The sequence below is a fragment of the Lethenteron reissneri genome, chromosome 7, assembly GCF_015708825.2.
Source record: "Lethenteron reissneri isolate LAM-NWPU_2019-01 chromosome 7, ASM1570882v1, whole genome shotgun sequence".
NCBI classification, from domain to species: Eukaryota; Metazoa; Chordata; class Hyperoartia; order Petromyzontiformes; family Petromyzontidae; genus Lethenteron; species Lethenteron reissneri.
In genome coordinates, this window is record NC_083785.1 from 13528501 (window position 1) to 13650396 (window position 121896).

Genomic DNA, 121896 nt, shown 5'->3' on the forward strand with positions numbered 1-121896 from the left:
CCTTTGCTCTTCCTCGCACCCCGCTGGTCCTGACAGCGGACCAGTGTCTCCTCGCGCGCGCCCACGCGCGCGAGGAGACACTAGCTCCTCCACTCCCCCACTCCGCACACCGCTGGCCGACGGCGTGCCGAAGATCCTTCAGCCACGTGGCCGATGGCGCGGATTCCCTCCGGCCACCCAACGTGGCTCAGCCTCTTTACTCCCGCAACTGGCCCCGATCCCTTCCGGGCTCCCACCTATATCCTCTCCCCCACGTGACCCTGACTCCTCCCCTTCCGGGTCGTCAGATCCGGCCTTCCCATACTGCCCTTCTGGCTGCACCCCCATTCACCTCGCTTCCAATTGGACCCGAGGTGAACGGCGGCCCATTTCACACACCCCCCATACTGGGCTCCGCCCCCCAATACCCCGGGCCGTGTGATTGGGCCAGAGCCCAGCAGCAAACCCCGTTTACGCTCGCATTACACTACTATAGAGTTGGTAGATACTACTAGAGTCGGTAGATACTACTATATTCAGTAGATAATACTACATACTCTTAGTTCTTTCGGTAAAGTCACGTAGGTAAAAAAATGAAATAAAAATTAATAAAAATAAAATAAAAATCACGACGTTTCATTTCATTTTTTTACCTACGTGACTGTACCGAAAGAACTAAGAGTATGAATCCTTGCAGTCACGAAAGCTTCAAATCTAGAAGATAATACTACAGTCAGTGGATTCCACTACAGTCAATATATACTGCTGCAGAGTCAGTAGTATTGACTATAGAGTCATTAGATATTGCTATAGAGTCAGTAGATACGACTGTAGAGCCAGATACAACTGTAGAGCGAGATACTACTACTAGACACTACTCTATTGTATGTCGGATGTGTAGGTATATATTCCTATGTGGGGGTAAAAATATTTTTTGAGGGGGTGGGGGTCGACATTTTTCGGAAACTTTTAAGATAAACTATTTACCCCCCACTTTCCATAACTTTTTGGACGTCTGCAAGCCTCTTATAATTTTGTTGATGGACAAATGGATGGACAAACGGAACGTCGGGCTTTCACAATAGCTTAGTACTTGTGTATGTGTAGTGTTGTTCACCAACACGGAGGCACACACTCTGGACAACTTCCCTGGCGGGTAACACTGAGGTGATATGGCTAACTATGTGAGTAGCGAGTTAACTCTAGACGAAGACCCGGAGACAACGAGACGTGGGACCCAGGCTTGAGTCCACAGACGAGCCCAGAACACTCCCGACTCTGCCCCTTTATGCTCCTGGGCGTGGCCTTGCTCCACCTTCAGCCACGCCCCCTTCGAGACCTTTTCCGAAGGATCTCGAACAAGCATCACGTGCCCCACTCAGGCGACCACGTCATCCCTTGTCCTCTCTCAGGCCATCACCAGGACTATGCCCCCTAGGGCTGGCTGACATGCCGTACTTACTCTGGTGCTAGAGAGAGGCTCCAGACACACAGTTGCACTCCTGTAACAGTAGCTGGCACGAACACCCTCATGACATCATTTACGTCACTACATATATATATATGTTATATTTTTAAGAGAAGTTTTGAAATACGTTTTTCCCCCGGGAAATGCCGGGTACTTCCCGCTAGTTAAATAGAAATTTGAGTGCTATCACCTTTATGCATCTGTAAAGAAGCTCCTTCAGAGGTTCTATTTTCTAGACGATTTATTTTACAGTAACGTATTTGCAAGGCGAAAGTACGACTCACATGCTTTTTGCAAGACGATAACTATATGCAGCCCCGGTGGATTTCACCAGATCAATCTTGAACAGTCCTTCTTGATGGTTTGCACCATGTAGATCTCAGACAGTCTTTCTTGATGGTTTTCACCATGTAGATCTCGAGCAGCTGGCCCGATGGTTTCCACGATGTCGATCTCCAACAGTCGGCCCCAATGTCATCCATCTGCAGTCGTCCTTCAGTCCCCGAGTTAGCGCCCCGACCATGGGCCTCGCTCACCCTTATATACCCGCTCGGCCATGCCCTGGTAACTTCCAGCACTTTCCCCCGGTAGATCCTTCCAACAGACTCTACCATCTTCTACTTCCAATTTTAGAACCTTCCCTCGTACAGTACCCTGCACCTGTTTCCACCCATCTCCACTGACCCCACTATAACCCTTACCATGTATAGTACCCTGCACGTAATTATTGATTGTTTTTCTCTAACATGCAACATTCTTAACTCGGAACTGGCTAAACATCTCAATGCAGAATCTTAAATTGTCTTGAGATGCCTGTAAAATATAAAGTACCATTAATGTAGAAATTATTCACCAGAATTTAATAAGGAACATCTCTGTACTGAATGGGCTAGCAATGAATGCTTAGTAGCTCATTATTGTCCATAATAGAGTTGTTTTGGGTTAGATCGCATACATATAAATGCGTTGTTAAACCCACCACCACCCGACACAGCCAATTAGTATAGTTTGTCACGAAAACAAAACATGCCAATTCGTTACTAGTTCAGCACACCGGTGTGTTGGAGAGTAAACCCTCAACATTTACCGACGTTTATATTTACGCGGTCGAACCCAAAAACCTCTATTATCGATAACATATGTCACGAAAGCCTACATGTTAAGCTAGCATTGAAGATTCCTGGCACACCAACATCAGTCTCCAATATCAGCAATGGGGGAAATCACGATGTACTTGGTCTATTCTATCTAGTTGGGGACCATGCCCCAGTTGCCACTACAGTACTTATTCGCTGTAGCACAAAGAGTTAACATGGAATCATTACTTTTTAAGTGGGCCAACATTGAATAAAAGGGCCAGCTGCTCATTAACTTTGCCAGCAACAAAGAACCACTACTTTGTTAAGGGGCTAGTAGTAAATAAATGCAAGAACTCTTCATTAATTTGGGACAATTATTTTGAGGATTTACTATTTTTGATATACGCCATCACTCTATTAAGATATTCCTATTTGCTTATAAGTCGAAGTAACCCACATCATGTCATGCCATTGAGCACGATGAGAAAATTGAGACTACATTGTGGAAGAGACGCGGATGTTCACTGAGTGAGGACAACGCAATATTTTCTTATCCTGCGAGGAATGATGTAAAAGGTGATAAGTACAGAAACATCAACCACACTGCAAAGCACTCACATATAGGACTCTACGTTGTTCCCTACGCAATTAAGAGCTGGTAAAAAAAGTATTAAACATGAACATATTTTGCAACCGATTATGTAAAATGAGCGCTATGCTGGTCTGTGTAAAATGCCTTTAAGTTTTGAGAATGTGCATGTCAATACACGGGTTACATTATATAAAGTACTAGCGGGAAGTACCCGGCTTTGCCCGGGTGAAAAATATATTTGTAAACTGCTCTAAAAAACATAACAAATACATACACAATTACAAAAAAGTGTAATGTATATATAAATATCTGTGTTCCAGCCGTGATGCCGTGCCGAAGCACGGCATCATGGCTGGAACACAGAAGTCCGACCAGTGGAGGTGGGCTGCAGAGGTTTTGTGGCAACATCTACAACCAGACTGCTTAGAGACCTGGGAATTAAGGGCCAGAGCCAGCGTTCGGCAATCAGAGCTGTATCGGAGGCGGCAGAAGGCAGCAGTCAGTGGCTCTGGATGAAGAGGAAAGACCCCAGCTGGGCCCCAAAGTGAGAGGGCCAGGAGGTATGCAGTCAACAATGCTTGACTCAGGGAGGAGGACGCCCCTGCCATGCATAGTCCCATGGGATGTTGGCTATCAACAACAAGGCAACTCCTATGACTAATTGGGAATGGGACGCAAGCGTAGGATTGATCACCCTGTCGCTGGCCGCCTTTGGGGAGGGTGTATAGTATGAAAGGCCGAAACACCCTAGGACCCAAAGGTTCACTACTGACGATGCGCTCCCCAAATTTCACCAGGCTCACTGTTCATGAACTCTTGGAAGTGCTTGCACAAAGGATAGTAACATCTCATCCTGTGTTCTTTGGAACCAAAAGTATTTGTGTATGCATTTTACGTGTTTAGGAGAATACAAGATAATGTAACAAAATGAAAAATGTTTTGTTAGTCCACGCTGGCAATGTTAACTACACATCGCAGCAGGGTCTCAGTTGAAGCTGATTCGATGTATGGGAGGCTCAGCACTGGTTCAGATAATCGTCACCGGTGTTGGCCAGAGAGTGGGAATCGAACTGGGGCCGCCAGTTTCGTGGTGCAGCGTGCTTACCGCTACACCACCGACACACACACACATCACCTGACACACACATGGACTTAAACACACACAGACATCGATCTACACACAAACACATCATCGACTTACACACGCACAAACACATATATGGACTAACACACACACACATGGACTCACACACGTCTCTTGGAGGCAACACGTTTATTGTAACATTAAGAAACATAACACAATGGGGTAACGGCCCCTTCCACCTGATACTCTAGGGAGGCATCTCCTCCGGACTAACGTGCCCTTCACTCTGGTCAAAGCTCTAACCCTACACTGGTTAAGCATTTAATCCGACCCTAGCCAGGGGTTCGGGTTCTGCCCTTCGGGCTCTTCTCTTCAGGTGGCTATTCAGGTCTTCAGGTGGACGATGACTGCCGGACCCGTTTAGGGGTCCGGCTTTTATACACGGTCCCGTCTCACTCTGCCATAGCCACCCCTCCCTTCTGGAACTCTCTAGAGGGGCCTGGAGTATGACGTTACTTTGGCCTAACAGCCCGGATCATCCCACTTAGCCTATCTTCCGCCCCCTGTTGACACGTCGCCGCTACTACAGGTAAGGAGTAATGGCGATACGCAGCGCGTAACAATGCCACTACATTTGTATTGGTATATATATTATTTGTTTGGAGATTTCAGGGACACATCGTGCCTGTATTAAGTAAACATGGCTATGACATGGACTATAGTTGAGTTAAAAGCTTCATGCTACTGCGCAATAAATCCAAACTTATGAAATAACTTGATCCACTTCCTAAGCGTGTATACGGTACACACAAATAAATGTACCGTAGTTATGTTGATGGTAAACTCTTGTGTGGTAAAGTCATGCTTTTTTTTTAAAAAAACGTCATACCACATGTGTGATCTCTCATTAAACTATGCAAAAACACAAGGCCAAAGATCCTCAAATATTCTATTACAGACTGTTGAGGAAAGTGCTGTTAGCGAGCACTTATGAAGGCTGGCACCGGCACACGAGGGAATGGGTGGCCAGCACCATGCCTGGGCTCCTTTGTCTCCCCAGTGCTGATGTTCACACATTATACCAGGTATTTAATTCAGGCTGAATCGACCTAAGGGAGGTCCAGGACCAGGTCATGGTTATTGGTTGTGAGTAGGAATATAATTTGGGTCGCTGGGTTCAGACCACATTCCACTAACCACCACACTACAGCTCCTCCTTGCACTACTTCAACTATGTAAGCATTTTCAAACATATGTGGTGGGTTCACTGAGAGACACACACTAACTCACGAGGTAACACGTTTATTCTATGCACCACAACGGGATAACTACATAAACCGGGTCAGGACAGTCAGCAAACTGCCTGACCCACTATGCCGAGCACGAAGACCTAGGGGGAGATGTACCACAGAGGACTCCATTCCAGCAGACAGCCCAGACCCAGCCTCGGTACCTCCCTTTTATGCTCCTCAGTGTGGCTTGGCTCCACCCTCGGCCACGCCCCCTTCTGAAACCTACCAGAAGGTTCTGGGCCATACCCCACATGTCCCTTCTGTCACATTTGGCCCACATCTTTATCTTGGCCTATCACGTGCCCTTGCCAGCCAAACGGGCTGCTACGTCCTCAGATGCCCCCTCTCTGCCAGCCTCCAGAACCACGCCCCCTAGGGACCCGTTCCATGAGATTGCATGCCCTACTGGCAGAGAGGGCGACTTCACTCCCAGTTCCCCTCTCTATCAGTAAGCGCGAGGTGCCAGTGACCCATTTTATGTCACTACACTATACCATGTCACTACACTATACCATTATTTTTTAGGGCTTAAATTGATAATATAGAATAAGCAATGTCCATAACTCTCTTTAAAAATTCCCAAGACATTTTTTTAAGTTTGACAACCATACTGAAATTATGGAAGGTATTGGAAATTTACATGTGGTTATCATTTAAACTCAATACTAAGTAATATTTCACCAAACAGCCCCTCCATCCACTCCATCTCCCTATTAATACACATTTCACCATTGCCTTCATGTAGGTGCTTAGCCAACGCAAAAGTAAACATTTCATAGTTAAAAAATGCATTTCAATTATAAATATTGATTGATCCAATTCACCATTTGTTTCCTGGCTGGACGAATCCATGCAAATAAATGTCCATTCGGGTCTCTAGCAGGGCAGTCCGGGGAGACACTCCAATCCATCTTGCCACATCAGAATAATGTTCATCTTATGATAGTCACATTGATGTTTTCAATTTAGCTACATTACATGCAGGACCAGATTACATGTCACAGGTGTTTTTGTTGTTGTCCAGTCATTGGTGACAGGGCTGAGACCATCAACTTACACACTTGAGAACTCGGTAAAATCACAGGTGGCTGCTGGGATTGAACGCCAGGATTCTCAGTTGTACCAGCTCATTGCACTGACATCTGACCCACATGGCCACCTCCACTCTTAAGACACATTTGTATTCTGAAAAAGCAAGTTGGGGCTTGAACCTAGAATCGTGGAGGTGTTGGCTACGAAGGAGCATCAACCCCACGAGTCTCCTTTTTTGTGGCTGCCTTTCAAATATCTGCTTTAATTTGGCTGCGCATCACTTTCAGGTGTGCATTCTAATGAGCTACCTCATTAAATTACGCAAGTCTAGACATGTGCTCGACATGATTGTGAGCACGACTTAAATTTAAATAGCAAGGTTATTTGTGTGTTGTAAAGAAATTCTTGAGTTAATGGTAAACTTTTATTTTGAAGATTCCGAATAAGTCACGTTCAGTTTTAAGACATGACAAAGGGTTTATGTGGACATTGATGCCACAATAAACCATTTTGCACTCCCTTGGAATGTGTTAGAATTTAAAAGGCCCTTATTTCCATCAGCAATGTGCGAAATTCATCTGTACACCTCGCACAATTGTTGATTCACAAAGGATATGTGATTTGAGGGGCTCAAATGGAAAGGTGAACACTCATTAGGGCTGATTGCTGTCTTGTTAGCTGCAATCATGAGGGATTCCCAGAAAGACACATCGTGTGCACTTCCTTGCATACAAAGCGGATTCTTCTACCTTATTACATGTACATATCGTCACATTTATAGTATAGTGTTTATGTTCTGACTAAATTGGCACTTTTTACGTTATGCACATGCTCATATATACAGGGCATATGTATAACAACATAAAAACCCAGTAATATAAATAATATATAGTATGCTACATACAACCTATCAGATGTGTGAAAAGTATAACAATACTATTCATGATCGAGTTTTCAGGTTAGATGCTGGTTGTAATCACAAGTGAAAAGTCGTTTTACATTTTAATGCTGTGACTTTCTTTCGAACACACTGCTGTGCTTAAGTAATAATACATTGGCACGTTCTGTTCACATGACAACCATACTAATTGGCTGTGTATGGTGGAGGCGGGTGCATGACACATTTACACTTATGCGATCGAACGCAAACATTTTACCGTGAATATTGGTCGAGAAAGCGCATGTAATAAATTTTATCACAATACTGTACACTAATTCATTACAACTGTAATCCCATGACAGATTATTTCGTAGAAAAAACAAGATCATTTATTCACACAGTTATTTTTTACACAGCAAAAGGGGAAATTCCGACCGTTGTATCAATCTTTCCATCGTGCCTTGCATGTCACGCAACATCACCATACTGTATGCATAATTAACACAACCTTGTATCTGACCAACTCAAAATATTATAAACAACTAGCTGTACTACCCGGCTTCGCCCGGGACTTGGATCCACCACGCCCGGCAGCCTTTGTCTCCCCAGTGGCGATGTTCATATGCCACACCAGTTACTCGTTTTGCGGCTGAGTCGACCTAGGGGAGGCCCAGGACCAGTTCAAATAATCGTCACCGGTGGTGGCCGTGAGCGGGAATGGAACTCGGGTCGCCGGGTTCGTAGCGCGGTGCACTAACCACGACACTACAATGCGTTACGCTTCCGTTGTAGGGTTTGTGTAAGGCGCGCCGATCCGTTGGAGGATTTGTGTGAGGCATACCGATCCGTTGTAGGATTTGTGTGAGGCGCGCCGATCCGTTGTAGGGTTTTAGTCAGGCGCGCCGATCCGTTGTAGGGTTTTAGTGAGGCGCGCCGATCCGCTGTAGGGTTTTAGTGAGGCGCGCCGATCCGTTGTAGGGTTTGTGTGAGGCGTGCCGATCTGTTGTAGGGTTTTAGTGAGGCGCGCCGATCCGCTGTAGGGTGGTGGGGTGTCGAGGCCTAGTACCGTGCAGAGCCTCCGGCCTCGCCTAAATTGCCCACCCGGCTGAGGCTGGGTACGGGTGCCATTCCCCCCCCCCCCCCGCGCTACAATAATACGGTCTAATCGCTATAATTTTATTATCTACCGACCCTATAATAGTAATTGCACACATTGTGGTGGGGGGGGGGGAGTGAAGAGGACGTGAAACTTTGATGAATTTACCTCAGAGTCGCGTGGTGCGTGTCGAGGCCTAGTACCGTGCAGAGCCTCCGGCCTCGCCTAAATTGCCCACCCGGCTGAGGCTGGGTACTGGGTCCGGTACCCCCCCCCCCCCCCGTGCTACAATAATACTGTCTAATCGCTATAATTTTATTATCTACCGACCCTATAATAGTAATTGCACACATTGTGGTGGGGGGGGGGGGAGTGAAGAGGACGTGAAACTTTGATGAATTTACCTCAGAGTCGCGTGTTAATGCGTGCGCATATTTTTAACGGGAATTAAAAATGGCGTCCACCCCGCAGCGAATGCGTCGCTACCCGTTGCCAGGGGCAACCGCCGTCCAATGAAACTGCGTATGGTCCGGCGACACACAGACACACACACAGACAGACAGATTTGCGATTTTATATATATAGATAATAACGAACACGAGTTATAAAGCGGACGTATTTTACAAATTGGACGCCATGTTAGATCGAGGATCAGAGCCAGAGCTAAAAATCTCACTGTATGCCAACCTAAACAGGTGAGAACCTCAACAGGCTAGAGCCTGAACAGGAAATATATTTGAGCTGCCGCTTGACGCTGGATGGTGCTTAGATGCTGCATTGTGTGGAGTGGGAGAACATTCCAGACGATCGGTGCAGCGATGTAGAAACGCCCTTCAGCCAGAGGCAGTCCTGGATCTAGGTAAAATGAGTAGATTATTGGATGTATTCTGAATCACACTGCGTTTTTCTGTGGCCATATTATTTTAGAAAGCAGCAGGACAATGATACAACTGTTCCATCCTTATTCGGAATCATCAGTATAGTATAGCCATCATTGCTTACACCTTCTGCCCCAGTGGCTGCATGTGGATAAGCTATCCCAGATCACTGTGGGGACGATTTGGTTCTGCCTACGTGAGACAATAAGCCGATGCTACAATTTTATGTAAATTATGAGAAACTCACCAGAGGTGTATTTATGGCTGGAAGCAAATAAGTGTGAAAATAATAATTCCGAACGATGGTGGTGCATGCAGTGCCGGATTATCCTAGTAGCAAAAGTAGCATATGCTACGGGCGCAGCACTTTCAAGGGCCTCGCGCTAATTGCTTTCAAACTATCATTTCCGGTTTAGTGAATGTGCACTTACTATAGTACTATACTGCCTTCAACTTTTATAAACGACTTGGTGTTTATGGTTAGCGATTTGTCGTATTATCTGGCTGTCTAGCAAATAAAAAAATACAATTACTTTACTATGAAAGTAAACAATTTGTGTTTTACTATTTACGTTTTTTTTTTTATTTAGGGCCTTTTTATAACATCTGCCACAGGCCCCACACTAGCTTAATCCGGCACTGGGTGCATGCCTCTGTAAAGAAGACTTCCAAGCACTTGTCTTGAGATGGTTTCTTTATTAAGGAGCTACGTGCTCACATTTGAACAGGCAGAGACCCCACTGCAACAGCCCCGAGTCTCCCGCGCATCTCCCTTATATACGGTCCGAGGCCACACCCCCATTCCCGAACCTTCTCGCTGGTCCTAGACGCTCACTCTACCAGCAGACTTTACCGTCCTCTTCCGTCACCCGGCCACACACCTATTCTCGATCATTCTCGCAGCCACCAGTCCACTCGTTCTGCAAGCTGACTCCCCTGTCATTACCTCGCGTGGCCACTAGTCCATTCGCACTGTAGGCTGACTCCCCTATCATTACCTCCCGTGTCCACTAGTCCACTTACACGTAGGTTGACTCTACTGTCATTATACCTGTATTTCAGTGCTGTGGAGGTGAGAGTTTGTGAAAAACACGAATGTCATGAAACTCCGTTCCAATGGGCCATACGTTGGCTTGTTATAATATCACAGTCCAGCAAGTAGATTGATTTCCACCTGTTTTAATTTGTATAGGATAGAGTGTTGCTTCCCAAGGCACAAGTGGGTTTTTCCGGGTACTCCAGCTTCCTCCCACATGTATAACCACTCATTAATGGAGTTGGTCAAACATCCCAATTTATGGTCACGAAACTTTGGGCATGTTTTGACACTGGCTTCGGCTGCATTCACACTCGTCTGTGATTTCTCACACCATTCAATCTAAGGAAATCTGTGCATTAAACATTTGTAACTTTAAATTGTCAACTTTAATGCATGTGTAGTGAGTTCAACTGAGTCGTAGGCATACTCTTGGAGGCAACACATTTATTTAACACTAACACACGGAGTAACAGCCCCTTAACAGAATAACAACCTATGGTAGTGACCACCAGGCTAAGTACACTAATTATAACGTAACTAGTTACAACGGACCGAACCACAGCTTGAGTCCAGGTCCATGTGTTGGAGACTCGGCAAAACGTAGGACGTAGACGAAGGTTTCCTCAAGATGAACAACAACGCCGGCCCCTCAGGGGGCCTGGCTTATATCCTCTGTGGCGTGGCTGGCTCTGCCCTTGGCCATGACCACCTTCTAGAATCCTCTAGCAGGATCTGGACCCCGACCACGTGATCACCCCTAGCCCCCACCTGGGAGCCCTTTGTAGACGTGTCCTCTCGGATCAACCAAAGTGCCACGACCTTTAGTAACCTCATTTCTATAGCCGGCACTCCCACACCCTATCTTGTAGCGGCCAGCACTGCACGCCAAGCGTGGTGCCATTCAGCGCTATCAATCAGCGCTCACCGAGCCCCTCTAGGGCTGGTACTACACCCACAACTTAGTGGTGTCCGCGATGCCAATACACTGCACGCCGTGCCTCTCTTGGGCCGGCACAGCACAATGACATCCCGCGATGTCACTACACATGCAAAAAGTATTTTATAGACAGTAAATGTATGATGGTGAATGTTGGATGTGTCCTCTCATCTTTCCTTGCATGTCACATAATAGGTTACTGCTCTTTCAACATTTATTCAAAGATGAAGACCACGTGAAGGATTTCTCCTGAGAAGTCCTGTGCAAAATCACCTGCAGCCATTCTCTGACACTGGGCACACTGCTCTGAGAAATTTCTGAATGAATTATTTGTTTTTGCATCTCCGATTAGCACGGTTGGCTACGTACGGTGCGAAGGAAGTTCAACATACATACATACATCTCGTGACATGATGCTGATATCACGAGTTGAGAAATTGGGGGGAAAAGATCAAAAATATTTTCTTGTAAAATTACCTCCAAAATGGGTCTCATGGATTAAACTGTTGCAATGTGTGATTGTTAAAATTGGTTATTTGTGTATATCTTGTGAAGTTATGCTTAATCATAAAACTGTTCCCATATGATTCTCGAACAATGTATTGAGCTCATCATCTACAAACCTTCATATTTTGGCCATGACCTATGAATTTCACGGTAAATAATCAATTGAGCTGTTTTTATAAACCTACAATATACCGACGGGTGTCTCAGTCTTTTATGAACATCAAGTCAACATGGTTCATTAGGTCGTGATTATTAATTGTGCTACTCTATGATATAACTACAAATTGTTACATGAAATATATTGCCATAATTAAACCATAATCTAGCAGCTTCCAAGATAAATATAAGCCATTTTAACATCGTGTGAGATTCAAAAACATCGCTTGAAAAACACAAATTACAAATCGTACAAGATTGGCTTATGCAAACAATTACTGGTAATCGCAAAGAGGAGGAAGCTGCAATCGTTTGGCTATGTGATTTGTCGAGTAGGGGGACTCTCCAACACCATCCTGCAGGGCCCAGTCGAAGGGATGACAGCGAATGGTCAGCCAAGAAGAAGCTGCTGGGTAATTAACATTGCTTTGGTCGGGGAGGTCAGTGGCAAATATGTAGATTGCAAAAGACCGCAAGATGTGGAGAGAGTTGATTACCAAGGCATGGTTGGTGCCCCTACTACCCCCATGGTTTGACCACTGATGATATTTTACAAAATACAACATTCTGTGTAGTAGAACATTCCACTTTCACAGAAACATTGCCTATATATCGTACGGTATCATACTGTATACATATAAACAAGTTCAGCTGTCGAGAACATGATGTCTATAATTACAACCATTTTATCTGTGTATGTTGAACTTATTTTGCACCGTATGTAGCCCACCATGCTAATCGGAGGTGCGGGGGAAGGGCAACAAACTAAACACAAAAAGCAGTTCTAAAGAAATTAGTTTTCAATCTATATTTAAAAATGCATAGCTCGAGTGGCTTCCTCATATCGGAAAGAGTGTTCCAGACGGCCGCTGAAGCACATCTGAAAGCGCACGATGCATTGACCAGCAAGGCATTGTGGTTCATTTGTGGCATGTACTTTGTGTGTAATGAGTGCGACTTTATAATGCATAATGTGTCGGTCCTATGTTATTACATTTCAGGATCGTGAGATGTGGTGGCGGCTTGGGAAGGCCTTCATACAGTGGTATAATTGTCCAGGGCTGATGATAATGATGTTGATCATAATATGGCTTAATACATATGGACTGTCATTTTTGAAATCTTATATTTTGCACACATTAAAAATAAAAACAGGGAAGACTATGAACATAAAAGGACAATAACTGACTGGGTTATCTCCCTATGAATCACACTTCTTCCACCGTAAATCAAATTAAAGTGCTAGACCCCAAAATAGGCTTAAATTGTTTAGCCCACAGTGGCTCATTTGAAGTCCCCTTCATGTATTTATCACATCAAGTCATCGGTGACTATCTAAACCCTGGTCAACAAAACCATCTCATCTCTTTAAAATGTTTCTTTAAATCAATACTGCTGCTCATTTCAAATGTCCTATTATAATAAGTAACGGGGAGTGGTGGTGCGGTAGTTGGTCCACTGCAATATGAAGACGAGTTCAATTTGCAGCCACAGATAACATCAATGGCAAGTGTCTCGTCAAACAATCCCCATCACCGACAGGACATACCGATGCCTTCATATAGCAGTGAAATGACAATGGGCTGTAAATGTTCGTAGTTCTTATTATTAACGTTACAATAGAATATTTTCAGCATGTCAACTGTATGACGATTGTTACACATTTTAGCACTCAGCTCAGTACGGCAAAATTATGATATCCATTTTTTCCAGGAACATGCAACTGAGCTGAGAACTTGGTCTCATCATGGGTGGCTGTTCTAATTTAAACTCAAAATTTCAGGGGTGCTGGATCAATGCTTTAACTTGGGCATTTTTAGCTCAAAAACTATGGGAGCGTACAATTGCAGATGGGAGAATATGATTACAAGAGTAAGTCATGTTTTGTTTGATTGCAGAGCTTCCTCAAAGTACTGTAGGTGTAAGGGGTAGCTTCATTGAATGGAGCCTCACATTGTAACTCTTTTCTTTGTAGCAGCGTTGTATGGGACGATGAAAACGACTAGTATAAACAGGAGAACCTCTTGGGTTAACAATGTCCTTCAAGTTTCACTGCTACACATTTAAATGTACGTGTGTGTGGGATACTTCTGCTTCTTCAGCAGTAAATGAGTAACTGGCGAATAGATTTAATTGGTGAATCAATGAGAACACGCTTTCGATATGTTCTGCCCAAAAGGACTAACCACTCTGCTAATGAGGGCTTGCAATGACACAAAGAAATTGGTCACAGTCTGCAGCACTATAAACCTGGCCCACATTGACAAAATTACATAAAACAAATAAACTGCATGTACATACAGCAAATAGGTATAATTAAACATCTGATCTATGTTTAAAATGTATGAAAGAAATTGTCTAATTTAATGGAGATACCAGTGTGTATATTTTCTGGAGACTTTTTTAGACTTTGCAGTTTCAATTCCACATTACACCATCACTACTGCTTTACAGCTGAGTCAACACATATGTGAACGATTATATTTTGGTTTTGATCAAAGGTGGGTATTTATATATATGTACATGTCTAATGACAGGTTGACACCTGCTGGAATGACAGGGTGACATCTGCTGGCCTGGGAAGGGATTCACGGGTACGGGCACAGAAGTAACAACCAATTAGAGAAGGAGGTGGGGTTAGCCGAGATACTCCGGAAACCTGCTCGAAGGTTCCACGAGAGGGCGTGGCCGGAGGCGGGGCCTAGCTACGCCTTGGGGGGAGTGGACCCGTAACTTGGGGCTCGTGTATGGGGTCCTGGGTCCTGGCTGTGTCGCTGTTCACCGACATCTCTCTTTGTCGTCCGGCCACGTGGAAGATCTCATGTGTGGTTTCTATCACCGTCATCGTCACGCCGCCAACCAGCGACGTGGCCGAGTGAGGGTGAGGAGACCATGCCCAGTGATCGGCCGTGCATGTAGCCAGTGGAGGTGTTATTACCTAGAGTTCTACTCATTGTGAGGAAGAACAAGTGTTGGCCTGTGTTCTGCCCAGTGTGAGTAATAAAGAAGGAGTATCCTCTATACGATGTGTCGTGGAAGTCGCTCATTACACATTTAGATATCTATGCTACCTACGTTTTCATTTTATTTGAAACTTGTGATCATGTTATATTAAATCCAGCTGTATCGCAAGACACTGAGATGTTGGATATGTCCAAATATTTTTTTTCTAATTACATTTTTAATGTAAACCTCTAAAAGAAATTGAAATACATTTTGACTTCAATCTCTTAAGTAAATAAAAATTACATTTGCAAACATTTCTATCGGAAGACTAATATAATGACTATTATTATTTAATTTAATTTCTTTCTACGTGACTTTACCGAAAGAACCAAAGAGTAATTCCTGAAGTCACGAAAGTTTTGAATCTAGTTTTAATATAATGACTTGTGGCCTCCTTGTTTTTCAGATTGTCTGTCTTGGTTGATTCTTTCTAGAGCTATCTGCCTTGATATAACCTCCAAAACTCAAGTATCAAAAACTCACTTATGGTATTATCCTTTTTTGGTTAACGATTGTGATATTCAAATACAAATGAAAAAATAAGTACCAGCCATATTTAAATAAAAATAAAGAGAATATTTGACAGTTTGAATTATTATTACCTTCGGCACTGGCATGGCTTCGCTTGCTGGGTAGGGGGTGGCAAAGTGGGGGTACACACTTATACTCACAGATCCGCACACACAACAACAACCACCATTCGCCACTAAGTGGCGGTAACACCACCATCACGCCTTTGTCAGATCAGATGCACATTGAGGCCACGTGAAGTGTCCACGGCTCGCTGACAGGCCACAGGACGGACCCAGATGCCATCTGTTGACTGATTAAAATGACTGGCAGATGCACCAGCTGTGCTCCCTACTGTGCCAAACTTCATCTTCTTGGTTCTTTCGGTAAAGTCACGTAGAAGGGAAATAATAAAATAATAAAAATAAAACATAAAATACAGTTCTTACGACGTTTCGGCCACAACGCAAGCAGCCGTCCTCAGAGAACAGGTCTGTCGGAAAGACAGCGTCTGAATGAACACCACCAAGCTTGGCAGCGTATATTTAAGCTGGGTTAGGCGAGGAAGGGCGCCTTGACAAAGGAATTTGCATATCAAAAGAGGAATTTAGCATATTTATGGTAAATGCAGATATGGGATTAGTCACTACTTGTGGAATGCGTAGGAGGTGGAGGGGTCTCAAAGTCATATGCCTGTGCATTATGTAGGATTAGCAGCAACAAAGGGAGGAGGTAGGGTTAGCAGTAATAAAAGGAATGCATTTTAATAGTAAGGAGCTGCAGCAGCCAAACCACCACGTAAAAAACTAAAATATAAACTACATCAATATCATCAATATACTAAATATACTCTCCAATAAGCTGAGCTACTAACAGTAAGTCATACATTACAATTCTATGTCGCAAAAAATATAATATGCCTCCAGCTAAACTTTTCCTTACATTACACGGATCTACTCCGTACTATATACTGCCATAGACAAACCCAAAATTTAATTATATACTGCATTACCACCCCTATACCTTAGACTATACATTGTAATACATTGTAATATTACACTATGTATTTTGTTAAACATTGTAATATTACACTATGTATTATTCTACCCACCCTACTGTATACCACACTGCTGTATATTCACTATACAATTACGATACTATATATTACCTTATACATTATATAAAAAATTACACTTTTATACTATTTATTATTATAGCAATCTGCTAAACACTATACCATTGACCGTCGCGTGAAAGGTACTAAGAGGAAGCAACGAAATATGTCAATAGGAGAGTGGTGAGAGAGACTTGCAGCGGAGCAAATACTCCATTCCCTGCGGAGAATACAAAAGATATATAGTCAATGCCAGTGAGTGGACTGCGGTCTGAAAGTCACCGTAAACGTGAACACAATCAGTTAAGATCCGAAATGATTTATTACGTCCTTCCAATGATTGCTGAGCCAGAATCCATCTTCTCGGTTGAAATTGTCTCTGTGTTTGTATATGTAGATCGCCTCATGAACGAATCTCTCATGGTAGCCAGATGGCTTGCAGATAACCTCTGTCTTGGAGAAGTCAATGTCATGTGAGCCCACTGAATTGGAACAGTGATCTGCCACGGCTGAGGTGTTTGACCTACCGTGTTTCAGGTCTGCTTTATGTTCACAGATGCGGTCCGAGACATGTCGTTTGGTTTCTCCAATGTAACTGCTACCACAGAGGAAACTTAGTTTGTAGACTGTATGTCTGGAACCACATCTTTTACAGACGGACCAGATCACGGATTTTATGTGCTGTGTTGAATCGGACCTGGATCTTGTGTTTATTCAGGATTTTGGAGATCTTTTTTATGACCCCCGCAATGTAGGATAAGGTGATGGTTTTGAATGGCTCCTCAACCGGATCCTTCTTGATGGTTGTAGTGATGGCTTTGCGGATTGTGTAGTCGAAGTAACCATTAGCCATAAGAGCTTGGCGTACGTGCTTGAGTTCACTGGCAATGTGTTCCTGGTTGGAGATGCATTGGGCTCTATGGTGTAGAGTCTTGATGAGGGAATTCTTCTGGGATGGATGGTGGTGGGAATCCGGTTTTAGGTAAGCATCTGTATGGGTAGTTTTTCTGTAGACAGAGTGGCTCATTGAACCATCAGGTCTCCTTTTCATTAGGACATCCAAAAAGGGTAGCTTGCCATTTTTTTCGACTTCCATGGTGAATCTGATGGTTGGGTGTATGGAATTGATGTGGTCGAGGAATTGGTCTAGAGCAGGCCGGCCATGTGGCCAGATGACAAAAGTGTCATCTACGTACCTCTTCCATAAGGTCGAGTGTAGAGTGGCAGCCTGGATGGCGTCAGTCTCAAATTTCTCCATGAAAACGTTGGCTACAACCGGAGATAGGGGGGAGCCCATTGGGGTGCCCTCAGTTTGTTTGTAGAAAGTTCCATTCAAGGTGAAGTATGTATTGGTTAAGCAGTGTCTCACCAGGGGATGTACCTCAGTATTTAGTCCTTGATGAACCAAGTCTTCAATGATTGCGATGGTGTCAGGTACAGGAACTTTGGTAAATAAGGAAACCACATCAAAACTGACAAGCAGGTCGTCTGGGGACGGGGAAATGCCCTTAATTGTCGATACCAGGTGAGTAGAGTTTAGTACCGCAGAGGTGGTTTTTTCAGTGAAAGGCCGCAGGATTTCAGACAAAAAACGAGCCAGTTTGTAGGTGGGGGAGTTGATAGTAGAGACAATGGGACGAAGGGGTGTATCTTCTTTATGTATCTTTGGCAAGCCATATAATCTTGGTGGCCTGGCTGCAGAGGTTTCAACGAGAACTGTTTTGTTTGATCAATTAATGCGGTTGAATCAGAAATTATTTTGTTGGTTTTAATGACGAGGCTGTTGGTGGAGTCTCTTTTTATTTTTGTATAGCTGCCATCGTTGAGTAGTTCTTGAATTTTGTTGTTGTATTCTATTTTGTCCATGATGACAGTGGCATTGCCTTTGTCGGCTGAGAGGATGACAATGTCATGCCTCTTTTTTAATTGATGCACGTAAATATGCTAAATTCCTCTGTTGATATGCAAATTCCTTCGTCAAATTTCTTTGTCAAGGTGCCCTTCCTCCCCTAACCCAGCTTAAATATACGCTGCCAAGCTTGGTGGTGTTCATTCAGACGCTGTCTTTCCGACAGACCTGTTCTTCACCTGAGGACGGCTGCTTGTGTTGTGGCCGAAACGTCGTGAGAATTGTATTTTATTATGTTTTATTTTTATTATTTTATTATTTCCCTTCTACGTGACTTTACCGAAAGAACCAAGAAGATGAATCCCTGCAGTCACGAAATCTTTAAATCGAAATGTGCCACACTTGCTGTATTTTAGCTGTACGGCGCTCCGCTCGTTGTTGTGAGCATCACTCCTGTGCCCCCGTGATTGTTGGAGGGTGACTGCCTTCAACTACCCAGTCGCGTTCTTCACAAACCTCCTCCACAGAGCCGATCTTGACACCGCTGGTACTAATCTTCGGCAAGTCCACTCACCTCCACATCCTTCTGTACCATATCAGTCCATCTCTTTTCCAGCCTATTGTCGTGCCTGTTTAGCCCCCTCTATCCAGCCAAACAGCAGCTGCTTGGGCATGCGGTAGCTGGGCATGTGTGCTCCATGACCCAGCCAACATAGCATTGCCCGTGAGAGGAGCCCACTGATTGGAATGTATCCAGATCTCACACAAAACACTCGCATACAGTAGCTAGCAAGTGTGTCTCGTCTCATCGGTGGCGTCGAATACACTAACAGCCACAGAAACATCTTTGTCACTTAAAACACACTTAAAATCTACCAAAATACCATACAAATAATATATTGTACTCTAAAGGAAAGGGCATTTTTTTACGTGCGACGCAAAGCAATTTGTGTTCAGGGTAGGTGGAGGTGAAGGCTGAGAGGCGGCGGATACGAGAAAGGACGGATGATGCTGTCAGCGACGTAAGTGCGGGTCGATGCGATGCAGATCAGGTTGTGGTATTAAAACAGTGACGACGTATTTGCGAAACGACGTACACAAATTGAGACGTAAATCAGGGTATTACTGCACTATCATTGGTTATTTCTAAATATAAAAAAATATTCGGATAATAACAGGTTAATTTAAAATATGCAGCTGAGCAATACATTTCAGACAGAACCATTTGTATCATAAATCTTGAATGAAGAGATGATAACGTTATTGACATTCCAGAAATCATTATCTATATAAACTATACAAACAAACGCTTTCAGCAATAACCATTACGGCCACGTTTTTAAAATTCTCTTCGTGCGACAATCTGCCAATTTTTACTTTAGAAAAGAAAATGTTTTGTTATTTGAAAACACAAGTGGAGTGGATGACCACAACAACATTTTAATATAAAAGGAGCACAATGCTTATGGAATGCTCTTTTGGAGAAATTGGTTGGCTGTGCATTTGCGTGGAATGGCCAGATATTGCACAAAAGGTGTACTTGTGCTTGAATGTGTATAATATTTAAGAGTGAGGTCTTTTGTTCTGCAATGAAAATCTGTATTAAATTTAAACTTTACCTTCAAAGTTTAACACGTAGACTTTCGCGACCAATATTATTATTTATAAAGGTTTTTGGGTTAGATCACGTAAGAATAAATGTGTCGTAACCCTCCACCACCCGACAGTCATTAAGGTTTGTCACATGAACACATTTTGAATACGACGTTTCGCTGGTATTTACATTCAGCATCATTGGGAATATGAAAGGTTTGAATCAGCACACACATGCACGTGTGCTGTAGACATTACTGAATATTTAGTAAGCTTTAAAGCACATACTGAACATGAAGAGCTCATGTATTTTGTATATGGTAAAACTGTACATTGTGATTATACATTTGAGCCCATGCATAAAGTCTTACTTTCGAAATGTAATTTGTTTAAAATTGTATAGTAATCAGCTGTGATCTGTCCACTGTGGGATGAGGGGATCATCACACCTTTACCATCCCGAACTGTCCTACAATATAGAATCCATCTTTCTCCTGCAGATAGGCAGACATTATCAATCTATTTGCCTTATGGTTGTTCTCTAGGGTATGTTCTTTCCTTTGGTTTCCATTCCATTACAATTGTCAACCATAGGCCATCTTCCCTGGCAGTAATTGTCAGTAGCCCACTTACATTTCTTCACAGTCAATGGTGTCTCCAATTTGTATGTATTATCTTATCAATGGCTTTCTCTCTCTTTTTCAGGATAATTCCCAGCATGCATCTGATTCTTCTCTCCGTACTTTTAAGCCTTTGTTATATTTTCATTTTCTCTGCCTGCATTTATAGTGCTCAACATAGTGGATAATATGCAGTTATTGAAGCCTGTATTTTCTAAGAACATTAGTATGTTACTTTTTAATATTACGTTTATTCTTCCAAAAGCAATCTAACCTACTCGTTCACATCATTTTCATCATTTTGATCCTGATCCACCTTCATTAGTTGCTCTAGGCGTCATCATCATCAGTTACTTGGCCTTGGCCAGAGCATAGTGGTCACCATGAGACACCACCAGGTGACTCTATCCCGAGCGCGCCGCCACGCTGTGCACAGTGCAAGACCGTTGGTGTTTGATGTCAGCCTCAAAACAGCGTGGGTCCACATTGGCCATGGTAGTCCATTGGCCCAGACCAAAAAAATAACTTATTGGTACCACCTGAGGTGGAAAAGTCCAGTAATGATTTTTTGTAATTCTTCATGTGTGTGGGACATTCGGATGTGATATTTTTTGCGGAGTAGCAGCTTAGTTGTAGTTACCATGACTTTTATACTCACAACAATGAAATGGACATTAGTACTGAAAAACTACCTAGACCAAAGCCAGTTAGGTCACAAACTGGTCGTTCTTGGTTTAAATACACAATGAAAACACGGGATGATAAGGAATACCATAGTGAGGTAAGGAACTACTTGAATATTAATTCTAGATTTGAAGCTTTCGTGACTGCAAGGATTCATATTCTTAGGTTTTTTCGGTAAAGTCACGTAGGTAAAACATCAAAATTAATAAAATCAAAATTATTTTATTTTATTTTTATTAATTTTGATGTTTTACCTACGTGACTTTACCGAAAAAAACCTAAGAATACTTGAATATTATAAACATTGAAGTTTGCATATACTTAGTCAATGATACATGTGTAATGCTGGTACATCCTGTCATTCGGGTAATTAAGGAAGTGAGCCTGCTGGGGGGGGGGGGGGGGGCAGAAGGAGGGCGTAGCCAGAGGGCGGGGGGAAGGCCCTACTAGGGGGATAAAAGGGCAGCGTGCATACGGTAAAGGGTGTTCATTGTGGTGGGTCCGGTCATGTCGTCAGGTTGGGATCTTCAATAGCCTCGTGTGTAAGGGGGTTACATAGTGTTACACAGTGTTACATAGGGGTAGTTACGTTTACACCAATTACACTGGTCAACACACTTTTTCTGGCATAAGGTATTCCAACGGTTTTAAGGTAATTTTGGGGTGCTGATTCCAAATCTGGCATCAGTTTTTGTCTATCACACTTAAAGCTCCAAACTTAAAGCTCCAAATTAAGTTTGAACCACTTCTACGGGGAAGTTAAAAGTTTTTTTTTTCTCTCTCTCTGGGTTTTGTTGTTGTCTCTCTCTGCTTGTGTATCGGTCTTCGTGTCTGTGTTTTCTCAAATTTCACACTTAACTCCTAATTTAGCAATCTTTGGAAGAACGTAATCAACCAGGCTATGCGTTAATTGTGTGTTGTCCGACCCTCTGTGTTGCATTGCATTACATTTCGAAATTTTTGCTAGGTTAGTTAATTTAGTGTGTCTCTCTCCCTGCCTCCTAATTTTTTCAAGCTTTCGTACCGTACCACTCATCGTGCTACTCATTGACATGCTAATTTCTCTAGCCCCTCTCTCTCCGCCCCTGCACCCCTCTCTCAAGCTTTTTACACCTTGCCACTCACCGTTTCCACTCATGGACATGCTAATTTCTCTAACCCCTCCCTCTCTCCCCGCCCCCGCCCCCCCTTTCTCTATTCAAGGCCTCGACGCAGAGGCGTTGTTTCTTTTTGTGCCTATGTTTGCTTTCTCTCTATGTATCTCTGTGATATCTGTCTGCTTATATGTCTGTCTATGTTTCTGGTTTTGTGTTTAATCTCTCTCTTAAATTTAACATTCTCAGGAAGAACGTAATCAACCAGATAGGGTGTTGACTGTTATGTTATCCGACTCTCTGTTGTATTACATTACATTTCTAAGTATGCTAGATTTGTGTTTCTATTGAATTTATACCTGATGATGATTGCTTGTGTTGCAATCGAAACGTCGTATGCTAGTATTTAATTTAATTTATTATTGTATCTTTATACGTGACTTTACCGAAAGAACCAAAGAATATTTCGCAGTGCTGCTCCTCTGTTACGATAAAAGGAGACACTAGTGCCAGGTCTGAGTAGTCCTTTCTCTTGCAGCCTGGAAGCCAACAATTCAGCAGACTGCTTTGGCAAATACAATCTCTTACAAGATCATTCAATTCAGGCTGACTAAACAGAGACATTTTATCACAATCTGCATCAGATGGCGTATATTCGATCTGAGCATCATCATCATCATCTGTAGAAGCAGGTAAACTGAGGGATTCAACATCAATCTCTGGTAGCTCAGTAAATACAGGCACAGGTATTTCGTCACAGTGCTCAACTGGTCGTCTGGCAGATGGGATATCTGGATATTGTAAGTGTTGTTTGTTTTTCTTATTGAAACCTTTTACATTGACAAGGCAGCAGTAGCAGTTATCCAAATGGTTTATAGGTTCTCTCCAAACCATTGGCACACCAAACTTCAGCTTAGCACTCTTTCCTTTAGACCATGATCGCAAAATTTCAACACAGGTTTAACACACTTTGTGAGGAGCCCAATTTTTGTCTTGGTCTCCAAGTCGTACTTTAAAGTAAGCAAGATTAACCTTCTTGACAAAGGTATTGATGTTGCGCCTTTGATCCTGCAAAGTGAAGCTGCCACAGATGTAGCAGAAGATATCTGGGTCATTACTGCATTTCCTTCTTTCGGATGTTGTAGCCATTGTTAGATCACGCCCTGCAGAAGAAAAATATTAAATAAATGTGGATATCTACATAAAATTATATTATAAACACACTATTCTAAAAATACAGCACCATATTTTAACACTAAAGCAGTCACTGACTCGCAACAATTTGCAATCATAAGTGACAGAGTTAATTTCAGGTAAAATCAATGAAAATGGGGCATGCCGATAGCATAAAAATGAGATGTTATAGAGCAAATCTGAGATCAGATTTGGAATCAGCACCCTGAAATGAGTGTAAAACAGCTGCAAAAGTCCAGGCCAGATTTTTTTTTGTTGACCAGTGTTATAGAACCCGTCCCGTAAGGGAAGTGTTAATTAAAGACTCGCCTCAACTCACGTAGTGTGTATGTCTTTATTGAAGCACTCCACATGTAATCCCATAATCCCCCTCTCTCTCCCTCTATCTCTACCCCCTCCCTCCCCCCATTGTCCAACACACTCGCTTTACTTCTACTTCTACTACTTTACTCCTACATTAGCACTGGCTGCCCCGCCTATGCTATTTATGTCGCACAGCTTTGCTCACTTTGAAAGCCCTTATAAGCAGTTGCATTTTGGAGGCTTGCCCCCTCTTTTCTCGCCACCTGTGGAAGACCGCTCGTGTTGCGATCGAAACGTCGTGGTTTTTTGCTTTTAATTTTTATTTATTTAATTTTTTCTTCTATCTACGTAATTTTACCGAAATAACCAAGAATATGAATTCCTATATCGTTAGTGATATGTATATGTGAAGAAGGTTACATTATGGTTATCAAGCTCTGTGTGTACTAAGATGTTAACAAGGATAAGGTGTTGACAAGGGTAACCAAGTCCAGAATCACCACACTGTGCATCAATGTATACTACTACTACTACCACAATAATACCATCATTATCACCACCATGTGTCACTCAGCAAGCTACTCGTCTATCTCATCATCTGACTCCCCGAGTTCAAAGTCAGATTCTGGATCATCTTGCAGTTTTTGGTTACTGCAGGTCTGTAACCTGCACATGTCTGTGCATGTCAGTCCATTTGACAGGCACGTGCAACTTGGCATTTTGCATGAACGCACACACATGCATGCTAGCAGTTCTAAGACCACATCTGGTGTGGGTGGGGAGCACATTCAGTAAATAGCCAGCTTGCCATCATCGTTTATCCGTCCATACTCATAGGGCTTGGCACCACAGGGTTAGCTTGCAGACATCACTCCCAGATTGCTGCCTGATAGTTGGCTCGTTGAACATGCATGAAGAGACAGTCTCTACATGGTGGCAGCTGGCTGGACTCGACTTCTCCCCTTTTGGTACAGAAGAACTGGTAGCGCAGTTTGTTCACCTCACCAGTGCTGCTATTAGCAACATACATGCGACAGGTGAACTGCGTAATTTTCTGGAACAGTTCATCACTACATTTCATGACTCCCTGTCCCGGCCTCGCTGTGCGCTGCGTTGCACCGCTAGCTGAGTAGTTAACCTCGCATCCAATAAACCCTCAGAGCCAGGGTGAACATCCGACTCCAAACGTCATTTATTGAATTGAAAGAGGTAAAACTGATGGGAAAACACAGCACAGATACACCATCTGTTAATAACTGGAAACATCAACACAATGCATGAACACTACATCATCACAACATTGTCCTAGATAATATGCTTCTCAAAAATAGATCCTGGATCGACCAGGCACCTACATTAGTACTGAATAGCCATGCAAGAAAATAAGCTATGTTAAATAAAGGCACATCGTGTAATCATCACACTGCACCCCAGATGTACAGTACTACACATAACACTGCACTATGAATGAGACATTTCGTCATCCTTGCTCTCCAGATCGCAATAAAGTTACTTGGGTACAAGTTTGACTCGACTTATTCGATTACAAATAACATTCACATTAAGGCAACTAGGCCTCGTATTTATCATAACAATTTAACAGCATTATAAAGGCATTTACGGAATTATAACGGTCATTCTAACCTTATAACAGCATTCCCAGTATTATCAAAACATAAACGAACTTACAGACAATGCTTATTTAAGTCCCATAATCAACAATTACAGCTGGCTTCACTGGGATGCGATGTGCGCCGCTATCTTGAATTCTGTGTAATGGCAGCCTCGTGGTTGAAAGGCTGTTAAATCGTAACTTCCTGTTCGCGTGACCAAACGCACAATCAAAACAGGAAATTCCTGTGTACTCACACCCATACTCCCGCATGGAGCAAAACACCTGCCTTGAGGCAGAACACTCCCCGAGTCGACTAAAAGTCTCTTGGCAGAAAGTGTCCTTTCTCACCATCTTCAGGGCATTCAGCTTCCGTCAACCTGCGAATGCACTGACAGTGTCGCAGCCTGTGAAGGCGTGTACGCCAATTAGGCTGTCACAGATGCTGTCTCTGAGTGACCTTGCCAGTTTGCTGATATCGGCAAACCGTGTGCGGTTGTGTCCCACACTTCTGGTAGATGGGACAGGTGATGTCCTTCTGGAAGAGAAGACAAAGCACCATGACATCAGTGTCCTCAGCTGTGATGATAACTGCCTTTGAGCCGACATTAGCTGCATGCAATGTGTTGCACACTCGAAATGAAGGACGTGGGTAGGTGCTTCAAATCGAGGGCAAACACATTTATTGTGGTCAATCTGTAAAATGCAACAGCACGTGTGTCACACACAGCAATCCTCAACCGAGTCGCCATTAACCACGTGACTGGTTTACAAGTCTGGTTAATCAATAACCCTGCCAGCCACCCACAGGCCCAACTCAGTCATCTCATGCTGGTGTACACACGTGCATTGATGTATTGCACAGCACATAAGGACTTTCACAAAACCACACTTTACTACCTTGATGCACGAGGAAATTATTAAAAGAGTGGTCCATTCTTAATGTGCCACACTCTCCCCCACAGAATGAGTGTTGTCTCGACATTCCATTTTCCCCCTTGCAAACCTTTTGCAGTCGTTTTCCTTAAACTGGCCATGAAAGAAGTTTATGAAATCGTGAAAACAATTTCTCTAGGGATCATGTCTCTTCCAAGATAGCGCCACTCAATACGCTCTCTAGTATAGGTGAGCTCCAACTCTTTGGGCACGAAGGTACTTACTTATCGGCCTACCGACATACTTGAAACCTTGTTCTCACCATTTTTTCATCTTACGCAATAACCCCTTCTTAACATATTAAACACAACGCTTACAAAAAACCATATTAAACTTAATAACCATATGACTACAGCTGATCACACATTTTGTAGTAAAAAGTCCCTTATTTCACCATGGTCTCCAGTAGCAACCAAAAGTTATCCCATGTGCTATCGGGCTCCTCACGATGGTAGGTTCGCCCAACTTGTCATAGGTGAGTGTCTTTGGCTGTCTCCTCTCTCTTTGAGGGTGGAGTCTCCTGTTGTGATGACTACTCTCATCCTCTTCATAACTCTGTTCCATGTCCCTTGCAGATTCACTTGCTGGACTCAACTGCTCTCCCTCATTATCTTTAGCCAAATCGGTCTCACTGTATTCTGATACCTTCGGCAAGATCTGTCCCTCAGTTGCTTCAGTTCACTGATATTCACTCTCTGAATCTGTCTCCCTGCTCTCTGTACCAGCTGGTGATAAATATTCCTCAGCTGCTGCCGATAACTGTTGTTCACCTTCTGTCTTGTGTGGGTGGAATTCTTCAGCTTCTGGGTTCAATAGTGACTCCGTGTCTTGTATTACTGTAGCTTGCTGAACAGTTTTTGGCCAACTGAAGTAACCTCTGTCAAATCCTTCCTTCGTTTCCAACTCACTGTCTGTTGGTTCCTGCGTGTCTTTCCATGGGCCTCTTGTCCGTATTTGGTGAGTTTTCTTTGTTGCTTTCTTACTCAGTTGCTTTTGTGATGGCTGCTCGATTGGGAGGAAGTCACAAGGTAGCAGTAAATTCTGATTAATCACCTTGGTTCTCCCTTCACTGCTCCCAGGTTTCACCTCATAAACTGGGCTGTCATTACTTTTTCTCCCAATGGTAATATACACCTTGTCCTCCCAGTAGGAGCGAATTTTGCCTGGTCCCCCTTTCTCACTCATATTTCTCACCAGGGCACGATTGCCTTGCTGTAGCTCTGCCCCATGAATTTTCTTGTCATACTGGCCCTTCCCTTTAGTGGCTTCTTTTGTTGCACAGTCAGATGCTATTCTGTAGGCTTCCATTATCCGCTGTCTTCACTTTTACACATATTGCTCATGTAATCCTTCCTCTCCCTGGTGTTCAAAACCAAAAATAAGATCCACTGGTAGTTTTGGAGACTTCCAAAACAGGAGATAAAAAGGTGAGAATCATGTGGCTTCACTACGAGTACAGTTATAGGCATGCACTACCTTGGCCAGGGAGCTCTTCCAATCTGTCTTCTGCTCTTCAGTTAGATTCCTTAACATTGACAGCAGGGTCATGTTGAATCGCTCTACCTGTCCGTTACCCTATGGGTGAAGGACGTGGGTAGGTGCTTCAAATCGAGGGCAAACACATTTATTGTGGTCAATCTGTAAAATGCAACAACACGTGTCACATACAGCAATCATCAACCGAGTCGCCATTAACCACGTGACTGGAGTACAAGTCTGGTTAATCAATAACCCTGCCAGCCACCCACAGGCCCAACTCAGTCATCACATCTTGGTGTACACACGTGCATTGATTTACTACACAGCACATAAGGACTTTCATAAAACCGCACTTTACTCCCCTGCTACACGAGGAAATTATTAAAAGAGTGGTCCATTTTTCGATTTAAAGTTTTCGTGACTGCAGGGATTCATTTTCTTAGACGGACCTGTTCTCCACCTGAGGACGGCTGCTTGCGTTGTGGCCGAAACGTCGTGAGAATTATTTTATTATGTTTTATTTTTATTATTTTATTACTTCCCTTCTACGTGACTTTACCGAAAGAACCAAGAAGAGTGGTCCATTCCTGATGTGCCACAAATGCATGCAGGAGCAGACGGGTGTCAGATTCTTCATGCGTGGAGCGCAGCTCTGCTACTTCCTCACACTCATCTTCTGTCAACTTGTAGCAGGTTTCCTCACAGGTCATGTACAACACCTTGCCATGCAGCATCTCTCTGTATCGTGGGAGTTTCCACCCATCCACCAGAAACTTGATGAGACTGGTTTTGTTTGAAGGACTGCACAGTAATTTTCTCCACTGCTGGACGTGGTGTCCCCCAGCAAGGTTCTTGTACTGGAAAGTGGTGGCTGCACCCTGGTTCAATCGTTCAGCATCTTTGATCGAAGTCTGTCGACAGACATCAAAAACAGCATAAATCCTCTCACTCTGTGCCCCTTCGTGGAGGACCTGGTCAAGGCTGACTCGGCCACCTTTGCAAAGATTTTGTTGTTGCCATTCATTTTTTGGACCAGGCTCATCCCATCAATGATGGAAGTAGATGGGGTTGGGATGTCTTCTGCAGCAGACACATTATTTTCAAGCTCTCTGGCAAGGGCAGCCTTGTTTGTTTTTCGTAGGGACCCATCAGTATTTGCCAGTGCCTATGGCTGTGGGCCCAGTGGGTGGGCAAGGACATCCTTCATATTCACCTTCCTGCTTTCAGCCACCAGGATAATGTGGCTAAACAGGTTTCTATCTGCCTTCAGAACCACATCCTGTGATTTCTTTCAACGTGCTGTTTTCGTGCTAATATTGGAGAATGTCTTCAGACTTTGCTTGGTAATTTTGTCGTAGAATTTCTCAGATGGTGGGTCCTCAGCTAACCTTGTTTGCTTGAATACTTTTCTCAAGAGCTCTCAAGAGATTCCTGGTCACACCAAGTGGAGCCATGATGCCAGTGGAGAGGCTAACCAGACCTGTCTCATCAGGGGACGTAGGATTGATCCAGTTATTCTCCACAAGGTCAACGAGAGACTGGACATCTGCTTCATCTATCTTGATCCTTGGACCCTGTAGATCTGGATGGGACAGTTTAGACCTGCCTTGACCTATCAGGTCTCTCAGCCGTCTGAGGTACATGCTTCTGTATTCAGCTGCCAGGTAATATTTGGTCACGGCTCCTGGCTTCAAGCTGAATCCCTTTGTCCCTCCAACTGTCTGGGTGTCTTTGTTCACCGTTTCTTCTATAGCTTGGTCAACAGGGATTCGGCCAAAGGGATTGGTGGAGCCAAGTTGAACTGAGAAGCCTCCTTCCATGAAGTCCGTGTACACATCTGGGTGTGTGATGGGCAGCTGAGACATATGGGCGTAGTAGTAGGGGAGGTAGCATGCATAATTAATCCTATCATAAGTGAAACACCATGGGATCATTGCTCGAATGCTTGCCAAGTGTAAGCATACAGTCTCCCTCTCTGGATGCTCGGATGAGCCCCAACAATATTTCAACCAGGTCCAAATAGAACATCCATAAGGTTGAGAGGCTGCCGTTTCCACCTCTGAGGAACTCGCGGTAGACCTCAAACAGTTCTATGATGCGTGTACATGAGTTGTTCTCGAGGACCTCCTTCAAAGCAGCGCGTGAGACTTCTTTTCCAAGGTTGTCAATGGTCCTCAGTGTCTCATCCAGGTGAACCATGTCGTTTATGTGAGTTGCTTCCAACCAGGACAGGAAACCATTCCATGGCAGTCGCATGAGAGCCTCATACAGGAGTTTGTGTATACCCTTAGGTTTCTATTTGTTTGCACATAGTCACTTTAAGATGTTTTCTTGTCCATGTTTTTGTTTTTGCTTGTTGCGGTTGCACCCGATTCAAGAGCCGAATGGCTCACAGGGCTATACCTAATAAATTAACTTTGAACTTTATTCGTTGAAGTCACGTAGGTAATAAATTAAATTTAAATTAATAAAAGTAATAATAGAAATAAAATAATAAATCACGACGTTTTGGAGGCAACACAAGTCTCCGTCATCAGGTGGGACCGTCACAGCTAGATTTACTGTAGCTGTGACGGTCCCACCTGATAACGGAGACTTGTGTTGCGCTTACAAATATCTGCACACACAAGTATGCCTTGCTACTCAAGACGGTGATATGCAAATCACCGTGGGAATTTTCACACATCCACAGAATGTCTCCGCCATTTTCAATGTGAAATTTAGAAGCACGACTGAGCAACAACGTCTAAATGTTAATTGTGAAAGCACAAGACTGGCAGTAATGGTAGGATTACCCACGCTAATACTGCATGCATGCACGTGTGTGGGTTTTTAATGTGATTGGCTTCGTGATTGCTGAAAGGTTGGTTATTTTCCTAATTGGCAGAGACTAACAGTGGCCATGGATATATAGATTATTGCACTCAGCTTGCAGGTCTTAAAAGCAACATTTGAGAGGCCATGATGTATTTAACCATAAAAACCTCACAACTGTTTGCTCAATAATCAATGCCATGTATGATTTAATGCACATTGTGGAGTGGATGCCTGATATATGAACACATAATGATGGCTTTATTACGAATGTGTCAGGGTGTTTTGGCTTTGCGTTATTGAGTGTGATGCTTCAAAATTGTTTCAAGAATCAATTTGTTGGGACACATATATGTTATAGGTTTGTAATATTATAAATGTATAACAATATATACTTGTAATGTCCATATATGAAGATGTTTGGTCTTCAATTAATTTACTTTTAGTTGCTATACACTTGTTTTATTATTTACATTTCTTGTTCCTGCAAAGTCCTGTAACTGTAGCACTCTACCTCCGTGGTTTGCTCTTATAATGGTCGAACAAAGATGGTCACCGCATCGCGTGATTTCAGATGCGCTTCTGTAACCGTCTGTAACGCTCTTACTTCTGATATTATGAAGCCCCTGGAGCTATGTACTTTTAAATCTAAATTGAAAACTAATTTCTTAAGAACTATATTCTTTGGTTCTTTTGGAAAAAGCAACGTAGATAGAAAAAAGAAAACAAATATCACGAGGTTTCGATTGCAACACAAGCAATCGTCATCAGGTGAAAAATAGCGGGAGAGCTGCTGAGGCAGGATGTTATAAAGGTTTGAGATGGGTTTAGCCCAAGGGTCATAAGCGAAGTGGGTGGGGCTAGTAAATGTAAGATCGGGTAAGGGGGCGTCCATAAATGATGTCACGCGGTTTTGGACGATTTTTGAGCCCCCCCCCTCGTCACACGGTGTCACAAAAAGTCAAACCCCCCTCAAATATGACGTCACAAAGCTCTGCCCCCCACCCCAAAAAAATAAAACATGCTTCAAATCGCTTTAAACTATTGTCAATGTAGTGCGTATTTAATGTGGCGCTGCACTCTGATGTTGTAGGAGAAAACATTTATCAAAAAGTCTATTTAATTAAGTAGAACGTGTTGTCTATATTTATTTAAAGTTGCGCATTTTGATGTGATGTCACATTTCTCAACCCCCCCCCTCGTCACACATCGTCACAAATGTCTGATCCTCCCCCCCCCAGGTGCGTGACGTCATTTATGGATGGCCCCTAAATCGGAGAGCTACCTCCACGACGACGAAGCTGCGGAGGTGGCCATTGTATTGTGAGAGATTAGCATGTCACTGTAAGATCGTAGAGCCACCGCCACATCGAGGAAAACGAGCAACCGTGGCTGTGTTAGTGAGACATTTAACCTGTTAATGTAAGAGGTAGGATGGAAACATTCTTTAGAACTGCTTTTCATGTTTAGTTTGTTGCCCTTCCCCCGCAACTCTGATTAGCAGCAGATACCACCACAGTATGCACTGCTGCAGTGATAGCAGGTTCCACCACAGTTGGTATTCACAGCTGTAGTGATAGCAGGTACCACCACAGTCGGTATGCACTGTTGTATTGATAGCAGGTACCACCACAGTCGGTATGCACTGTTGTAGTGATAGCAGGTACCACCACAGTCGGTATGCACTGTTGTAGTGATAGCAGATACCACCACAGTCGGTATGCACTGTTGTAGTGATAGCAGGTACCATCACAGTCGGTATGCACTGTTGTAGTGATAGCAGATACCACCACAGTCGGTATGCACTGCTGTAGTGATATCAGGTACCACCACAGTCGGTAAGCACCAGAGGTGTGGACTCGAGTCATGTGACTTGGACTCGAGTCAGACTCGAGTCATGAATTTGATGACTTCAGACTCGACTTGGACTTGCATAACAGTGACTTTGTCCCACCTCTGAGGTGTGGACTCGAGTCATGTGACTTGGACTCGAGTCAGACTCGAGTCATGAATTTGATGACTTCAGACTCGACTTGGACTTGCATAACAATGACTTTGTCCCACCTCTGGTAAGCACTGTTGTAGTGATAGTAGATACTGCTATCGAGTTGCTAGATACTGCTATATAGACTTCGTATATACTAAAAAATCAGTACAGTATATACCACTACGGTCAGTAAATACTGCTACAGTCAGTAGATATTATTATACAGTCAGTTGATACTACTATAGAGTCAGTAGATACTGCTATATATTTAGTAGTTACTACTATAGTCATGTGGATACTACTAAAGAGTCATCAGATACTGCTATAGATTAGTAGTTACTACTATAGAGTCTCGATTTAAAGCTTTCGTGACTGCAGGGATTCATCTTCTTGTTTCTTTCGGTAAAGTCACGTAGAAGGGAAGTAATAAATTAATAAAAATAAAACATAATAAAACAATTCTCACGACGTTTCGGCTACAACGCAAGCAGCCGTCTTCAGGTGAAGAATGAGACACTACCAAACTAGGAGCTTATATATAAGCTGCATTGGGGGTTGAAGAGCGCCTTAACAAAAAGAATGTGCATGTGAAGAGGGATTTAGCCAGTGGCGGCTCGTCAATAGAGGGCGCAGGGGCGCCGCCCCCATCAATATTCCAGAAATATACATATACAAAATTTATATAAAAATACATAAATAAAATATTTTTTTCATACGATGTGCCGGCTGGTAGTAAGAAAAGCATCAGCATTTAATAAAAACTGGCTTTAATCGGTCAACTATTTTCTATGTTTTTCAATGTGTTTTATGCGGGGCGCCGGACAAATGGATGTCTATGTGAGACTTTACATTTTCGGACAGCATGTGACCTGAAGCTGGTCTCTAATTGGTTTCTTAAAGATTCTCCTCGGGGCGCAAGTCGTTGCGTCCCTGGCCAATCAGAATTGGATACATGTTATTTTATCCAATCTGATTGGTTCTCGTCACCTGTCATTCAAATTTACGCTGTAGGCCACTACTGCGAGTGCGAAGGCGACACCACTTTGACACTTGCTAGGCTGATCAAATTTTTTGTGTAAACAATGGCAGCAGTTCATCCAAATTCTGTAATTTATTTACAAAAAAACCCTTTCACAAGGCTTTCGCTGGAAGAAATAAAAAAGATAAAGGATCTCGGACCGGACCAACCCGATTTACAAATCCAGCAGCAGGCCAGTGACAGAGGACGAAGCTACACACGAAGCTTCACCCGCGCTTGTTATGAGAAACGGAGGTGGCTGGCTGGATGTGATGTTAGCAATTCTCTTTTTTGTTTTCCCTGTCTTTTATTTCAAAGTGTCGGCACTGAAGTTTTGTGGACAACGACGGGGGTAAGAGACCTCAAACATCTCTCTGACAAATGCAAACGTCATGAAAGTAGCCGCAGCCATATTGATAATAGCATGAAACTAACGTTTTTATGTTCAAGTAGGAAACATGCTTTTTGGTACTTTGGTCTGAAATGTATATAAAAGAGAAACATTTATGTTCAAGTAGGAAACATGCTTTTTGGTACTTTGGTCTGAAATGTATATAAAAGAGAAACATTTATGTTCAAGTAGGAAACATGCTTTTTGGTACTTCTTTTGGTCTGAAATGTAAATAAAGATCATCAAAATTTATATTCAAGTAGTCAAAATGGCTTTTGGTACTGCTTTATATTTATTTGCCCCCCTCAATAAAATTTAAAAAATGCGCCCCCCCAAAAATAAATATCACCAGCCGCCACTGGATTTAGCATATTCATGGAAAATGCGTAGGCGTTGGGCGGGGGGGTGTCAAAGTCATATTATGCCCATGCATTATGCAGGATCAGCAGCAACCAAGGGGGGTGCAGGGATTAGCAGTAACAAAGGAAAGGAATGTTAATGATATGTAGCTGCAGTTACTCAACAACCACGTAGAAAACTAAAGTATAAACTACATAAAAAACTAAAGTATAAACTGCATCGCACCATCAGTATACTATATAGAGTATAGTAAGTATACTGATGGTGCGATGCAGTTTATACTTTAGTTTTTTATGTAGTTTATACTTTAGTTTTCTACGTGGTTGTTGAGTAACTGCAGCTACATATCATTAACATTCCTTTCCTTTGTTACTGCTAATCCCTGCACCCCCCTTGGTTGCTGCTGATCCTGCATAATGCATAGGCATAATATGACTTTGACACCCCCCCGCCCAACGCCTACGCATTTTCCATGAATATGCTAAATCCCTCTTCACATGCACATTCTTTTTGTTAAGGCGCTCTTCAACCCCCAATGCAGCTTATATATAAGCTCCTAGTTTGGTAGTGTCTCATTCTTCACCTGAAGACGGCTGCTTGCGTTGTAGCCGAAACGTCGTGAGAATTGTTTTATTATGTTTTATTTTTATTAATTTATTACTTCCCTTCTACGTGACTTTACCGAAAGAAACAAGAAGAAGATACTATAGAGTCGGTAGCTACTACTGTAAGGCCAGTAGACACTACTACAGTCAGTAATTACTACTACAGTCAGTAGATAGTATTGTAGGGCCACTAGATACTACTTCGGTCAGTAGTTGCTACAATCAGTAAATACTACTATACAGTCAGTAGCTACTACTGCCTCAGTAGATACTACTGAACAGTCAGTAGATACAACTACAGAGTCAATAAATACTACTGACTCTGTTGTCTGTCGGGTGTGTACGTGTATATAAACCTACGTGGGAGTAAAAACATTTTTTAAGCGGGGGGGGGGGGGGGGGTCTCGACAATTTTCGGAAACCTTTTATATCAACTATTTACCTACACTTTCTATAACTTTTTGGACTTCTGCAAGCCTCTTTTGTTGGTGGAGAAATGGACAAACGGCCCACCGGGTTTTCACATTAGCTTACTATCTGTGTATGTATATGTAAGTTGTTAAGAGAAGTTTTGAAATATTTTGTCGCCTGGGCAACGCCGGGTACGTACCGCTAGTGCACTTATATTTTGATCTGTTCACAGGTATCAACATGCTCAATTACTTCAAGGGGTTGGGCTACACTTCAGTAGGAACAATGTGTAAATAATACAAGGATATTAAGATTAGAGTCTGCGAGGAACCTTCAACAGCATGTAAAGAAGAATGCATCAATATGATAGGCTGGGTTGACAATGCCATTGGTAGCAGTACATCTATTACACTGTGCTAAAGGCATCTATGAAGGCCTCTATGGCACACAAGGAGGTGGGTGTTCAGCACCATGCCCGGCCGCCTTTGTCTTCCCAGTGGCGATGTTTACACACTGCACCAGGTACTTTTTTGAGTCTGAGTCGACCTAGGAGAGGCCCAGGACCAGTTCATATAATCGTCACTGGTGATAACCATGAACGGGAATCGAACTCGGGTCACTGGATTCGTGGCGCAGCGGCTTGCTAATAGCACTTGCCCCAACAGTCTGTAAAGGCTATATGGGGGATATTTCTCTTTCTCCCTTTGTGACCTTTTCAAAAAAGATTGTATCATTCATTTGCATTGGCTATCGTTTTTTACTGCTGAAAACTGCATGACTGTAATGTTCAAGTCTTGCCAATAGTATACGGTAGTTGGCAACAGGAGGCACCTTGACAATGAAACGTCACTATGCGAAAGCTATTTACAGTGTGCTCTTGAGCAGTGAGGTGCACATAGTGTTAATCTTTTCTTATGACAGGTAAGATAATCACCCTATGTCAATTTCTTATTTGTAAACACGTTACAAGTCAACTGACTTAGTATAGTGTTATGATGGTTTAATGGATATATTTTATTTTAGCAAAATAAAATGAAACTAAAAATAATATATGACATCGTTTCGATCGCAACACAAGCGGTCGTCCTCAGGCGGAAAACATAATCCAGCAGTGGAATTGCTGAACCAGCGAGAGAGCTCTTACAACAAGAGGCTGTTTATGTGGCGATGGGCAAGCAAGTGGGGTCTGAGCTGGAAAGGAATTCCATCCCCGGACGCAAGCACGTCAGTTGTGTTAATGGGGAGATTTGGGAAAGAGAGATTAGGGAGAGTGTTTAGCATGAAATGAGCTTCCGTTGCCGCATAACAGTATCATCCCCGCATATGCACACAACAGCAGTGTTAATGGGAGATTATCACTATGTAGATGGGAAGATTAGGCAGGGAGATTAGGGGGATTAGTAAGGTAATGTCATATCTATGTGTAACAAGCTGCGGCGCTGCCAACTGCGCTGTGAGGCAAGCGCGTCCATGCAAGGTGGTCGCGCCAGTGAGACACAAAGCCCATCACACAGCCAGAACCATCGATACATCGAGGCTAAGGGAGCAGAGGTGGCCATGTTAGTGAGACCCTAGCCCGTTAATGCAGAGGCACCTAACAGGGTAATGCAACAGAGAATTGCCTGAGGATGACCGCTTGTGTTGCGATCGAAACGTTGTGATATATTATTTTTTGTTTTATTTTTCTACCTACGTTACTTTACCGAAAGAACCAAAGAGTATGGATTCCTGCAGTCACGAAAGCTTCAAATCAAGATTTATATTTTAGATTAAATGAAAATGTAATTTTACATTACAATTATCACTATAATCACCACAATGAACGGATAGAACAACTTAACCCTTTTCTTAGTGTAATGTGAGGATATATCCGGGTTGCTGACGGATCACAACTCGTCACGATGATTGGCTCTGCCGGTCCTGGTCCATAGCCAATGGGGGGAAGCCTAGGGGCGTGGCCCTGACGTAATGGGAAGGTGATAGCTGTAAGTAGAGGATTGGTTCTGCTGGCTTTAGCCACAGCCAATGGGGAGAGGAGCCAGGGGCGTGGTCCCGGCAGCCTACGATGGAGTCTGGAAGATTCCATAGAGGCTAACCAGGATTGGTGGAAAGGTACCACGTGACCCGGGTATTAAATAGAAGTGGAGACGAACAACACGTGGTCAGAACTGGAACGAACGGAGGGAGAGGCCACGCGAGAGCGGGGGTCCAGGCTGCCACGTGGCTGCGCGCGTCTCTCTCTCTCTATCCCTCTCACGCTGTCTGTCAGCAGCGTGAAGGAGTGTTGTAAAGAAAGACAAATAAAGACCGGATTCCAGAAGTCGCTTCCACGACCTTTATTACATAAGTATCGTCTTAAGTGTGGTAATTGTAATGAAAAATGACATTTTCATTTATTCCAAAATAGAAAATTGCAATGTATTTAATTAAATTATCAAAAATGTTCTAAGCCAAGTGAACAATGAAAACATGAATGCAGGATTCTGACTGAAAGAAAATTTGTGGACATATCTCGTGACAGTTTCTATGCCTCCATCATAAAAAGGGAATTGAGGTACTGTGTTACTTGTGAGCAAGGTTAAACATATAACTGAACATGATTTTGTATATACATACACAATGGTTGGCGGGATGTCACTGTGTAGTGCCGGCCCTAGAGAGGCACAACGTGCGGTGGAACCACATCGCGGATACCACAATGGTGTGGGTGTAGTACTAGCCCTAGAGGGGCCCGGTGAGCGCTAATTGATCGTGCTGGATGGCACCACGCTTGGCGTGCAGTGCCAACCCTACAGGACAGGGTGTGGAAGTAGGAATGAGGATACTAAAGGCCATGGCACTCTGGTTGACTCAGCGGCACGCGCTACAGTGACTCATATCATGTCACTACATCACCCCCCCCCCCCCCCCTGTGAAAAAAAAACCAGACGGCCCAGCTGACCTCCATACATCGCGCAGCAGGACGACATTATTGTAAGGAATTACATAAAATATATTGTGATATATATTAATAAATATTGCAGACATGAACCAACTTTGAATTCTCTGATAAATATGGAAAAAAGCCGTGTAATGTTTACACTAACGGTTTCTTCTGAATCTTGTCTCCAACCATTTGACAAATAATTTTCCGATCTCCTCATTGGATAAGCATTAACGTTGCAAAGTAATTTATTGTCCCTTGTACATCTTTGCTTATAAATATTTATAGCTGAATTGAACAGGTCACTCTGATTGTTGCAGAATAGACAGAAAAATATACCTGAAAGTAAAATTGGTTGTGATTGATTCATTCACATTGTCAGCATGTGCATTGTTTACCTTCAATTACTTGACTTATTTCATCCTAGGAACACAAACAGATAAAATAACTGAAAATGAATTGCTTTTATGCTAATGTTTATAAAGAATGACAGAAAGAGTAGTTAGGCTCTGTCAAATACTACATATTTGTAGGTTTTTTCAGCACCTGTGGTGCCACAGCCCTTAAGTTTTACTGTGCAGACTATCAGGGACGGTGGGGTGCTACATCCCAGCAGCCCTGAAACATTCCCATTTCAGAACCAATGACAGCCGGCATTAAGAACCGGCTAATGCGGCAGAGACTGAGAGACCACCACCCACACGTGCATGCATGCACGCACACGTAAACATGAAGGTTAAGTTCCAAACCCCATGAGTATTTGCCAGTGCTGTGCCAAGAGCCTCCTGCCAACGTGTTCATCCAAGGGAGTTTTGGGAGGGGTTTCATGCATTGCTAGTTTCCTTGAAATGGGGGAGAAACTGGCTGTTAGGATAGAGGGCAGAGCTCACTGCCAGATGTTTACAGAAGAAAGGGTCCCTGTATTTATGTTGGGGTATGTTCAGAACCTCCGTGCTGCCCATGGAGACATTTAGAAGAGAGAAGACTGGAAGGAGTGGGGGTTTAATTTATACAAGAGGCACCACGTGTCAATCCGTTAGCAGAGCTACACCACATGGTTGTTAATATTACCTTGGGTGCCCAATAAGGATAAAATAATTACCACAGCTTGTTACATGCAGATTTAGGCATAATGAATTGAGTGGCCTGTTTTGGGGGACCATATTGCGGTTCTTGTAATTCTCGGTACACCGATGAGGTTATAATTCGCGAAAAAATGTTCAATGCAATGTGCCGCGGATTATTGGAGAAAAGATCTGCGCAAATCTATCAATCTGCATAAAAGTGCGGATTAAAGGCAGAGTGTGACATTGGACTAGCGGCTCAATTAATCCACAATAAATTGGTGGACTATGATGTTACAAATGCCACAAGTCTACCATATGGGACAGTGTTAAAGGATTTTTCTTTTTTTATACTTGATATTTTAATGTAACAAACGTATCATCCTTATCCACAAAAGAAATCATGTTAGCACAACTAGTCTCTGTGACATAAACCGAATAAAAGCGAAATAAAAAGAGTAGAAAAAAGCCATACCTCCACTCTCTTTGCAGCTCCTCAAGCAGCTCCGCTTCAGCCAAGTTCTACCGATCGTGGTTTGTGGTCCATAGTTGTGTTTTCCATCTGCTGCGGTGTGTCGCGGATTATGGAAGGTGTCACGAGCCGCCAATAATTCGCAAATTACACAGGGATTCGTGGATTATTGATTGTTGGGTTTCTGCTGTATTACATACTCTGACGTGGTGTACGTTACATTACAACATATGTTGATCTATTTAAGGAACGAAACAGGAGGATTTCTCCACAAATCTGGCTACTGCCTGATGATGCCGGTTGTAATTACTGGTGAAACGTCGTACTCAGATTGTAAATGTTGGGGATTTGATCTTCAATACACCGGCGTGCTCTACAAGTAACGAATTGGCATGTTCTGTTTACGTGACAAATCTCACTAATTTGCTGTGTCGGGTGGTGGCGGGTTAAACGACACATTTATATATTTACGCAATTTAACCCAAAAAACATATATTATGGATGTTGAACTTATTTATCACTGGACATAGCCAAGCGTGCTAATCGAAGGTGCAGAAATAATAAAACACAGGCTATGCATCGGAACGTTTAGATGTAAAGTCTGGCTAACAAAAAATATCATGAAAATCAATGTAATAAAATGTAAATAACCATGGAAACCATATTACAAGATCAGGTGGGCCAGAAACAATTACATGTTGAAACACCGTTCACTGACTTCCAACGAGCACTAACATTATTGCTGGGCAAGCTCTAAGGATCCCTAACAATCCTGCCAGACAAGCCTGTCCATATTGCCTACTAGCTGCTGTCATAGCCCCAAGGGCTCCCAGGCAGGCTCCTACTGTGAATAAGGATATGTGCGAGAACGCTGCAGAAGAAGAACCCCTTGGACAGAAGCAGGTAACGATGAGTTGAGTGCAGGTGCCAGAGGGGAAACCATGGCAGTCCCAGGCAAGATGAAGGAGGGAGTTCAGACTCAATTCGCAAAGGCAACAGTGCTGTGCAAGTGTAATGACCTAACATGACCCCAAGACCATTGTCTGCAGTCTATATGACAATTCAAAGATAAACCAAGGTCTCAGATTGGAGGTAAGAGGCCTCGACAGGGATTGGTCAGGAGGCAGGCTTTTCAAATTTTACTTAGAAAAATGTTATGATCAATTACCGCCAGTTCATGCTGTGTCAATTGATGCCTTTGTAAATGATTGTAAGTGTTGTGGATTTGTCACTTCAGAAACACTAATATTAGGAGGCACACACGTTTATTCTACACTTCCAAAGTACAGGGGATAACTACACACGGGTCAGGACAGCCGGCACACTGCCTGACCCACAACACACAGGAAGTGAAGATGGGGACAAATACTTTCGTAGACGACGGGTTCTATTTGAAACGACAGCCCCGACCCAGCGTCGGGGCCTACCTTTTATCCTCCCCAGCGTGGCCTGGCTCTGCCATCGGCCACGCCCTCTTCTGGAACCTTACTAATTGGTTGTGTCGGGTGGTGGCGGGTTTACCGACACATTTATATTTACACGATCTAACCCAAAATTAACCTATATTATGGATATTAATGTCTTGAATAACCATGTGAGAGTCCATATATGTTTATTATAACTTTTTTGGCAAAGGCTCAAATGACAAGTTTTGTTTGTACAATTACTGTAAATTGTACAATTATTCAATATACAAATAAAAAATATAATGATTATACATTATTGCACAATTTTCTAAATTAAAATGTAGGGGTCTAAGAGTGGGCAATTGTTCAAATTAAGTTATAGCCTAGATTTACAAATTAATTATAAAAGGTAGATATAATTGTATTCTATTGTACATATCTTTTCACAATGTAAGAATCACGTTCAAATGAATGGATTTAATTTCATGTGGGAATCATCTATAGAAGAATAATGAATTTCTGCAGGAATTACCTTGGGTAGAATTGCAGCAAAATAGTATTTAAATTCCTTCAGGAATCACCAATATCCAAGCTATGTATACACACACATCTTTAATATTTACCTTGTATTTATCTGTGAAAACGAGATCCACAGCTAATCGGATTTGTCCAGGATAAATAAAGATTCTGATTCTGATTTTAGCAGGAAGGAACCAATTAGCTAATCGCCTCTATTTCATGGGCGTCCTGCTCGTTCAGTTACTCTAATACAATTAACAATCAATAAATCATCTATTAGTGCAACTGTGTGGACTAATGTTCGTATTATGCACAACATGCTTGTATGCTTCTCTGACAGATGAAAGTTGTGTGCCATAAATATCAGCAAATGTAAAGTTATTTGTAGTGAGTTGTATCATAGTGTGCTGCTTGTGTGGATATGATGTATAGATGTGGAGGCCTGTGAAGACCAGAACTTTTACACAGACCATTACAATGTAGACATGTTTCAAATCTTGTTCACGATTACACAACTAATGGAGTGCATCCTCTATACAACATTACTATATATATATACACATATTTACAGAGTATGCATGTATACAGGTGTTGTTACAGTTTTGTTTATCCACATGTTGTACATAGCTTTTTTTCTTAAAGCAACTTTTTCTAATGAAATTCAAGGAAATTTTAATTTATACATGGACGCCTTAAGCATGACACATTCACTTGAAAATTATGCCCATTACAGTAAACTATTAAGAGGGCACGTTATGTGAAACAATTCTACTTCACTGCTACCACAAGAATAACCGCAGTGTTTTGACATGCCACAGAGCTGAGATCATTATACACTAACTACATTCACTTCATAATTACTGCTTTCATTATACGAATTTTACACTTTTCTGTAAAAATTGCATTTCAAAGCATGAGACTGGCACTACAGTTGTGATCAAACCTGTGTGGCTCTGGAGAACACGTCTGTAGATGTGTGGATTATAAGGATCCTTCTAACCTGTGTACTGCAAAGCCACATACCACATCTTTGGAAGCAGATTTGAGCTGTTTTGCAGATAGCATGCTCACGATTGTAATCCCGTGTGATTATATAAATAATATGCAATCGCCTGTGATCACACAACCAAGTCAAAATCAGCTGTGACAAAAGGTCATTGCAATAGTAAACTGCATGCATTTACCCGAGCTCTCCCTTTGAAAATGCACTTGTTGCCTCAGTTATCGCTCACGTGGAATAATAAAAACAACTCAGCGGCAGTTGTCCTGCTGAGCACTTATGGAGCACACTCCCACGCCCCGCAGATGCTGCAAAATGCAGTCTAACGCTCTTCGAACCCCAAGTGTGTTTCGTTATCTCACACCTGTGATCTCCCCTTTGGTCGTAATGGGTGCCTCTCTGCTTCAGGTGAAGCTCTATCGCTGGGTTCTACTTGTCAACTGCTGCCCTGCACGTGAAGCAGTTTAACTCACATCTGAGCAAAGCCGTCATGATTCGCGTCACCGCTCTGGAAACGAACGAGAAAAAATGCTGCCTTTAAAATACGTTTGTGATAATCGGGTGGGAATTGTGGTGCACGCAAAAGGTAATTGTCCTTTGAAGTCGTCTAGTACCTCAACAAACACAACACAAAGATTTGCAGTTATCCCCGTACACTTCTGCAATGCCAAAGTCCATATCTGATTTGATCCCCACGGCGATGTTTCTGTCATCGTCCCTCATTGCAATATGTTCTGTCCCAACCCAAGTACTTTCCTTCAGTCAATATTAAGAATCTGATTTGCATTTGTGCCTTGATCCATGTGTTCCCCTTCCAGTCTTGTGTGTATCTATATATATAAAATCGTTCATGTCTGTCTGTCTGTGTGTGTGTGTGTGGACTTTGGCCCATACGCACTTTCATTGGACGGCGGTTGCCCCTGGCAACGGCTAGCCACGCCTTCGCCGCTTTCATTGGACCTGGCAACGGCTAGCCACGCCTTCGCCAAGGGCTGCAGTTTCATTGGACGGCGGTTGCCCCTGCCAACGGCTAGCCACGCCTTCGCCACTTTCATAAGCTCCGTATTTAATTAAATAATAGCCATTACACAGTATTGTTGGAGCGCTAGGGGGGGGGGAAGGAACGCCACCCGTACCCTGCCTCTTCCAAGCCGACAATTTTAGGCGAGGCCGCAGGCTTTGCACGCTACTAGGCCTCGACACCCACCACGCCACTCTGAGGTAAATTCATCAAAGTTTTTCCTACTCTTCACTACACCCCCACCACAATGTGTGCTATTAATATTACTTTTAAACCCAACGCGCCAACAATCGATTACTTTAATGTTCACTGTACAAATACTCATTAAGCTGGGTGAGCGTACTGCCAGTCTATCATGTACACTGTAGCCTGCTTATTAAGCTCGGTGAGCGTACTGCCACTCTATCATGTACACTCTAGCCTGCTTATGAAGCTGAGTGCGTGTACTGGCAGTCTATAATGTGGACTCTTGCCTGGTTATTATAATCGATTCTTTATATGTTCTTTGTACAAACAGTCATTAAGCTGCTTCAGCGACCCCAGTTCGATTCCAACTCACGCCCACCACCGCTGACGATTATTTGAAACGGACCTGGCCCTCCCCTAGGTCCACTCAGCCTCAAAAGCGTAACTGCTGTCGTGTGTGAACATCGTCACTGGGGAGACAAAGGCGGCGGGGCATCGTGGATCCAAGTCCCGGGCGAAGCCGGGTCATGTGTATGTGTGTTTGTGTTTATGTGTATGTCTGTGTGTCTCTATGTATGTGTGTATGTATGTGTATGTATGTGTTTGTGTGTATGTGTGTGTGTATGTATGTGGGTTTTTTTTATGTCTTTATGTGTATGTCTGCGTGTCTCTATGTATGTGTGTATGTACGTGTGTGCATGTGTTTGTGTGTATGTATGTGTGTGTCTATGTATGTGTGTGTCTATGTATGTGTGTGTATGTGTGTGTATGTATGTGTGTTATGTGTCTGTCTGTGTCTGCATGTATGTGTGTGTGTATTGTGTATGTGTTTGTGTGCATGTATGTGTGTGTTTGTGTGTATGTCTGTGTGTATGTGTTTGTGTGTATGTGTGTGTATTTATGTGTGTGTATGTGTTTGTATGTGTTTGTGTGTTTACGCTCGCATTACACAAATGTGTTGCTGGTCTAAGGCGTTCCTCGCACAGCATTGCCGCTTTATTATTTCAGTCGTTTACTGCCTTACGCACCCTGAAAGTCGTGTGTGTCTGCAGCAAGCGCGTGTATGTGTACCTATGGACGCGCGCGCGTGTGTTGTGTAGGGGGAACGGTAGTGTAGTGCTTAGCGTGCTGTCTGTGTCTGTGTGTGTGTGTGTCTGTCTGTGTCTGTCTGTGTGTGTCTGCGTGTGTCTGTGTGTGTGTCTGTGTGTGTGCGTGTGTGGTGTGTGGGGAGCGGTAGTGTAGTGCTTAGCGTGCTGTCTGTGTGTCTGTGTGTGTGTGTGTCTGTCTGTGTCTGTCTGTGTGTGTCTGCGTGTGTCTGTGCGTGTGTGGTGTGTGAGGAGCGGTGGGTGTAGTGCTTAACGCTACGCTGCGCTACCAACCCGGCGAACCCAGTTCCATTCCCGCTCACGGCCACCACCGGTGACGATTATTTGAACCTCCCCTAGGTCCACTCAGCCTCAAACGAGTAACTGGTGTGGCGTATTAACATCGGCACTTGGGAGACAAAGGCGGCTGGGCGTGGTAGATCCAAGTCCCGGGCGAAGCCGGGTCATGTGTATGTGTTTATGTGTATGTCTGTGTGTCTGTATGCATGTGTGTATGTATGTGTGTGTATGTGTTTGTGTGTATGTCTGTGTGTGTATGTATGTCGGTTTTGCCGCCGTGGTGGATCCAAGTCCCGGGCGAAGCCGGGTCATGTGTATGTGTTTATGTGTATGTCTGTGTGTCTGTATGCATGTGTGTATGTATGTGTGTGTATGTGTTTGTGTGTGTGTCTGTGTGTGTATGTATGTCGGTTTTGCCGCCGTGGTGGATCCAAGTCCCGGGCGAAGCCGGGTCATGTGTATGTGTGTATGTGTTTATGTGTATGTCTGTGTGTCTGTATGCATGTGTGTATGTATGTGTGTGCATGTGTTTGTGTGTATGTATGTGTGTGTGTATGTATGTGGGTTTTTTTGTATGTGTTTATGTGTATGTCTGCGTGCCTGTATGTATGTGTGTATGTACGTCTGTGGATGTGTTTGTGTGTATGTATGTGTGTGTCTATGTATGTGTGTGTATGTGTTTCTGTGTTTGTATGTGTGTGTATGTATGTGTGTTATGTGTCTCTCTGTGTGTCTGCATGTATGTGTGTGTGTATTGTGTATGTGTTTGTGTGTGTTTGTGTGTTTACGCTCGCATTACACAAATGTATAATGCGGGTCTAAGGCGTTCCTTACACAGCATTGCCGCTTTATTATTTCAGTCGTTTACTGCCGTATGCACCCTGAAAGTCGTGTGTGTCTGCAGCAAGCGCGTGTATGTGTACCTATGGACGCGCGCGCGTGTGTTGTGTAGGGGGAACGGTAGTGTAGTGCTTAGCGTGCTGCCTGTGTCTGTGTGTGTGTGTCTGTGTGTGTGTGTCTGTGTACCGGCAAAACAACCTCCTACCTCCTCGCGGTGCCGGACGGGCAACACTGTCGTGGGCAGTGCTGTGGGGGGAGGGCCAATGCCCATTGGCCTCTCCCCTCATGGCGTCTGTGACCACCACAGTGGCTAAACGGGGGCTCTGGACGGGTGTGAGGGGCTGGTAACCCCTCCACCTTCAATTCATTACCACTAAACCACGAATTAAACATAAACCTGTAACAAATAAGCTTGTGCCGGAGGCCCCGGGGGGTCAGGCTTTTATGACGTCTCCTGGCCAAACCCCATTTGGCGGAGCCAGGAGATTGAATTTTCACCCTCGGGGCTCCTCCAGAAACAACAAAAAACCATTGGGGATGGCCACGTGGAATGTTCGAACGCTCACTGCGGAGGAGAGGCTGCCACTCCTCTGTCGGGAGCTGGACCGGTACCGCCTGGATCTCTGTGGCATTCAGGAGGTCCGGTGGACCGGTTCTGGCTCCTGCCACCATGAGGGGTGGACAGTCCTCTACTCGGGGCAGGAGACTGCCAAACAACAGGGTGTGGCTCTTCTTCTGAACAAAAGAATGAAGGGGGCGTGGGAGCGTGGCGGTGAGGTGTGGGAAGCTGTAAGCCCCAGGATACTTTGGGCTCGCCTTCCCATCAACCAGAGGCGAGGAGTGGTGGTCGTGGTTACTTATGCCCCCACCGAAGACGAACATCCGTGGAGGGATGCAAGCAAAGCCGATGAGTCAGACGCTTTCTATGACCTCCTGTCACAGGTGCTGGCTAAAGTGGCCACTCGGGACAGAGTCATCTTGTTGGGTGACTTCAATGCCCGAGTTGGTCATGATGCTGACACCTGGTCTGGAGTGATTGGAAGGCATGGGCCAGATCAGCTCAATAATAACGGTAGGAGGCTGCTAGATTTTTGTGCAGCCCATGGGCTTGTAATTACCAACACGCTCTTCCGGCATCGGCGCATCCACACAACATCATGGATACATGCCGGGTCCAAGCAAGAACATCTGCTGGACTACATAGTGACGGACCAGCGGATGCGAACCCATGTCCTTGACACCAGGACCTACCGTGGAGCTGATCTGTCCTCTGACCATCGACTAGTCATCTGTAAGATGCGCCTGCCTTTCTTCCACTCCGGTGGTGGGTGTACACCCAGGATCCCATTCCAACCAAAAGTGGCCTGGTCTCAGTTAGCTGATGAAAGTTGCAAGCGAGAATTTCATCATCGCTTGCAGCTGGGGTTGGCATCGTCCCCCACTCCACCTGATGTCGAGGGTAAATGGGCGAGGTTTAGGACTGTGACTCATGCAGCTGCAATGGCTGCTTTGGGTACGCGGTCCAGACCTCCCCAGAAACCCTGGCTGACAGAGGAGGTGTTCAGGTTAATTGAGAAAAAGCGACAGGCCCACTCTCATCGCCTACAGCATCCCACGTCAGAGAATGAGGAGGTTTACCGCAGCCTTCGCTCGGAAGTTCGGAGAGCCGTAAGGCGTTGTAAGGATGGGTGGTGGTCGCGGGTTGCTGAGGAGATGGAGTCTGCCTCAGTGGCCCGTGATCACAAATCACTATTTAACTCCATCAAAAAAGTAACCTGCAGCGCCACATCTATTACCATCATTAGAGGAAAAAACGGTGATCCAATCTCCGACCCCCAGGAACAGGTTTGCAGATTTGCTGAGCATTTCTGTGAGGTCCTGGGGGAGGGAAATTCTCTCAGCCAGGAAAACATCATGGCACAAAGTGGGGATAACCCTGCTAAGGCTGCGGTGCCTCAAATATTGGAAGAGGTCACCCCCTGTGAGTGGCTGGCTGAGGTTCCAGCTGTTGAGGAAGTACTGAGGGCGATCCGGAGTCTGAGACCAGGGAAGGCACCGGGCAGAGATGATCTCCCAAGCGAAATGCTGAGGGAGGGTGGCGTTTGTGCACAGACTGCCCTATATGACATCATAACAACAGTCTGGACCACTGGACGGGTTCCGCAGGACTGGAAGGATGCCCTGGTGGTCCCCCTCTTTAAGAAGGGGGACCGCACAGACTGTAACAACTACAGGGGCATCTCACTCCTCAGTGTGCCGGGTAAGGTCCTGGCAAGGATTATTCAACATCGCCTTGCTAGGCACGCTGAGGAGGGGCTTGCGGAGCCCCAATGCGGTTTCAGGAAAGGGCGGTCCTGCACAGATGCCATATTTTCTGTCCGTCTGCTACAGCAGAGGTGTAGGGAATTCCAAAAAGACCTACATCTCTGCTTTATTGACCTGGTCAAGGCCTATGATACCATCAGTAGGACTGGACTCTGGGTTGTTCTTCGTGCTTTCGGAGTCCCTGACCCTCTGCTCACGATCATTAAGGACCTTCATGATGGTGAGCGGGCCCGGGTAAAACTACGTGGCCGGGAGTCGGAGCCTTTCCCTGTACACCTTGGGGTGCGACAGGGATGTCCTCTGGCTCCCACATTATTTAACATCTATTTTGACCGCGTAGTTCGTGAAGCCTTCAATAGCTGTACCGGGGGAATTTCCGTTTGGTACAGATATAATGGGAGGCTGATCGACGCCCGGGTGCGATCAAGGGATGGCTCCCTATTGGTCAACCACGTTATGTATGCCGATGATTTGGTAATAGCTGCTCATTCAGAAGAGGAGTTGGAGGCGCTGCTGCTGAGACTGGAGCGTGCCACTAAGAGGTGGGGCCTTACCATCAGCCCCACCAAAACCAAGCACCTGCCTGGGTATTTTGTACCATCGGACACTCCACCCCCACAACTCCCAATTGGTGATGGGGCAGTTGTGGAGAGAGTGGAGAGTTTCCCATACCTGGGCAGTGTGCTTATGACCGGCTCCAGTCTATCAGCAGAGGTCTCACTCCGAATCAGTCGAGCGGCAATATCTTTTCATCGGTTGCGTAACGCTGTGTGGAAGCTACCTGGTCTGTCGCTCCGCACGAAGCTTCAGGTCTTCTCGGCCACGGTCATTCCCTCCCTTCTCTACGCTTGCGAGACGTGGACCCCCCTGGTGGAGCATCTTCGCCGGTTGGAAACATTTAGGCTGGCCTGCCTACGATCCATCCTGGGTTTAACCAGGCTGGATTGTGTGAGGAGCTCACAAATCCTTGAAAGATCTGGGCAAAGTCCCATCAGTGAGCTCCTCCGGCAGGCAAGGCTGCGTTGGCTGGGTCATGTAGCCCGCATGCCCAGCCACCGCATGCCTAAACAGCTTTTGTTCGGCCGGATCGAGGGGGCTAGACGGGCGCGGCACGGGCTGGAGAAGAGATGGAGTGATGTGGTACAGGAGGACGTGGAGCTGAGTGGACTTGCCGATGACTGGTACCAGCGGTGTCAAGATCGGCCTCAGTGGAGGAGGCTCGTGAAGGACGCTACTGGGCAGTTGGAGGCAGTCGCCCTCCAACAACAACGGAGGGCGGAGGAGCGACGCTCACAACAACGAGCGGAGCGCCGGGTGGCTAAAGCACAGCAAGTTGGCACAGTAGGGGGCACAGGTGGTGCATCAGCCAGTCATCTCGGTCATCTCGGTCAGTCGACCAGTGGCACCTGGGTCTGCCCCGTGACCTCCTGCCAGCGGGCTTTCGACACTTCACGTGGCCTCAAGGTGCACTTGGCCTGGCACAAGCATCGTGGTGACGTCACCGCCACTTAGTGGCGAATGGCGGTTGTTGTTGTTGTTGTGTCTGTGTGTGTGTCTGTGTGTGTGTCTGTGTGTGTGCGTGTGTGGTGTGTGGGGAGCGGTAGTGTAGTGGTTAGCGTGCTGTCTGTGTGTGTGTTTCTGTCTGTGTGTGTCTGCGTGTGTCTGTGTGTGTGTCTGTGCGTGTGTGGTGTGTGAGGAGCGGTGGGTGTAGTGCTTAACGCTACGCTGCGCTACCAACCCGGCAAACCCAGTTCGATTCCCGCTCACGGCCACCACCGGTGACGATTATTTGAACCTCCCCTAGGTCGACTCTGCCTCAAACGAGTAACTTAACTACTGTAGCGTATTAACATCGCCACTGGGGAGACAAAGGCGGCCGGCCGTGGTAGATACAAGTCCCGGGCGAAGCCGGGTAGTACAGCTAGTATATATATAAAATGTTGATTTTTTCTCTTGTTAGTTTGTACATTCCCCTTCTTGCAATTTCCTGTATCCGCCACCACTGCCGATGGTCTTAGGCGGTGGTCAATGGGCCTTAACCAGCTAAAATTAAGTCTTAAGTCTCTGGATTCCCAAGCATGCATTGCTCCATGCTTCTTTGCACAATTTTAAGTTTTCAATTTTCTTTGAACGCATCCATTTTTCTTATCAGTGTAATTTCTGGCAAAATTAATTGATTGAAAACAGGCACGTTGGTACACTGCTTTAAGTGATCACGTTCCACTTCTTAAAAGCACTGTAGGTTCCTCTTATTCCCCTTTTGATTAAGTCACTTTGATTTTTAGCTGGCTTCAGTGATTGCCCTAAGTATACATGTTCTGCTGTTATATTTCATACCGTATGTTGTTGTTATAATGACGATACAGCATAATGAAAAAGTTATAAAATGAAAAAGTCATGACAAAGTCAATTTAAGTTAAACTTGTCATTATAACATTACTTTGATTTGCACATTTACCTACAGTTCAACTTCGCAGCCATATTTGTAAAATTCTTTACTTTGATTAATTATCATTGTTTGCTTTCGTGACTACTAGCGGGAAGTACCCGGCGTTGCCCTGACGATGTTTACACACCACACCAGGTACTCATTTTAGGCTGAGTCGACCTAGAGGAGGGCCGGGACAGGTTCAGATAATTGTCACTGGTGTTGGCCGTGAGCAGGAATCGAACTCGGGTGGCCAGGTTTATAGCGCAGCGTGCTAACCGCTACACTACCTCTCCCCACGCACACACACACACAGCGACTCACACACACACATCGACTCACACACATACATCGACTCACACACACATACATCGACCCACAAACACACACATCGACTTGCACACACACATAGCAACTCACACACACACATCGATCTACACACATCAACATCGACTTACACACACATATGGACTTACACACATCGACACGCACACACACATGAACTCACACACACACATGGACTAACACACACACATCGACTTACACGTGCACATATCGATGTACAGACACACAGCGACTCACACACATAAAGCGACTTACACACACAAATGGACTTAAACACACATACATAGTCACATAAACATCGACCTACACACACACATATGGACTTACACAAACACACATATTGACTAACACACACACACACACATGGACTCACATACATATCGACGTACACACACATCGACTCACACACACATACATCAACTCACACACACACATGACTCACACACACACACATGGACTAACACACACACATCGACTTACACACGCATATATCGATGTACAGACACACAGCGACGCACACACACACATCGACCTACACACACATATGGACTTACACAAACACACATATCGACTAACTCACACACACATGGACTCACGCAGACACACATTTCGACGTACACACACACATATACTGACATTCATGGACCCACACACACAGACACATCGACTAACACACACAAACACATCGACTTAAACACACACATACATAGACTCACACGCACATGGAACCACGCACACACATATGGACTTACACACACACATGGACTTACACACACACAAAGACTGACACACACACAAACACATCGACTTAAACACACACCGCAGACACACACATGGACGTACACAAACAAACACAGCGACTGTCACACACACACACATATTGACTCACACACACATTGAAGCACACACACACGGTCTCGCACAGACACAACGAACACACATACATTTACTCACACGCACACATGGACGTACACACTCCGACTTTTATATAGACTAAATAAGTTTGGAAAGAATACTTTTCTATGTACGTGACTTAAGCGAAAGAAGCAAGGGAGAGGGGAAATGCACGTGTGTATAATTAGTAAGTAATTTGGAGCGACCACGAGGGTGTTCCGCCATTTTGGTACAAACGCTTACCGCGAGTAAGAGCGGCAAATAAATGAAAGTCAACGAATACAAAATGAACCTAACCTACCTGTAACTATGAGCAGATGGGCACCAATCAAGCGTCATTGACATAACGTCACTGCTCAACCCCCGTACGGACGGGACAAGTGTAAATATGATAGAATGAAGACGTAATAGCAATGAGTATATTTATATTTATTACTGTACCCCTGCGCAGTAAGTGATATTACGTGGCTGGTTATGCCTCAAGAGTACAGAAAAAGGCTATTCTTCCCCTCAAACCTGTTTTTTTGTGAACAGGACAGTGATATTTAGAAATGTACCTATGTTCAAAGAGAAAACGTGTGCATAAGTGGCATGGCCTCACGTAAAGACGTGGTCGCTAAAGCAACGATAGTGGTAGTCGGGGAGAAAAATCGTGTTACTTCGGGTAACTGTCATAAACACTGGTTATTCCCTGTCATGAAATGTAACCTATAAAAGGCTATTTGTAATGAGCAAACAGTCATGGTAATAAATGTTTGAAGGGAGCTGTAAATCTGTGTGTGTTACCTTGCGCAGTGTCCACACGAACGAGAATTCCCCTCACCCCCACCGAACGCGTGTGAGTTGGTGGGGGTCGAGCATGAGCAATGTATTAAATAAGTAACCGAAAACAGCACTGAATCGCGAATTTAACTACTTTAAAGGTGACATGCGAAATCGGAATAGCGCTGTCTCAGCACGGGGCTTATGGCGTGCTACCTGGCGACTTTTTTTAAAACGTCAACCCCACGGTTTGCGAGCCAAATCCTTCGCATGTTTCGGCCACACACACAGACAGACAAACAATGACATGTATAGGTAAGAGAAGATATGTCGTCAGCCATTCCAAAATTATTAAATGTGTTCACCGAGGCTCATTATGCATTTATTTCCCCCAATCCTATTTTAAGCAAATGTATTCAAGTATTCCTGTGAATTTTCTTTGGTGAGATCGTATCTGCCTGCCGCACTTTCTCTTGTGCTTTGCTTTTTGCTCCTGCCAGCATCTAATCTTGATTCAATTCCAATTGACTGATTCCTTCTTTGCAATTGTTTTAGTAATTTATTTTCATTAATAAGGCATTAGTGGGCTTTCTGGTTTAATTTCATAATACAATTTTAGTAGTAGGTTTTTACCCTTTTAAACTGGTACAAAACTGACACCTTTATACAAGGCATCATGTTTGCAATAACCACAACACAAGTAGTCAAAAATGCAAACAAAAGAAGCAACTGGCCTGGCAAACAAAAGTGTGGTGTGTTTTTCATTTGAATACATCTACAGAAATATTAATTTAATGCGACTTGTGACACAGTTGAAACAAAAGCCACGCACAAAATAGAAGTCTGAAAATTAAGCACTGAATAGTTTTACCCTCATTTCAGAATATACCATATCAATTCTATTTAATACATACGGTCACAAATGCTGTTAAAAACGATCACCTCAACCCAATCTAGGTGTCCCAGCAGATCCTTTTTGCATTATAAAACATTTAACATGAAACGCGTATATCGTTAACAATTGGTTTACATCAAGAATTTATCACGATAAACGAAATGCAAGTAAAATGCTGCTGCTGTAAAACAGTACGCAATTAACAAACTACTAGCCACAACATATCAAGAGTCACGATAGTAGAGGAATGTTACCATATCAATTTCAGTTTTCTTTTTATATAGATTGTTCAATTGTGAACATCTAAACCTAATCCATCAACCGACATTCATCTTACCTATGCTCAATAGCTCCCTTATGCACAAGTTGCAGCATTTGTATTCACATAATTCCCTCATCCTTTAAAATTGTAATCACTGGCCACTCATAGTCTCCGGCTTTTTGGTTGCCTTTGTTGCCAGGCTGCGATGGATTTTGACAGCAAGGGCTAAGCGAGATAACCTTGAAATTCTTTTCCACTTCCGAACTGTACGTGACATATCCTGGCAAGTTCCACGGCTCAGGAGATGCCGCGGGGCATAATTCCTTTTGAACGCAGGTGCTCAAGGCTTGCCGAGGCCGAGGACTGGGTTGAAACCCGTCGCCTGCATTACTTTGTTCATCGGGGGCTTTTGCGGCACCTTGAGACGTCTCCCCGAAGGAAGAGCATCCACACGCTTCGACGGCTTGGTTATCCTCGGTTTTAGAACAACCACTGGCAAGTCTTGAACCCTGAAAGGATGGTGCTCTCAGGTCAGCTTCCAGACTGGTGGACACCTGGTCGTTGGGCTCTATAGAGGCCCATAGCACTTTGGTTGTGTCTGACAAGCGCATGCTCCGTGACAGTTCTCTGAACGCTTCGTCGTACGGTTGCTGTGCGATGGCCACAACCCGCTGCTCGTCGGGTGGCGGCTGCCTTCTCATGAGAGCTATCGTCGCATCCCTCTCCGGGGTGAGACCTTGCCTCGCCGCCCTCGCCGCGCACGGGATAGCGACGGCTCGCACGCTGCTCAGGGTGCCAACGCTCGCAGCCATGTTGTAGCTGCAGCTCCCACTCCTTCGTTTGAGGGCCTGGTTCAAGCTCCACCGTGACCACAGCTTCTTCATCTCCCCGCGCACCTGCATTGCGCGAGCATGCAATGGTTAGCGTCCACGGTGTTTCAAACACTCAGCGACCCAGGTTCAATAATGCACTGGATTTGCACAACTACCATGCCGACTTGGTTTTGGGATTCCTCTGGATTGACGAAATCTAGAATATCTGGAAACTGACATTACACAAGCCACAAAAGTTATTTCGTTAACAAATTATGATTTACGAAGAAAAGCCTCACTGAGTCTCAAAACACACTTTTTATGTAAGGTTTTCGTTGGAATGTCTGGACATCACAACTTGGGAATCAAAGATGACTGGTCATGCATTTTCTGAGTACACCAGGACTTGCCACAATAGTTTATATACGCTAACATTGGGGGAATATCTGTCTTTGTATGTATTATTTTACATGCTGTAAATGGTATGGATGCGTGTGTGCACCTGTGCAAGTAGATTTGAACGCCTGTGCGTGTGTGTATGTGTGCGTGGGTCGATTCCCACTCACAGCCAACATCGGTAATGAATATCTGAAGTGGTCCTGGGCCTCCTCTAGGTCGACTCGACCTTAAAATAGTACCTGGTGCAGTGTGTAAAACATCAGCAATCGGGAGACAAAGGTGGCCGGTCATAGTTTTGGCCACCCACCCCATCGTTTGCCGTCTGGGGCCAAATCAGTGTTCGCTAACAGTACCTTGCCTCAACAGTCTGTCCAAGGGTAAATCGGGGATCTTTGTGTTTGTGAGTCTTAAAACAAGCACAATCCGTAATAGAACACAGGAGGTGATTTAAAAAAAAATTGTACTGCATTGGTGAAGTAATTTCTTTTTTTACTAATGAGCAATTCTACTTCACTTAGAATTTGGGCATCACAGAGCTACAATCAGTCAGCAGAGGTGTGTAATTTCAATAATTATTCCCCCCAAATGAAGCAACTACGTAAAAAAACTCTAATTAGTATTACCGTCATCAACGGTTAACATAGAGTGGTGCATATACCTCTCCATTAACCAAACTGTGTAGCATCAGAGAGTGTCGTAATTCACGTGGCATGCATGCAGATAGGGTATGGGCATTTTCTGCCGATATTCGACCAAAGGGACACTGTGGTGCAGCTCTGCGAGTGCTGACATTGGTGTGCACGAGTCGTGCATTCCTGATGTTTGGATTGATCTGAAAATTCTGGAAATCGAGGCCACATATGGAAATTTCGGATTATCCGAAAACATATTTAGTTTAAGATTGACCCCGTCAGCATGAATGACGTAACTTGTGTGCTTTTCTTACCATTTGAAAAAAATATCCAAAATTATCCTTTAAAACGTGAAAGTCCGAAAAGCATCCCTAGCATACGTTGTTTAGAGCAGTGGTTCTCAAACGGGGGTACACGGATGCCAGGGGGTACGTGACAATGTGTGAAATTATATCATGCATGAGTCATTGGTGAATAATAATGTATGAATCTTCCAATATAAAATGACTACTATAATTTTTTATCCATACGGTAACCTAGAACGATATAAAATACATTTCTAAACTCATTGATCGTAAACAATGCGGTTTCTAAGAGTAACCAGCGAGCACGAACACATTACGTCGCACATGCAGAGCGTCCGTTGATTTTTGCTTTTATTCACTTGAAGTTACTCGCTAGTTAGGATACCTCACAAAATCAACAAGTGGGTAAAATATTGATGCTCATTATTCCAACATTTATTTCTCAGAACGATGTTGGGTCAGGCAAGGGGGTTATTCATTTAGAACAAAGTCCAACAAGAGGTACAGTAGCCAAAAAATGTTGAAAACCACTCGTTTCGATAAAGCTTGATGAGTAGCAATTGAGGCTCAGCTCTTGTAGTGACATCAACAGATGCAGCCCATCTAGACCTGTGCTTAAATGTACAATATTTCCACGTGAGAGCACTTTGAAAGAGAATCTCTAAATTAAAGAACCACTGTCACCCAAATGCAGTATTTATAACATGAATGGAAAAATAACATCTCTGGAAAACAACAAGTGAAGAGATGGAGTAATTGGGTTTCATGTCATCGAATTAAAGGTATTTCAGGTGTTGTGTACAGTACTCATTGTGAAGTATCTTGGCACACAAAAAATACAAATCCCATTACTGTTTCTCCGGCACATTGTTCAAACACCGTTTTTCAAGAGCTATCATCGCTTTTATCAATCTCAAGGGTTGGTGTTTCTTGGTATTTTGCAGTGGTAGATGGGTTGTTTGGGGCGTTGGGGTGTGTACCCCGCTTAACATTTGTTTTATTTATTTTAATTAAAAAAACATTAAAATCCAAAACGAGTGCATAGGCTGAGTCAGCTTATTAGATTAAATTTTCTTTTCTAATCGATTACAATAGAATCTATTAACAACGAATATAATTTGAAGAGACTGCTGTTGCTTAAATCTGGCCCCTCATGAAATTTAAATTTCAGCATTTTATCGGTCAATAAAATGAACTTTCACCAAAAAAAAAAACCCCGGTGTAGATGGCTTTCCATCATCGCCCCTGGCCAATCACAAGATGCCATGCCAATACATTTGCACGAGCACAGCCCGGATGCAAGTGTGGTCCCTCTCCATTAGTGCTCAGCGAAATGCTATTCACAGGCCATGGTAGTGAAAGTAATTAATGATGAAAATGGTGCTGGTGAGTGGATTGGTTATGATGATGATAATGAATATAGACATTGGCTGATGCCTCCTTGGGTACACCACCCTCTTGGCGTCGCCAATGCATTAAATCAAGTAAGATGATGGTGATCATATACACTGATTGATGTTGGATGACAATGATAGGCAATTGGCTGATGGTGATAGATATTGTATGACAATGGTGCATGAGCTGACTTAAGGTGGTGGTTCTGAGGACATTAGCGATTGTGGTGGTTATAGAGATAGATCATAGTATTGTTGATTATGATGATAAGCACAGTAGTGAAGATGATAGTAGTGGTGATTATTTTTATGGTGATGATAGTGGCGTTTGGCGTAGGAGTGACGAACAAGACTGTACGACTCGTCAATTATTGGCACACCACTCTACCCCTTCCCCAAAAATCAGAGAGACACAGGGAGACAGGAGTAGAGAGACAGGCAGACAAAAAGTCAGAGGCATGGGGAGATAGAAGAAGACCTCCAGATAGAGGCAGAGGAAGACACTGATAGAGTGATACAAAGAGAACGATAGAGACAGAGGACTCCAGAGAGACAGAGGGAGACAGAGATAGATAAGGTGATAGACATAAACAGGCAAAAGACAAAGATCCTCCTATAGCCTTAACAGACTGCAGGGGCAAGGGCTGTTAGCGAGCACCTATGAAGGCCGGAACAGTACATGAGGGGTTGGGTGGCTAGCACCACGCCCGACCGCCTTTGTCTCCCCAGTAGCGATGTTTACACACTGCACCAGGTACTCATTTGAGGCTGAGTCGACCTAGGGGAGGCCCAATACCAGTTCAGAAAATCTTCACTGGTATTTGTCGTGAGCAGAAATCGAACCCAGGAACATATATGGACATTGAGGAGCATAGATGGAGTAAAAGGGAAGAAAGAGAGATGTGTAATTTTATTGAAAAAATACATTTAAATAAATATTTGGCTTTGAATTCAAATACGCACAATACTGATTTGTAAAGGAAGAGTGCAATGTAGTATACATGTAGTGATTGTATGTGGGCAATATAAAACACATTCCTGCGGAGGGAGCTGGTAGGAACGTTGGGTTGTTCGGTCAATGGCCAGGGTCAACGGCGGCGTGGTGTATTCCGCAAATATGCTCGACTGTGAGGGCGGGCACAAGCCGGCTTGAGTAGGTTAAACGTTGAGTTTTATAAGGGCACCACGGGGTGACCAGCCCCTCCCCACCCAGCCCCACCACTCCCACCCCCCACCCAGCCCCACCCTCCCCACCCAGCCCCTCCCCACCCTCCCCTCCCTTCCCAGCCCCTCCCTCCCACCCAGCCCCTCCCTGCACGACGGACGGACGGACACAATAATCACCTGTGGGCTGGTGTAACCAGGAGGTTCCTACCAGTACAAGATAATATCCAAACATATTTAAACACGATACAATGTTCTTGCGACATTTAATGGTTCGAGTTATCAGTGTTCGGTTAGATGAAACCTCTGGTCAGCCTGATGAGGAACGTGTAATGCACCTCTAGAATAACCCTATTCTTAGATAACCTCTCTAAAACATACTTGCCGTGCTGCCCCTGTTGACGCCTAGTCGCCCAGCATGCTGAAAACTCGTACATATCATAGCGTCATCTCTGTTTGATCCACCAACGTCATCCACACATTTGTTGCATCACAGCAATGACACTGCTTTACGTTTGTAAAAATGTTATGCTCTCCACGAGCACATTTCTCAGAAATATACACTTCCGCGTCATTCAATATTCCACCTTGTTACATTGATGCTCAGATGCACATCAACATAAATTGCATGCATCGATGAAATGGCAAACACATGAACTTAACATCATGGTGGAAAGGAAGACATGATGTATACAAAAATGTGGCTCTGATGCATTAACGGCATTGATATGGATGCAGTGTTCTTGATTTATGAGCGAACAATGTTCATAGGTTTTGAAAACACAAGCACACATACAGAACAATACAAAGGGTCTTACCTCGCCATTGCAAAAGCAATATATTATTGCCACGAAAAATCCCTGCAAAAGAAAATAATGGGTTTTTTCACAATTCCCTTTTTTGTTTACATTCGCAGAACATGCAGTGCTTATTAGTCTCGAGTGCACTTATTGTAAGAAGCATATTCGCCGTTGCCTTGGTCATGAGAAGCAAAAGCAAGGCAAACTCACAGATTGCAGGATATTTAGCCCACTCCTGTTAGCGTTCTCAAGAAGCTGCTGTCGATTGCCACTATCAGCCTTGGGCGCTGAGACTTAATTTTAAACAATTAATGTGGCTCTAGGTGAGTTTATTTGATGTAAAAATATAAATATCACTTGTATTCAAAGAATAGGTGACACGATAAAGGTGCTCACACTGTTGCTGGTAGAAGGGCCTTCACTTTATGGAGCCGAAGAGAGCCCTTTAGAGCAGCGGTCGGGAACCTATGGCTCGCGAGCCATATATGGCTCTTCCAGTGACGGCATATGGCTCCCAGACAATTTTGAGTTGAAAAAAAAATCGGTTTGGAACTGATTTTAAAATACTTGTGATATTGCTGAATAATACTGTGTCATTTTAAAGTAAACAGAAATTCGTTTTGAAGATAAATTTCACGGGTCACGCCTGCACGAAGCTCAACCTCACCACGTATGAACCAGACTACAAGGCCATCAGCAAAACCATGCAGCACCAGAAGTCGCATTAAAAGTAAGACATATTTAATTTATTATACGTTAAACATACTATATGGCTCTCAATGAAATATATTTAGAAATATTTGGCTTTTATGGCTCTCCCAGTCAAAAAGGTTCCCGACCCCTGCTTTAGAGGGTGTTTTGGCCTTTTTTTCCACGCTGACCAATTGTCGAGGAAGAAGCCAGTACCCACACTGCCCCACCAAACGCGAGCTGCCAAATCGACTAACTGGTTGTACCCATTTATATGTGGAAACTAACAAAGAAATAGAACAGAAGCCCAAATAAGTTAACACTACGTTTATTTGAAAAGTTAAGGAGTCTAATAATATGTAGCTTTCCATATAAATGTAAACAATGATATCCCTGAAGGAGCAAATTAAAACCATAGGCAAGTAGAAAAAGCAAACGAGACGCAACCTGGCGCTATGGAAAAAACAGAACAGCTGTAACGACTTGGCATGTTTTGTTTACGTGACAAACCTTACTCATTGGCTGTCGGGTGGTGGCGGGTTTAACAACACATTCATATTTACGCGATCTAACCCAAAAAAACGGTATTATGGAGAACAGCTGTAGTTGATTGGGGAGGGTATGTATGCATGTATGCTGAACTTATTTTGCGCTGTACATTGCCAACCGTGCTCATGAAATGTTTGTAAAATGTTGGTGTTTTTAACATGGCTGGAAAACAAAATCCCTGTAACAATCAGTAAAGGCATTATAGTGCTTACATTCCTTTACTTAGTAAAATGGGAAATAGTAAAGTTCGAACATGAATGATTCATACGAGTGGCAATGATTTAATGAAGTATTAATTTGCAGAGCAGTTGCCTGGAAAGAGTTGAAGGTCATCTCGTAGTACATCTGGATCTGCCACGCCAAGCCTATCACGTCTGTGTAGGGCATGGCTGCAAATAGCACGTAGTGGACACCAAACAATGGCATCAGGACCAGCGTGGACTTGAGCAGTTTCCTGTGGAAAATATACACAGAATAGCAAGTTAGCAGTGTTGTGTGTCATCACCTTCTTGTAAGTATTCAGCAGGTGTTCGTTGATCATTGCATTCATTACAGGCAATACGTGTTTGAATAAGGTGCCAGAAAGATGTTACTTTTGTCTGGCCAGGTAGCATTGTGGTCAGAAAGCAATGACTAAAAATTGAAAGGTTGTGAATTGACATCTTTGTCCGTAGTCAACTTAGTCCATCATAACAAGAAGAGACATTTTTTTTCGAATTTGGTAAACACACTAAATATCTTCTTGGTTCTTTCGGTAAAGTCACGTAGAAGGGAAGTAATACAATGATAAAAATAAAACACAATAATTGTGTTATTGTGTTATTTTAAAACACAACTAGCTGTACTACCCGGCTTCGCCCGGGACTTGTATCTACCACGGCCGGCCGCCTTTGTCTCCCCAGTGGCGATGTTAATACGCTACAGTAGTTAAGTTACTCGTTTGAGGCAGAGTCGACCTAGGGGAGGTTCAAATAATCGTCACCGGTGGTGGCCGTGAGCGGGAATCGAACTGGGTTTGCCGGGTTGGTAGCGCAGCGTAGCGTTAAGCACTACACCCACCGCTCCTCACACACCACACACGCACAGACACACACACAGACACACACACAGACACACGCAGACACACACAGACAGAAACACACACACAGACAGCACGCTAACCACTACACTACCGCTCCCCACACACCACACACGCACACACACAGACACACACACAGACACACACACAGACACACACACACAGACACACACACACAGACACAGGCAGCACGCTAAGCACTACACTACCGTTCCCCCTACACAACACACGCGCGCGCGTCCATAGGTACACATACACGCGCTTGCTGCAGACACACACGACTTTCAGGGTGCATACGGCAGTAAACGACTGAAATAATAAAGCGGCAATGCTGTGTAAGGAACGCCTTAGACCCGCATTATACATTTGTGTAATGCGAGCGTAAACACACAAACACACACAAACACAATACACACACACATACATGCAGACACACAGACAGACACATAACACACATACATACACACACATACAAACACAGAAACACATACACACACATACATAGACACACACATACATACACACAAACACATCCACAGACGTACATACACACATACATACAGGCACGCAGACATACACATAAACACATACAAAAAAACCCACATACATACACACACACATACATACACACAAACACATGCACACACATACATACACACATGCATACAGACACACAGACATACACATAAACACATACACACATACACATGACCCGGCTTCGCCCGGGACTTGGATCCACCACGGCGGCAAAACCGACATACATACACACACAGACACACACACAAACACATACACACACATACATACACACATGCATACAGACACACAGACATACACATAAACACATACACATGACCCGGCTTCGCCCGGGACTTGGATCCACCACGGCGGCAAAACCGACATACATACACACACAGACATACACACAAACACATACACACACATACATACACACATGCATACAGACACACAGACATACACATAAACACATACACATGACCCGGCTTCGCCCGGGACTTGGATCTACCACGCCCAGCCGCCTTTGTCTCCCAAGTGCCGATGTTAATACGCCACACCAGTTACTCGTTTGAGGCTGAGTGGACCTAGGGGAGGTTCAAATAATCGTCACCGGTGGTGGCCGTGAGCGGGAATGGAACTGGGTTCGCCGGGTTGGTAGCGCAGCGTAGCGTTAAGCACTACACCCACCGCTCCTCACACACCACACACGCACAGACACACACACAGACACACACAGACAGACACAGACAGACACACACACACACAGACACACAGACAGCACGCTAAGCACTACACTACCGCTCCCCACACACCACACACGCACACACACAGACACACACACAGACACACGCAGACACACAGACAGACACAGACAGACACACACACACACAGACACAGACAGCACGCTAAGCACTACACTACCGTTCCCCCTACACAACACACGCGCGCGCGCGTCCATAGGTACACATACACGCGCTTGCTGCAGACACACACGACTTTCAGGGTGCGTAAGGCAGTAAACGACTGAAATAATAAAGCGGCAATGCTGTGCGAGGAACGCCTTAGACCAGCAACACATTTGTGTAATGCGAGCGTAAACACACAAACACATACAAACACATACACACACATAAATACACACACATACACACAAACACATACACACAGACATACACATACACACAAACACACACATACATGCACACAAACACATACACAATACACACACACATACATGCAGACACAGACAGACACATAACACACATACATACACACACATACACACACATACATAGACACACACATACATAGACACACACATACATACACACAAACACATGCACACACGTACATACACACATACATAGAGACACGCAGACATACACATAAAGACATAAAAAAAACCCACATACATACACACACACATACACACAAACACATACATACACATACATACACACATACATAGAGACACACAGACATACACATAAACACAAACACACATACACATGACCCGGCTTCGCCCGGGACTTGGATCCACGATGCCCCGCCGCCTTTGTCTCCCCAGTGACGATGTTCACACACGACAGCAGTTACGCTTTTGAGGCTGAGTGGACCTAGGGGAGGGCCAGGTCCGTTTCAAATAATCGTCAGCGGTGGTGGGCGTGAGTTGGAATCGAACTGGGGTCGCTGAAGCAGCTTAATGACTGTTTGTACAAAGAACATATAAAGAATCGATTATAATAACCAGGCAAGAGTCCACATTATAGACTGCCAGTACACGCACTCAGCTTCATAAGCAGGCTAGAGTGTACATGATAGAGTGGCAGTACGCTCACCGAGCTTAATAAGCAGGCTACAGTGTACATGATAGACTGGCAGTACGCTCACCCAGCTTAATGAGTATTTGTACAGTGAACATTAAAGTAATCGATTGTTGGCGCGTTGGGTTTAAAAGTAATATTAATAGCACACATTGTGGTGGGGGTGTAGTGAAGAGTAGGAAAAACTTTGATGAATTTACCTCAGAGTGGCGTGGTGGGTGTCGAGGCCTAGTAGCGTGCAAAGCCTGCGGCCTCGCCTAAAATTGTAGGCTTGGAAGAGGCAGGGTACGGGTGGCGTTCCTTCCCCCCCCCCTAGCGCTTCAACAATACTGTGTAATAGCTATTATTTAATTAAATACGGAGCTTATGAAAGTGGCGAAGGCGTGGCTAGCCGTTGGCAGGGGCAACCGCCGTCCAATGAAACTGCAGCCCTTGGCGACGGCGTGGCTAGCCGTTGCCAGGTCCAATGAAAGCGGCGAAGGCGTGGCTAGCCGTTGCCAGGGGCAACCGCCGTCCAATGAAAGTGCGTATGGGCCAAAGTCCACACACACACACACAGACAGACAGACATGAACGATTTTATATATATAGACTAGCTGTACTACCCGGCTTCGCCCGGGACTTGTATCTACCACGGCCGGCCGCCTTTGTCTCCCCAGTGGCGATGTTAATACGCTACAGTAGTTAAGTTACTCGTTTGAGGCAGAGTCGACCTAGGGGAGGTTCAAATAATCGTCACCGGTGGTGGCCGTGAGCGGGAATCGAACTGGGTTTGCCGGGTTGGTAGCGCAGCGTAGCGTTAAGCACTACACCCACCGCTCCTCACACACCACACACGCACAGACACACACACAGACACACACACAGACACACGCAGACACACACAGACAGAAACACACACACAGACAGCACGCTAACCACTACACTACCGCTCCCCACACACCACACACGCACACACACAGACACACACACAGACACACACACAGACACACACACACAGACACAGGCAGCACGCTAAGCACTACACTACCGTTCCCCCTACACAACACACGCGCGCGCGTCCATAGGTACACATACACGCGCTTGCTGCAGACACACACGACTTTCAGGGTGCATACGGCAGTAAACGACTGAAATAATAAAGCGGCAATGCTGTGTAAGGAACGCCTTAGACCCGCATTATACATTTGTGTAATGCGAGCGTAAACACACAAACACACACAAACACATACACAATACACACACACATACATGCAGACACACAGACAGACACATAACACACATACATACACACACATACAAACACAGAAACACATACACACACATACATAGACACACACATACATACACACAAACACATCCACAGACGTACATACACACATACATACAGGCACGCAGACATACACATAAACACATACAAAAAAACCCACATACATACACACACACATACATACACACAAACACATGCACACACATACATACACACATGCATACAGACACACAGACATACACATAAACACATACACACATACACATGACCCGGCTTCGCCCGGGACTTGGATCCACCACGGCGGCAAAACCGACATACATACACACACAGACACACACACAAACACATACACACACACATACATACACACATGCATACAGACACACAGACATACACATAAACACATACACATGACCCGGCTTCGCCCGGGACTTGGATCCACCACGGCGGCAAAACCGACATACATACACACACAGACATACACACAAACACATACACACACATACATACACACATGCATACAGACACACAGACATACACATAAACACATACACATGACCCGGCTTCGCCCGGGACTTGGATCTACCACGCCCAGCCGCCTTTGTCTCCCAAGTGCCGATGTTAATACGCCACACCAGTTGCTCGTTTGAGGCTGAGTGGACCTAGGGGAGGTTCAAAAAATCGTCACCGGTGGTGGCCGTGAGCGGGAATGGAACTGGGTTCGCCGGGTTGGTAGCGCAGCGTAGCGTTAAGCACTACACCCACCGCTCCTCACACACCACACACGCACAGACACACACACAGACACACACAGACAGACACAGACAGACACACACACACACAGACACACAGACAGCACGCTAAGCACTACACTACCGCTCCCCACACACCACACACGCACACACACAGACACACACACAGACACACGCAGACACACACAGACAGACACACACACACACAGACACAGACAGCACGCTAAGCACTACACTACCGTTCCCCCTACACAACACACGCGCGCGCGCATCCATAGGTACACATACACGCGCTTGCTGCAGACACACACGACTTTCAGGGTGCGTAAGGCAGTAAACGACTGAAATAATAAAGCGGCAATGCTGTGCGAGGAACGCCTTAGACCAGCAACACATTTGTGTAATGCGAGCGTAAACACACAAACACATACAAACACATACACACACATAAATACACACACATACACACAAAAACATACACACAGACATACACATACACACAAACACACACATACATGCACACAAACACATACACAATACACACACACATACATGCAGACACAGACAGACACATAACACACATACATACACACACATACACACACATACATAGACACACACATACATAGACACACACATACATACACACAAACACATGCACACATGTACATACACACATACATAGAGACACGCAGACATACACATAAAGACATAAAAAAAACCCACATACATACACACACACATACACACAAACACATACATACACATACATACACACATACATAGAGACACACAGACATACACATAAACACAAACACACATACACATGACCCGGCTTCGCCCGGGACTTGGATCCACGATGCCCCGCCGCCTTTGTCTCCCCAGTGACGATGTTCACACACGACAGCAGTTACGCTTTTGAGGCTGAGTGGACCTAGGGGAGGGCCAGGTCCGTTTCAAATAATCGTCAGCGGTGGTGGGCGTGAGTTGGAATCGAACTGGGGTCGCTGAAGCAGCTTAATGACTGTTTGTACAAAGAACATATAAAGAATCGATTATAATAACCAGGCAAGAGTCCACATTATAGACTGCCAGTACACGCACTCAGCTTCATAAGCAGGCTAGAGTGTACATGATAGAGTGGCAGTACGCTCACCGAGCTTAATAAGCAGGCTACAGTGTACATGATAGACTGGCAGTACGCTCACCCAGCTTAATGAGTATTTGTACAGTGAACATTAAAGTAATCGATTGTTGGCGCGTTGGGTTTAAAAGTAATATTAATAGCACACATTGTGGTGGGGGTGTAGTGAAGAGTAGGAAAAACTTTGATGAATTTACCTCAGAGTGGCGTGGTGGGTGTCGAGGCCTAGTAGCGTGCAAAGCCTGCGGCCTCGCCTAAAATTGTCGGCTTGGAAGAGGCAGGGTACGGGTGGCGTTCCTTCCCCCCCCCCTAGCGCTCCAACAATACTGTGTAATGGCTATTATTTAATTAAATACGGAGCTTATGAAAGTGGCGAAGGCGTGGCTAGCCGTTGGCAGGGGCAACCGCCGTCCAATGAAACTGCAGCCCTTGGCGAAGGCGTGGCTAGCCGTTGCCAGGTCCAATGAAAGCGGCGAAGGCGTGGCTAGCCGTTGCCAGGGGCAACCGCCGTCCAATGAAAGTGCGTATGGGCCAAAGTCCACACACACACACACAGACAGACAGACATGAACGATTTTATATATATATAGATAACACAATAATTGTGTTTTATTTTTATCATTTTATTACTTTCCTTCTACGTGACTTTACCGAAAGAACCAAGAAGATGAATCCCTGCAGTCACGAAAGCTTTAAATCGAAACACACTAAATATTTTAAGAGCCGATATTTGAATACGAGGTGGTCCTTAATAAATAACGCCATGAAGCAGTCCTTAAAGAGTTGCATGCAGTCCGGAGCTGCAGGTTGCCGACCCCTGCTCTAGAGGAAGTCAACAATGGTCATTTTATTTCGATTTAAAGCTTTCGTGACTGCAGGGATTCATCTTCTTGGTTCTTTCGGTAAAGTCACGTAGAAGGGAAATAATAAAATAATAAAAATAAAACATAATAAAATACAATTCTCACGACGTTTCGGCCACAACGCAAGCAGCCGTCCTCAGGTGAAGAACAGGTCTGGCGGAAAGACAGCGTCTGAATGAACACCATCAACGTCGTGAGAATTTATTTTATTATGTTTTATTATTATTATTATTTTATTATTATTTCCCTTCTACGTGACTTTACCGAAAGAACCAAGAAAGTGGTCATTCTATGAAAAAGATCTCTCCAAACCATGGTAATGTGAATTAAAATAATTGGCTTGAGTCCACTAATCGTGATAAAATTGAGGCTTCTGCCTGAAATACTGGTCACAAGATAGCAAGTACAAACGTTGGCAGAAAACAAAGCCACAGGTAGATCAATATGCAAATTGAGTACAGATGCAACTAACATATGTGTCATGTCTTTTCCGTGTTTTACAGTTGGCGAGGATGGAATCACAGAGCACTATAGGGAGCCCCATTATAATACATCACACCTCGCAGCAATAGAGTCCACTCCAACAGAGTTCACTCCAGACCTTATTAAGCTCGTAGCGGGAGGTTTCAACTTTCACGACTCTATCACTCTCAGTAAGGCCAATCTCATTACAACTTTGAAGTTGAGCAGCATTGAGGCTTGCCTATGGGCAGCTGGGGATGCACAGGTTTTGTAGAACGACGAGTCTCTTTGGGGCTGTACGCCTTTTTGTTGTGCTGCTACAAACCTCTATTGGGCCATCAGGCACAAGACAATGCAATATTTTGTCTATCCTTAATGTTGCGTGTTGTCTTCATGAGAAAAAATAGGCAAAAACCAAAGTAATTCATGCTGCAGTTAGATGGAAAATGTTAATTTGTAGAAAATGATTCAATGCCAGACAGCACTATTTTTGTAAAACTATTAACCTAGGATTGTATGTAGATACAGAACTTGTGTGTAGATACAGTATTTGTTTTCTATAACTGCATTGCTTTCTCGATAAATAATCTGCCCTGGTCAACGATTAAATGAATTAAGTAATAAAAAAAAAACCTCAATCAACAACAAAGGCAATCGTTTAAATAATGTGTAATCACATTTGGATATTATTGTGTTTCTCTCGTGGTATTTGGTGGAGACAACATTAAAATCTTTACATTTTCTTGAAAAATATTGAACTTTCAAAATTAAACTTTTAGCACCGTGTACTTTTTTTACATTTTAGGGAACCATGTAATATTTTCACAAAACACCTTTTGATCCTTTTATAAAACGGTCAACATTAAACATAACATTGAGTACTGTATATAGCTTGAGGTTTAGATGTCAATAGAAGTAATTCCGTTTATGTCTGCACACTTTAACTTAGCTGTAGGAGAGCTCAGGCAAAGAGGGAATTATAAATGATTGGGATTCTTGTAAACTCTGAGAATCACATGTCATTTTAGAGTACTTCAGATAGTACTTCAAAGCCCATTTTTGGAGCCAATATACACTCCAACAATGAGCTATCAAGATGTAGAAATAGATCAATTATATGAAGAAATTATCCGACTTCTGAATGAGAGAATAAAACACGACAACATCATAATAGGTGACTTCAGTGCAAAGATTAGAAAAAGGTACAAATAAGTAGATGATTGGTAAATGTCAGAGGAAAATGAAAGTGGTAGCCCAAGCAGCAATATTATAATTTCAATTGACTTGATTCTCATGGACTCACTCTATATCGTCAGTGGAAGTGATTGAAGTCTGGTACGATGCAAGTTATAATTCAACATTTCCAAAGGGAGGAAAAAGCTGATTACAGGGAAGACCAGCACATATACCATAAAAATTGTTAAAGAGGAATGGTAATTTAGACTGGTTCTTTGTAAAAATAGAAAAATCCAATGAGAATACGAATGATGAAATGTATGTGATCACAATAAATTATAGCATTTTTTACATTGCAATTGATTATGATATGAAAGGAGGGGGTTGTAGGAAATAGATGACTAATGTTAAATAACAAGGAGAGGTATGAAAAGGTGTGAAAATGTAAAACAATATAAAAATGATGGAAGATGTCATAATAAGCATTGGCCGAATTAATGCAAAAAAAGGGAAATTGATTATTATTTGATCGCAAATATTACCCATTAGAATGCAAGGTTGAATTTGAATGCATGCTATAAACGGAACAATAATACAACTGGAGTAAGAAATGGAGTTAGATCTGTATTAGTATATAAAATCATATATCCCAGTAAATAAATACTTTTCAGGTGAGCAGGATGTTCCAATTGCAATATCTGCATAGAAAACCACTCACCTGGGAATTGAAAAGAGGGAAAAGCTACTGTGTCACACAGAGTAAAATTGTGACATCAAAAAAGTGGCACCATTGTTGGATCAAAAAGTAGCAAGCATAATTACTAAATCTTCCACTGAAATTAAATACGTCTATCATGGACTGATGCCTCAATCATTCTTTTATCAATAAAAGTGAGACAAAACTGATGTGAAAAATGATAGCCTCTATACTTATTTTCACACTTGCATAAACTTCTAGCAACTTTTTACCTGTAGTACACATTGGGAAGAGGAAAAGTATCCGGAAGAGACAATAAAACGAATGGGAAATGAGATGAAAAGGATAGAAAATTAATTGAAAAATGTGACCAAAAGATGAGTAAAGTCGAGGAGAGGGAGGAAGGGGCTACATTAGGGTCTCAAACTGCACAGAGCCGCGTCTGTTTCCACAGGGGACAGGGAGAGAAAAGGGATTCAAAGTGGGGTGGCCACACAGAAGTCAGATGATTTCCAGGAGGCTTTAGCTCATTTAAATATACAGATGAAAAAACATAATGGATTTTTTTACACTATGCAAATATATTGGATTAAGTAGAAACTGTTGCAGTCACCCAATAGTTTTCAAGTTGAGTTTTCTTTTTAAACCAGGTGAAGACTCAAGAGATCAGAATGAGTTTTGTGTGCAATAATCACTACCTGGGTCACCAAAATGACAAAAGAACAACAATACAGTACAGCGATGAAGTAAAGCAATAAGAACGAAAGCAAAAACACTTTCACAAGGAATGGAGAATACACCGATTATAAATCACTATCAAATCAAAGCTAAATATTAAATTTCTGCAGCATATATCACCTCTGGCAGATTACCTTCAGATTGATAACAGCACAAATTACCAAACTAAGCAATATAAATATTTAACATTAAACAGATGTAGGTTGCCAATAGCACTGATATGTAAACAAACATAGATATACTGTATGTCAAAAGCAATCGCAAGTGCAGTTACCGTAATGAAAGGCATGACGATATATGATGAATATGTTAACCATCTCAGATTCGCTGAAAACACAACCATAACAACATTATTATGGGAAGTGGTGGACCAGATGGGAAACGATTGAAGTACCTAACAAAGAAGATTCAAAAGTGAGGCTCAAGATAAATGTGGACAAACACAAAACACACACACAGGTTTACTGAAGCAAAGAAACAATTAACCATTTCCTTTTAGGCGAACTAGGAACAACATTATTCAGTAAACATGCGAGCAAGATGAAGTATTAAATCAGTGCATAGTATCTGCCATGACATGGGTAATAGAAACATAGGATGTTACGAAAAACGTGGAACAAAAACTGAAAATGATGAAAAAAAATTAGAGATACATGCTGAGAAGTACACAAGGACGAACACATGCTGAGAAGTACACAAGGACGAACACATATATCAAAGAAGAACACATTTGAAGGGACATCTTGTTTAAGTTAGTGGGCTTGGGCCAGGATACATCGCTAGATAGAACGTTATATTGATGGACATGACCCTGCTAATTTAATTCAGGAGTATAAACCATCACACAAACTTCGGTCAAAATCCGGTCATCCTCGCAGCGGCTTTCGGCTAACCATTGAACAAAGATGGCCACTACATCGCACGCTTTCAGATGTGCTTCTGCGGCCGTCTGGAATGCTCTTCCGATATTCGGAAACCACTGGAGCTATGCACTTTTACATGTAAATTGAAAACTAATTTAATTAGAACTGCTCTTTGTGTTTCGTTTCTTGTCTTTTCCCCGCACCTCCAATTAGCACGGTTAGCTACGTACGGTGCGAAAGAAGTTGAACATACATACACATACATGACGGTTGATAAAAAAAGCAGCGATCGGAGGGAAAATGAACACCTTGAAGACAGAGTAATGGGATCAGCTCCTGTGCAGGAGTAGGGGATACATTGCAACATCGCAGAACTCTAAGAGATGGTAATGACGTGAGCAGGCCTGCATACATCAGTGAATAGACATTGAATGATGATGAATTTGCCTTGGTAACTGATCTCTGGGTGTATTTAAATATAAATGTCAATATTTATAAAATATTCCTCAATATCATTCATCTTAACTATAGCCGACTGTGATCTAATTAATAATTTATGTTCGAAATTGCAGCAAATTACAGTGTTGGAAATGCTAAACAAAGCATGGCAAATAAAGCATCAATAATGTAGCCTGGAAGAGAGGAGAGCACATTGCTGAGCCAGGCATTGGGGTAGCACCCAGACATGAGTGACCAAAGGGCTGAAACCGGACAGTGTCAATTATCAACTGCGCAACAGCTCACTGGTCTAGTAGAAGTAAGGACACAACGGGGGGTGTGGTGTTATAATTGGCGTTGGCGATGATGGCGTCTTGACAATGACTGCTACACTGCGTCTTCATCAGGCTGAGGCAGCGTTCTATCTAGCTACATTGCTATAGGCATATTACCTGTACTGCTGCCGCGATTCTTGTCTTGCCGCGTTTGTCTCCCTGAGCTTGGTTGCCAAGACTCTCACAATGTTCACAAACAAGACGAAATTAACCTGTGTAGAAAGACAGGAAAAAATCCCACGTAATTATACAAGCGTCAAAGCTGTCGCCTCGACAGACCTGGTTTTCACCTGAGGACGGCTACTTGCGTTGTGGCCGAAACGTCGTGAGAATAATTTTATTATGTTTTATTTTTATTATTTTATTATTTCCCTTCTACGTGACTTTACCGAAAGAACCAAGAAGAAAAATGTGTAACTGCATGGGGAAAAAAAAACATATTTGGCAAGAATATGAAATCTTTTGAAAATATAGCCATCGAATCTCAGCGAGGCTTTCCTCCACAAATATTGTAAGTTAGTATCGATTACATTTCAGCTTATACACGGTTCATTTCCGCATGTGTTCTGCTCTAAAATTTAAGACAATATAACAAGTAACCGGATACATTTTTATTGAAAGCTTTCGTGACTGCAGGGATTTATATTCTTGGTTCTTTCGGTAAAGTCACGTAGAAGGGAAACAATAAAATAATATAAATATAAAACTATTAAATGCTCACGAAGTGTCGACTGCAACACAAGCAATCATCATCAGGTGTGAAATCCACAGCAAGAAACGTCGTGAGAATTTTATTGTTTTATATTTTTATTATTTTATTGTTTCCCTTCTACGTGACTTTACTGAAATAACCAAGAATATAAGTAACCGGATAGTTGATATGACCTCATGTATTCAGGATATACGGGGGATCTTTATCTTTATTACATTATAGGACTTTGAGAGATGGTGACAGCTTGGGTCGTCTTTCATCCAGCAGTGGATTGTTAATGGCTAATGATGATGTTCATTCTAGATTTGAAGTTTTCGTGACTGCAGGGATCCATACTCTTTGGTTCTTCTCGTGACTTTACCCAAAGAACCAAAGAGTGATGATGATTTTGCTTTATATAAACAGTAATTCACAACGTCTACAGTCAAAACATAATTTGACAGCCAAATTAAAAGTAGTCATCTTTCACAACAGCATTAATTACCAGTTTAGATTGTGGAATTTGATTTTATAATCCATTTAAATTTCAGTTTATATGCAATTTTCAATATGGTGAGCTCCCGCCGAGTCCTTCCAGGTGAAACATTACGAGTAATGCCGTATGAAGTTAATACTCGCCAGAGTTAAATGAATGTGAAACAAATACTGTTTTGTACAACCCTGTAAACATTCTATTATTATCTATATATATAAAATCGTTCATGTCTGTCTGTCTGTGTGTGTGTGTGTGGACTTTGGCCCATACGCACTTTCATTGGACGGCGGTTGCCCCTGGCAACGGCTAGCCACGCCTTCGCCGCTTTCATTGGACCTGGCAACGGCTAGCCACGCCTTCGCCAAGGGCTGCAGTTTCATTGGACGGCGGTTGCCCCTGCCAACGGCTAGCCACGCCTTCGCCACTTTCATAAGCTCCGTATTTAATTAAATAATAGCCATTACACAGTATTGTTGGAGCGCTAGGGGGGGGGGGAAGGAACGCCACCCGTACCCTGCCTCTTCCAAGCCGACAATTTTAGGCGAGGCCGCAGGCTTTGCACGCTACTAGGCCTCGACACCCACCACGCCACTCTGAGGTAAATTCATCAAAGTTTTTCCTACTCTTCACTACACCCCCACCACAATGTGTGCTATTAATATTACTTTTAAACCCAACGCGCCAACAATCGATTACTTTAATGTTCACTGTACAAATACTCATTAAGCTGGGTGAGCGTACTGCCAGTCTATCATGTACACTGTAGCCTGCTTATTAAGCTCGGTGAGCGTACTGCCACTCTATCATGTACACTCTAGCCTGCTTATGAAGCTGAGTGCGTGTACTGGCAGTCTATAATGTGGACTCTTGCCTGGTTATTATAATCGATTCTTTATATGTTCTTTGTACAAACAGTCATTAAGCTGCTTCAGCGACCCCAGTTCGATTCCAACTCACGCCCACCACCGCTGACGATTATTTGAAACGGACCTGGCCCTCCCCTAGGTCCACTCAGCCTCAAAAGCGTAACTGCTGTCGTGTGTGAACATCGTCACTGGGGAGACAAAGGCGGCGGGGCATCGTGGATCCAAGTCCCGGGCGAAGCCGGGTCATGTGTATGTGTGTTTGTGTTTATGTGTATGTCTGTGTGTCTCTATGTATGTGTGTATGTATGTGTATGTATGTGTTTGTGTGTATGTGTGTGTGTATGTATGTGGGTTTTTTTTTATGTCTTTATGTGTATGTCTGCGTGTCTCTATGTATGTGTGTATGTACGTGTGTGCATGTGTTTGTGTGTATGTATGTGTGTGTCTATGTATGTGTGTGTCTATGTATGTGTGTGTATGTGTGTGTATGTATGTGTGTTATGTGTCTGTCTGTGTCTGCATGTATGTGTGTGTGTATTGTGTATGTGTTTGTGTGCATGTATGTGTGTGTTTGTGTGTATGTGTATGTCTGTGTGTATGTGTTTGTGTGTATGTGTGTGTATTTATGTGTGTGTATGTGTTTGTATGTGTTTGTGTGTTTACGCTCGCATTACACAAATGTGTTGCTGGTCTAAGGCGTTCCTCGCACAGCATTGCCGCTTTATTATTTCAGTCGTTTACTGCCTTACGCACCCTGAAAGTCGTGTGTGTCTGCAGCAAGCGCGTGTATGTGTACCTATGGACGCGCGCGCGTGTGTTGTGTAGGGGGAACGGTAGTGTAGTGCTTAGCGTGCTGTCTGTGTCTGTGTGTGTGTGTGTCTGTCTGTGTCTGTCTGTGTGTGTCTGCGTGTGTCTGTGTGTGTGCGTGTGTGGTGTGTGGGGAGCGGTAGTGTAGTGCTTAGCGTGCTGTCTGTGTGTCTGTGTGTGTGTGTGTCTGTCTGTGTCTGTCTGTGTGTGTCTGCGTGTGTCTGTGCGTGTGTGGTGTGTGAGGAGCGGTGGGTGTAGTGCTTAACGCTACGCTGCGCTACCAACCCGGCGAACCCAGTTCCATTCCCGCTCACGGCCACCACCGGTGACGATTATTTGAACCTCCCCTAGGTCCACTCAGCCTCAAACGAGTAACTGGTGTGGCGTATTAACATCGGCACTTGGGAGACAAAGGCGGCTGGGCGTGGTAGATCCAAGTCCCGGGCGAAGCCGGGTCATGTGTATGTGTTTATGTGTATGTCTGTGTGTCTGTATGCATGTGTGTATGTATGTGTGTGTATGTGTTTGTGTGTATGTCTGTGTGTGTATGTATGTCGGTTTTGCCGCCGTGGTGGATCCAAGTCCCGGGCGAAGCCGGGTCATGTGTATGTGTTTATGTGTATGTCTGTGTGTCTGTATGCATGTGTGTATGTATGTGTGTGTATGTGTTTGTGTGTGTGTCTGTGTGTGTATGTATGTCGGTTTTGCCGCCGTGGTGGATCCAAGTCCCGGGCGAAGCCGGGTCATGTGTATGTGTGTATGTGTTTATGTGTATGTCTGTGTGTCTGTATGCATGTGTGTATGTATGTGTGTGCATGTGTTTGTGTGTATGTATGTGTGTGTGTATGTATGTGGGTTTTTTTGTATGTGTTTATGTGTATGTCTGCGTGCCTGTATGTATGTGTGTATGTACGTCTGTGGATGTGTTTGTGTGTATGTATGTGTGTGTCTATGTATGTGTGTGTATGTGTTTCTGTGTTTGTATGTGTGTGTATGTATGTGTGTTATGTGTCTGTGTGTCTGCATGTATGTGTGTGTGTATTGTGTATGTGTTTGTGTGTGTTTGTGTGTTTACGCTCGCATTACACAAATGTATAATGCGGGTCTAAGGCGTTCCTTACACAGCATTGCCGCTTTATTATTTCAGTCGTTTACTGCCTTACGCACCCTGAAAGTCGTGTGTGTCTGCAGCAAGCGCGTGTATGTGTACCTATGGACGCGCGCGCGTGTGTTGTGTAGGGGGAACGGTAGTGTAGTGCTTAGCGTGCTGCCTGTGTCTGTGTGTGTGTGTCTGTGTGTGTGTGTCTGTGTGTGTGTCTGTGTGTGTGTCTGTGTGTGTGCGTGTGTGGTGTGTGGGGAGCGGTAGTGTAGTGGTTAGCGTGCTGTCTGTGTGTGTGTTTCTGTCTGTGTGTGTCTGCGTGTGTCTGTGTGTGTGTCTGTGTGTGTGTCTGTGCGTGTGTGGTGTGTGAGGAGCGGTGGGTGTAGTGCTTAACGCTACGCTGCGCTACCAACCCGGCAAACCCAGTTCGATTCCCGCTCACGGCCACCACCGGTGACGATTATTTGAACCTCCCCTAGGTCGACTCTGCCTCAAACGAGTAACTTAACTACTGTAGCGTATTAACATCGCCACTGGGGAGACAAAGGCGGCCGGCCGTGGTAGATACAAGTCCCGGGCGAAGCCGGGTAGTACAGCTAGTCTATATATATAAAATCGTTCATGTCTGTCTGTCTGTGTGTGTGTGGACTTTGGCCCATACGCACTTTCATTGGACGGCGGTTGCCCCTGGCAACGGCTAGCCACGCCTTCGCCGCTTTCATTGGACCTGGCAACGGCTAGCCACGCCTTCGCCAAGGGCTGCAGTTTCATTGGACGGCGGTTGCCCCTGCCAACGGCTAGCCACGCCTTCGCCACTTTCATAAGCTCCGTATTTAATTAAATAATAGCCATTACACAGTATTGTTGGAGCGCTAGGGGGGGGGGAAGGAACGCCACCCGTACCCTGCCTCTTCCAAGCCGACAATTTTAGGCGAGGCCGCAGGCTTTGCACGCTACTAGGCCTCGACACCCACCACGCCACTCTGAGGTAAATTCATCAAAGTTTTTCCTACTCTTCACTACACCCCCACCACAATGTGTGCTATTAATATTACTTTTAAACCCAACGCGCCAACAATCGATTACTTTAATGTTCACTGTACAAATACTCATTAAGCTGGGTGAGCGTACTGCCAGTCTATCATGTACACTGTAGCCTGCTTATTAAGCTCGGTGAGCGTACTGCCACTCTATCATGTACACTCTAGCCTGCTTATGAAGCTGAGTGCGTGTACTGGCAGTCTATAATGTGGACTCTTGCCTGGTTATTATAATCGATTCTTTATATGTTCTTTGTACAAACAGTCATTAAGCTGCTTCAGCGACCCCAGTTCGATTCCAACTCACGCCCACCACCGCTGACGATTATTTGAAACGGACCTGGCCCTCCCCTAGGTCCACTCAGCCTCAAAAGCGTAACTGCTGTCGTGTGTGAACATCGTCACTGGGGAGACAAAGGCGGCGGGGCATCGTGGATCCAAGTCCCGGGCGAAGCCGGGTCATGTGTATGTGTGTTTGTGTTTATGTGTATGTCTGTGTGTCTCTATGTATGTGTGTATGTATGTGTATGTATGTGTTTGTGTGTATGTGTGTGTGTATGTATGTGGGTTTTTTTTTATGTCTTTATGTGTATGTCTGCGTGTCTCTATGTATGTGTGTATGTACGTGTGTGCATGTGTTTGTGTGTATGTATGTGTGTGTCTATGTATGTGTGTGTCTATGTATGTGTGTGTATGTGTGTGTATGTATGTGTGTTATGTGTCTGTCTGTGTCTGCATGTATGTGTGTGTGTATTGTGTATGTGTTTGTGTGCATGTATGTGTGTGTTTGTGTGTATGTGTATGTCTGTGTGTATGTGTTTGTGTGTATGTGTGTGTATTTATGTGTGTGTATGTGTTTGTATGTGTTTGTGTGTTTACGCTCGCATTACACAAATGTGTTGCTGGTCTAAGGCGTTCCTCGCACAGCATTGCCGCTTTATTATTTCAGTCGTTTACTGCCTTACGCACCCTGAAAGTCGTGTGTGTCTGCAGCAAGCGCGTGTATGTGTACCTATGGACGCGCGCGCGTGTGTTGTGTAGGGGGAACGGTAGTGTAGTGCTTAGCGTGCTGTCTGTGTCTGTGTGTGTGTGTGTCTGTCTGTGTCTGTCTGTGTGTGTCTGCGTGTGTCTGTGTGTGTGCGTGTGTGGTGTGTGGGGAGCGGTAGTGTAGTGCTTAGCGTGCTGTCTGTGTGTCTGTGTGTGTGTGTGTCTGTCTGTGTCTGTCTGTGTGTGTCTGCGTGTGTCTGTGCGTGTGTGGTGTGTGAGGAGCGGTGGGTGTAGTGCTTAACGCTACGCTGCGCTACCAACCCGGCGAACCCAGTTCCATTCCCGCTCACGGCCACCACCGGTGACGATTATTTGAACCTCCCCTAGGTCCACTCAGCCTCAAACGAGTAACTGGTGTGGCGTATTAACATCGGCACTTGGGAGACAAAGGCGGCTGGGCGTGGTAGATCCAAGTCCCGGGCGAAGCCGGGTCATGTGTATGTGTTTATGTGTATGTCTGTGTGTCTGTATGCATGTGTGTATGTATGTGTGTGTATGTGTTTGTGTGTATGTCTGTGTGTGTATGTATGTCGGTTTTGCCGCCGTGGTGGATCCAAGTCCCGGGCGAAGCCGGGTCATGTGTATGTGTTTATGTGTATGTCTGTGTGTCTGTATGCATGTGTGTATGTATGTGTGTGTATGTGTTTGTGTGTGTGTCTGTGTGTGTATGTATGTCGGTTTTGCCGCCGTGGTGGATCCAAGTCCCGGGCGAAGCCGGGTCATGTGTATGTGTGTATGTGTTTATGTGTATGTCTGTGTGTCTGTATGCATGTGTGTATGTATGTGTGTGCATGTGTTTGTGTGTATGTATGTGTGTGTGTATGTATGTGGGTTTTTTTGTATGTGTTTATGTGTATGTCTGCGTGCCTGTATGTATGTGTGTATGTACGTCTGTGGATGTGTTTGTGTGTATGTATGTGTGTGTCTATGTATGTGTGTGTATGTGTTTCTGTGTTTGTATGTGTGTGTATGTATGTGTGTTATGTGTCTGTGTGTCTGCATGTATGTGTGTGTGTATTGTGTATGTGTTTGTGTGTGTTTGTGTGTTTACGCTCGCATTACACAAATGTATAATGCGGGTCTAAGGCGTTCCTTACACAGCATTGCCGCTTTATTATTTCAGTCGTTTACTGCCTTACGCACCCTGAAAGTCGTGTGTGTCTGCAGCAAGCGCGTGTATGTGTACCTATGGACGCGCGCGCGTGTGTTGTGTAGGGGGAACGGTAGTGTAGTGCTTAGCGTGCTGCCTGTGTCTGTGTGTGTGTGTCTGTGTGTGTGTGTCTGTGTGTGTGTCTGTGTGTGTGTCTGTGTGTGTGCGTGTGTGGTGTGTGGGGAGCGGTAGTGTAGTGGTTAGCGTGCTGTCTGTGTGTGTGTTTCTGTCTGTGTGTGTCTGCGTGTGTCTGTGTGTGTGTCTGTGTGTGTGTCTGTGCGTGTGTGGTGTGTGAGGAGCGGTGGGTGTAGTGCTTAACGCTACGCTGCGCTACCAACCCGGCAAACCCAGTTCGATTCCCGCTCACGGCCACCACCGGTGACGATTATTTGAACCTCCCCTAGGTCGACTCTGCCTCAAACGAGTAACTTAACTACTGTAGCGTATTAACATCGCCACTGGGGAGACAAAGGCGGCCGGCCGTGGTAGATACAAGTCCCGGGCGAAGCCGGGTAGTACAGCTAGTCTATATATATAAAATCGTTCATGTCTGTCTGTCTGTGTGTGTGTGGACTTTGGCCCATACGCACTTTCATTGGACGGCGGTTGCCCCTGGCAACGGCTAGCCACGCCTTCGCCGCTTTCATTGGACCTGGCAACGGCTAGCCACGCCTTCGCCAAGGGCTGCAGTTTCATTGGACGGCGGTTGCCCCTGCCAACGGCTAGCCACGCCTTCGCCACTTTCATAAGCTCCGTATTTAATTAAATAATAGCCATTACACAGTATTGTTGGAGCGCTAGGGGGGGGGGAAGGAACGCCACCCGTACCCTGCCTCTTCCAAGCCGACAATTTTAGGCGAGGCCGCAGGCTTTGCACGCTACTAGGCCTCGACACCCACCACGCCACTCTGAGGTAAATTCATCAAAGTTTTTCCTACTCTTCACTACACCCCCACCACAATGTGTGCTATTAATATTACTTTTAAACCCAACGCGCCAACAATCGATTACTTTAATGTTCACTGTACAAATACTCATTAAGCTGGGTGAGCGTACTGCCAGTCTATCATGTACACTGTAGCCTGCTTATTAAGCTCGGTGAGCGTACTGCCACTCTATCATGTACACTCTAGCCTGCTTATGAAGCTGAGTGCGTGTACTGGCAGTCTATAATGTGGACTCTTGCCTGGTTATTATAATCGATTCTTTATATGTTCTTTGTACAAACAGTCATTAAGCTGCTTCAGCGACCCCAGTTCGATTCCAACTCACGCCCACCACCGCTGACGATTATTTGAAACGGACCTGGCCCTCCCCTAGGTCCACTCAGCCTCAAAAGCGTAACTGCTGTCGTGTGTGAACATCGTCACTGGGGAGACAAAGGCGGCGGGGCATCGTGGATCCAAGTCCCGGGCGAAGCCGGGTCATGTGTATGTGTGTTTGTGTTTATGTGTATGTCTGTGTGTCTCTATGTATGTGTGTATGTATGTGTATGTATGTGTTTGTGTGTATGTGTGTGTGTATGTATGTGGGTTTTTTTTTATGTCTTTATGTGTATGTCTGCGTGTCTCTATGTATGTGTGTATGTACGTGTGTGCATGTGTTTGTGTGTATGTATGTGTGTGTCTATGTATGTGTGTGTCTATGTATGTGTGTGTATGTGTGTGTATGTATGTGTGTTATGTGTCTGTCTGTGTCTGCATGTATGTGTGTGTGTATTGTGTATGTGTTTGTGTGCATGTATGTGTGTGTTTGTGTGTATGTGTATGTCTGTGTGTATGTGTTTGTGTGTATGTGTGTGTATTTATGTGTGTGTATGTGTTTGTATGTGTTTGTGTGTTTACGCTCGCATTACACAAATGTGTTGCTGGTCTAAGGCGTTCCTCGCACAGCATTGCCGCTTTATTATTTCAGTCGTTTACTGCCTTACGCACCCTGAAAGTCGTGTGTGTCTGCAGCAAGCGCGTGTATGTGTACCTATGGACGCGCGCGCGTGTGTTGTGTAGGGGGAACGGTAGTGTAGTGCTTAGCGTGCTGTCTGTGTCTGTGTGTGTGTGTGTCTGTCTGTGTCTGTCTGTGTGTGTCTGCGTGTGTCTGTGTGTGTGTCTGTGTGTGTGCGTGTGTGGTGTGTGGGGAGCGGTAGTGTAGTGCTTAGCGTGCTGTCTGTGTGTCTGTGTGTGTGTGTGTCTGTCTGTGTCTGTCTGTGTGTGTCTGCGTGTGTCTGTGCGTGTGTGGTGTGTGAGGAGCGGTGGGTGTAGTGCTTAACGCTACGCTGCGCTACGAACCCGGCGAACCCAGTTCCATTCCCGCTCACGGCCACCACCGGTGACGATTATTTGAACCTCCCCTAGGTCCACTCAGCCTCAAACGAGTAACTGGTGTGGCGTATTAACATCGGCACTTGGGAGACAAAGGCGGCTGGGCGTGGTAGATCCAAGTCCCGGGCGAAGCCGGGTCATGTGTATGTGTTTATGTGTATGTCTGTGTGTCTGTATGCATGTGTGTATGTATGTGTGTGTATGTGTTTGTGTGTATGTCTGTGTGTGTATGTATGTCGGTTTTGCCGCCGTGGTGGATCCAAGTCCCGGGCGAAGCCGGGTCATGTGTATGTGTTTATGTGTATGTCTGTGTGTCTGTATGCATGTGTGTATGTATGTGTGTGTATGTGTTTGTGTGTGTGTCTGTGTGTGTATGTATGTCGGTTTTGCCGCCGTGGTGGATCCAAGTCCCGGGCGAAGCCGGGTCATGTGTATGTGTGTATGTGTTTATGTGTATGTCTGTGTGTCTGTATGCATGTGTGTATGTATGTGTGTGCATGTGTTTGTGTGTATGTATGTGTGTGTGTATGTATGTGGGTTTTTTTGTATGTGTTTATGTGTATGTCTGCGTGCCTGTATGTATGTGTGTATGTACGTCTGTGGATGTGTTTGTGTGTATGTGTATGTATGTGTGTGTCTATGTATGTGTGTGTATGTGTTTCTGTGTTTGTATGTGTGTGTATATATGTGTGTTATGTGTCTGTCTGTGTGTCTGCATGTATGTGTGTGTGTATTGTGTATGTGTTTGTGTGTGTTTGTGTGTTTACGCTCGCATTACACAAATGTATAATGCGGGTCTAAGGCGTTCCTTACACAGCATTGCCGCTTTATTATTTCAGTCGTTTACTGCCGTATGCACCCTGAAAGTCGTGTGTGTCTGCAGCAAGCGCGTGTATGTGTACCTATGGACGCGCGCGCGTGTGTTGTGTAGGGGGAACGGTAGTGTAGTGCTTAGCGTGCTGCCTGTGTCTGTGTGTGTGTGTCTGTGTGTGTGTGTCTGTGTGTGTGTCTGTGTGTGTGTCTGTGTGTGTGCGTGTGTGGTGTGTGGGGAGCGGTAGTGTAGTGGTTAGCGTGCTGTCTGTGTGTGTGTTTCTGTCTGTGTGTGTCTGCGTGTGTCTGTGTGTGTGTCTGGGTGTGTGTCTGTGCGTGTGTGGTGTGTGAGGAGCGGTGGGTGTAGTGCTTAACGCTACGCTGCGCTACCAACCCGGCAAACCCAGTTCGATTCCCGCTCACGGCCACCACCGGTGACGATTATTTGAACCTCCCCTAGGTCGACTCTGCCTCAAACGAGTAACTTAACTACTGTAGCGTATTAACATCGCCACTGGGGAGACAAAGGCGGCCGGCCGTGGTAGATACAAGTCCCGGGCGAAGCCGGGTAGTACAGCTAGTATTTTGATAAAAATATGTCTCTAATAATATCTTGGTACGTCACCCATTATTTGACCCAAGGAGGCTGTAATATTTCCAATTATTTACTTAAGTCACACATTTCCATTCTCAGAGTGACTCATGGATCTCATATGATAAGACCCTTCTGCGAAGTGACGTTACATCTCCTCTTCATTAAATTAATCCATGACTCATATATTTTGTGAATTATATTGTGGTTTAAATTTGCCCATTGTATGTGAACGGCCAGGTTATAAATGCAATATTGTTATTTTCAATTTTAAATCAGCCATATGTAAAAACATATCTTCACCACAGGGATCGTTTTTTAGATTAAATGTCCAAATTCCCAATAACCTATATGACCAGGCCACGCAAATTACATGTGACCTTTGTGACCACTCGCAAAGACCCTCGCAAACATAATACAGAGGCTCATAAATGTCAGGCCAGGAAGAAGTGCATCGTTTAAATAAAATGAAATTAACGTATTACATGTTCATACATATACAGGGTGATTTATTTAAGACACTGCACTGGTTTATAATGGACATCTTGTTTTCTTCTTAACAAACGATTTAATACAGTTTTCTAAGAGTAATATAGTCCCTATATCTTACAGGTGAGATTGCTAGGAAGGGTAAAACCGGTTATTCTTTTTAAAACTTTGATACATGCTCTGACGGTGTTCCCTTATTTTTTTTCACAGTTATTTAAGATTTAAATTACAAATATAATACATTCTCCAATACCTTCAGAAACACACGTAATCTTTCCACATCGAGAGAACCTCAGCCTTCCACCTCCACTTTTTGGAGACGATGAGAGAGTAAGCTGGACAGCAGTGATTTTGAAATTCTATTAAATTGGAAATTATAACAGCATTTAATTACAGGCATCTCTTGCGTAACGCCAACCCCCTCACTCAATTCGCAGTTACGCAATTCATCTTTTGGGGGCATACTTCACACTTACGTTCTGCGTTTCACAGTTACGCGCTCAAGAAAGAAAGAAAACATTGTGTAAGTAAATATTTCAAAATACAATTTTCAATGATAAAAATTTAAATAAAAAATAAATAAATGTCTGATGGTGTGACCGCGTCCACGTCAGTGCCGAATGTGACGGGCGTCACGTGCTGCTGCTGCAAGCAGCCCACGGAGCAGTTCAAGAAGCCCTGAAGGGACTCCTTAAGTAATCGTTGTAGGTAGTAATCTTTCGATGTAAAGCTTTCGTGACTGCAGGGATTCATCTTCTTGGTTCTTTCGGTAAAGTCACGTAGAAGGGAAGTAATAAAATAATAAAATTATGTTTTATTTTTATTATTTTATTACTTCCCTTCTACGTGATTTTTTGTTTGGCGCTTTCTCAATCCAATGTGGGATGAAGGCCTTCCCTTGTGTCGCTCACGCTGTCGCATGACCATACTTCACCACGCTGGCCAGTGCAGGCTGGTCAAGAGAGTCTATATGATTTGAAGATTTCGTGACTGCAAGAATCCACACTCTTTGAATTTTAAAAATTATGTTTTATTTTTATTATTTTATTACTTCCCTTCTACGTGACTTTACCGAAAGAACCAAGAAGAGGTAGTAATCTGTTTGATTTTAATTATTGTTATTAAACTCATTTAGTATTTTGTATAATGTCAATAGCATTGTTAGTTAGTGCATTAATACGTATTTTGTAAATCCAGGGCTAAAATTATGAAATGATGCTTCATTTTACTTCGGTTACGCACCCCCCCCCCCTGACAACATGGATGCTTATGGGAAAATAGGCTTCATACAGCGCATGTCGCGTGTTATGCGAGGGATGCCTGTACTTATGCGTATTATCAGTAAGTTATTAAATATTTATTAAATGTACATTTTAGGTGATAATGACATGCTTATCAATAATTTGCAAATATGTCGAGTATCCTCCATAACAGGAAAGGCTCTCCCCCAAATTAGTCGAGCTTTGAGAGATGTTGCTGTCGTTATAATACGAATATAATGTTTGTCAGAGCACATCAATACTTTGCCTTTGTGTACTTCGTATATACAGGTGTATTCTATCGGATGAGGTCATCATCATAAACTACCCTGAGACGATCAATGCTCACTGTTCAGGAGATCGGATTCACATTGCTGCAATCAGAATAGCTTTGAATGAAAACCACATTGTACCAAAGTCATCCAATTGGATTCTGTCTGATCGATTTTGTGCAGTTAAATATTATTAGCAGGGAAACACTTAAATGTTTGGCGCTTTCTCAATCCAATGTGGGATGAAGGCCTTCCCTTGTGTCGCTCACGCTGTCGCATGACCATACTTCACCACGCTGGCCAGTGCAGGCTGGTCAAGGGAGTCTATATGATTTGAGGATTTCGTGACTGCAGGAATCCACACTCTTTGAATTTTTGAGTTTATTTTATATTTTACACGGTTGACCCCGTTTCGTCAGTTGCCCGGCTACTTTACAAGGAAGATCTATGTTGCGTGAGCACAGCACAAACAAAGACAAGACAAAAACACGTTCCAAGCCATGCCAGTTGGAATCACCTGGCCAATTTTGTTCGATTGCTAGGAATCGTGCATTAAATAATATTTGTTTAGAATCGGATTTTCGATTTGATCCTGAAACGTGATTGTATTCAAAACCCATGAACCGCTCACCCACAGTATGCAGAATATATATGTATGTGGCAGCTCCCAATGGGGAAAAAACCAATCACATGCAATCAAATACTGCCAAAAGGCATAACACACTTGATGGCTCTGCTCAAAAAAGCAAAGAGGCACATCCCGACCACCACAAGCATGACCCTGTCAGGAGCGTTAGATTTCATTAGATTTGAGTTTCCCAAAGGGTACTTCAACATATCTGCCCCTTACAGACACATGTATGCACACACACACGCACATAGACTCCTGTTTATACTTACAGAATGTTGGAGAGAGTGCGGTTTGCATATATTTTGTATAGAGGCTCAAATTGATGTTTAAAAATAATGGAGATGAAGAATCCAGGGAAAAAAAAGCGTGCATTGCATAGTTTATGTAACGTTTTACAAAACACGTTTGTCCTCCAAATGATGTAAGAGCAGTATTGAATCCAAAGGGTAATTGCCATGGCAAATGGTTTTTGCATATTTTCAAATAATAATAAAATGATTATGTCTTCTTGGTTCTTTCGGTAAAGTCACGTAGAAGGGAAGTAATAAAATAATAAAAATAAAACATAATAAAATAAAATAATAATATAATTATGTTTTATTTTTAATTATTTTATTAATTCCCTTCTACGTGACTTTACCGAAAGAACCAAGAAGATGAATCCCTGCAGTCACGAAAGCTTTAAATCGAAAAATGATTATGTTTTTGATATAGCTCCCTATATGCCAAGGCGTCTCAGTGCTTTTCACATAAAGTCATCCCAAACATTTGAAAGGACACCTCCAGTGGAAGCTCTCCTTGTTGGCGCAAGGAGAGCTGCCACAGGGGCATGAGTCTGCCCAGCAGGGAGGCGATAATTGTGATGTATAATCCCAAATCGAGTACTTTTTCGATTACATTATATTTTTTGCAAAGATTCACCCTCCAGCGGTCCCATGATTTGTCATGATTCAAGGTCACGATTTTTACGTTATAATTATTTTTGTATCATATTCAGTCTTAAAAGTAACATTCACGTATCATATTTGCATACATAATAAACAGAGCTAACCAAGTCTCACACGCACAATTCCCCACGTGTATTGTCGATTAATTGATGCATCGTTACATGCCTATCAGAAAACACTTGCCCCTCCTGTTGTGCAGGGCCAGGAATTGAACCCAAATTTCCTCAATTGCAAGGCAGTAATTTGCATAATCAACGACTCGTTATTTGTAGCCATAAAACGTGTTCCTTGTAGGTGTACTCTATAAACAGGACAGCATAATTTGTGGATACCAATTGAAACAGCAGTTGAATCTTTCTTAAAGTAAGACATTTAAACGCTTCCCACATTTAAGTACAGCCATACGAATATTCACGATACTGTATTAAATGCAAATTACAGTCATCGACTACCTTTCGGCAGTCTCGAATAAAGTGGCACAACGCAAACTTAAAGAGATCCTGCATTTGCGAAAATGATGTGTAAAGTTGGAAGCTTTTGATTGAAAGCTTTCGTGACTGCAGGGATTCATATTCTTGGTTCTTTCGGTAAAGTCACGTAGAAGGGAAACAATAAAATAATAAAAATATAAAACAATAAAATCCTCACAACGTTTCGACTGCAACATAAGCAATCATCATCAGGTATTTTCACACGTAAAATTCTCACGCTGTTTCGACTGCAACACAAGCAATCATCATCAGGTGTTTTTCACACCTTATGATGATTGCTTGTGATGATGATTGCTTGTGTTGCAGTCGAAACGTCGTGGGCATTTTATTGTTTTATATTTTTACTAGCTGTACTACCCGGCTTCGCCCGGGACTTGTATCTACCACGGCCGGCCGCCTTTGTCTCCCCAGTGGCGATGTTAATACGCTACAGTAGTTAAGTTACTCGTTTGAGGCAGAGTCGACCTAGGGGAGGTTCAAATAATCGTCACCGGTGGTGGCCGTGAGCGGGAATCGAACTGGGTTTGCCGGGTTGGTAGCGCAGCGTAGCGTTAAGCACTACACCCACCGCTCCTCACACACCACACCACAGACACACACAGACACACACACAGACACACACGCAGACACACACAGACAGAAACACACACACAGACAGCACGCTAACCACTACACTACCGCTCCCCACACACCACACACGCACACACACAGACACACACACAGACACACACACACAGACACACACACACAGACACAGGCAGCACGCTAAGCACTACACTACCGTTCCCCCTACACAACACACGCGCGCGCGTCCATAGGTACACATACACGCGCTTGCTGCAGACACACACGACTTTCAGGGTGCGTAAGGCAGTAAACGACTGAAATAATAAAGCGGCAATGCTGTGTAAGGAACGCCTTAGACCCGCATTATACATTTGTGTAATGCGAGCGTAAACACACAAACACACACAAACACATACACAATACACACACACATACATGCAGACACACAGACAGACACATAACACACATACATACACACACATACAAACACAGAAACACATACACACACATACATAGACACACACATACATAGACACACACATACATACACACAAACACATGCACACACGTACATACACACATACATAGAGACACGCAGACATACACATAAAGACATAAAAAAAACCCACATACATACACACACACATACACACAAACACATACATACACATACATACACACATACATAGAGACACACAGACATACACATAAACACAAACACACATACACATGACCCGGCTTCGCCCGGGACTTGGATCCACGATGCCCCGCCGCCTTTGTCTCCCCAGTGACGATGTTCACACACGACAGCAGTTACGCTTTTGAGGCTGAGTGGACCTAGGGGAGGGCCAGGTCCGTTTCAAATAATCGTCAGCGGTGGTGGGCGTGAGTTGGAATCGAACTGGGGTCGCTGAAGCAGCTTAATGACTGTTTGTACAAAGAACATATAAAGAATCGATTATAATAACCAGGCAAGAGTCCACATTATAGACTGCCAGTACACGCACTCAGCTTCATAAGCAGGCTAGAGTGTACATGATAGAGTGGCAGTACGCTCACCGAGCTTAATAAGCAGGCTACAGTGTACATGATAGACTGGCAGTACGCTCACCCAGCTTAATGAGTATTTGTACAGTGAACATTAAAGTAATCGATTGTTGGCGCGTTGGGTTTAAAAGTAATATTAATAGCACACATTGTGGTGGGGGTGTAGTGAAGAGTAGGAAAAACTTTGATGAATTTACCTCAGAGTGGCGTGGTGGGTGTCGAGGCCTAGTAGCGTGCAAAGCCTGCGGCCTCGCCTAAAATTGTCGGCTTGGAAGAGGCAGGGTACGGGTGGCGTTCCTTCCCCCCCCCCTAGCGCTCCAACAATACTGTGTAATGGCTATTATTTAATTAAATACGGAGCTTATGAAAGTGGCGAAGGCGTGGCTAGCCGTTGGCAGGGGCAACCGCCGTCCAATGAAACTGCAGCCCTTGGCGAAGGCGTGGCTAGCCGTTGCCAGGTCCAATGAAAGCGGCGAAGGCGTGGCTAGCCGTTGCCAGGGGCAACCGCCGTCCAATGAAAGTGCGTATGGGCCAAAGTCCACACACACACACACAGACAGACAGACATGAACGATTTTATATATATAGATTATTGTATTGTTTCCCTTCTATGTGACTTTACCGAAAGAACTAAGAATATAAGTTGGAAGCTGTAGTTCTCGCAGACGTTTTTGTTAAATAGCTGACTAGATACTGCGTATTTCACCTGACCTTAGATCGAAGCTACGAACCAACGTGATGAACATGTAACCCACAGCTGGCAAGGTGGGTTGGAGCAAGCTAAATTACTATAATTGCACATTTGAGTCAGAGAATCAGAGAAGAAATACCGCCACTGCTGCCAGGATGGGTGCCTGGTATATCCACTTGAGCCATCCAGCACTAAGGTCCCAGCATCTGTATGGGTCAGAGACACGGCACGGCTAAGAATTTCCTCGTGCAAAAAACGAAGATTCAGTCCTATTGGCTGGTCTTTTTCTCTAGTCTCCAAGCAGAGTTATGTGTCAATTTCATTGAATGTTTGTACCTTTAAAAATTAATCGCGCTGTTTTTAATTAATTTATAGATGGCAGAAAGAGCCTCACAACGAGTTTTTCGGGTTGTGCCTTGTGATGTTTGTTTGACATGTTGTCTGACCCGTCGCCAATGATTCTGTTTTTGAAGAAGCTGAAAGAAGCTCCACAGCACGTGCAGGAATACTTGAGACACCGTGACGAGCAAGACAGAGTGGTAACAACCCAAAAGCACATCAGAGAGCCGTAATGCACGACCGTGAAAAGCCTACGCATTGGCTGACATAAATGTTGGACGTGTAGCAGGATTACACAGAGCCTGCAAAATAACATTCAGGTGATGACGAATCATCCTTAATATTACAGAAATTGTCATGTCAGTTATAATGAGCAATGGACAGCTGCGTGTGTATCAGGTGAAGTTTTTTCAGGCTGTGTAAATGTGTTTTCACTTCGATATGAAATTGCATTAGTTATAAAGTGGAGCAGCCAAGCCTGCTGGGAATTGCTGTCTGTTGATGCGTTGCCATGCATCTCAGGTTAACTGAGACTGCCATGCACGTAGGGCGCCTATGTCTGGTTGTGAGCTTGCGAAATCACAGCGGGAATGTTAAACCTTTATTTCGGTACATTACTGGCCGATGCACACCTTATAGGGTAAATGAGAGTGTGCATTCGGGAAAGAGTAATAACTACACAGACTTTAAAATCGTGCAATTAATCGTGCAAGGAGGCATCGTGATGTTTATGTATTATAGTTCATCAAGTACGTCTCTGAAAATAATGTACAGCTATTTGTCAATCCACTGCTGGATCAAGGTCTGTTCCACACCATGACAGTCATGGGATTTGTGTGATCAAGTTGGTGAATGTTGATAGGTGAATGCGAGATGTATCCTTGGACTATTTAAGTTACGATAATAATTTCTACTTATAACGCACACAGTACTCGCTCCCTCTCGAATAAAGAGAATGATTTGGAGATGCTATGGACCACAGACAAGTGGGCAAGGCAGCCAGGTGTGAGCCAGCACCACATTTCCCTCCAAAGTTCTGCAATCGATACATTTAGGTGTTATCAGGCTAATTGATGAGTGTTTATATATGGGAAGATACCAGAGGAGCGGGAGAAAACCCACACGTGCAAGGGGGCAACAGTTGATCGCACACAGTGTGGAACATGTGGACTCCACATTTGCCATACCGCTTTTTTTCTGGAAAAACGGGATATGAAACCTCGGCACTCACACGAAGCGAGTTTCACAACATTTGTTGTTATCCACCAATCATCGTCTCCACAGTGCTCGATTATAGGCATGCGCCACCACTGCCTGGCTAAAATATTTCTTTCGCCCAACGTATTAAGCATGTTTGGGAATTGATATGTTGTATCAAAATTATAGGAAGCTCCATAAAACTAGACCCACCCCAAGGCTGAGCCTGTGTCATTTATACAAAACTGATTACACACACAACTTTTGATTTAAAACAATTTGGAATTAAAATGCGTCGACTTCTATTTTTGAGGGGGAGGGGTTCGCTTTGTCCCTCACATTAGGAATCGCGGGTGAATATAATTAATTTACTTTTTTTGTTATTATCTTAATTGTAAACAACTGAAACTAAATTATTAAAGGTGTCCAGTTTGGAAGGGCGTTGCACCCCCTGCCCCCCCCCCCCCAACTCCGCCCATGGACTAATGCTTTATTATTCTGACTCTCAGAGGCGTAATTTTTTTAATTGCAAATTATACATTTGTACAAGTGCTTATAACTGCGTTGTGAGTTTTGCTACGGTAACAACAGTTCGTCCGATCGTGTGCCGACGGAGGAATGTGCGTTGTGCTCACTGGGAGTTTGCCAGAGTCGCCCTGGCTGCAGCCCAAACGAACACAAACACAACGGGAAACCCTGCAACAAGGCAGCAAGGGGAGAGGGGAGGACGAGGTGGGATCGGTGGAGTTGGTCATAGGGGAAGGTGGGACAGAGCAAGATTAGAGGGCTTGGCGCATGGCAATAGACAGCAAACACGCCGGGGCGTTGCGTTTACCTGGCAGTTGGTCGCAGTTACATTGCTATTAGGGGCATAGCGATGTTCTCCCTCATGTTGCAATCAATTATTCAAGGTCGCGATTCAATTTAAATTTTACGTATTTTTTGTTTACTGTAGCAGCATCTAGTAGCCGCAGGGATTAACATTAACTCGTTACATACAACATTCGCAAATTGAAACATGTAGATTGTTACGTGTGATACGCTGCATGGATTGTAAGAATAAGAATCAACGGATTAATGTATTGTTCAACCACTGCTAAGATAGATAGATTTTATTTTTTTCAGCAGGAATGGCCAAAAAAGCAAGTCGGCTCTTTCATGGGCGTCCTGCGATGGTAAAGACATTGTCGGATTAATCAAATTCCAATGGCAGGAGCCAATCTATCGATACAACAGTCGACGTTTACTTCCCATAAATCGGTGCTCATTCTATTGAACTTCTAAAAATAATGGGCCATCGTGACCCCTAACTTGGATGTGAACTTGAAATCTGATTTTGAAGCCCAAACGCTCAGCCAAAAGTGCCACTGAGCTGGAAAATTAGTTCCCGACTTTTGAAATAAATTTTTCGGTTGACGTAAATCGTTGGACCCATATGACTTGCAAGCATTTTTTTCATTACTGGTATTAAAGCATATTTAACTTGTGCTGCTGCGTTGGAGCATTACCCCAGCCGATGAGAGCAAATGTCCACAGGCGTCCAGATGCAGAGAAGGTGAGGAAGATGAGGCTGTAAAGGTAAAGCCCTTCAACCAGCACCCAGAAGTAGCTGGTGGCCAGGCAGTAGAGGAACAGAGTCACCACCACCCTGCAGCCTGCCTGTTGGCAGTAAGCCACACAGAAGGCTACGTTTAGCTTCATAAAATGTGTGGGCAAGCGCTGTTAGCGAGCAGCTATTGTAGGGCTAGCACAGAAGAGTATATGGTATGATCAACACTGGGCATGAAACATTGAAGACGCTCATCCAATAATATTAATATATACCAGATACAAGAGGAGGCTAATTGATGCGCGAGAGGGCATACCTGTCACACCCCAAGGTGAACAGGACATGGCTATGACTCCTGGCAATCCAGCATTACTCAAGCCTGCCCACCACAAAGGTCCTTAATAATCATGAGCAGAGGGTCGAGGACTCTGAACGCAGGAGGAATAACACATATCCCGGACCTCTTAATGTATATTGGGCATTGATCAGGTAAATAAAGCAGAGATATAGATCCTGTTGAAATCCCCCACACCTCTGCTATGGCAGACGGATGGGAATAGGGCGTTTGTACAGGATTTCCTTGACCTGAAGCCACATTGGGCCTCTGCAAGGTTATGCGCAGAGTCCCTGACAAGGCAACGTGGAATGATCATTGCAAGTACCTTTCATGGCACACTGAGGAAGGAGATATGGTTATTACAAACAATGCGGCCCCCCTACACCAGGACAATTATTCCAATCCTGTGGTCCAGGCAAGCGTAATGATATAATTTAAGGAAGCCTGTTCACGAGGGTCAGAGTTTGAATCTCCAGGTAATAGGAGTGGTGCTGAAAGTTACCTTTAAATATGAAACTCCAGAGTGATTTGTGATTGTGGGGGTGTTGATGCAGCTTCAATCTCCTTAGAAAAATGGGCGACCATCACTTATCTGTGCAGGACTACATGGCTTTACTCGCCTACAAACTGAATGACAATTATTTAGCCAAAATAATTTTAATGTTACATATTTGAAAAACAAATATCCATGCGTTTATTCGTGACTTTAATTGTGGCAAAGCTCAGATGTGTCAATGTAGCTCTAAACAAGGCTTAATAATGTAATTTTCATGAAGTAGTAACTTTTATGTTTTAGATTAATTGTAATGCAACGAACACAAGAAATTGATGTATTACAATACATATGGAAGTCACCAATACAAATGAGTAAATCGGACACTGACACTTAATCAATTGCTAATTTGCTCATGACAATGACATGAACTTTGAAGCGATAAGCACAAATACACAAACACCCACACATCCCAGCACTTCCATCTATAATGAATTACACAGGAGACAAGCCTTGCCAACAACCAATCATTCGCAAGAAGAAGAAAAAACTGATTAAGGGATTAAGTCTAATTTCATGAGCTCAGTTTACAAACATATGATAGGAAATGTTATTTTCTCACTTGTTTCGTCCTGCATTCTACCTGGGCACAACAACCCTCTAATAACAACAGCAGCGGCAATGACAGCATTCTCTATTTCAAATAAACAAGAGTTTAAAGACTCTTTTCATGAGACGCCTGCTTGGGATCTCTGGCGACATCTTAAGTGAGAGTTGTGTGCATCTGGGAGGAAAGCATAGCGTTCCTAAAACAAAAATACCCCAACGTAGTCTGCACATGCAAGTCAACTGACTGTTGTACTTATCTCCTACATCCACCTCATATCCCTGTAGGATGAATGTCTCATTCGTGTAATGACACTTTCTCAATGTGATCCAACAGCCTCACCTTTGAGCCATATATTCTAGGTTTGTTTTACCACTTATAGCCAGCATGCTCCCAGATGATATATTCGTCATTAATTGCATTTGGCAGTTGGAGATAAAACATCACCTTTGTACTTCCCTTTGGACGCTCAATCTAGTAATAATCATATAAATGTCTCAGTTGTCAGTCCGCCCTGTCAATAATGGGGAGTTACAGGACATTTGGGGGCTCTAAAATATAATCAATGATTGACTCTGATGACCCTTGTCGGAATAACTTTGCCAAATGTAATTCTAGATTTGAAGCTTTCGTGACTGCAAGGATTCTTATTCTTAGGTTTTTTCGGTAAAGTCACGTAGGTAAAACATCAAAATTAATGAAAATATGCAGCTAATCCGGCTGTGACGGTCCCACCTGATGACGGAGACTTGTGTTGCCTCCGAAACGTCGTAATTTTTATTTTATTTTATTTTCATTAATTTTGATGTTTTACCTACGTGACATTTGGATAGGGTGTAGCTGTCACCGAGCCTCTGCTGTTATTCTCACAGCTGTCCAGTGGTTTTTGCGTATCGAATAACGAATCGCGCAGTGTCCTCTGCTGTAAATGTAGGCACCGACTCGCCTGAACGCGCTGATTAAAGCAGCGACTTGAGCGCTGCCATTTGCCGAAAAGCCACGTTAAAACAAACTACTGCCACCTCATCACTAACATGATCATTGAAGACTATTTAAAATGACCTGTGTAACCCATCTTTAACTAGTTTACACTGATTAAGAGTTTGAATTTCACAGCCGTGTGCAAAATTGCGTGGAAATTAACAGTGCACGCTACCATACATTGGATAATAAAGAGCCAGAAAGCTCATGTAAGAGCAGGCACTCGTGTGATGTCAGAGCCCAAAAGCCAAATAAAAGAAAAACATTCTTTATATTTGTTTAGTATTTATACGGAAGGTCTACATGGAATGCATGTAAGACGACAACCACTGAGGATCAGGAGTCATACATTCCGGTGTTGTGCAGAAGCTGGATGGATTGTTGCACGAGAGGATTGTGAGAGATAGTGGCCAGCTTGGAGAGGCCTTCATGCAGGAGTGGATTGACCATGGATGATGAAAATACAGTAAAATGCCAATATAGTAACCAATGTCCCGTTTAACTCAAATATGTCTAAAATATATGTAACAATTCTAAGTTACACGATTAAATAAAATACAGTTGAATGTGCGAACCACAATTGTTCACTAAAGCAAGTGTAAAGCCAGGGCCCCGTATGTTACCAGTACCCAATCTCCGTGGATGTTATAGCAGGGAGAGACTGTTCCGACTCGGAGAATCCTGTCGCTAACTGAGCCCACATGCTAATCGGTCTCTGCCCAGTGGTTCTCTTGGGCGGGGAGGGAAATATTTTGCTCATCCCGGCTTCCCTCGATCCACTCGTTATAATCACTGTTACCCTAGAGCAGCGGTCGGGAACCTATGGCTCGCGAGCCATATATGGCTCTTCCGGTGACGGCATATGGCTCCCAGACAATTTTGAATTGAAAAAAAATAATAATAAAAAAATCAGTTTGGAACTGATTTTAAAATACTTGTGATATTGCTTAATAATACTGTGTCATTTTAAAGTAAACAGAAATTAGTTTTGAAGATAAATTTCACGGGTCACGCCTGCATGAAGCTCAACCTCACCACGTCGTATGAACCAGACTACAAGGCCATCAGCAAAACCATGCAGCACCAGAAGTCGCATTAAAAGTAAGACATATTTAATTTATTATACGTTAAAAATACTATATGGCTCTCAATGAAATATATTTAGAAATATTTGGCTTTCCCAGTCAAAAAGGTTCCCGACCCCTGCCCAAGAGGCAGTCCCCCATGTTTTCCCTTCTGTCCGGCCAGTGAACTCCCGTGCAAAAACGTACAAATATGTACGGCGCTTCAGCGGGAGGTGATGGTCCTGGGGTGGAGAGCCTCAGTTCATTGTCGGAGTAGAGGACACCATCCTTGACGAAGATGCTCGCGGCCCGCAGCATGAACGACACAAACAGGTGCATGTGGATGTAGTTGCGCGTGCAGTGAAGCCTCCTGCAAGCCAAACATCGGCGTAAACATAAAAAAAAAATAGGAGCCTGCTATTCATTCACATTGGCTTGTGAGCCATTCATCCCGGCAGGCCACGCGCTCTCTGTCTTGGCAGAGATGAAGGTAAAAGATGAAACGCATCGACAGAGTGCCCCGTGAAAGCTTAAAGGACCCTCTGCCAGTTTGTGATTGTTCACACAGCTTTTATCCGTGTTCAGAAAACAAACATGGGGTGCAAGTTGGCTCATGCGTGATGCCCATATGTAATAATCACAATAATGCCATTTGATGACCCAGGAAAGCTTTGTTGAGTCTCAAGACTTTATATAGGGTCCTGCATTACGATGTTTGGCTAATGTAATTAATGAGTGTTTGACGTGTGGGAGGCGTATCATAATCAGCATATGTATTTATCCTGGCCGAATTCGATGAGCGATGAAGCTCTTTTACACGCTTTTATTTAACTCTGTCTGTTGTATCCTCAACTCTGTCTGTTGTCGTATACTAAAATCTTGTAACTCAATTTTAACCCACTTCCCAATGTCGTATCGACTGCAAACTTGGTATACGTATGTCATACTGATGACAAAACTATATTCTTTCAATAAAAAAAACATTTTTTTTAAAGCAATCTTTTTTAAATGTTATGTTTCGGCTTGGGTCTAATTGTCCACGTTCAACTAACGTTGGCTGTAAATCACCACAGTTCCTTACGTTATGGCAAGCTTCGGGGCCACTTCCTGGAGTCGTGGAGTTCTGCCATTACTCGTACGGTACATTTCATTAAAGCGTGTTTTAAAAAAAGTATATTTTAATATTACTTGTTTTGGTAGATGTCCAGTAGGGGCGGGTCAGAACGTTGCAATAACAAACAATTCTAAAACACGAAAGGAGTGTAAAGTATAGGAAGGATAAACAAATCCACTAAAAAATATTTACAAATAAAACTAAACACATTTTCTCGTCTTACCAGGTAATGCCTACTGATCTATTAACGTATTTTTCACACGCGACGTCGCTGAAAATGATAGCTCAACAAAAGTGTATAAAGAGCACCCAGGCCTATGAGGGGACGACACTCAAAATTGTCATATCATTGGCCGCGTCAGAGCCCAAGGAGTAAATGTGCCTTACTTTGGAGCAAGGAGGCTTCCCACTGACTCTTAATAATGCTGCGAATTTCTCTTCGGTTGCATTGAAACAGCAATGGAAATTCCACATTCTTACGAAGTGATCTGTTCTCTCCCACTATTCATTCCCCCCTCCAAAGTGACCAACTTGAAACCCGAAGTAATGATGACCTGAGTTTACCCCGACCTAGATATGAACTGGCAACTTTATGATTGCGAGATGAACACTCTAACAACAGTGCTGCTTGGCCATATCCCGCAAGGAAAATGGGATAGAATTACCTGACAATTACCAAACTGCCCATTTCCTCTTGAGCTCTGCTGGATACGAGATCATGTCTGGTTAAGGTCGGAGTTAACCTCTCGCTCCAGGAGATATTTACTACGAGGACACGCTTGGCACATGAGTGGTGGTGATAATCATGACAATGACAATAGTGATAATCCATGAAGGTGATGGTGCTTTCAATAAAGCAGCGAGTGCAATGTGTTTCTTTTTGCTTCCATGGCAATTACCTGAACATCGTGAGGATGCATAGAGCAATAGCCAAAGACGCCAGCGACACTGAGTACCCGATCGTGTAAAGAATGGAGAGGCGATGTATGGATTCCTGCACGTGAACACAGGACACCAGTGTCAGATCAAAGAGCATCATACAACAATTAAATACACAGGTATATCCAAGACATATAAGCGTTTATATGTTCTCAAATTTTGCCAAAAAAACTCTACAACTTTATAAAATCAAACCGTATATGTTCAAATAAAGGTTGGCACTGCTCATCTCCGTTTGGTGGCTTGTCAATTGGAGACAATCTACATTATTCTACATTCTCAACACAAAAATAATACTTGCAATTATACTGAGAACTGCTTAATGCCATTATGTGCTTAAATGTGTACCATCTATTCCTGTTAATTAGGTATTGCCTTTCTATGGAATATAACAATTGCAGAATTTGGAACACATTAGACCCACTCGTACACAGCACTGAATTTGATTTAACATTTGTGCTAATTTAACTTAAAATTGCCTCTGCACCTATCCTTACAGATAAAATTACTTGATTGTGCCTGTAAGCAATGCTTTTTAATTGGTGACAGAGCTGGAATATTAGAAGCATGTGTTTCATCCAGTGTTAAATAGCTAAATGCAATTTTCATTTTGGTCATATCATTGCTCTTAATTGTTTTCAATTTTGCTATTGGGTAAGAGGTAATATGAGAACATCAACATCAAATTGCTTTAAGGTTCAGTGGAGTGTGAGGGTTAATTGAATTATATCTGTTCATATTGGCAATTCATTGTGAGTGTATAAATTCTCAGCTGCAAAAAAATACTAATATAAAACAAAGCCATGGTATTTATGAATTTCTGAATTAACGTTAAACTACGTAGAACCCACACGTCGACTTGAATTGGGCAGGTTAATCAGGCGAGACGTTAAGCCGTACGAGAAATCGCACCACCGTGATGTAAATTCAGCTGGGCCACTTATGAATATCTCTGTTCTTACTTGAACAGCGGATTTTAAAAAAATTAAGTCTGAAATATAGACCCAGCTGGATCCTGGTCACAGCTTAGGCCAAATGTTGCTCATTCAATTAATACATTACTTTATTTAAAGGTGTATGACATCCCATCAAGATGAGATACAGGGCTTCCATCTATTAAACAAAAATATAATTATACAGAAGTTTGAAATAGATGGATAAAACTACACACAGACAAACACTCGGTAATGTGAATATTTCATCGTACGAGTCTCATTATTCTATGTCCGCCATGGTGTTAGCATTTCATGTCGCATCGATATTTAAGAGAGTCCCTGGCGTTCACCAGCTTTTCAGCTGCGATTGTTTAGTATTCTTCTGTTATGTCGCTGTTGTAGATCACTCAAGAGTTTTGGTTTAATAAAACTTAAGCGCACAATTCAAACATTTGAAAAATGCTGTTCACAATACGGTCTCAGTCGAATTCGTTATTTACGGAATGTACTTATATGGACACCCTGTTTTTCTTTTGCATGGGAGACTTTGGTTAAAGAGTATAAGAATAAACATCCTTAATACAAAATGAACAATCTCGATTTGAAGTTTTCGTGACTGCAGAGATCCATACTCTTTGGTTCTTTCGGTAAAGTCACGTAGGTACAAAATAAATTAAATCACGACGTTTCGGGCGCAACACAAGCGTCCGTCATCAGGTGGGACAACCACAGCAAGAAACAATTTCTGAAGTGGGCAAAAGGGCTGCTTGTAACAAGAGGCTATATAGGTAAGAGAGAGGGGGGAGGAGCCAGGGAGGAGAGATCTCTCCTCGCTTGTGTTGCACCCGAAACGTCGTGATTTAATTTATTTTATTTTATACCTACGTGACTTTACCGAAAGAACCAAAGAGTACGAAATGAACAACATTACATTCACAGTCCAAAATTAGATACGTAAATTAATTATTCAAGTGTGTGGGAAACTGGAGTTGTGCATTAACATTTGATTTCCCTTGAGGAGTCTGGACACCCAAATAAATGAGGTGAACGTATCTCGAGGGACCTATTATGTTATAAATGTTTTGGCACTATAATGTGAATTAGCAAGTTGTATAAATAATGCATGCTCATGGCAATGTATAATTAGACACATGTCAAAGTAAATGTAACTTAAAATGAGTTGTCAAATTAAAAGTGATCATCTTTAGAGTTTTGGACATTTCTTATTTATGGGTGTAAATTACGTGCGTAACAATTTAAATTCCTTCACGGTTCAATGATTTGGCAGACTTTGGGTTCACGAATTGATTCAAGAACTGATTCTTTTTCTTTAACTCAGTGGTGAATGTAGCATCTCTGATGGCTGCAGGTGTCACATGGACGCATGACAGAATCAATCCTTACATGCACAATTCTGTATCGTGAGTATAAGAATCGATTTTAATCGATAAATTACTGCACGAATCAACTATTATATATATTGTTTCCAATACATTTAAAAACTCACTTACATTAATTTTCATAATTCTACATGCAGGCCTTCACAACCAATATGATCCATAATTAGTTTATATAATACTCAGTTCCATGATTGACCTCCGATTAACATGGTTGGCTACGTACGGACCGAAAGAAGTTTAATATACATGCATATATATGTGTAAATGTTTAACTATCACCCTCCACCACCCGACAAAGCCAATCAAATCAAGCTGTCACATGGGCAAATGTGCCAATTAATTAGTTTTTTACCTATTCTGCTCTATTAGTACATGAAGATGACCTTTCAAGATCAATATGGCGTTCTGTTATTGCTACACTGTTTTGAATGGGAAGTAAATTACTGCTCTCAGAAAACTAATTTCCCGCAGTAATGAATGTGTGTATGTCATCAGTAAACAAGTTAAGACTCCGTTGAGCCATCATTGAGCCATCCTGTCGTAAAATCAAAAGTTCGAATTCCTATAATGGGGCACGTTCACCCGATTTTTTTGGAGGCAATGTGCTGACATCTCCTCTATCAACAATGCAATAAAATGCCGAAATAAAGTCTTTCAGCCATTTCATCAAGAGTGAACGTGGCCCAAAGTGTCTTTACGCTTTAAGAGTGCATTGGGCGAATGCACATCTCCATTGACAGCCCCTGGGGGGGGGGGGGGACCTCTCCGCATGATGACCACTGTTAACCCCTAATAAAGTGGTACTCAATTAATTGACCCGGAAAGGATAATGGACATGGCTTCAATAGGGATTTTAACTCACAATCTTCTGGCTGAGGTCAATCATGGAACTGATTATTACAGTATCATTAAGCAGCAGGAATGCCTTCACACGTGAGGGTGAAACACACATTGGCTTATTTCAGTGAATGACCCGTCTTTGTTACACGGTCTTCAATATCCAGTCTCTAGCAGGTGGCACACTTTTGAAATTACACCTCACTGGATTGCTTGCGGAAATGGAACTGTCGAACCTGTGTGAAATGGCTCATTGGTTCGCCCAAGCTGACTGCTACGCTACACGCATTTATGACCGCCCACTGTCCACTCGCTCAATGAGTGGTTATTTATTGTGTGGTTGTCACAGCCGGTCTGAAGATAGCTGACCCAACTCAATCACCCGATAGTCAATGCCCAGCCGTGCATTGCAGAGGGTAAATGAGATGGCAGGCTAGATAGACGTTATTTCCTTCTCCGGAAGACTTGTGCACGCCTACGTTCTCATGCTGGAAGATTGGTTGCCGGTTCGTCATCAATATGTTGATTTAAGCATGTGGCAAGATAAATAACTATTGTGCCTGAATATGGGAAATGAAGCGACTGGAGATACGATCAAAGTCAAATATTGAGACAAAGTATTGCCCGTTGTAGGTTGGTGCAATCTTCGTCTCGTTTATTTAGAAAAAAAACATTCACAGCCATTTCATTGCTGGATGAAGTCCTTGCCATTCTACGTCAGTCGTCGTATCACGATCAGTATCACCATCGCGCAACAGCCATGCTCTATCCACTGCTGGATGAAGGCCTCCTGCGTATGAGATGATCCTCGTCACCCCGCCTTCATGGTGGTCAAGCTCTCGGGCATGTTTTCCCTCCTTTGGCAGCCACACGATTGTCATTCTCGATCATTGGTCATCAATATGTCCTTGCTTAGGCCCACTTGCTTTGCTTATCAATCAACGTCTCTCGAATTGTTTGTTTGCTTTGTGAGCCATGCGTGCTTATTTACGTATTTCAGTGACATTTTAAGGAAGCGCCTTTGAATTAATTTCCCACAACACAGACATTATCTATATCAACAAAAGCGGAAACGTGCATAGAGATAGTAGCTATCCGTCATACGAATAGCACACCGATCCCATAACACTGTCATGAAACAACAACGATGAGTATTTTTTGTTCGCTTTGCCCTGATGGTACAGACACAATGAATTCTTAACAACGTGTGTCATGCCGACATTTTGTTGTGAATTGTAATGTGCGATTGCTGAGTAAATTGTGGTGTGGATTCCTTCACCTTTTCCTTGGCTTGTACATGTGGATTGAGAAACTCGGTGCATTCGGAGTAATTTGCCCACAACCGGTTTGCTGTTGACATTTTCCAGGTCCCATTACTCTCACATTTCCTATAAGCGTGACCTGCAGCATAAAAGACACTTTTGTACAGTCGCTTAGCTTTTCATAATTAATTAAGTGTTGAACAAAATAAATTGACAGATCTAATGTTCCTTGAAAATCTAGAGAGTGGGAGGCAGACCCTTTGCTTGTAAACAGCATCAATCTACGTGCCACTGTCTTCTTGCCACTTAATCTATGTGACACTCAGTCCACCTAAATGGATTTTCGTAAGTGACTGGGGAGAAGATGTTTCACTGGTCTTTACACAAACTCATAATGACAATGTTATTGTTTTAGATTACATGTGGAGACTCAGAATGGAGTCCTGCGTATAACGTGCTCTTACCGGTGCTGTAACGATTTTGGAACGAATGGCCATGCTCGCATTGCATTACATACCAGATACTGTAATTTTCACATTCGGTGTAGGTAATGTAAAGGTACGTTTTCCTGCGTAGTATTTACTCGTATGAATGTAATTTTTCAAAAGGACCCATATTTGTGGGGTGCGTGTTTTATTTCGGAGCATCGTTTATTCTGGTATACAGTACTATGTTAATCTCTGACATCAATAAAAAGTTTATATCATTTGCTGGGGACTGCTAATAGAGATGAGCACCTCCCAATGCTCGTTGGAGTGTGGAGACACATTTACTTTGACCTGATAATAAAAATAGTAATAATGGGACAGTGTCTTAAAAGTTAATAGTGGCTATGTCAGATAACTGACCCATCAATTTCCAAACTGTATTTTCCAATCCATTGTTATCAAGCAAAATTGGCACGAAAATGTCTCTCGCATATAACAACGCACTAACTTTATCTTCCAATATCGCATAAAATCGCTGCCCGTAGCAAAAAAAACTACACTAAAACTGCAATTTGCACTCGATAGGATTCACCTCTCTCAGGGTAGACAATTGTGATTGAGTCGAAACTCAATTAAAATGTTGAAATGTGTGAGGCCTCCGGGGTAGCCAGATATTGGCTGAGTTTTCGTTATGTTCTTTAATATTTTTTCCCTGCGCTATTTCTGAACTTGATATGCGTGTTCTGCTGCTGGTGGTGATTCTAATACTAGGAAGAAAAATATTTGTGCTTAATACGTTTTCGTATAATGAAATTAATGAATAAAAAAGGAAAGTAAGGTTTTGATTCATTACTTGAAGTTTGAGAGTCAGCTTCAATGATACTAAATTAGCACACATTTAGCGCCCTGCAAAAAGTATATCATTATTATATACATCATCAATCATTATTGTTGACATCTGGTTCTCCAGTGTGCAATTAACATATCATTACAAGTTGGATAAACAACTTTCAATAAAAGAAATACATTTGTCACAAATGATTAATGTGTGCAATATTTTCATTCCATTAAACAACCATTTCATGTTGGGCTTTACCAGTCTTTTAGCTTAGAGTGCATTTTTAAGAATTCCGAACGATATTTTACAATCTATAAGGCAAATGTAAATTATACCCTTCGGTGTCGCATATATGAAACACCACTCCCACGCTTAAGGCCGAATACACATTCCTGGGATGTTGCTGTGGTGTAATGGTGATCACAATGGACTTTCAGTCCAGAGGACACTGGTTCTATGTGACCTCCCGGCAGGGGAAGTTGACACATTTCGGTATGTTTCTTACATTCAGCCCCACCTCTTTCCACTCGGCAGTATAAATAGGTAGGCCACAGTGAGTCGTTCGGCAGATCACATGTTGTGGGTAAAGTGTGGTTACTCCTACCTATTCCAGGATGACTGGCCAGCGTGGAAGAGTAGGCCAAATACTATCTAGAGGGGCTCTCTAGAGCTCCATCGAGTGGCGGCCCTTGCGCCAGCAGTGACGTGAACAAAACATTGCAGGATTGCTCCTTTCACTTTTACACATTGCTATAAAATGGTAACGTTGCACTGACCTCACATGGTTCCAAGTTATACGAACTTACCGTGTGCGTTAAAGTCGTAGATGTAGGAAGGGCATTTCTCACGCACCATTGAGCCTGGCAGCCCCCACGACCAGCAGATCAAGCCATCCCACTCAGCAGTGCAGCGAGTGTCTGTGGCACATATAAATGCTGAGTTCCTGCTCATAACAATGATGGGAAGGCAATGAGGGAGTGATCAGTATAAGATAGATAGAAAAAGCAAACCCCTTAGGAGCAAGTCCAGGTGTGCTTATATTTAAAGTTTTCCTTTTCCTCCTCCCCGCCAACCAGTGTAATGTAAGGATGCATTTCTCTTAACCTAACTGTGCTTGTAGAAGACGTTCTTATATCCAGTCTCTGCTGTTTTCGCAAATATATAAATACAAGTTCATCTCTGCCATAAAAAATAAATGTAAAACATAATAACACAATTCTTTTTTTAATTGAGAAATTCTGGAGAAACTCGATACTCACCAGACCTGGCTTTCAGGAACGTTTACATATTTGCAAGTTAAATAATCGCTTTGTTGAGAAAGAAATGTCCTAATGATAACGAAGTTAGGTGTGCTGTGAATGGATGGTTCGAGGTATGAGACAAATAACTCTTCCTGGCACAGATTAAGTCTTGAAACATTGGCGGGCCAAGGGTATTACACTTTATTTGGAGAATGTATGTGTTTAATCATTAGCTCTATGATGTGTTTTTGCGGTTGTATCAAGTGTTATTCCTGCAGCTCTCTAGCGTGTGGTGCAAAACGTTAGATATTATGCCAATCAATGCACAGCACAATCCAAAAACACATTGAATGGCCGTACCACAACATTTAAAGAGTAGTGAGTTTCATGATCGTTATTCGTAACTTGTTTTTGTTAGGCCACAGTATTTTCAGTGCCTTGTGTCCATGTAATCATCACAATGTCCTCTATTGTTGTTTGGTTTTCCGATAATTTAGCCATTTCTATTTAAGTAATTATTCTACCACATGTATCTGAATTAGCATCAAATCAACAAATGTAATATACATAAATATAGAAATAATAGTACGAACCGTCCCCGACTTACGAACGGGTTCTGTTCCATTGTCACCGTTGCATTGGTTACATTGCCAGGTTGTGTGAGAAACTTTCCAGATTTTGTTATCAATTCTTTTTTCGGACGGATGCTCTCAACGTCATTACACAATGCAACTGATGGAACGTTTTAATAAAGTGTGGCCCAAAGATTCACTTATAATCCTTTAAAAAACATGCACCTATTGTAACAATAGTTGTCTGCTGCTACGAAGTGACGGTAATTTCCCCAGTGCATGTGTAGTGACGTGGAATGAGTCACTGGAGCGCGTGCCGCTTGGAGATTGGGAGAAAAATAGATTTAGGGGTAACAGCCCGTTCTACCAGTTGCACCTGTGGGTAAGGCACAGAGCCATCTCGGGGATTCAGAGGGGTGTGGAGCCAAGGGTGGAGCCTGGTCACACTGTTCAGGATATAAGGCGAGCTCCGACTCACAGTCGGGGCTGCTGCGATCTGGAGTGGAACTCGTTGTGCCGTTGTCGTTGTGATCTTCACCCTCTTCAAGCTGTGGGTCTGGCAGCATGTTGGCTGTCCTGACCCGGTGTGTGGTTATCCCCTAAGGCTATGACGGCCGGAATAAAAGAGAGAGTACCTCCTGCTCGTGTCTGTGAATTAGCACACTACATTTGGTGTCAGGAGTGTTAACAACATTTTTTTTTTCATTTCTATTGTAGGGTTTTTAGGAAAAAAAAATTCCTTTCGAATCCTTGAGGGGGAAATAGGCTATGGCGGAATCCATGGTTCTCATCAGAACGTCCTCGAGCGAAGATGACGACGGCGAGGAGGGTTCTTGGGCAGCCCCAGCAGTCGAGACCTCGGCAGGGGGTCCCGGAGTGGCGGTCCCGGCGGGGCAGCGGGTGAAGAACGACGATCCTGCGCCGTCAACGGCTGGAGAAGGGCTGCGGGCACTCAGCGCGCGCATCGTGGAGCTGTTCTCCACGGTGACGGCACTGGTGGGGCAGCTGGGCAAGGAAGGGCCGGTGGAGGCGACTCCGCCGTCACTGCCGACCAAGGGCGGATATCGAGTCCTGCCGAAAGCAACTTGCCGGGGACGGCTCGTCCGGGGGCCCCTTCCCAGTGGCTGCCGTTTCTCAACTAATTTTCGGCTGCGGGGGATTATTGGGCGGTCTTCCGGCGGTGGTTCGCTGCCACTTGTGGGCTCACGGGGTGGTCCTATGCAGAGGCGCTACGTATTCTTCCCGCCACGCAGGACGACGCAGCCTTGGCGGTGTTTTTTTCCATTCCCGAGGTGGACAGAACGACACTGCATCAGGCGTATGGCCAGTTGGCGGCAATTTTTGACCCGCCGTCCAACGCGCGGTGGAAATTCGTGATGCGGAGTCGGGGGCAGACCGAGATGCCCCTTGCCTGCCGCAGCGCACTACTGTCACTGGCCCAGGATGCGTATCCCAGGATAGAGCGGGCAGGACTGGATTTTCTGGTGCTAGAGAAACTGTTGACGCTGGCTCAGGAAATGAACGTTTTTTTAATTCATGTCGCCCGATGCATGCAGGCCCACTGTAACCTGCGACGATGTGCCGGGGTGGCGTCCAGGGCTGGATTTCCGGGAGAAGAGGGCGACCAGGAGCACCGGGAGTCTCCCTGGGTCTGCGCGTTGGGTGGTTGGAGCCCACGGGGGAGAGTCGGAGCGGGACGACGACGGGACCAGCGGGGGGGATCTTGCCTCCGCCTTGGCGGAGCCCCGTTACCTGCTTCAGGTGTGGCCTGCCGGGCCACACCTCCAGGAGCTGTCGTGATGATTTGGGGCAGTTTTTCGCAGCTTCGCCCTGCCGGCCTCCACTCCTCTGGGTCCAAAGACAGGTCGCGATGCGTCACACACCCGGCCGACACAGCCACCTCATGCATTCCCATTGCAGTCAGTGTCGGGTGCACACGCCATCGCCCCTCATAGGGATACGGGGTACAAAGGTGGTGCTTCGGTGCGTGATGGTTGGCCACGGGGGTCCGGGCAATGGACCGCACTGGCACGCCGTGTCATGGCAGCGGTAGCGGGATCATCCACAGTATGTGGATTTGTGCAGGGTGTTGAGGTGCAGATGGTCATAGATACGGGGGCATCCGCCACCATGGTTTCCGAGTTAATTTTTAGGACTCTGCCGTCGACGGTGAGTTGCCTTAGTCCGGTCGATAATCCGTGTGTTGCCGCTAATGGCATTGTGGGCCAAATTAAGGCATCGATATGGATTGGCGATATTGAAAGGACGGGCCCGGTGTTGGTTTCACGTTCATTGGCGGTGCCTTGTTTATTGGGGATGGATTTTTTGAAGAGGATGCCCCTACGAATTTATTTGAACAGGGTTGTGTGGATTTACTGTCGGGGCATCGGTTGAGGTTTTTGGAGTCCCCAACTGGGTGGTGTATGGCTAACGCTGTGGTTCGGGCCCTGGTGTGTGAAACTGTTAGGGTTCCCCCGGGTGCACAGGTGCTTGTACCCTTGAGGCTGCAGAAGTGGCTCGAACCAGAAAATCACTGGGGGTGGGGTTATTTTAACCCCTTCCAATAAAGTAGTTCATGGGCTCACTTTGATAGGGGCTCAGACAATAGTGAGGGGGGATCAGGAGCCCTTCCTGCAAGTATTAAATGCTGGGCTGGATACCGCGGTCATACAGGCTGGTACAGTGTTGGCCCACGCGACGGCTGCATGTTGTGAGGATACGGATGATGTAATCACTCGGGTCGTCGCCGTGATTGAAGGGGAAGCGGTGTTGGATGACTCGTGGATGGATCCGTTGTGCATGGGTAATTCGGATTTGTCGTGGGAGCAGAGGGGCAAGTTGCGGGCATTGCTTCGGGAATTCTCCGATGTATTTAGTAAGGGTAAATTCAATGTGGGCCGCACGTCCCCGATGCATCACCATATTGATACGGGTGGCGCCGCTCCCATTTGTCAGAACTCATTTCAGTTTAGTCTGAAGGAAAAGGTCTACGTTTGTTAGGTGGTCGACGAGATGTTGGCCGCCGATATAATCTCCCCATCAACCAGTCCATGGGGTGCTCCCATTGTTCTGGTTAAAAAGGACAGGAGTTTGCGATTTTGTGTGGACTTTCGGAAATTGAATAAGGTCTCCATGGCGGACGCATATCCGCTCCCACGGATGGATGATTCGTTGGATGACCTGTCGGGGGCGCGATTTTTCTCCACCCTGGATCTATTGTCAGGGTTTTGGCAGTTGCCCCTGGATGAAAGTTCAAAACCGTGTTTCGGACTCCGCAAGGGCTGTTTCAATGTATGTGCTTCCGATGGGGCTTCACTCGGCTCCGGCCACGTTTCAGCGACTTTTGGAGTTGGTACTATCGGGGCTCCAATGAGAGTCATGTCTGATCTATTTGGATGACGTAATTGTGTTTGGCCGCACGTTACAGGAACATCTGCAGTGGTTGCATGCGGTATTTGTTAAAATGCGGGCGGCTAATTTGAAATTCAAGCCACAGAAATGTTAGTTCTTGCAAAAATTGGTTCAATACCTGGGGAACATTGTTAGCGAGTCCGGGATCACCATGGTCCCTGACAAGATTGTGTGCGTAAGTGGCCGACCCCCACGTCGGTGGGTGAGGTCCGCAGTTTTGTGGGGTTCGTGTTGTATTACCACTGCTTCATGCCCAGATTTGTGACAATCTTGATGCCGCTCTATGCTCTCACAGCTAAGGGCCAGAGGTTTCGGTGGGGGATGGAGGAGGAAGCCGTATTTGTTACGCTGCGCGACGGCTTCATGAACGCACTCCCCCTTTGATACCCCGATTTCTCCTTGCCGTTTACATTGGACACGGACGCCAGTGATACCAGGATCGGCGCCGTGTTGTCACAGGTGGAGAGCGTGGTCGCTTATGGTAGCCGGGTGGTGTCCCCCACAGAGCAGCGCTATTGTGTTACACTCCACAAGTTGTTGGCTATCGTGCACTTTGTACAACAGTACTGCCTGTACCTCCTATGGTAGGCAGTTTATGGTGCGCACAGATCACGCGGCTTTGCAATACGCGCTATGTGTTAATCAGCCGTCCGTGGGTTGGAAATATTGCAATATTATTAATTCGAATTCACCTAAAGGAAAGGGTTACACCACTGCAACGTGGACACTCTGTCACGGTTATCGCTGAAGAGCCAGTGTGCATGTTTGATGAGCGCCGGCCATTGTAAGCAGGTGAATGTGGGTGGGCCGGGCGCCGTGGTAGCATCGATGGATGCTCCGCCACCCGCACCGGGGGTGGCATGCGATAATACTATTGGTGTTGCACATGAGGAATGGGGGCGCCTCCAAGCGGAGGATGTCTCCTAACTAAAGTTATGGCGCCGTGGTGATGCACCAAGCGATAGCATGGGTCTAGGGAGTACGTCCCCCGTGCTCCTCCGAGATGGGCTACTTATGCGCTGGAATAGGGAAGTACAGCGGTACTGTATCGTGGTGCCAACTGCTCTGCGGGGTAGAGTGGCGAGAGCTGCCCATGTGCGATTGCACCTAGGGGTGCAGAAAACATTGGCTACGTTGAAGCTGAACTTCTTTTGGCCCGGGTTGGCAGAGGACGTTCACAACGTGCTCAAGGGTTGTATAGAATGTGTCCACCGGAAGCGCCCACCGAGACTGACCCGACCACCGCTGCAGTCCATTGGGGTGTCCCGTGTAAACGAGCTCGTTGCCCTCGACATCCTCAGGCCATTTCCTACCACTCCGAGGGGAAATAAATTATTGCTGGTAGGGGTAGAGTACCCGTCACGGTGGCCAGTGACATGGCCCCTACCGGATCAGTTGGCAGCGTTTATTACGGACGTGTTCCTGAATGGTTATGTAACGTCTCCTTACGGACCAGGGTGGAAATCTTTCTTAAAAATTATTGCAAGAGGTATGCGATTTGTTGGGTATGAAGAAAATTCGAACCTCGCCCTACACATCCCCAGACTGACAGGATGGTAGAGCATTTACATAGGACATTTACGTCCATGTTGTGCCAACAAGTCAACGAGGCACAGTCCGATTGGGACCAACACGTTCCGGGAGTTCTTGCGGCTGATCGGATGGCCCCTCATGCCTCTACTGGATTCTCCCCATTTTTTTTTTATCTACGGAAGAGAATGCGACCCCCCCCACCCCCATGGAAGCCAAGTTAAATATTGAGCCAAGCAAAAAGAGTCGCTAAATTACATAGGCCATGGCAGGGCCCGGTGGAGGTAATTGAGGTTAGGAGGCCGCAGTGTGTATGGATCCAGGTTGGTCGTAGGCGTTGGTATCTGCACCCATCACGACTGAAACCATATTTTCCACCTTATGAGGGAAATTCATCTCCACCATCTGATGGCCAGGTGTGTGATGTGTCTGACAGGGACGGACGTACGTTTACGGAGATTTCGCCTCTGCGAGACTCTGTTCTTCCATCCGCAGGATCCCAGGGCGTGACGCACATGGAAACGGCGGCGGTGCCGCCCACAGGCAGACCGGGGTAGACGGTACAACTGCCACCCGCTTCTTCCTCTTCTCCATCTTCGTCCTGGGGGGGACCACGCCATTGGGCCAGCTGCGAGTCACCCCCGGGGTCCCTGGGGGACCCGTGCCAGGTCCATACAAGGGACTGGCAAAAAGGACCCGTTCCAATATGGTTCGGTTCAGATGACCACCCCTACTCATCATTGGATTGCTGTTATTTTGGGGGCTGGATTGTTGCCATACATTGCGAAGTGTTACGTGGATATTGCGGTGTTCGTCGTTCCACTGCGCGACGCATGGAGGTCAGCCGAGACGGCTGGGTGTTTTTTTCACGGGGGGGGGGGGGGGTGGGGGGGGGTGATGTAGTGACATAGAATGAGTCACTGGAGCGTGTGCCGCTGGGAGATTGGTAGACAATAGAATTAGGGGTAACAGTCCGTTCTAACCAGTTGCACCTGTGGGCAAGGCACGGAGCCATCTGGGGGATTTAGAGGGGTGCGGGGCCGCGGGCGGAGCCTGGCCACAATGGGCAGGATATAAGGTGAGCTCCGACTCACAGTCGGGGTTGCTGCGATCTGGAGTGGAACTCGTCGTGCCGTCATCATTGTGATCTTCACCCTCTTCAAGTTGTGGGTCTGGCAGCATGTTGGCTGTCCCGACCCGGTGTGTGGTTATCCCCTAAGGTTATGAAGGCCGGAATAAAAGAGAGAGTACCTCCTACTAGTGTCTGTGAATTAGCACACTACATATGTACCAATCTAGCTACACTTTAATATCAGATGAGGTGGTGACGACTCGCTGGCAGAGGTCATGAGTCAAACCCAGAAGTTATGGGTTAATTGATTAGGGTGATTTACAGATACACTGTCTCTGTCCCCCATTCTTGCAATCCACATACATGTTCAGGATGTGTTCTGAATTTCAAATGAATCCGATACATATGAAACTTTGGCGTACATACAACATTTGGGAGATCCGAAATTTTTTCTAATTAATCTTAAAATATGATGTCGCCAGAAGTAAGGTAAATTCCTGTAAAAGTGTGTTTTTGTGTAACTTCTTAAATTATAAATATATATGTAAGGTTTACATTAAACTGTTAGTTTACCTAATGGAAAGTTCTGTTAAAATGCTTCATTAAATTCCTCATTTAAAATTGTTTAAACGATTTTTTTTTGAGTAAACAATTAAATTTAGTACATTTTGTAAAAATCCGGAGAAAAAAGTGATTCACCTGAAAATGGGCCAAAAAATATAAAAAAACATGAAATCTGAGACTAATCCCAGATGCATGAAAACCGATGCACACTGACACAACATCATACCCGCTAAAGATGCATTTGTGGAGAGAATTGTTCTCTCGCAATGTTTCTTGGCCTCTGTCAGCATGAACATCTGCTCCTCTTTGGTGATGACATCGTCAGAATCGATCTTTCGGAAAGGGTAAAAAAAATCGTGACGCAGCATTAAATTTGAAGCAGCGCATAGCACACACGTCACAAATGTCTGAGACACTTCAGTTATAGGTCAACAGATAAATTACATCAGTAGGAAAATAAATCCCGTTGCTTCACATAATGAAAACATGACTAATGAAAGTGCTTTAAAAATACCAAGCGGAATTCTTGATAGCACTCTGGTACGAATTACTCATTCAATGCATATTCGGAAACCACATTTTAACCCAAATAATTCAATTATCCTTGAATGCTACTCCTGAGCTAGTTACCTCATTCAAAAGATTTTGATACTACATTTACAGTATGACCAGTGACCCAAGGGTCAACTAACACAACTGTATATATTAACATTTAAGTTGTCCTATAGAGAAACTTACCACCACATTAGAAATGCGGAATCTACAGCAATGGCTCAGGACCGGCATCAGACATGAGTGCGATCCAGTTCCAAAGAAAATATGATTCATTGTTGTGTGTTATTCGAAATTAGTTATTGCAATACACGCGATTTCGATTTACCTACATGCATTTCTGTCGGTCACGTTTGCTCAAATATATTTTGATCGTGACCTAAGATATGAGGGACCACAATGCACTTCCTTAGGAAACATTGATGGCTTTTGTGTAATACACAAAGCCTAAGTGCTTTTTACAAATGTTTGCGTGTTTTAAACCACTGTTTTACCTGCGTCCGAACTGAAACACTTGCAAATGGTGAAAACTCAATCGCCCTATTAAGTAAAAAAAAAATGGGATGCCACAACAATTCCAAAGGATTTACATTGGCTTTCCATATCCAAGGGATGCGAATTTTAGATCCTCATGTTAACCTATACAACCTTCAATAAAACGGATATATATCCAATTAACTTCATGTTTACACTCTGGGAAGAGCCCTTAAATGAGCATACCGCTCTCCATGCAGCTTCCACGTGTTTGAGACTGACTGATAGTCAGAATATCTTTAGGTTGTGAACTTTATGTTGTGGCAGAGGTGATCCTGCAGGAGAGCCTTTAAACACGCGTGCAACAAAAAATAACGTTTGGAATATTAAGATTGGTTACGAGGAAATTAATGCGGGATTAAAAAATATGTTGCCAACAAACTTTAAATGGGGCATTGTTCATGACTATCCGTGTTTATCCTGCATATATCTTTCCGGTTAGTAACCTCAGCTAGTTGGGGTGACGACCGCGATTTTGCCCACAAACAAGCAGATATGTCCATATCGCTAAATTAGTACAATCTTCCAATGCAAGCATCGCCCTCATGAACACAACTGCTCTGCTCATAGCACACCTGCACACATTACTTCTTGCTGAAGGAGTTTCAGGGCAAATTTACTCACTGTATATTTTTAGGGAACGCTGTCGGTTTAATTTGGTGAAGGGATTATTAGCATTAGGCATTAGTCCAGCGTACAAGTTATGGTTATTCATCACAATCATTAATTATATTACCATATATTTCTATAATATTCAAATTGAGCCTTGGGTGGGGTGGCTTGGCACTATAATTTTCACCTTTTTTCAACAAATTCACCACTGGTTTGCATGGAGTTGACAGGAGGAATTGTCTAATCATGCCGTTTGCTCGAAATTGGATGCTAAACACCCATTCACAAATATTTAAATATTTACTGTTGGAAAATGTAATCATTGACCGAATGAATATAGTATTCATAGCTGACTTATTTTACACTTAATATGGATGATTCGTATGTATGTATGTTTACATGGATTAGCACTGCTGCACGATGTCCCTTTGGGTATGTTTTCAGACGTCAATATGAGTGACTCAGAATGTGTTGGGCAGTCTTCATGTTTTTCACCTTCACTTGCACCATTGATTATAAATATATGCGGTTGTGTTCGTTGAAGTTAGGTGAATGCAGCTTGTAAAAATACTTCTAGGTAATTGTAATACTTATTACCGAGGATTTTTATGGATTACGCGTATATGCTAACGAAACAAGCAATCTGAATTTTTATAATGAATATTTCAGTGCACCCAAACCGATTGTGGCTAAATTAACATCTTAATTTGAATCATAGCTTGTGAATGGAGAGTGACATGAACTGAAATTGTAACCCTAAAAACTGACATAAATTTTACATAGTGTGAACAGGGGCACAACCATAAATCAGAACCCACGTGACTATCATCATATTAAAAGGGATAATCATTGAATGTAAACCGGAACTGCATGTCATAAAAAGGGCATTGGCTCTCAGTGCACACACACCCCAAAGTGTATCAATGTCCTGCAAATTTGCAGGCACTGGAATAAGAGCCAGGAGCCCTCTACAGAAAGAGTAACACACTTAAATTTTGACTTAAAACTTTCGTGACTGTAGGAATTCATATTCTATGGTTCTTTCGGTAAAGTCACTTAAAAATAAATAATAAAAATAAAATAATAAAAATAAAGATAATACAAATATCATGACGTTTCGATCACAATACAAGTAGTCGTCATCAGGAACAGGGAGGTTAGCCTCTGAGGACAAGCTGTTTATAAATGTTTAAAGATGGGTGGGGCAGCTAATGTTAATGTAGAAGAAAGCTCCGACACCGGCAGTAGGTCTACACCAATCAAAGCATTGCACCTCGCTCCACACACCCACACTGCTGACTGTGGAGGTTGACAGGAAAACACAAATCAAGTCATGATCCAAAGTGGTTGATGACATCTTTCCAATGATCGCTCAGTCTATAACCTTCCTCTCAGTTGAAACTGTCTCTGTGTCTGTATATATGGATGGCTTCATGAACGAATTTTTGTTGACAACCAGTAGGCTTGCAAAATACCATCGTCTTCGAGAAAACTATTTCGTGTGAGCAAGCCGCAATAAAATAATGATCGGCCATAATGATCAGCCACGGCAGAAGTATTAGTCCTACAATGTTGCAAATCTGCCTTATGTTCACGGACACGGTCCGAAACATGTCGCTTAGTTTCCCCAACGTAACTGCTGTCTCAAATACAGCTTTGTTTGTAGACGCTGGGATATTGTATGTCAGGAATCTTGTCTTTCACAGATGGGATCAGATCATGAATTGTATGTACTGTGTTAAATCGGACCTGGATCTTGTGTTTGTTCATGATTTTGGAAATAGTTTGGTTACCCCTGCTATGTGAGGCAGGGTGATGGTTTTCATTGGATTTTCAGATGGCTCCTTCCTAACGGTCGGGGTGTTGGCTTTGCAGATCCGTAGTCAGAATATACATTCGCCTTGAGAGCTTGGTGTATGTGTTTGAGTCCACTGGTTAGGTTTTCATGGTCGGAGATACATTGAGCTCTATGGTGTAGCGTTTTGATGAGGGAATTCTTCTGGGATGGATGGTAGTAGGAATCAGGTTTTAGGTAGGCATCAGTATGGGTTAATTTTCTGTAGACAGAATGGCTCATTGAGCCATCTAATCTCTTTTTTCTTAGGACATCCAAGAAGGGTAGCATGCCATCCTTTTCTACCTCCGTGGTGAATTTGAGGGCTGGGTGTATGGAATTGATGTGGTTGAGGAAATTGGTTTAGAGCTGGTCGGCCATGTGGCCAGATGAAAAACGTGTCATCTACATACCTCTTCCACAGGGACGGGGGTAGAGTGGATGCCTGGATGGCGTCCGTCTCAAAAATTTCCATGAAAATATTGGCTACAACCGGAGATAAGGGAGAACCCATTGGGGTGCCTTCAGTTTGTATATAGAAAGTGACATAACCCCTGACTGCAAAAACTTGAGAGAACCCTCCTGAAAATAAATGTTTCATAACTGGGTAAGGAAGGCACATACAAATAAAAAACTAAACAAAAAATATCTTTTTAAATGTTACTAGGTAAGGCCCACTTAGCTATATAGTTCTTTTTCAGAAGCGACCTGGCCATAAGTGATAGCTCAACGACATGATTTATTAACAGAAAGTGTGTACCGGATTAATTGCACTAGTGGCAAATGCTATGTTGGGCAAACAGGACAAATAATCAGCACCAGACTAAAAGAACACCAAATAAATATTAAATACTCCCAAATACAACAGTCAGTAGTGACAGAAGACGCGTGCCAACAAAGACACTTAATTGATTTTGATAATGTTTAAGTTCTGTGCAAAACTAGTTAATACTGGTCAAGACTAATTAGAGAATCTATGGAAATTGAGAGAAATAAAAATAATTTTAACCATTCGGATAGCTATAGACGTTGTGCTGCTTGGAAGCGAATCATTAAATAATACAATATAAAAAATGCATGCCTATACAGGTCACCATACTTCAATAGGGATTCCCGTTGGTACGGCTATTTAAGTACACAAAATCGACAGGAAGTACAAGAACAATAGGCTTGCATAATGTGCATGTATAATGTACGTTTTAAACCATATAAATAACCCAAACGGCAATGGGTACCCATAGTCATTGATATGCAATCACGAATCCCCCATCACGTCGCGCAAGAAGAGCACACAAGCGTTGTGTGCTCTATTTAAGGAACGAAACAGGAGGATTTCTCCACGAATCTGGCTGTCGCCTGATGAAGCTAGTTGTACTTACTGGCGAAACGTCGTACTCATATTGTAAATGCTGTGGCTTGGCTCTCCAGCACACCGGTGTGTTGTACTAGTATACTACACTATACACTACACTATACACTACACTACTATACACTACACTACTATACACTACACTATACACTACACTACTATACACTACACTACTATACACTACACCACTATACACTACACTATACACTACACTACTATACACTACACTACTATACACTACACTACTATACACTACACTATACACTACTACATACTACACTATACACTACACTATACACTACACTATACACTAGTGCTGTACTAGTAACGAATTGACACGTTCTGTTTACGTGACAAACCTTACTAATTGGCTGTGTCGGGTGGTGGCGGCTTCAATGACACATTTATATATTTACGCGATCTGACCCTAAAATCATGAATTATGCATGATATTGGTCGCGAAAGCCTACGTGTTAAACTGAATTATGGTAAAAATAACGGATGAAATATGATGATAAACGAGGATCATGATTGATGACGATGTTGATGAGAATTACTGATGATGCACCAACCCTTATTTAAGGTTGAGTCTTCCCTAGGGGATGCTCAAATCTGAGTTTTTCCATGGCTGGGAATTTAACTTAGGTAAGTGGTGTTGTAGCAAAGTGAGCAAGCCACTGCGCCACGACTCCCCACTTAAATATTCGAAAAGCAAAGGCAGTGACTTCACAAATGGCGGTAAATTAATTGTATTGTTCAAGATGAACGGTAAGGTTAATTAGAGTGATCAATGCTAGGAGGAAAACATACCTGGATAACAGTAACACAAATTGCTAGTTAAAATGCAGACACGGAAAGATTGCATATCCTTTCCGTAATACTCAAAATGTATAGTCTTCCCTCGTTATTCGCGAGTGATACACTCTGGAGATGCTCGTGAACAGCACATTTCGTGGATAATGATGTTTGCCTACGAAAACCTTTTTTTAAAATCATTTACCTTATATAAATTCGTAAATACGCTGTTAAATACGTATACATCATCATTGACGCAAACCTTTTAATTGGTTGTAATGATCTCTTTACCTCATTATTTTCACTCTCATCATTTTATCTCATCACTCTCTCTCGATGCAGTCATGTAGAGTTCCAGATGCGATTCGCAGACAGCCAAATAATCGCGGATATCAAGTGCGTGTATAACGAGGGAATACTGTAGCAATTAAAAAAATGTAGTAAATACACAAATGTGCAACTCACACAGTTTTTGTTATATTCGGAGGCACAGGAAAACACAGACAAACGGGAAGGCAGCCAGAACCAGCACCAACGTGTGCTCAATCTCTGTGGCTCTATATTGGGATATTTGGCCAACTCCATGAATTAGTGTTTATGCCTGTGGGAGCAAACCGGAGGAAACCCAGGTGTGCAAGGGGGGCAACAATCCACTGATAAGTGGAGTCCTCTTAACACCATTTCCATCATGGGTGTTTGACCGTACTGAGCTGCGAGATGGCCAGAAAATGGCAGAACAGCAATGGATCACTGAATATTCACAATAATTTTTTGCATTAGATTGCGTAAATACAAATATGTCGTTCACCAACCCCCACCCGACACAGCCAATTAGCAAGGTTTGTCATGTAAACAAAACGTGGCAAATAGTTACTAATTCAGCATACCGGTGTGTTGGAGAGTAGAACCACAACATTTACAATTCGAGAACGAGGTTTCACTGGTGATTACAACCAGCTTCATCAGGCGATTTGCCAGAATTGTGAAGAAAAATTATATTAGTCACGAAAGCCTACGGGTTGAATATATAGTTTCCTCTCATAGACCAAGCACCCGTTTGAACTCAGATGTTCTCCCGGGACCACTATCTCGTCTGCATCATCTTCTATGTCAAAATTGTCACCATCGGCAATATCATCATCGTCATGGCCATTTTCATCATCTGCTGCATGCAACAGGTCATTATCATCCTCATTACCATCAAAGCAGCTGTGACATCCTGATCATCTTTCCATATCATCATCGTTTTTTCGTCTTCATGTTCCTTTGTAATCATATAATTATCAATATATCCATGAACACTTCATCACAACGTTCATATGACATTAACGTTAATTAAAGTAATCTTTTGGTATTTCAAAATAATGTTGTGTTAAAAAGCAACGCATTTCACAAAATATCCCAATCATGCAATATTAATTTTGATATTAAATAGCTATTAATAATATTGATTTTAAATGCACATATATTTTGCATGCATAGCAGTAGTTAATCCAAACATTATACATGATGATTGAAATAAATAAAATACGAATTGCTTGTCTCCAAGTGCATGTATGTAAATAAAGAGGAGTAAATGTATTGTGAGCATAAAATTAACGTAACCAAGCTCAAACCCCATCTGTTTTCAGCCACTGATATTGATGTTAGGGTTTTACATTCATGGTAATCGCTGGGAGTCTGTTGCATACATTTACATTCTCACCTAACTTCATTGTTGCATGCATGGTTGCAAAATATTATATACAAAGAAAAAAAGCAAGTGGTTCATACAATATTTTTGGGGCACATCCTCGTGAGTAAAATGTGTGTTGCACATCCCTCCACCACCCAACAACGCCAATTAATAAAAGTGTCACGTCAACAAACGTGTCAATCTGGCTGCTTCATCAGCACCACCGGTGTGGCGGACAGCAATCCACACCACTTAGCAATTTCGTACAATGTCCTGTGTGTCTAAATACCAAACATTCCATATAACACATGCTCACATTAACTTTATTTTCAAGCTATTAAAAATAATGTCGTCACTTCCACAAACAAATTAATAACACGAGCAAAAATGTTTTACGTCCCTCAAGCAGTCAAGTCACCGCTCGATAAAGGCCACCGCATGCACGTGTTAGTCATAGAGGTTGTTTGGCCATACTTCACCACGCTGGTCAGTGTGTATTTATGAAGGGTTTTGGGGGTGGGAGTGTTCCAGAACTGTTTCAGATATCACTCTCCACGAACGTTAGCCGTGGACGACAATCGAACGATCACGTGTGCACATTGGTTTCAGTCAGTGTTAAGCACAATTATTTAAAATGCACTTAAAATATGAGAACCGCCGACTGACTAATTTACACTTCAAAAAAAATAAAATCAAGAGGCACGACCATTATGTTTCTCACCTGTGCGTAGACGTGGGCACACACCAGCAGGACATGCACGTGCAGTGCCCGTGCATAGAATCCCATTGCGGACCACCGACTCGATGCACAGCAGTAGCAGCAGCAGTGGCAGATAGACACCAGAGCGTGCGTCCCCCCCTCTTTCCGCGTGTGCGTCTTCCTCTGGCTCGCTCTCTCGCTCCCTCTCTCCTGCTACACCACTTCTCTGTGTTATACGGGACGTATAGGATCCGCGTGCAGCCTTGTATCTCTAGCGCTCGGCCGAAATGAATCGATGTCAGTGGGGCTTTTCAATTGCATGGCGGTGCGAATTAATTCCAAGCGTTCACATTGATTTTGCTTCCCTCCCTCCGCACTCCTCCCCTCTCCCTGCTCTCACGCTGCCTCTCCCTGTCTCCCTTGAGCCCGTCACGCCTTGATAAGTTCACACGAGCGGCCACAGTGTGCATGGCAGGACTAACACGCCGGCTATAATGTGTAAGTTATACAGAGTGGCCCAAAAGTCAGGACACATAGGGTTATTTCATTTAACACTGCCATTAAATTTTTTTCATT

At 43.8% G+C, this 121896-nt stretch overlaps 1 protein-coding gene across 1 annotated transcript; it reads right to left on the minus strand.

Moving 5' to 3' along the window:
* Nucleotides 1–53904: 53904 nt before the first annotated feature.
* Nucleotides 53905–121580, minus strand: LOC133358719 (parathyroid hormone/parathyroid hormone-related peptide receptor-like). The gene is made up of 13 exons (XM_061577160.1): nt 121342–121580; nt 113476–113581; nt 105666–105776; nt 103611–103732; nt 99120–99214; nt 97314–97476; nt 93584–93734; nt 92711–92771; nt 90679–90745; nt 73347–73441; nt 61384–61525; nt 59851–59892; nt 53905–55222 (listed from the first exon to the last, which is right to left on the minus strand). The coding sequence occupies exons 1-13, from the start codon at nt 121405–121407 to the stop codon at nt 54446–54448; spliced, it is 1998 nt and encodes a 665-aa protein (XP_061433144.1). The 5' UTR covers nt 121408–121580; the 3' UTR covers nt 53905–54445.
* Nucleotides 121581–121896: the final 316 nt, after the last annotated feature.

Bases quoted from the DNA above. Each gene is read 5' to 3' on its own strand.
- LOC133358719 (XM_061577160.1), bottom strand. From the start codon at position 121,407: ATGGGATTCTATGCACGGGCACTGCACGTGCATGTCCTGCTGGTGTGT. The intron at 99,215-103,610 runs GTGAAGGAATCC...GTTCACGTGCAG, and splicing joins ATGTACAAGCCAAGGAAAAG to GAATCCATACATCGCCTCTC. The intron at 92,772-93,583 runs GTAATGCTCCAA...GCCTTGTTGCAG, and splicing joins ATTTGCTCTCATCGGCTGGG to GGTTTCCCGTTGTGTTTGTG.